The 141,187-nt window shown below is 41.7% G+C and overlaps 2 protein-coding genes across 3 annotated transcripts; both read left to right on the plus strand.

Moving 5' to 3' along the window:
• Positions 1–46,798: 46,798 nt before the first annotated feature.
• LOC147029117 (uncharacterized) lies at positions 46,799–110,236 on the plus strand. Of its 2 annotated transcripts, XM_085876185.1 has the most exons (6): positions 46,799–46,876; positions 47,658–48,090; positions 84,628–84,709; positions 93,783–93,916; positions 94,054–94,226; positions 106,675–110,236. In XM_085876185.1, the coding sequence occupies exons 2-6, from the start codon at positions 47,670–47,672 to the stop codon at positions 106,885–106,887; spliced, it is 1,023 nt and encodes a 340-aa protein (XP_085732311.1). In that variant the 5' UTR covers positions 46,799–46,876; positions 47,658–47,669; the 3' UTR covers positions 106,888–110,236. The 2 variants fall into 2 exon arrangements, with proteins under 2 accessions (XP_085732311.1, XP_085732310.1); XM_085876184.1 differs by lacking the exon at positions 106,675–110,236 and having other exon boundaries at positions 94,054–106,578.
• On the plus strand, positions 58,269–61,883 carry LOC147029118 (uncharacterized). Its single transcript, XM_085876225.1, has 2 exons — positions 58,269–59,456; positions 59,555–61,883. Exons 1-2 carry the CDS (start codon positions 59,259–59,261, stop codon positions 60,662–60,664), a joined length of 1,308 nt encoding a protein of 435 aa, XP_085732351.1. The 5' UTR covers positions 58,269–59,258; the 3' UTR covers positions 60,665–61,883.
• Positions 110,237–141,187: the final 30,951 nt, after the last annotated feature.

Raw genomic sequence — 141,187 nt, forward strand, 5'->3', positions numbered from 1 at the left:
CTGATGATACAAAAGCAGTCAATAGTTTTACTGTGGCAGTTCCTTTTCAAGGTATATTTAGATTTTGTGATTATGATAAAGTTCTGTCTGGTCTTAAAATTAGATTTCAAATACAAAGGAATGATAATGAAAATAGATTACTTTTTGGTGTTGCTCGTGCTTTTGGTGATCAGAATAAATTTCTAATTGATGAAATGAGTTGGTATATTAGTGAATAGACTCCGAATCTTAAAACAGAAGAGATGTTGAAAAGAAGACTTAACTCAAAGAAACCACTCAGTGTATCCTACCTCAAAAGAAGATGTCAACACGTTAAACTCAACCAAACCACTTACACGTGGAATTTGGGTGTTCTGCAAGGAAAGCCATGATATCTGTGGATCATTTTTTTTAAAACCAGATGGCGATACTGCGACTGATAAAAATAATGCATTGAGTGATAATGCTAAGGTGAAACAACTTTCTGTTTTTCTTGATGGAACATTTTATCCATGAGATAGATTGGAAATGAATTGGGAAAAAAATAATTTTGCTGTAGCATACAAGTCTTACCAAAAGGTGTGTGAAAGTAATGGAAATAAAGAACCTATTTTGGATATGACCACATTTAAAAGTTTGTATACAATCTATGCGTTTGCCCTGAGTGCTCAAAAGGAAACTATAAAGTCTAATCGAGTGGATACTTCCCTATACATTGAAAGAGGAGAGAGTGAAGGAGTTGATACATATTGTTTGCTATTGGAAGAAACAGAATTGCAGATTAATACAGATAATGGTGTTATGATTCGTCTCAAATAATTTTTTGTTAAATAAATGAGTGGCAAAGTACCAACTGGGGTATATGTTAATCAAATCAATCTTCATAAACTGTCATCTTGTGTTCAACATCGAAAGCCTTGTACAATTAACGTGAATACAATTCAGAGAAAAGGAGCAGTAAAAATTGATGTTTTGCTCACAAGAGAACAGGTTAAAATCTTGAACAATACTGGCTCACTTAAAATTAAAATGACATAACCAATGTTGAAAAAATATTCAATAAGAGAGACGAGTGGGGGATTTCTCCCATTTCTAATTCCTTTATTTGCTGGTTTAAGTGCGGTTGGAGCATTGACGGGTGGTATTTCAACAGCGGGGAAAACTGCCAACGAAAGGAAGGCTCAACTCCAGGCTCAAAAATAATTGGAAAGACATCACAAAGTGTTGGAGAAACAAATTAGTGGAAGTGGTGTAATTGTAGATTTTGCTGAAAAACTTGAAGGTCTGCCTGATAAAGCGAGATTGTTAGTTGGAGATCTGCTTTCTTCTATCGCACAAGCAGGTGTAAAATTAACTAAAAGGGGTAATGGATTATATCTTTCGAATAAATAAATGAGCATTTATGAGTGGTTTAAAGAATTTGGAAAGAATACAACATCAAATTTACAACTTGTCAAATATTGTAAGAAATAAAAAATTCACAATGTCCTTATTTGTATGAGAGATGAATTAATAAACGTGCCTAAACATACAAAGAATATTAATATGAATTTAGAAGATAATAATGGGAACGGTTCTCATTGGGTTTGTATTTTTAATGGTCAAGACAAATATTATTTTGATAGTTTTGGTCTTCCACCAACTGTTGAAGTCATTAAATTCTTACAGAATGGTGTTTATCAAACATTTGAAGTCCAAGAATTAAATTCCAAGTGTTGTGGTCAATTATGTCTGTATGTGTTATTTCAACTCAACAAAAATAATTTTTTTTCATGACATTCTTTTTAATATCATATAAATGACTTATGTTGGTAAAGATGGTTCTATCTTTGATGTATCCCAAGAACTGGATATTGATTTATCAAATTATTCCACAAAGGCACAGGCTGAACGACATTAATATAATATAACCAAAAATATTAATATGAAAAATGCTTATAAATTAAAAAATTATCCAAGCCCGACTGACGCGAATGACTTGGTGAGATTAAGTGATTTTTCACAATACATATCCTTAAATAAAACGGCCGTGTGTTCCAAAGATACAGAAGTGTTGATTTTATCTCCAGGTCATACAGAATTCATAGTTCGAATTAAAATGAATTTTTATAAAGAAGGGCGCATCGTTTGTATGAGAATAGAACAATGGGGGTATGACATGAATGATTTAGAGTATAATTGGTCATTTAAAATTGACCTTGAAGACCTGGAACAATTAAATCAGTCTCGTAAGGAAGAATATTATCCACTTGGTTTAGAGAATTTTGTGTAGAGTTTTGTGGAAGCACGATTTGTTAACAACAAATAAAATAATTTAATAAGGGTAAATATAATAATGGTTTTGCCCTTGTTTATATCATGAAAACAGAAAAAACAGGATTATATATAATCAGTCGGGAAATACAAAATGATTTAACTATGGGAAGATGGGGAGGAGTTTCCTGTCATAATATTATTCTAACATATATTTCTAATACATAAATGACGGCAAGAAGGTTTCAAGAAAATTATCATTTCTGTGTCCAAGCATACCTTCAAGAAATGGGTATTCGGTATTTTCATAAATATGTTCTACAACATAAGAATGAGGTATTTTCAACAAAAGATTGGTATTATGCTGATGTTTATAAACCAACAACTTTGGATTTAATTAGAATGTTAAATAATGAAAAAATTATTAAGTAAAGAAAATGTTAGGCTATTTTAGAAATTCAAAGTTTTTTTTATTGATTTTCTGTTGTAAAAAAAAATATTTTGGATGCAGGAATAACAAGAAATCCTGATGAATATATGTATGATATTCTATGGGGTGTAAGTGATTCAAGGATATTAACGGATGAGGAAGGAGTTGAAGAGAGAGAAGAGGAGGAAAAGGAGAAGAAAGAGGAGGAGAAGGAGGAAAGAGAGAAGGAGGAGAGAGAAGAGGGAGAAGAAAGAGGAGGAAAGAGAGAAGAGAGAGGGAGGAGAGGGAGGAAAGAGCGAGAATAAAGAAATATGAAAATATGTAAACCAGTGAGATAACAAAATGATTGAGGGTATTACAGAAAATTACTCAACCCACTGAGGAGGAAAACAAAGAATTGACAAGTCCATTAGCAATATTTTCGACATGACTATTGACATCGGCAGGATATTGATTTTAATTCACGTTTTTCTTTTTTTTCTTAAATAAATGGAGGAGAGAGTGAAGGCATTTCTAAGGATTCTTTATGTTTTAAAAATTAAGATTCAAATGTGCATGTTGGAAACTAAAAAGGTTTTCGCACTCTGCAAGAATTTTTCTCATAAATAAATGAGTTATTGTCTCAAATGTAAAAAGAAAACTTATACTAAAAATATTTCATATTTTAAAAGTAAAAATAACAGGGATATACAAAAAGGTATGTGTTCGGTGTGTGGTTCAAAAAAACAAATCAATTTATCTCCAAACACAAACTCGGAGGAAATATTCAAAAGTTTTTATCAGGAAGTAAATTTACAACTACTGGAATACCAGGGGAATTACATCTTCCAGGGTATTCTTTCTGTGGTCCAGGCACAAACTTGGATAAAAGATTAGATGAGGCAGACAATCCTAAATCATGGAGTGAGCCCATCAATTGCGTTGATGAAGTGTGCATGAGACACGATATTGATTATGGGAAAACCACAACTTTGGAAGAAAAGCATGAAGCCGATAGAGAAATGTTGAATAATTTGTCTCTGATACAAAATCCAACCTTGAGAGAAAAAGTTGATAGCTTCATCATGAAGAACATGATCAGTGCTAAATTGAAACTTGGACTTGGAAATTCAAAAAACTTAGAGGCTCAAATGATGCCATTAAGATTGAAGAGCAATTAGCTGATGACTTACATCAACCAAAGTTTCAGAGAAGGAAGGTTTATTCCAAGGAAGTTGATTATATCTGGTCTGCTGATTTGATTGAACTCAATAATGATAAGGGGTACAAGTATGCTTTAACCGTTATTGATTTGAGGAGTAGATACGCATGGATTGTCCCTTTAAAAAACAAAACAGATAATACTCTTCTGTTTGCCTTTCAACAGATATTCAATAAAAGTAAGAGAAAACCGAAAAAATTGTGGACTGATGAGGGTGGGGAGTTTTATAACAAGACATTTATGAATTTTCTAAAAAATAACAGTATTACATTATACAGTACCTTTAATGAAGTGAAGGCAGTTGTTGTTGAACGTTTTAATCGTACCTTCAAAGAGAGACTACAAAAAAATTCACACAACTCGGTTCACAACAATGGTCATCTTTTATTCAGGATATTGTGGATAAGTATAATGACACGATTCACACATCAATGAATATGAAACCATCAGAAACATTTACAAAATTAAAATATGAAAAAGAGATTAATGTCAGAAAACCTAAGTTCAAAGTTGGTGATATCGTCATAATATATTGATGGAAATCTCATTTTGAAAAGGGTTATATGAAACCATGGATGAACAAACTTTTTAAAATCGTTGATGTAATAGATACGGTTCCTTGGACTTTTAAGGTATATGATTTTGAAGGGGAAGAGATTTTAGTTTCATTTTATTCACAGGAATTACAAAAGACAAAGATAAATTGAAATTTTTGGACTCCGCCCACACAACCTCCACCCACACAAACTCCACCCACACAAACCCCACCCACATAAACCCTACCCACACAAACCCCACCCCACACAAACCCCACCCCACACAAACCCCACCCCACACAAACCCCACCCCACCCAAGCTCCACACACAAACCCCACTCCACACAAGCTCCACCCACATTCATCATATTCACATTATTAGTGATTCGTCAATTAGTTAATTAGTTCCCCACACACAACATGTTTATTTAATTTAAAAAATTGTCCACCCATCCATACAAGCTCCACCCGCACATTCACCCATCCACCCATCCACCCATCTATTCACCCATCCACATCAAACCTCATCCACATAAACCCTGCCCACAGAAGTCCCCACCCACATAAACCCCTCCCATATAAACCCCACCCACAGAAGTCCCCACCAACACAAGCCCCTCCCATACAAGCCCCTCCCATACAAGCCCCTCCCATACAAAGCCCCTCCCACACAAGCCCCACCCACATAACCCCGCCCACACAAGCCCCACCCACATAAACCCCTCCCATATAAACCTCACCCACAGAAGCCCCTCCCACATAAACCCCGCCCATACAGGCCCCACCCACAAACACCCCTCCCAAATAAACCCCACCCACAGAAGCCCCTCCCACATAAACCCCTCCCACACAAGCCCCACCCACATAAACCCCTCTCATATAAACCCCACCCACAGAAGCCCCTCTCACACAAGCCCCACCCACATAAACCCCACCCACACAAGCCCCATCCCCTCTGTGCGCCCCCACCCTTGACCCACCACCTCCCTCGTCCCACTCCCCACCCTTCCCCACACACACACGGGGAGGGGAGGGAGTGGGATGAGGGGGTGATGGGTCGTTGGGGGGCGCACTTCCCCCCCCCCCTCCCCCAACATGTCCTTGATTCGCTTTTTGTGGTTAAGAATCAGATAATTGTAAGGAAAGCATTTATAATTAATCAACATTGATAATATTAAATATTCAGTTGTAAAAACAGATGATATATCCAAGCAGTCTGCTTCAGATGTCTTGAGTGCCAGGTCAGATTCCTGCAGACGATTAACTTGTGCACTTGGTTCATCCAGACAGGTGTTTAAACTGAAAAATAAAAAAATGTGTTAAAACTCAGGAGACATATTGACAGACAGAGACAGATATAGAAATGAACACAGAGACAAGCAGATATACATACACTCACACATGCATGTGCACGTGTGTGTTTCTCACCTTGAAGTCGGATCTTTCAAGATTATAGGAGATAACAGCAATGTCTTCCAGTCGGTAATGATTTCTCTCATTTCTCCCCTGAAAATCCGAGTCTCTTGTACAAAATCAGACATCTCTGCCCAGACATCGTGTAATTCGGATAATTCATTTTCAACATCGGCGATCAACGATGTTGTTATTGGAGACAATCTGTTGAAAAAAACCCAATATATATACAAGTCATACAGTGATTTAATTAATAATCAGTTGCTTCACTGTGATTCTCAGATGAAGAACACAAACAAACTTACCGGTATTGTAATGGATTCTCTTCTTCTTCAGACGAAAGATAGATCATGTTTCAGTCGTTTCTCAATAGAATAAGATGAGAAAAATTATAAAGCTTTCAGACAAAGTTTACGACTGACGACTCGTTTATAAAACAACTTGAGGAAGTGGAATTGCATAATGTTGGAATTTTTCAGGGTATGTCCACACGGGGAAATGACGTTTCGGGCAAGACAGCTCAGCATGGGAAATGCGTGCGTGATTCATTCTCAAGCACTTATCCATTTTTAACACAAAATGAAAATGCTTTGAATGATTTTTGATAAAACTTACGTTTATTAGCCTGTTAGTGTTCTGATTTAAAATATAACCACGAGGCCTTGTCTCTCACAGAATACTTCCTCAGCTTCACGGCATGAACTGAAAACACTTAAAAACATTCCCCCATTCGTTGGTTCACCTTTGAGTGGAGTAAGAGTCAGAGAGTTCTCCCTATTAATTTGTATGAGGTTTTTGTGTTCTAATGGGTCTCGAGGCAGAGAGCTCTCCCTATACATTTGCATGAGGTTTTTTTGTCCTTATGGGTCTCGAGCCAGAGAGCTCTCCCTTTACATTTGTATGGCAGAAAAAGGGGTATGTTAAAAAATATGAAGATTCAAATGTTTTAGTTTTAAATATTTTAGATGGGGATTATTGTGCAAAGAAAATTGAACTATTGAAGGAATTTGAGAATGAACAAATCTTTAAAGGTTCAATGAGTGAGCTAAACAATATGCATTGGTTATTTGAAAAAGAGTGTCCCAAGGCTTACATGTTTCAGATATTCCTTCAGAATCACCTTTAACAAATAACATTACTACTTTACTACTTGAACAAATCGTTATCTTATTGCATTGCTTATTTAAAAAGAGTGTCCCAAGGTTAAAGGGGGAGACAAATAAATATACCTTGGGATAAAAAGGGGGTTTACTTTTTAGTGGAAAAATATATGAATCCCTGAAAATCCCCCATTCACTTCCATGGGGAAAAGTGAGCCAGAATCAGTATATTCACCCTACTTACATGCAGGCAGGCTTTTGATGGATCGGTGGATGGAGGTATAGAATCATGGTTTCAAATGCTGCTGCCAGGTTTTATATAAAACTCTGCAGTTAATAAGATGATGTTTCTGTTTGGGGGCATTTATCGCCATTCCCTTCCCTTCGCCTCATGCTGCCTTCCCTTCCCTTTCCCTCTTTGCGCTGTCCTGCCTTCCCTTCCCATCACACTGCCTTCCCTCCCCCCTCCCCTCATGCTTCACTCCTCCCAAACCCCCTCCTCTTCTACCCCCTGTCGATATCTCATGGTGGTATTTGCGTGCTGTATTACTACACTGTTTTAACGTACCCCATTTTGTTCAATCCTGTACTACCCCCCCCCCCATTTCTCCACAAGTCCCACAACCAAACCACCCTTGCTCCCACCCACCTCCCGGTGTGTATAGCCATGTTTGTTGAGCCATCGCTCTTCCCTCATTATCCCGTCGCTATCATCACCCTCAAACCCGTTATGCGAATTTTGGAGAAATTTACATCGACACTGCCACATGCCAGAACAAAGGTGGCAGAAGTAAAAACAAGATACAAATCCATTTTTTTCCAAAAAAACAAAGTACAGTCATTTTGAGGAAGTAATTTATAGTCTCATTATGAAGAGGCAACCATTATATGTTTTGATCATTATGATTGTCATACCCAGTTCTGTATACTGTCAGTTCTGTAACCTACAATTACATTACAAAGTTGACTTTACAATTTATGGTGTGTAAAGCTGTTCACACAGGTTTTATGCATGTGAAAATGTTTCTTCATCTTTCCTCTGGAAAATAGAGTTGTTAGATTGTGAAAATATCAATAATCTTCTTTATGTTGAATTTTTCAATGTATTGTACCAATTTTCAGCAGTGTCCGAATTTTGTGACCTTTTAACCTCTGATGTCTTAATTCGTGACCTAATTGAGATCGTGATTAAATCGTCTGAAAGAGGGTTTAAATGCAATCAATTATTGCGGTAATTTGTAATCCTATGTTTAAAAATAAAATGACTTATGCCATTTATGTTTGCTCAACCCCATAATTTTGTTGGAAAAGTGTTGGCAATGGTCACATGGAAATGTGCACTTTTTACCTTGATCACCTGGGTTGCCACTTATAAGAAAAGCATGTTTGGATTACCCAGTTGTTATTACCCCTAAAACACCTAATCAAACTTTTGCACTCAAAAACAAATAAAGTGGTCTCAGCTCCTGGACTATTGCACATCCTCTTTCTTCCGTTTTCACCCTATCATTTGCCCTCAGTCATCTTCTATCGACTTGAAAATCAGCCATCATTACTGCATTGCATAAAAAGGGACAAAATCTGAACCTCTTGACTCTCGCTTCCAATCATCAGCAAGATCATGGAATCCATCATCGCAGTTGACATGAAGTCATACCTTTTCTCCAACAACCTCATCTCAAATCAACAATTTAGATTCACAATAGGTCACTTTGCCTTGGACATGCTGCTTCTACTCATCCAAAAATGGATGAAGGCCATCAATCTCAGATATGAGATGGGCCGACTATCTGGATACATCCAGTGTTTTTGATGCACTCTGGCATCCTGCTTTGCTCTCCAAACTCTCTGCTGAAGACATCCAAGGCCAACTCCACACACGGCTTACTGACTTCCTCTCCTCTCGTAGCCAACATATGGCACTCACTGGAATCCCTTCGTCTCCTCTTCATGTCAAGGCTGGAACACCCAAATGCAGTATTCCGTTCATAGTCTTATTCCTGATCTTTATCAGTGATCTCGCTGACTCTTTGGAAAATCCCTTTTATCAATTTCTTGATAACTCCATCCTGTGCTGTGACATCCCTCATACATCAAACAGACAGGTTTGAAAAAAGTCACAAGCTGGTCAAACACTTGGAAAATAACTTTCAATCCTGACAAATGTCACACTCCCTCTATCTCTCTCCTAATGGACCATCTGGCAAACCCTCCCATCCTCTTTCTTCAAATTCTCCTGACGAAGTTCACTCACTCAAACTACTGGGTCTCACAATCGTCTATGATCTTTCTTCGGCAAATACATGTGGGAGTTGAAGACTTGTTGCTGGGGAAGTTGAGGACTTGCGGCGTGGTGGAGGATGATTTAAGCAGCGTCTTTCGGGAGCACATAACAGCACAATATTCACTTCAGCTGGTATTGCACACATTTGACTGTTCTTTGCATTGTATTGTGAAGTCACACATTTTACATGACGTGGAAGTTACATGGGTACCTGCTCGTATGGTATCTTGGGAGAATGTGATCATTTTTTAATTATTGTTTATCATTACAAGAGTTGATGATGAAACTGGAATTTATCATGGGTTTCACAATAAAGAAAAGTCATAAAAGCAGAAGTGCTGTGTCTGTGGTATTGGGAATGTATAATGGCACATGATGATCAATTTTGGTCACGTGGTGCTCAAAAACAAAATTTCTCCATGTACCTGAACGCAATGACAGTGCAAGCAACAAGTCAGCAGCAGAACAATGATTTGTCTCTCCAACAACAAGCAGCTGCAAATGCGAAGACCTTGATTGAAAAATCCAAACGACAAGCAACAACCTGCAGATCAGTGCTCAAGCACAAGTCTGCAGACTGCAAGATGTCATCCCAAATGCCCACAACCGCAACCCCATCCAAGTCTGGAACTGCAACCACAGCAACCAATCCTGCAACTTTAGCAGGGAAGAAGTTTAGCAGGGAAGGATGCAAGAACCAATGAAAAGCAGCAACTGTGTTCATTCACTCATCACTTTATTTATTTTGTCGGCAGCCTTTGGCTACCGGTTGTATTTTTTGATGGAAGCAGGACAGTGCCAATGTTTCAGTGCCCCCTGTATGTGAGGTCCAAAATTTGTAATTTGTTTCGGGGGTCAGCGAAAGGTCAACTTCTCTTCGTTAAGTGCACCGTGGGAGTTTAACGTTCAACTATTGTTGCGAGATGGGATGCCTAGTTTAACTTCGATCCAAAGGACATTACACATGGAAGCCTCTCCTTGCCTGCAACACACCACTAACAGTTTCGAGCTGGTATGAAATTCGATCCCTGGCTGGATGGCTCAAACACGAGTGTGTGGAACTCTCAGCCATTCTTCCAGCCATGTTCATTCATTAAAAAAGCCAAATTGTCTTTGGATGTTCACAGCTTCTTTCCCCATAAATAATACCATTCATTACCTCGACCTCTCAAAGATGGTCAGAAGTATTGTTTTCACCCGTTTGCTTGTTTGTGTGTGTGCAGCACATCTCAAAAAGTTGTGGGTGCATTTGGACGATTCTTGGTGGATGAATTGGTTAGGTGACATGAACAAGCAATTTATATTTTGATTCAGGTCGGGATCGCGATCTGGCCTATTAGGGAGATACAAAATGTAACCAATTTGTCTCGTTCGCTGCTGCGGTGGGAAGCCCGGGACAACCGGAACATGCCAATGCAGTGCCTCACGATCGATACGAGGGAAAGGAGGGATACCAATGAACATGGCGTCGACCGATGGCAACATGGCTGTGCGTGTTCTCATTGGTTTTCTTTTCTTGGTTTTTTTCAGTGTGTATAAAATAAATCTACAACAGGGAGGAACTTTAGCTGATTCAAAATAGCTGGTGAGTTGCAGTCTGATGTTTAATTGCTCTTCAATTTGATCGGTGTTATTGTCAGTGATTCTGGTCGAGGTTCTTGTGGTTCGAACATTCAATGAGAGCGGAAGTACAACACTCGTCTGCTGTTACAAACTATCCTCCTTGCTAATGTTGGCTCCCTCTGCAACAACATAGACATTTTATGTTGATATCAGGGAGGACTTTCATAATTGCTGTGCAAACTTCATCACTGAGGCCTGGCTTGATGGATATGTGATGATGTAACCTTTGAGTGTGCTCGTTCTGCAATGGTGTTTAAAACCAGGACAAAAGAAAATTCACTCACCGTTAAAATGTAATGGTGTGCTGTAAATGAAGTCAGTTTGATGAGAAATAATTTCTGTCATGTCTCCAGCTGTTTCCGAAGAACAATGAAATCCTTGGGAGTTGAGATGCCGAGGCCTCAAGATGGCATGGAATGCAAAATTAAGAAAGTGTTCGCACATTGTGGTTGTGGTTGCTCAACCCAGGCAACAATATCTACGACAATTTGAGTGATGTGGAGCAGGCTCTGAGATACTGAAGTTCCTGATCCCCTGCTGTGCCTTGGCAACCTGTTGAAATTGAAAGAGGTTGTTGTGTTAAGGGTGTTTATTTTGAGCAGTAAGAAAACATCAGCTGAAGTATTCTGCTTACTGCTCACATGATATACATTGTTGGGAAATTGAGAAATTAAATGGAAGACCAAATAGTTCTTTGGAGTCATCAGAAGGAAACCAAACAAGTCAAGAGTAAAGATGGAGTTTACAAGTGCAGCAATTTACAAGCAACTTACAAAAGGGGACACAGAGCAGACTTAACGTGAAATAGGAATAACAATAATGATGATCATTATAATAATCAACTGCAGTCTTACTTGTGTGGACAGGCACCAAGGCGCACACACACACACACACACACACACACACACACACACACACACACACACACACACACACACACACACACACACACACACACACACACACACACACTGAAAACCCGATGAAGAGGAGTTATTACAGCAAGACAGGAGAGTATTTGAGGATACGGTCTCTCGGTACCTCTGCACGCTTGCCCAAACACGCCACCAATACGTTTGTGGGATGCTCCGTTGTGCGGTACCCTCCTGACAGCTTGCACATCGTCTCTTGCTTTGGGCGCTGGGGTGGAGGGGGGGCTCGTGTCGAGACCGTCGGCATGAAGGTGGGGCTTGAGTTTGGAGGGTAGAGTCCAGAGCGAGTGGACGGCGGGGGGGTAGTTGGAGTCGGTGACGTATGGGCTGAGAAGAGGAGGCGGAGTTCAGGCGATGACGTACAGAGTCGCAGAACAGCTTGAGCGGGAGGCGAGGCAGGGCAGAGAGAGATCGAAGGCTGTGCTCAGAACTTTAAAGGCCCCGGGATCCGGAGTGAGTGGATGTGGTCAAGCTACGAATGGAGGGGGCCAAGTTATCTCTGGTAATGTCGAAGGATGGCATCAAAACTGGTCATGTGGTCGGACTTGACAATCATTGGACTGACAGAAGGACAAGGTGTGTGTGTGTGAGAGGTGATACCCTTGACGCAAATATTAGTCTTGGAGTCGATGAGCTTTTGGTTTTTCACATCCAGTAACAAACCATTCATGTAATTCATCCTCCCCTCATATTTATTGGGTTAATGGGATGAATTGTGTTGTGTGGGTCTCACAGTTTGGTCGAATAAATATGTCCTTGATCTGCACTCTGACCTCCACTCAAACCCTTTCTTTTTAGCCAAAATACACAACAAGCATGCAAGCACACACATCATTCAACAGATAATTATTTAATGAGCACACCTCCATACCTCCCATAACTCAGATCGTCCTCCTCGATGCACTCAAGACAAACTTCCGCGGGAATTTCCGCGTATTTTCAGTTCAAATTTGGATGCCAATTCCCAACCGACTCCTCACCTTACTCCACACTTCACTCACTAAATTTCACCACTTGCCTGGAACTTTCTCACACGGGGAAAAATACTTCCGTACACCCTTGTATCTCTGCATCGCAACAATTCACAACTCTGTTTCGGGCATCACATGGCATCCACCAATGTTTTTGGTGCCGCACGATGCTCAACCATGCTACAGACGCTATATAGCTCCACCGCATCTCACCAGGAATGTCCCGGGTGAGAGTCAGGAATTGTTACAACCCTCTTCCAGTCATCAGGCCACAGCAAGACCGTAAGCAATGAGGAGGAGTCGCGAGAAGGACAATCCGGGAGTTTGGTTCGGGTCCTGGGTGTGCATTTTGGCTCATGAAAGAGCCTGTATGTGGCAGAGAACATGCGCTACCATCCTCCACACAGACTACACTCGGCACACGTTCGGGGCTGAGGTGCCAGCTCGAGGTGCATGCTCTCCATGTTAAGTCAGGAGCTCCAATCCGTGCCGAAGCTGGTGTGCATCGAAGCTGGTTTCAGGTCCAGGAGCCTGGCGGGGCGTGGCTCGGGACACTGTGGCCCAAGGGAGGAGCAGGACTTGGGCCACGGTGTGTTGATTTCCCTTCCTCACCCCACAGTAGGGTGAATATACTGATTCTGGCTCACTTTTCCCCATGTAAGTGAATGGGGGATTTTCAGCGATTCATATTTTTTTTCCCAAAAAGTAAACCCCCTTTTTATCCCAAGGTATATTTATTTGTCTCCCCTTTTAACCAAGGGGCACTCTATTCAAATAACTAATGCAATAAGATAAAGATTTGTTCAAGTAGTAATGTGATTTGTTTAAGGTGATTCTCAAGAAATATCTGAAACATGTAAGCCGAGGGACACTATTTCAAATAACCAATGCATATTGTTTCGCTCACTCATTGAACCTGTAAAGATTTGTTCATTCTCAAATTCCTTCAATAGTTTAATTTTCTTTGCACAATAATCCCCATCTAAAATATTTAAAAATAAAACATTTGAATCTTTATATTTTTTAAGATACCCCTTTTGTGCCATTACGAAATGATAAACTTCTCTTAATGCTCTTGTTTGACCACCTCCTGAGCCACATATCATTTTGAGATTATAGTAAATTGTTTTTTCATTGTTCAATTGATAACTTTGTTCAATTCAAAGGGCGGAGGAGCTCGTTGTGAGCCAACGGCCATCCATATCTAGTGCCCAACTGCGTCTGCGGACGTCCTCCTGCAGCTGGGTTACTTCTTATTAGGAGGTTGGTGGCAGGATTTGCACTCCAGCCACCGTAAAACGCTTCATTCCGCAAAACGCAAAAACGCAAAAAAATCTGAAAACCCACTCCGTGGGAGTACCTCCTGTGCAGCTTCCCTTCGCAGGGCAGCTCACCGGATGATGGGATTGGGGCAAAGCCTTCGGGACCCCCAATCTTTGATAGGAGGGAAACCACGGGGTAACATCCCTGGGTCAGATTGCGGGAGAGTGTGTCGGAGTGGTGCTGAGGTGTCGTCCACCAGACGGCGGTCTCCTTGGGTTAACCTGAGGCGGTCCCTTCGGGTGGGTGCCTGGAATGTCCTATCCCTAAGAGAGGATGATCACCTGTCTCTGTTATCATCTGAGCTCAAGCGTTTGGACATCGGGATTGCAGCTCTCTCTGAGGTTCGGAGACCGGATTGCGGCGAGATAATGGTGGGTGGTTACACCTACTATTGGTCTGGTCGCTCTGATGGTTACCATACCCAAGGAGTTGCTGTAGCTGTGTCCAATAAGCTGACCCCAATGATAATTGAAGTAACACCGGTCAACGAGCGTATTATGAGATTAAGGATTCGTCACTCCTTAGGTGTCATTTCCCTGGTCTCTATTTATGCTCCGACTGAGGCGAGTGATCTCACCGTGAAGGACACATTCTACGCCACACTCGAGTCTGTGGTTGATCAGTGCCCCAGACGAGATACACTTCTAGTCTTGGGGGATTTCAATGCATCGACTGGAACTGATAGGGATGGTTATGAGGTGTGTGTTGGTCCCCATGGGTCAGGAACTATGAACCAGAATAGCACTAAGTTCCTTGACTTTGCAAGAAGTCATGGACTTAGGGTGGCTGGTTCATGGTTTCAGCGCCTGCAAGCTCATCGCTGGACTTGGTATTCCAACGCTGGCGGTGTGGCAAAGGAGATTGATCATGTCCTCATTGACGGTCGTTGGAGGATGATCCAGAACTGCAGGGTCTACCGGAGTGCTCACTTCCTCAATAATGACCACAGGCTTGTTGTCGCAACTCTAAAGCTGCACCTTAAATCCTGGAGAATGGTACCATCCCAGCCTAGGCTGGATGTTGCCAAGCTCAGGGATGAGAGAGTAGCTGAGGAGTTTGCGAACAGGCTGAGTGGACACTTGGGGGGTCTGGGTGCTTTGGGGGGTCCTGAAGAGTTGTGGAGCACCTTCAAGACCACCGTCCTTGATGTTGCCGGTGGATGCCTTGGAGTTCACCGCAGGGCAAAGAAGAATTTTGTCTCTCAAGGGACACTGGATACCATTGACCAGAGTCGCAGGGCCAGGCTGAATGGCAGAGCTGAGCTGTTCAGGGAGCTGAGGCGTAAAACTGTACGTGTACTGAGGGTGGACAAGGAGGCCTATGTGCAAGGAACCTGTGAGGGGGTAGAGCATCACCTGTGGACAGGTGATTCTCGTCCCGCTTACAGGGGAATTCGCGCATTACGTTCATCCAAGCCCATCCCTCGGAGCACTGCAGTTCGAGCAGAGAGTGGTAGGCTCTTGGCAGAGGAGTCTGAAGTGAAGGCCCGCTGGGCCGGTTACTTTGAGCGGTTGTACCAGGCTGATCCCCCAGCTGTCGAGTTGGACGTCAAGGGTGTGACTATCCCTGTTGCTGATCCTCGAATCAACTGTGGTCCACCATCGCTTGTGGAAACACGGGCTGCGGTGAACCAGTTGAAACGGGGCAAAGCTCCAGGGATCTGTGGCATCCATGCCGAACTTCTCAAGGCTGGTGGAAATGCTGCACTCATGTCGTTGCATGCAGTTTTGTGCTCTGCCTGGAACACAGGCATCATCCCAACTGACTGGAAGAGGGGCCTTGTTGTCCCTCTCTGGAAAGGGAAGGGTGATCGCCAAGACTGCAACAACTACCGAGGGGTGACGCTGCTCTCAGTGCCGGGCAAGGTCTTTGCTCGGATAATTCTTGAGAGGGTTCGCCACCATCTGCTTGAGCACCAGCGTCCAGAGCAGTCAGGGCTTACACCAAAGAGGTCAACGATTGACCGTATCCTTCCACTTCGTGTCCTCACCGAACGCAGACGAGAGTTTCGGCAGGGGCTGCTTGCAGCCTATGTTGATCTCTGTAAAGCATTCGATTCAGTGAATCGGGATGTCCTCTGGAGGATTCTTGGTCTTCGTGGGGTGCCACCGAAACTGATCGATCAGATGTCTGAACTCTACTCTGGTACTGAGAGTGCTGTGAAGTGTGGTGGTACCACCTCTGACTTATTTCCAGTTGTTACTGGAGTTCGTCAGGGATGTGTACTTGCCCCCACACTTTTCAGCACTTGTATGGACTGGATTTTTGGGAGGATGTCGGAGAGATCAAGTTGCGGTGCATCGTTTGGCAATGTCAAGATCTTGGACCTTGATTTTGCAGATGATGCAGTCATCTTTGCGGAGACTTTAGACATCCTTTTGGGGGCCCTCGAGGTGCTGAATGAGGAGTCGGAGCCGCTGGGATTACAGGTTTCTTGGGTCAAAACTAAGATCCAGGCTTTTGGTGACATCTTGGATGCTGCTGTCCTGTCTGTGTCTGTTTGTGGTAAGGATGTTGAGGTCGTGGAGAGATTCACTTACCTTGGCAGTGATATTCATGTCTCTGCTGGCTGCGAGTCAGAGGTCAATAGACGTCTGGGTTGAGCCTGGGGAGTCATGGATTCACTGGATCATGGGGTGTGGCGCTGCCGGTACCTGTGCGGGAGGACGAAAGTCCGAGTCTTCAGGTCCTTGGTACTTCCAGTCTTGCTCTATGGGTGCGAGACTTGGACTTTGACCAAGGATCTGAGACGGAGACTTAATTCCTTTGGTACCAGGTCTCTTCGGAGAATCCTTGGCTATCGCTGGTCGGATTTTGTGTCCAACGAGCGGTTGCTGAGAGAGACTCGGATGAGATTTGTTTCCTGCATAGTCCGTGAGCGTCAGCTGCGGCTGTATGGACATGTGGCTCGTTTTCCTGACGCTGATCCTGCTCACCAGATTCTCTCAGCGAGGGAGTCTCATGAGTGGAGGAGGCCAGTGGGCCGACCACGTGCCTCATGGTTGCAGCAGTTTGACCATCATCTCAAGGAGATGGGGATGGGCCTGGCATCTGCCTGGGGGATGGCCAGACGGAGGCCCCTGGAGTACCGGCGGAAAGTGGACGCAGCGATGCGCTGTTCTGGCACATGCTCCCATACCTGAATTGATAACCATCAAAGTTTTCATTCCATTGAAGGATATTTATTTTTTTCTTTACATCCTCTAACTTACTAGTTTTTAAATTGATTCGCTTATTTGTTTTATTTACCTTTGTTTTAGTTATTTTTTCAACAAGACTTATTTGATATTTTTGCTGATTAACCAGTGTGGCAGCTACATTCAAGTGTAAGGTGTGCATCGAGGGAGCAGCAGATGAAGGAATTGTTGAGTTGGATCTTCGAGATGGTGTGAAGCTGGAACGGGTGAAAACATTTTGCTATCTCGGAGACATGCTGAATGGAGAAGGTGGATCATACTCTTCGACGGTTGCTGGAGTGAGATGTGCATGGAAGAAGTTTTGGGAACTGAGTGCCGTGCTGACGAAGAGGGGAGTGTCGTTGAAGCTGAAGGGAAAGGTGTATGCTACATGTGTGAGGAGTACGATGATTTATGGGAGTGAGACATGGGTACTGAACATGGAGCAGCAACAAAGGCTGGAAAGGGTGGAAATGCGAATGGTTCGGTGGATGTGTGGAGTATCGTTGAGAGAGAGGAAGACAAATGATGACTTGCGGAAGATGATGGGAATAGAGTCTGTGATGGAGGTTGTGAAGAGAAACAGGTTGAGATGGTTGGGTCATGTGTTGAGGAAGGATGAAAGTGACTGGGTGAGAGGAGTGTTGGAAATGAATGTAGTCGGAAGTAGAGGACGGGGAAGACCGAGAAAAACTAAATGTGGTGGAAGAGGAAATGTGGGTAAGGGGATTAAGAAGGGGAGATGCAGAAAACAGGGTAAAGTGGAGAAGATTGTCATGGGGCCCGCAAGGCTAACCCCTGCTTTAGCGGGGAAAATGGCCTTTAAATGCGTGTGTGTGTGTGTGTGTGTGTGTGTGTGTGTGTGTGTGTGTGTGTGTGTGTGTGTGTGTGTGTGTGTGTGTGTGTGTGTGTGTGTGTGTGTGTGTGTGTGTGTGTGTGATATTTTTGCACATTCATGATGCTTTCCTTTTATGTACCAAGACTGAGATTTTCTCCACTCTTTAGTTTGATTAATACTTGGTTTGACCATTTATATATTGTGAAAAAACACGGCCGTAGCCCTTAAAAACCCCAACCCATCTTCCCATCGTTATAACACAACCTATTCTATACACGCTATCAAACAATATCCATATGGAACACAATCTATTCCATTGTCTAAAATAAATCTCAAAGTCTCCTCATGCCTTTTTATTTACTTCTTCACTATATATCTTGTGTTTATAACTTCTTATTGTATTCATTTTCCGATATTCTTCTTTATTATTCATCAAACAATTATAATAATTTCTGAAAGTTATTGATTTCTTTATTACATGTTTCTTTATTCCCTTTAACTTCTTATCAACCTGATCACCATACTTAAAAGCATATGCCTTTGCTCTCAATCCAATAAACTCACTCATTACTTTTCCACCCAACTCATCCTTAAACTTCCCAATAACCTTTTCATTCTTTTTTGAAAATAACTCACTCTTCTTACGAAAATTACTTGTATCATATACTCCAATATTTTTCTTCATATCTCGATAAACTTCATCAGTTTTTATATCGAAGATAAAACTATCAATGTCCATATCCAACAATGAAACATTTTCACCATACTCTTTCTTTAAATCATTATAGAAATAATCATGCATCAATATCTTTGATAAATCAAGAACTGCTGTTCCAAAAATAAATTGGTTTATCCATTAAATACTTTCCTTTTCCATATGAATAGCAGAAAATTCTCTGAAAAAAACCTCCTCTCTCTTAAACCTTGATTTATTTATCAATCTAGAAGCTTCTTTCCAAGATGTTGCAAATCTAATGTTTTGCCTGTTTCTAACATTCTCCATTGTCTTTCCAAAGACAGCATTATTCATCAATTTATAGAATTCCCCTTCAAATTTTACTTTTGTATTTGTTCTCATATCTGTATTGAATTTAATATACTTTTTCATCCAAGGACTTTGTTTAAATTTTAAAACTCTGTGAATTTTAGCAACTCTCAGTCCTTTTCTCAAAAACTGTTTCAAGCTTCTCTGATGCAAAACATATCCCTCTTTATCATGGAATGTTGTTCATAACTTTTCTGTTGATTTGCCTTTAATATTAAAACTTTTATGATTATCACTTAACCATTCTTTCTTTGGGGTTTCTTTCTCACATGCAAAAGGAAGGTCTTTATGTTATGCTTCTCATGAAGATCACTCGGGTACCTCAAATCAACTTCAAAATAATAACCTTCTTCTTCCTCATTCAATTCATCTTGAGAAGAAATAACAATATTCATCAAAACCTTTTCATAATCCTTTTCTTCCACCCACTCTAATTTACCATAAGGCAGAGATTGAGACATTGCCCATCCATACAAATTATTAGCATCAAAATACATCAAATAATTTCGATCTTTTTCACTATCATAATTTGGAAGATATTTATGATTTGCTTTAGTGTATCTTTTTGAACATACTTGTGATATTTCACCTCTCTTAGACTTATCAATCATCAAAAGCATATCTACAACACTGATTAAATCTATATCTTGTTTTGTCATTTTCAACATTGCACTCCAAGCTAAACCAAGAGCTGTGAAATAGTGGGCAGGATCTAATCCATAACCATTTTTATTATGACAGAGTGATTTAAAAGCTTCAAACACATCAGCAAACAATAAAACATCTGTTTTTAGATACAAATCATGATATTCTCCAAGGTTCTTTATCTTTAATATTTTCCAAATTTCTTGTGCGTGTTTATATTCCTTATCACTTATCTCTTTTTCATCAAGGTTATTGTAGAAACTTTCTTTTGAAGGAAGTCGTGTTTCTTTAAATTTCATAAATGAATCCATATAATCCTAAGGATAAATTCCCTTACTTGTAAGAATTTTCTCTTTACTTTGAATTTTATTCCTTGTTTGAATTTCCTCTCGAGTTAGAATTCCCTCTTTAGTTTGAACTTCATTCATTGTTTGAATTTTGTTTATAATTAGAATTTCATCTTCAGTTAGAATTTCTTCATTAATTAGAATTTCCTCTTTACTTTGAATTCTCTCTTTAATCTGAATTTCCTCTTCAGTAAGAATTTCCTCTTTTGGAAAGAATGAATTAAGATTTGGAAAAGAGCCCGTGGAGCTTAGATTTGATGCAAGGTCAGCTAGTGGTGTTCCCATTAACTTGCAAGAATCTAGAAACCTAATACGAGTTAAAGGTTTTGTGAATATCAATTTTGTAAATGAAATATACTTTTCACTTGTGTTTGTTATGGCAGAAATATTCCCTGGTGTTTTTGAAAGTTCATTTATAAATAGATGTGTATCAGAGTTGGCGCTGTTGTGAAGAAAGACTGGAATAAAAGAAGGAAATTTATAATCAAGATCACAACAGGAATGAGCGGGACCTCTATATTTACCAGTAAGATGACAATGATCCCTAACTTTAGACTCCTCAATTTCCTCCTCACAAATATGACAGATATTGTTCTTTCCAAATTCCAATTTTTCTTCTTTGGTTAATTTCATCGGTTCATTTGTTTCTTTCATTAATTTAGTTAGTCTTATACAATCCTTTTCTAATTGTTTTACAAACTCTTGTGAAACTTTTTTTTCATTTTAATGTTCAAGTTTATTATACTTTTCTCCAACAGATGATTTGATATAATAACAGAATCCACAAGGAATATGTTTTTGATACTTATTTGTATGTGATTATTTTGAATTCGGAGAAGCAGTATTTATCTTTTTTAGGATACAATCAAAATCAGCGTATATCACAAATGGGTGCATGATAGATTTATTATAATCTTCAAAAGAAATCTTTCGCCAGGTTTAGGCATTGTAATTACAGCTGATTTATGATTACTACAATATTTTGAATGTTGTTATAATCGTTCTTTTGTATGAAATGAATTAAGACATCGCTTACAAGGATATATTTTGTTTGCTGTTCTGAATACCTGAGAAGAGATTAATCTTGATAAATTATTGATGTATGTGTAATGTGAATTCTTTCCAACACTAAAATATAAAAGATCAATGTGTGTTTCTTCATTTTTATAGTTGTTTGAAATTTTTAATATTTGAACTTTGTTTGTATCCGTTAATCCATATACATTAATAGAAAGATTATTCTTTTTCTCAAATTTCGGAATTTCTGTAAGTGGCATTGGGAATTTAAAATGTTTAATGTCCAAGGTATTCTCATATTTCATATGTTGTTTTACTCTTTCTGAATTACAATTTGGTGGATGTAAGTGAGCAAAAACAGACCAGAGAAAACATCTATTATCATTGAAAAATCCTTATTTTTATATGCCCTTTAAATGCCCCATCAGTGTTTTCAATGCAATAGTCTCCCTTTACTTTAAACTCATTTTTCTTGTGTTTTTGTGATTGAAGATGTCTATTATAACTACTCTTCAAAACATGCAGATATCACAATGTTTTCTTTCCAACTCAAGAGGAGATATTTGATGAAATAGATTAAATGTATGTTTGTTGGTTTGAAGGTGTTTTTCATAATATTTATATTCATGATTACAAACATCGCAGTACGTTGTATTCACCAATTTATAAAATAAAACTTTGCTTAAACTCAAATTTGCTTGATGAAAATTTCGTAAAATTTCTAGGTGAATCTGTGCTTCAAAACATTTTATCCTCCAACTTTTTTCACTTCATAAATACAATGTTTCAAGACACACATGAAAAGTTTCAATCAATCTCTTCATTTGTAAAAGATACTGAGAAATATGTCAAGGATGTAAAATTGAACAAAGATAAATCTAACAACTATTGGATAAAAACAATTATGGTAAATAATAGGAGTTCTTCAATTTCCTTCACTGGAAGGGCTTTTTGTATACCTGGAAGAACATCAATTAAAGTATCTCTCACAAAAGTTTCTCCTCTCCTTCTGGTCATATATTCAAAATGAGAAAAAGCAATGAAACAAGATAAAGTATCAAAAAATAAAAGCCTGATGGATGAAGCTTTTGAAAGAAAAGATGCGACCATCTGTAATATGCAAGGAGAAATTTGTATTTTTTTCAACAACCCTGAAGATGTAAATCCTGATGAAATAAAGGATGTTAATATATCAGGTGAAATAACCTTTCATTCAATAGTAGTTAAGGATCATTTTACAATTACCTTTAACTGAAAAAATGTTGGAGTTGAATCTGGTAATGAAAAAAGTATATAGATATCGATGGTAATATTATTAAATATGAGTCAATATACAACTGAAAGTAGAGATGAATTTTAGTTTAAGTAAAGTTTTCCTTTATAAATATGTGAGACTTCCCTGATTCTCCATATGACAAATTTGAGAATTGTCCTGCATGTGAAAGACGGGATTAAACACTGAGTCAAAAGCCTATAAACAATGTATATTCTGTGATTATCTTCGAATTAATGATAATAAAAAAATTAAAAAGGAAATAATTATTTTAGATTTACACCAAAAATGAATGTAAAGTATGAGGGTGATAACACACCTTTCCTTACAAAGGAAGAAACTGAACGTATTAGAGAAATGTTCAAAGGATTGTTGTTATATTTTATTCATGGATGTGATTTTCAGGGAAATATTAACACAAGATATTGCATAAATAAAATAATGGATTATCTTGAAATTAAACCCGAACTTAGGATAAAATATAGAGTTTCTAAAAAAGCCAACAATAAATTAAATTACCTGTTTTCCAAATATATAAATCAATGATTTTTTACCTATTTGGGAAAAAAGATAAAATTTAACAATCATAAAAATCTTCCAAATTTATAAAGATATCTCATAGTTGGTTCATGCAGGTGTGGAAAAACCTGCTTACTTTTGAAGATGCTCCTGACTCCCAAGTTTTTAGATGATGATAATTTTATATTTTTCACAAAGTCGAATTTTCAACCAGAGTATCAACTACTCTCACAAGGTTTTAATGCTGGTCTTCAAAAGGAAGATATAATCGGTTTATTTAAACTTCAAAAAAACCTAAATGATTTTCACATGGAAGATATAATACAATTATTTTGCGATACACAGAGATGTAAAAAGAAATCAAAACCGATAACTTGTATTCTTAGTGATAATTCGGATGATATTCCGTCTCCCCAAGATTTGGATAAATCTAAAAAGAACCTCGTTATCTTTGATGATTGTGTTAATGAGAGAAACCAAACGGGAATGGACAGCTACTACACAAGAAGGAGACATTCTTCTTGTAATTGTATCTATCTTCTTCAATCATACTTTCAACTTCCTCATCGTTCCATCAGAAACAATGCTCATACTTTTATTTTATTCAAGTTAAATTCAATAGATACAAACAATTTTTCGAGAGATAATTGTTCTACATTATTGGGTAAAAAGGAATTTGGGGATTGCATGAAGCACACGACTGAAAAATATCAATACATTGTTGTGAAACAAGATGAGATTAAATCATATTTTCCAATAAATAAATGGAAACGAAAGAAAGAGCAAGAAGATTTAAGGAACATCAAGAGTTGGTGTCAAAGGTTGTAAAACAACAGGAAGACAGAAAGAAGAAACGCGAGACAGAAACGAACGGGCAAAGAAGCATTTGAAAGAAAACAAGAGAAATTTTTTAAACCACTTTTAAAAACTTCCCAAGAAATAATCAAAGATGTTTCCACAGTTCCCACAGCAGAATATACTCCAAAAAACTTCAAATGTGAAAATATTTTGATCAAATGACGGAGGAAGAATGAGAGCATTTAGGAGAATAAGAATGTGATGATGAAGGTTTATTTCAACAACTGGAAGAGATTAATCGACCCCCTGATTATATTGTGAATGCTCTTCAAACAATGAATATTCAGCGGATTCAAATACCAAAGTAGGGCTCATTCCAACAGAACAACCAACAATATTTCATCCTGTTCAAGAAAAGGTATTGATATTTTATGATGAATTTAAGTTCTTTGGTTCTGCTCAACCACCTGTTAAACCAACTCCGAGATTAATGTTTCTTCTCACAAAAGATGGAAGACAAGGTTCAACTGTGAAGGATGAATCAAAGTATATTGGTAAACCATTGGATTTGAAAAATAATGATGATAGAGTATAAATTGATCTGCTGAACACTCTTAATTATAGGGTTAGTATTTCTGGTAAAAGTAGGAAAAATGAGGAGAAACACATTATTCAGACTTTAAGTATCATTGGTTCATGTGTTAGTTTTCTTCCAAATGACCCATCGCAATTAGTTAATAGACTGTTATTGTTGTTCCGTGGTAAGAAGGCTGGAAATAACAATTGTTTTAATGAGGCATCAGCCATTTTAGACCAGTTGATGAACACGAAAATCATTCATAAATCTCAATATAAAGACATTTTTTCTCATATTAAATAAGATGAGATGCACAATCCTGAGTTTTAATTCCACAACAAGCGACCAGACATCTTCATTCCTGTACCCACTACAACTTGACCCAACAAAAGAATATGAGGCATCTTTATTGTCCATGGAAACTTATAATACCTTATTTAATATAACTGATAAAAATGACAAGTTTAGTTATAATCCGAGAAGTGGATACAAAACAATAACAGACTCACCCGGAGCATATGAGATTTCTCAAATGTCTTCCGAAATTGCTCGTCTTATGAAAGAACAAGGTGATGAACCCAAAAATATTGTTGTAGACATTCAAAAACATACTTCAAAATCAACAATTAAACGTAAACATAACTACAAGGTTGATTTCACAATTGATAATTCATTTAGAAAGTTATTGGGTTTCTCCTTAAAAAAGATTGAAACTAATGGGACATTTTACAGTAATAATGTCAGTCAAATATCCTCAGGAATAAATTTGGTATTAATTCACTGTGATTTGATTGATAGTGCTTATAATGATGGAATAAAAACAAATGCAATATTTTCATTCAGCGCATACTCAACCCCAATTGGTTATAAATTTAATATGGAACCTATAAATTTAGTTTATCTCCCTGTGTCAGGAAAACACGACACAGAGTAAATTTTAGGATAACCGACCAAGATAGTCATATGATTTCTTTTAATGGAGAAGTTATATCCATCAGAATTCACCTACGTGAAGTTTTCCAATAAATAAATACGATGTAATTGTGAGGAAACACGAGTTGGGAAAATAGAAAATAATTACAGGGGATGGGATGTTCCTTTCCCCATACTACAAGGGCGAAGGTATGTATCTTGGTAGAAGACACTATAAACCTAAGAGACAAAGGGGTGTAGGACATCAGTTTAGAGGAGATGGGATAATTGATACTCTAATGGGTATCGGTTCAACTATTCTTAAACATAAAGACCTAATTGTCAGGTAATAAAGACCTAATTGTAATAAAGACCATAAATCTCATGTCAGGTCAGGTTCGATCTGTGACCTGCTACAGGTACCATGTAAACCTGTACTAACCTGTTCCATGGTCGGGTTGTCGGCGACTAAACCTTCTCCCCCACCAGGTTTTCTGGTGAGGAGGGTGTTTGGATATGGACACCCAGCAGGATTAAAAACAAAACCTGTCAAAGGGCGGAGGAGCTCTTTGTGAGCCAACGGCCATCCATATGTAGTGCCCAACTGTGTCTGCGGACGTCCTCCTGCAGTTGGGTGACTTTCATTAGGAGGTTGGTGGCAGGATTTGCACTCCGGCCACCGTAAAACCCATCATTCCGCAAAACGCAAAAAAATCTGAAAACCCGCTCCGTGGGAGTACCTCCTGTGCAGCTTCCCTTCGCAGGGCAGCTCACCAGATGACGAGATTGGGGCAATGCCTTCGGGACCCCCAATCTTTGATGATAGGAGGGAAACCACGGGGTAACATCCCTGGGTCAGATTGCGGGAGAGTGTGTCGGAGTGGTGCTGAGGTGTCGTCCACCAGACGGCGGTCTCCTTGGGTTAACCTGAGGCGGTCCCTTCGGGTGGGTGCCTGGAATGTCCTATCCCGAAGAGAAGATGATCACCTGTCTCTGTTATCATCTGAGCTCAAGCGTTTGGACATCGGGATTGCAGCTCTCTCTGAGGTTCGGAGACCAGATTGCGGCGAGATAATGGTGGGTGGTTACACCTACTATTGGTCTGGTCGCTCTGATGGTTACCATACCCAAGGAGTTGCTGTAGCTGTGTCCAATAAGCTGACCCCAATGATAATTGAGGTAACACCGGTGAACGAGCGTATTATGAGATTAAGGATTCGTCACTCCTTAGGTGTCATTTCCCTGGTCTCTGTTCATGCTCCGACTGAGGCGAGTGATCTCACCGTGAAAGATGCATTCTACGCCATGCTCGAGTCTGTGGTTGATCAGTGCCCCAGACGAGATACACTTCTAGTCTTGGGGGATTTCAATGCATCGACTGGAACTGATAGAGATGGTTATGAGGTGTGTGTAGGTCCCCATGGGTCAGGAACTATGAACCAGAATAGCACTAAGTTCCTTGACTTTGCAAGAAGTCATGGACTTAGGCCGGCTGGTTCATGGTTTCAGCGCCCACAAGCTCATCGCTGGACTGGTATTTCAACGCTGGCGGTGTGGCAAAGGAGATTGACCATGTCCTCATTGACGGTCGTTGGAGGATTATCCAGAACTGCAGGGTCTACCGGAGTGCTCACTTCCTCAATAATGACCACAGACTTGTTGTCGCAACTCTAAAGCTGCATCTTAAATCCTGGAGAATGGTACTATCCCAGCCTAGGCTGGACGTTGGCAAGCTCAGGGATGAGAGAGTAGCTGAGGAGTTTGCGGACAGGCTGAGTGGACACTTGGGTGGTCTGGGTGCTTTGGGGGGTCCTGAAGAGTTGTGGAGCGCCTTCAAGACCACCGTCCTTGATGTTGCCGGTGGATGTCTTGGAGCTCACCGCAGGGCAAAGAAGAATTTTGTCTCTCAAGGGACACTGGATACCATTGACCAGAGTCGCAGGGCCAGGCTGAATGGCAGAGCTGAGCTGTTCAGGGAGCTGAGGCGTAAAACTGTACGTGCACTGAGGGTGGACAAAGAGGCCTATGTGCGAGGAATCTGTGAGGGGGTAGAGCATCACCTGTGGACAGGTGATTCTCGTCCCGCTTACAGGGGAATTCACGCATTACGTTCATCCAAGCCCATCCCTCGGAGCACTGCAGTTCGAGTGGAGAGTGGTAGGCTCTTGACAGAGGAGTCTGAAGTGAAGGCCCGCTGGGCCGGTTACTTTGAGCAGTTGTACCAGGCTGATCCCCCAGCTGTCGAGTTGGACGTCAAGGGTGTTACAATCCCTGTTGCTGACCCTCAAATCAACTGTGGTCCACCTTCGCTTGTGGAAACACGGGCTGCGGTGAACCAGTTGAAACAGGGCAAAGCTCCAGGGAACTGTGGCATCCATGCTGAACTTCTCAAGGCTGGTGGAAATGCTGCACTCATGTCGTTGCATGCAGTTTTGTGCTCTGCCTGGAACACAGGCATCATCCCAACTGACGGGAAGAGAGGCCTTGTTGTCCCTCTCTGGAAAGGGAAGGGTGATCGCCAAGACTGCAACAACTACCGAGGGGTGACGCTGCTCTCAGTGCCGGGCAAGGTCTTTGCTCGGATAATTCTTGATAGGGTTTGCCACCATCTGCTTGAGCACCAGCGTCCAGAGCAGTCAGGCTTTACACCAAAGAGGTCAACGATTGACCGTATACTTGCCCTTCGTGTCCTCACCAAACGCAGTCGAGAGTTTCGGCAGGGGCTGCTTGCAGCCTATGTTGATCTCTGTAAAGCGTTCGATTCAGTGAATCGGGATGTCCTCTGGAGGATTCTTGGTCTTCGTGGGGTGCCACCAAAACTGATCGATCTGATGTCTGAACTCTACTCTGGTACTGAGAGTGCTGTGAAGTGTGGTGGTACCATCTCTGACTTATTTCCAGTTGTTACTGGAGTTTGTCAGGGGTGTGTACTGGCCCCCACACTTTTCAGCACTTGTATGGACTGGATTTTAGGGAGGATGTCGGAGAGATCTAGCTGCGGTGCATCGTTTGGGAATGTCAAGATCTCGGACCTTGACTTTGCAGATGATGCAGTCATCTTTGCGGAGACTTTGGACATCCTTTTGGGGGCCCTCGAGGTGCTGAATGAGGAGTCGGAGCCGCTGGGATTACGGGTTTCTTGGGTCAAAACTAAGATCCAGGCTTTCGGTGACATCTTGGATGCTGCTGTCCTGTCTGTGTCTGTTTGTGGTAAGGATGTTGAGGTCGTGGAGAGATTCACTTACCTTGGCAGTGATATTCATGTCTCTGCTGGCTGCGAGTCAGAGGTCAATAGACGTCTGGGTTGAGCCTGGGGAGTCATGGATTCACTGGATCATGGGGTGTGGCGCTGCCGGTACCTGTGCGGGAGGACGAAAGTCCGAGTCTTCAGGTCCTTGGTACTTCCAGTCTTGCTCTATGGATGCGAGACTTGGACTCTGACCAAGGATCTGAGACGGAGACTTAATTCCTTTGGTACCAGGTCTCTTCGGAGAATCCTTGGCTATCGCTGGTCGGATTTTGTGTCCAACGAGCGGTTGCTGAGAGAAACTCGGATGAGATTTGTTACTTGCATTGTCCGTGAGCGTCAGTTGCGGCTGTATGGACACGTGGCTTGTTTTCCTGACGCTGATCCTGCTCACCAGATTCTCTCAGCGAGGGAGTCTCATGACTTGAGGAGGCCAGTGGGCCGACCACATGCCTCGTGGTTGCAGCAGGTTGACCATCATCTCAAGGAGATGGGGATGGGCCTGGCATCTTCCTGCGGGATGGCCAGACGGAGGCCCCTGGAGTACCGGCAGAAAGTGGACGCAGTGACGCGCTGTTCTGGCACATGCTCCCATACCTGACCTGACCTGACCTAATTGGTTCAACTGCTTCTGCTGTGGGAAATGTAGCAGGTGCTGTAAAGAGCATAAAAGATGCCCAAAAGGAATCTCATAAATTACAACCAATTAAAGAAATTTAAAAAGGTAAAACTCAGTTGTCTCCCCAAGAACGACATAAAATAATTCAAATACTTGGGTCAGGGTTTCAAAAGTTTTAACATCTTTTTTCCGAAATAAATACAAGTGTGGAAGCAATTGATAGTATCTATGATTTGGATGATACCATTGTTATCTCAAACTCCACTAAAAAAGAAGATTACTTCAAGGTAAATGCAATAACTGGAACAGACTGGAATGCAAATGGTACAAAAAGTTTTGAAATAAATAATCAACAAGCCTATTTGAATCTATCCGAAAGTTTCTTGTTGTGTGAATTTAAATTCACGAAGGCTGGGAATAACACAAACGCTACACTCGTAAATGATTTCTTCTGGAAAATGTTTGATCGTGTTCGTTTGTACATTGGAACACAAGAAGTTGAAGCGGTTGATTATGTCTCTGTTGTGTCTGAAATGATGAAATTTACACTATATAAATTTCGTGATTGAATGGGAAAGGGGGCTGTAGAAAGTTTTATTCCTGATATGTCAATGGGAACAACTACAGACCCTGGGTATACTCAAAGGAAAGGAACGTATACTGATGATACAAAAGCAGTTAATAGTTTTACTGTTGCAGTTTCTCTTTAAGGTTTTTTTGGATTTTGTGATCATGATAAAGTTCTGTCTGGTCTTAAAATTAGATTTCAACTACAAAGGAATGATATGAAAATAGATTACTTTTTGGAGTTGCTCGTGCTTTTGGTGATCAGAATAAATTTGTAATTGAGGAAATGATTTGGTATATCAGTGAATATATTCCTAATCTTAAAACAGAAGAGATGTTGAACAGAAGACTTAACTCAAAGAAACCACTCAGTGTATCATTCGTCAAAAGTAGATGTCAACACGTTAAACTCAACCAAACTACTTTCACATGGAATTTTGGTGTTCTGGAAGGAAAGCCACGATATCTGTGGATGATTTTTTAAAAACCAGATGGCGATACTGCTACTGATAAGAATAATGCATTGAGTGATAATGCTAAGGTGAAACAACTTCGTGTTTCTCCAGATGGAACATTTTATCCACGAGATAGATTGGAAATTAATTGGGAAAAAAATGATTATGCTGAAGGATTCAAGTCTTAGCAAAAGGTGTGTGAAAGTAATGGAAATAAAGAACCTATTTTGGATATGACAGCATTTAAAAGTTTGTGTACAATCTATGCGTTTGACCTGGGTGCTCAAAAGGAAACTATAAAGTCTAATCGAGTGGATACTTCCCTCTACATTGAAAGAGGAGAGAGAGAAGAAGTTGATACATATTGTTTGCTTTTGGAAGAAACAGAATTACAGATTAATACAGATAATGGTGTTATGATTAGTCTCACATAATTTTTTGTTTAATAAATGAGTGGCAAAGAACCAACTGGGGAATATGTTAATCAAATCAATCTTCATGAACTATCATCTTGTGTTCAAAATCAAAAGCCTTGCACGATTAACGTTAATACAATTCAGAGAAAAGGAGCAGTAAGAATTGATGTTTTGCTCACAAGAGAACAGGTTAAAATCTTGAACGATACTGGCTCACTTAAAATTAAAATGACAAAACCAATGTTGAAAAAAGATTCAATATGGGAGACGAGTGGAGGATTTCTCCCATTTCTAATTCCTTAATTTGCTGGTTAAAGTGCGGTTGGAGCATTGACGGGTGGTATTTCAACAGCGGTGAAAACTGCCAATGAAAGGAAGGCTCAACTCCGGGCTCAAAAAGAATTGGAAAGACAAAACAAAGAGTTGGAGAAACAAATTAGTGGAAGTGGTGTAGTTGAAGATTTTTCTGAAAAACTTGAAGGTCTGCCTGATAAAGTGAGATTGTTAGTTGGAGATATGCTTTCTTATATCGCACAAGCAGGTGTAAAATTAACTCAAAGAGGGAATGGATTATATCTTTCTAATAAATAAATGAGCATTGATGAGTGGTTTAAAGAATTTGGGAAGAATAAAACATCAAATTTACAACTTGTCAAATATTGTAAGAAATGAAAAATTCATAATGTGGTTATTTGTATGAGAGATGAATTAACAAACGTGCCGAAACATACAAAGAATATTATTATGAACTTAGAAGATAATAATGGGAACGGTTCTCATTGGGTTTGTATTTTTAATAGTCAAGACAAATATTATTTTGATAGTTTTGGTATTCCACCACCTGTTGAAGTCATAAAATTCTTACAGAATGGTGTTTATCAAACATTTCAAGTCCAAGAATTATATTCCAAGTGTTGTGGTCAATTATGTCTATATGTGTTTTTTCAACTCAATGAAAAGAAAAATGTTTATGACATTATTTTTAATCGAATATAAATGACTTATGTTGGTAAAGATCATTCGATCTTTGGTGTATCCCAAGAACTGTATATTGATTTATCAAATTATTACACAAAGGCACAGGCAAAACGACATAAATATAATATAACCAAAAATATTAATATGAAAATGCTTATAAATTAAAAAATTATCCAACCCCGACTGACGCGAATGACTTGGTGACATTAAGTGATTTATCACAATATATATCCTGAAATAAAACGGCCGTGTTTTCCAAACATACAGAAGTGTTGATTTTATCTCCAGGTCACACAGAATTCACAGTTCGAATTAAAATAAATTTTTATGAAGATGGGCGTATCGTTTGCATGAGAATAGAACAATGGGGGTATGATATGAATGATTTTGGGTATAATTGGTCATTTAAAATTGACATTAAAAAAAAAAATTAAAATTGACATTTAAAATTTAAAAAAGACCTGGAACAATTAAATCAGTCTAGTGAGGAAGAATATTATCCACTTGGTATAGAGAATGAGTTTTGTGGAGCCACGATTCGTAAACAACAAATAAAATAATTTAAGAAGGGTAAATATAATTATGGTTTTGCCCTAGTTTATATCATGAAAACAGAAAAAACAGGATTAAATGTTATAAGTCGGGAAATGCAAAATGGTTTAACTCTGGGAAGATGGGGATGAGTTTCGTGTCATAATATTATTCTGACATATATTTCTAAAACATAAATGACGGCAAGAAGACTTCAAGAAAATTATCATTTCTGTGTCCAAGCATACCTTCAAGAAAAGGGTATTCGGTATTTTAATAAATATGTTCTGCAACATAAGAATGAGGTATTTTCAATAAAAGATTAGCATTATGCTGATGTTGATAAACCAACAACTTTGGATTTAATTAGAATGTTGAATAATGAAAAAATTATAAAGTTAAGAAAACGTAAGGCTCTTTGAGAAATTCAAAAGAAATTTTATTGGTTTCTTTTGTAAAAAATATTAATTTGGATACAGGAATAACAAGAAATCCTGATGAATACATGATATTCTATGGGGTGTAAGCGATTCAAGGATAGTAAGGGACAAGGAAGTTGAAGAGAGAGAAGAGGAGGAAAAGGAGAAGAGAGAGAAGGAGGAGAGGGAGAAGAAAGAGGAGGAAAGAGAGAAGAGAGAGAAGGAGGAGAGGGAGAAGAAAGAGAAGGAGGAGAGAGAGAAGAGAGAAGAGTGAGAAGGAGGAGAGGGAGGAGAGGAAGGAAAGAGCGAGACTGAATAAATATGAAAATATGGAAACCAGTGAGATTACAAAAATATTGAGGGTATTACAGAAAATAAATCAACCCACCGAGGAGGAAAACAAAGAATTGACAAGTCTATTTGCAATATTTTTGACAAGACTATTGACATTGGCAATATATGATTTTAATTCAAGTTTTTCATTTTTTTCTTAAATAAATGGAGGAGAGAGTGAAGGCATTTCTTAGGATTCTTTATGTTTTAAAAATTAAGATTCAAATGTGCATGTTGGAAACTAAAATGGTTTTCACACTCTGCAGGAATTTTTCTCATAAATAAATGAGTTATTGTCTCAAATGTAAAAAGAAAACTTATGCTAAAATATTTCATGTATTAAAAGTAAAAATAACAGGGTTAAACAAAAAGGTATATGTTCGGTGTGTGGTTCAAAAAAAATCAATTTATCTCCAAACACAAACTCGGAGAAGATATACAAAGTTTTTATCAGGAAGTAAATTTACAACTACTGGAATACCAGGGAATTACATCCACCAGGGTATTCTTTCTGTGGTCCAGGCACAAACTTGGATAAAAGATTAGATGAGGCAGACAATCCTAAATCATGGAGTAAGCTCATCAATAGAGTTGATGAAGTGTGCATGAGACACGTAATTGATTATGGGAATACCACAACTTTGGAAGAAAAGCATGAAGCCGATAGAGAAATGTTGTATAATTTGTCTCTGATACAAAATCCAACGTTGAGAGAAAAAGTTGATAGATTCATCGTGAAGAAGATGATCAGTGTTAAATTGAAACTTGGACTTGGAAATTCAAAAAACTTAGAGGCGCTAATGATGCCATGAAGATTGAAGAGCAATTAGCTGATGAATTACATAAACCAATATTCACAAAGTTTCAGAGAAGGAAGGTTTATTCCAAGGAAGTAGATTATATCTGGTCTGCTTATTTGATTTAACTCAATAATGATAAGGGGTACAGGTATGCTTTAACCCTTATTGATTTGAGGAGTAGATACGTTTGGGTTGTACCTTTAAAAAACAAAACAGGTAATACTCTTTTGTTAGCCTTTCAACAGATATTCAATAAAAGTAAGAGAAAACCTAAAAAATTGTGGACTGATGAGGGTGGAGAGTTTTATAACAAGACATTTATGAATTTTCAAAAAAATAACAGTATTACATTATACAGTACCTTTAATGAAGGAAAGGCCGTTGCTATTGAATGTTTTAATCGTACCTTAAAAGAGAGACTACATAAAAAATTCACACAACTTGGTTCACAACAATGGTCATCTTTTATTCAGGATATTGTGGATAAGTATAATGACACGATTCACACGTCAAGAAATATGAAACCATCAGAAACATTTACAAAATTAAAATATGAAAAAGAGTTTAATGTCAGAAAACCTAAGTTCAAAGTTGGTGATATCGTAAGAATATATAGGTGGAAATCTCATTTTGAAAAAGGTTATACTTAACGATGGACAAACGAACATTTTAAAATTGTTTCTGTAATAGATATGGTTCCTTGGACTTATAAGGTATATGATTTAGAAGGGGAAGAGATTTTAGGTTCATTTTATTCACAGGAATTACAAAAGACAAAACGAAGCAGATAATACCCATGGGAGCAATGGGTTGTCCCTTCACTCCCTCCTACTACTCACCTTTGTGGACACTAGAGGGCCAAGTCCGAGGTGTGTCAAGGGGGGACGTTCACAAAATCCTCAACTGAATAGTCAAGGCTTAACTTTTGTTTGTTGATGTGTGTGTGTGTGTGTGTGTGTGTGTGTGTGTGTGTGTGTGTGTGTGTGTGTGTGTGTGTGTGTGTGTGTGTGTGTGTGTGTGTGTGTGTGTGTGCGCGCGCGCGCGCGCGCAATGGGAGCAATGGGTTGGCGCTTCACTCCCTCCTACTAAACACCGTTGTGGACACTTGAGGGCCAAGTCCGAGGTGTATAACAGGTGGCATCTGCCGTATATAATGTGTGTCAAGGGGGGACGTTCACAGAATCCTCAACTGAATAGTCAAGGCTTAACTTTTGTTTGTTGATGCGCGTGCGTGCGTGCGTGCGTGCGTGCGTGCGTGCGTGCGTGCGTGTGTGTGTGTGTGTGTGTGTGTGTGTGTGTGTGTGTGTGTGTGTGTGTGTGTGTGTGTGTGTGTGTGTCCCAACCCTCACATTCAAAATCTCAACTCCAACCCTCACATTCAAAATCTCAACCCCAACCCTCACATTCAAAATCTTAACCCCAACCTTCACCCCAACCCTCACATTCGAAATCTCAACCCCCACCCCAACCCTCACATTCAAAATCTCAACCCTCACCCAACACAATGTCTTTTTCAAAATGAGATTTCCACCTATATATATTTTTTTTTTACGTTTTTTTTTCTCTTCTTCCAATTCTGACTTTTAAGGCTTTCAGGTTTGATGACGTAGAAAGGGGGAGTCAGCCTGCACTTTCTTCCCAGAACTAACAATATATATTTTTTATGTTTTTTTCTCTTCTTCCAATTCCGTCTTTTTGGGCTTTCAGGTTTGATGACGTATAAAGGGGAGTAAGAACTTTCCTGCACTTTCTTCCCAGAACTTTCTTGATCTTGCTCCCATCAAGCATCATCCAACAAAGAACTACATCGATAGGTTTCGATCCCAAAGAGTGATAGCATTTCAAGTCTCCAAAATAAACCCAACTTTCCAAGTCTTCAAGGAATAACCACATTCCTGTTGAGTTTCCAAGATATGTATCACATTGTGAGTTATCAAGCCAGAACCCACATTTCAAGTCTCCAAAATAAAACCAACTTACAAAGTCTCTAAGGGATAACTCATTTCCTGATTTTTTCAAAATTTGTGAGTCTCCAAGGTAGGTCCCATATTTAGAACCATCTTGGTAGAACCCTTTTCCTGAGTTTCCAAGGTAGTTATTTAAACCATCAAGGCAGAACTCATTTTCTGATTTTTTTCAAAATTTGTGAGGTCTCCGAGGTAGGTTTTATATTTAAAACCACGAAGGATAACTCATTTACTGATTTTTTCAAAATTTGTGAGTCTCCAAGGTAAAACTTGTATTCTGGCTCATCAAGGTTGAGCTCGTTTTGTGGGTCTTGGTCGATCACAAGGTCTCCAAGGTATAACTCTTTGGTTGGGTCATCAAGGACAAGCTCGTTCTGTGGGTCTTGGTTGCTCATAAGGTCTTCAACCAAGCCAACAATTTCGCCCCAAGTTGTAGCAAAAGCAGTATTTTCATTTTGTATTTCAGATACAATTTCCTGTGAGAGAAAATAACAATGTATTAATTTAGTTATTTAATTATTAAATGAGTCGATGCTTAAAAGAAACTGAAAATAGGAAAATAAAAATCTAACCTCAACAGATAAGAGGTTTGAATCTAGTTCATCAACTTGAAGGTTTAGTTCCATACCAATAATCGATCTCCAAGCAAGCTCATCCCACTCAATGCCTTGCTCGTTTTGTGGGTCTTGGTCGCTCACAAGATCTTCAACCAAGCCAACAATTTCGCTCCAATTTGAAGCAAAAGCAGTATTTTCATTTTGTATTTCAGATACAATTTCCTGTGAGAGAAAATAATAATGGATTAGTGAAGTTATTTAATTATTAAATGAGTCGATGCTTAAAAGAAACTGAAAATAGGAAAATAAAAATCTTACCTCAACAGATAAGAGGTTTGAATCCAGTTAATCAACTTGAATGTTTAGTTCCATACAAATAGTCGATCTCCAAGCAAGCTCATCCCACTCAAGCTCAGTACAGCACTCCATTGTCAGAATTTTTTTTTTTTAATGGAGTCTGGGTTGAACCTTTTATGGAGAAAGACTGGTGTGGGTGGTTTCCTTTGGAAATTCCCTGGGCAAGCCCAGGCAAGCATTCGTTGGGAAATTTTTCAAAACCATAACATTGTAGAATTTTCTCGTGATTTCATTGTGAGTCAGAGATGAACTGGAAATGATGTAAGAGTAGGCGGGTCTTAGGAAAGGTGGGCGTGGCTTATGGGAAAATACCTCATGGAGAGTGGGCGGAGCTTAGGAAAAGTGGGTGTGGCATAGGAAAATACCTCGTGAAAAGTGGGTGTGGCTGAGTAAAACTGGGTGGGACTTATGAAAATTGGGCGTGGCTTATGCCAAAATAATCTGAGGCTCAGGAGGTGGTCAAACAAGAGCATTAAGAGAAGTTTCTCATTTTGTAATGGCACAAAAGGGGTATCTTAAAAAATATAAAGATTCAAATGTTTTATTTTTAAATATTTTATAATGGGATTTTTGTGCAAAGAAAATTAAACGATTGAAGGAATTTGAGAATGAACAAATCGTTATAGGTTCAATGAGTGAGCAAAACAATATGCATTGGTTGTTTGAAAAGAGTGTCCCTCGGCTTACATGTTTCAGATATTTCTTTGGAATCACCTTTAACAAATCACATTACGACTTTACTACTTGAACAAATCTTTATCTTATTGCATTGGTCATTTGAATAGAGTGCCCCAAGGTTAAAAGGGGAGACAAATAAATATACCTTGGGATAAAGAGGGGGTTTACTTTTTAGGGAAAAAAATAGGAATCGCTGAAAATCCCCCATTCACTTACATGGGCAAAAGTGAGCCAGGATCAGTAGATTCACCCGACTCCCCACCCTTTGCCTGGGGCTTAAAAAGGGGGTAGCGCGGAGCCATCAAGAGCGCGAGCGAGCGAGCTTTTTCCTCGACTGCCATCCTTTGAAAGCTTCTTCGAGGGAGAGCCTGCAGCAGACTCCCTGCCATGCTGTTGTTGTGTCGTAAAATACTCCAAGAATGAGGGATTCAATATTCTCCAACGGTTTATTCAAACGGACAACGGAACGTAACAAGCTCTTTCATTGCACATCTCCTGACCTCTCAACCCCAACTCCTTCTCTCCTCATCGCCCCCTCCAACATCCAGTTTTGCACAACACCACAGCTGTTTATGTGCCACCACCCCCACAAAACAAGACAGGTTCACCACTGGGCACAGATGGCGGACCAGTGTTGAACGCACGTTGTCACAAGTTCTGGCGGATTAACATGGAGGAGATAATGCGCCATATCACGAGGTGGGAATGCTCAGGTGGAGTGTCCCACAGAGTAACACACTTACACATAAAGCCCTTTACATGGTTAGGTTTGGAATCTTCCTTCTGACACATCTATTCTCCTCTCTCTTTTTCACTCCTCAATCCCTTCTACTGTCGCCACACAAAGAACATGTTACTGATTCGCAATCCCATTTTCCTCGAGCACGATACCACACCCCTCATGTCCCGTACATCGCACCTCCCACTCCAACACCGAGACACCAGTATCTTTCCAACTACCCCTCCCAAGCATCCTGGCCCGATTTGGTCAGCAGACTGCACCAGGTATTTGGAGGGTGCTCATCCTCAACGAGGTGTGTGTGCCTGCGTGCGTGATGGCGCCTGTCCTAGATTAAGTAAGATTGCAGAAGATAGTCGAGATAATTTTGCTCTGTGTCCTCTTTTGTAAGTTGTTGCCCTTTTGCCACACCCCACAAATTCCTTGCTGTCCTCTGCTGTCCATAAAATAAATCCCCATTCACTGTGCCACATGCTTTTCCTTGCTTGGGGGGGAAAAAAACACATTGTTGAGAAATGTTCCCAACTCGTTTTCGTGTTTTCTTCCATTGGTCCAACATGGCCTGCACCTGAGTTTAGCCGGGACCTTGTTCTCCAGCGATCCGTTTCTTTGCCGGTACATGTTGGCAGTTCCGCTCTGCTGCATCTGATCTGGTAAGGTGATCTGGTTTGAGGAAATGCGCACCGAGGGCATCAGGTCAGGTCAGGTATGGGAGCATGCTCCGGAGCAGCGTGTCGCTGCGTCCACTTTCCTCCAGTACTCAAGGAACCTCCGTCTCGCCATCCCCCCAGCAGATGCCTGACCCATCCCCCATCTCCTTGAGATGCTGATCAACCTGCTGCAACCATGAGGCACGTGGTTGGTCTATTGACCTCTTCCACTCACGAGGCTCCTTCACTGATAGAATCTTGTGAGCAGGATCAGCATCAGGAAAATGAGCCACATGTCCATATAGCCGCAGCTGACGCTCACGGACGATGCAGGTAACAAATCTCATTTGAGTCTCTCTCAGCAACTGCTCGTTGGACACAAAGTCCGACCAGCGATAGCCAAGAATTCTCCGAAGAGACCTGGAACCAAAGGAATTAAGTCTCCGTCTCAGATCCTTGGTCAGAGTCCAAGTCTCGCATCCATAGAGTAAGACTGTAAGCACCAAGGACCTGAAGACTCGGACTTCCGTCCTCCTGCACAGGTACCGGCAGTGCCACACCCCATTATCCAGTGAATCTATGACTCCCCAGGCCCGACCCAGACGTCTGTTGACCTCTGACTCATAGCCAGCAGAGACATGAATATCACTGCCAAGGTAAGTGAATCTCTCCACGACCTCAACATCCTCACCACAAACAGGCACAGACGTGACAGTAGCATCCAAGATGTCATTGAAAACCTGGATCGTAGTTTTGACCCAGGAAACGCATTATCCCAGGGCCCCGACCCCTCATTCAGCAACTCGAGGGCCCCCAAAAGGATATCTAAAGTCTCCGCAAAGATGACTGCATCATCTGCTAAATCAAGGTCAGAGATCTTGTCATTCCCAAACGATGCACCGCAGCTTGATCTCTCCGACATCCTCCCTAAGAAACCAGTCCATACAAGTGCTGAAAATTGTGGGGGGCAGTTTCACACCCCTGATGAACTCCAGTGAAAACTGGAAATAAGTCAGACATGGTACCACCACATCTCACAGCACTCTCATTACCAGAGTGGAGTTCAGACATCAGATGGATCAGTTTTGGTGGCACCCCACGAAGACCAAGAATCCTCCAGAGGGAATCCCGATTCACTGAATCAAACGCTTTACAGAGAACAACATAGACTGCAAACAGCCCCTGCCGAAATTCTCCTCTGCGTTCGGTGAGGACCCGAAGAGCAAGGATACGGTCAATCGTTGACCTCTTTGGTGTAAAGCCTGACTGCTCTGGATGCTGGTGCTGAAGCAGATGGTGGCGAACCCTATCAAGAATTATCCGAGGAAAGACCTTGCCGGGCACTGAGAGCAGCGTCACGCTAGGTCGTTGTTGCAGTCTTGGCGATCATCTTTCCCTTTCCATGAGGAACAACATAGCCCCTCTTCCAGTCAGTTGGGATGATGCCTGTGTTCCAGGCAGAGCACAGAACTGCATGCAACGACCCAATTGCAGCATTTCCACCAGCCTTGAGAAGTTCAGCATTGATGCCACAGATCCCTGGAGCTTTATCCATTCAACCAGTTCACTGTCTCCAGCCAGTTTTTCCACAAGTGAAGGTGGACCATAGATGATTGGAGGGTAAGCAACAGGGATTGTAACACCCCTGACGTCCAACTTGACAGCTGGTGGATCAGCCTGGTACAACCGCTCAAAGTAATCGGCCCAGCCGGCCTTCACTTCAGACTCCTCTGTCAAGAGCCTACCACCCTCTGCTCTAACTGCAGTACACAGAGGGATGGGCTTGGATGAATGCAATGTGCGAATTCCCCTGGAAGCAGGATGAGAATCACTTGAACACAAGTGATGCTCTACCCCCTCACAGATTCCTCGCACAGAGGCCTCCTTGTACACCCTTTGCGCATGTACAGTTTTATGCCTCAGCTCCCTGAACAGCTCAGCTCTGCCATTGAGCCTGGCCCTGCGACTCTTGTCAATGGTATCCAGTGTCCCTTGAGAGACAAATTTTCTTCTTTGCCCTTCGGTGAGTTCCAAGACATCCACCGGCAACATCACAGGCAGTGGTCTTGAAGGCACTCCACAACTCTTCAGGACCTCCCAAAGTAAGCAAACTCCCCAAATCTCCACTCAGCTTGTTCGCAAACTCCTCAGCTACCCTCTCATCCAGCGTACCCTCCCTCCACCATTCCAGCGTTGGAATACCAATTCCAGCGATGAGCTGCTTGTGGGAGCTGAAAGCATTAACCAGCCACCTGAAGTCCATGACTTCTTCCAAAGTCAAGGAACTTAGTGCTATTCAGGTTCCCAGTTCCAGATCCATGGGGACCAACACATGACTCATAACCATCCATTTCATTTCCAGTCGATGCATTGCAATCCCCCAAGACTCGAAGTGTATCTCGTCTGGGACACTGATCAACCACAGACTCGAGCATGGAGGAGAATGTGTCCTTCACAGTGAGATCACTTGCCTCAGTCGGAGCATAAACAGAGACCAGGGAAATGACACCTTATGAGTGACGAATCCTTTGTCTCATAATACGCTCGTTGACAGGTGTAACCTCAATTTTCATTGGGGTCAGCTTAGTGGACACAGCAACAGCAACTCCTTGGGAATGGTGAACATCAGAGCGACCAGAACAATAGTAGGTGTAACCACCCACCATGGCCTTACCGCAATCCTGTCTCCGAACCTCAGAGAGTGCTTCAATACCCTTGTCCAAACGCTTGAGGTCAGATGATAACAGAGACAGGTGATCATCCTCTCATGGGAATAGATGTTGCTGTGTCCAGGCACCCAACAAAATGGCCCTCAGGTTAACCCAAGAAGACCACCGTCTGGTGGACGACACCTCAACACCACTCCGCCACACTCTCCCACAATCTGACCCGGGAATATTACCCCATGATTTCCCTCCTATTATCAAAGATTGGGGGTCCCGAAGGCTTTGCCCCAATCCCGTCATCCGTTGAGCTGCCCTGCGAAGGGAAATGGCATAGGATGTACTCCCACAGAGTGGGTTTTCAGATTTCTTTGCGTTTTTGTGTTTTGCGGAGTGAAGGGTTTTACGGTGGCCGGAGTGCAAATCATGTCACCAACCTCCCAATAAGAAGTAACCCAAGTGCAGCAGAACGTCCGCAGACACAGTTGGGCACAAGATATGGATGGCTGTTGGCTCACAAGGAGCTCCTCCGCCCTTTGACAAGTTTTTTTTTTAAATCCTGCTCGGTATCCATATCCAAACACCCTCCTCACCAAAAAACCTGGTGGAGGAGACGGTTTTGTCGCTGACAACCCGACCATGGAACAGGTTAGTACAGGTTTCCATGGTACCTGTGGCAAGTCACAGATCTAATCTGGCCTGACCTGACCTGATGACCTGACCTTCAGCAAGTTCCTTCCTTAATGTCACCCCTTTCTCTTGATGCAATGCTGTCCTTTACCCAGATTGCGACTCCTCCTCTTCTCTCCTTCCTATCAAACCGATACTCCTTGGAGCCTTCTCATCCTGTCCTCCAGTTACTCTCTTCCTTAAACCACGTCTCACTCACTGCAACTACATCATACTCCTCGTGATCTACTTTGGCTTCAAGCTCTTCCATCTTATAATTTAAACTTCTGGCATTGGAATAGAATATGTTTAACTTTTCCCTTCCTGAAATTCGATTTTCCTGCCTGGCCTGACTCGTCACAAGTACTTCATCCGTTCCTTCCTTCACACCTTCTCCACCTTCCACTGACCTAAAGGAAAAAGGCTGAATTCCTTCCTCAATGATTCCCACTGCTTCCGAAATAGTAAAACCTTCTTCCTGACACCATTCTTCCAGCCATCGATTGACGTCTTTTGCTCTGTTCATAATTTTATATTGTTTCCTAATCTTGGGAGAATCCGTGAAAACATGACCTCACAACCCTTTACTTTCAGCCGTTTTCCCAATATCCTGTATCTATTATTCAAAACCTCTGAGTAAACTTTCCCGATATTGTGGCGTATTGGCATACGCGTGCAAAGCACAATGCGGAGAGCGTTGTGGGGGCATGGAGGAGTGGTGTTGGTAGTCACGTGTCCGCAATGCATATAGTTATTCGCGCCGCTCGAGGCGTGTTGGTAGTCTACAGTAGTGTACATCCGGACGGGCAATAAACAGAGTTCGACAACCCTCACGACTCTCCATGCCTCATTGCCTTCCGGACATTACACTTGGCGATGAGGCTGTTTCGGATCGATGCGTGCAGAGTGCCTGGTTTTCCTCGGTGTTGACTTTGAGTCTTTGGCCGGAGCAATTGGATTGTAGGGCGCACGGAGCGCCGGGAAAATCAGCGCAGCTAGCGTGGTTCGAGTTCGATCACCTGGCGAGGAGCCCAGGGAAGCGCATCGCGAGTTTCGCGCACCCGCGGCCGCACGCACAGTCTTCGGTGCGGGTCGAGTCCTGCAGCCAGACATCTCGCCGTCACCTGCGAATTTGCGTCGAGTGAACGGCACGACGGCTCGAGGATGGTGGAAGGTTGGGGCACGGCGCACGGACGAGTGCTCATCTTCGTCAGAGACGACTTCGAATTGTTTTCAGAGCAGTTGGGGTGCTATTTCCACGCGAATGATGTAGACGATGAGAGCAAGCGCAAATCGTTCTTGCTCGCCTCGCTATCAATGGAACATTATCGACTGCTGAGCGATTTGGTGGCGCCAGACAAGCCCAGTGACGACGGGCTGTCGTTTCAGGACGTGGTAGAGAAGATGAAAGCCCACATGGCGCCGGAGAAGTCATTGCAGCTGGCTCGATACCAGTTCGATCACCTCGCGGAGGGTGCGGAGGAGCGCGTCGCAGATTTCGTGGCGTGGGTGAAGCATTCGGCCGTGGCTTGCAAGTTCACGGCAGAGCAGCGTCCAGCTCGACTCGGAGATCGCTTTATTTCTGGGTTGCAAGATGCGAAGGTGGTGTCGGCGATTCTGCGAATGCGAGGTGTCGACGTTACATTCCACTCGGCGGTCGAGACTGCTTCAGCTGTCGAGCAGACACCCAGAGATGTCCGCGCCATCGCCGGCCAGGGCGTGACGGGTGATCCCAGCTGGGGCATGTCGGGTGACCCCACGGTCCACGCGATGACCCAGGTTCCATAGGCCACGCGCACGCCTTTCGGTGCGGGCCGGGGCCGCACGCCGCAGCGCGGCCTTGCGGGCAGCGAGATGAACACACAGGGGTGCTGGGGGTGTGGGGGACAGCATCTGCGGCGGGTGTGCCCATATAAGAACACTGTGTGTTTGCATTGTCACAAGGTGGGACATCTGAAGCGTGTGTGTTGAATGGTGGGGGCCGCCATTTAGGTCTTGGATAGCGAGGTGCGGGACGACCCCAGCAACCTGGAGCGCGGCCTGCAGCCTGGGCATAGCGATCCCAGCGGGCCAGAGCAGGAAATGCAGCCGATGTTCAGCCTCTTTTCAATTGGTCCGGAGGTAACAAGACCAATGACAGTGGAGGTCGAGGTGAACGGGGCACCGATCGTGTTTCAAGTTGATACCGGGGCAGCGGTGTCAGTCATGGGTGAACAGACCGCTCGTGACCTCCGCGGTATTCACCTGGTCAAAACGACCTTTTCGCTGTACACGTACACCGGCGAAGCGATTGCACTACTTGCTGTGACAGACGTCTCGGTGGTCTACCAAGGTCAAAGCGCCCTACTCTCATTGTTTGTGGTACGAGGTGAGGGGCCTGCCCTTTTGGGCCGGGACTGGCTGGCTCGCCTCAGGCTAGACTGGACGGCGCCAGCCAGTGGCCTTGGACGTCCCGTGCCAGGCCGATTAGAGTTTCGGTGGGAGGAAGATCCTGTTTCGGAGTGCGTACCTCCAGGTGCACCTGTGTCTCCTTTGGGGCCCGTACCTCTGTTTGGGCCCGGGCCTCCCTCGAGACCCGAGGGCGAGGTCCCGGCAGCAGGAGCCGCGACGATGCAACATGGGTTTCCGTTCATTGCTTCCTGCAAACTACGATATACGGTTCCGGAGCAACGGGGGCCATGCCAGCTGCGAAGGACTCTCGCGCTTGCGCTGCGCTCATGATACAGTGCACACCCGTGTCGTTCAGGCGATTTCAACGGGGGCTTGGAGTGAACCGGTCGCATTCAGGAAGTTCGCGGAACGCGACCATCGATGGTGTCCTCTTCCACGTTCAGATGGGGGCCTGCACGCAAGTCGCCTCAACGTCGTGACAACCAAGAGGAGTGTGCGCAGCGTGGTTCATGATTTGTTAATTGTTGTGTGTTTGATTCTCGCAGCATGAGTGATTCAGCTTGGCTTTATAAACGCACATGCCAACAGTCCGCGTGTGAGCAAGATGTGTTTGATTGGGATCAATGCTTTCTTTGATGTGAAGAGCTCGCGGATGATCATTGCGAATAAAGAGGTCTTTCGGATCTCGATTTTTGATGACAGTCCGCAGTTCGCTGCAACCTCATGTGTTAACGTTATACTGTGGGAACGCGCTGTACGTGAAGGGAAGTTTGCTTTTGCGCAGACGATGTTTTTGCTGCTTTATGACATTGCTATCCGTGTGGACGTGCATGGAGATCTCGACTGGATTTGATGCGTGGTTTTGTTATGGGATTGCTGGTACTGCAGCCGGCTAATTGCCGGTTCGACTTGCACGGGGGACTCCGGCGCTGTTCAGCGTCACCCCTCCCGTTACTCTCGCTTGGGCCGGGCCGTTATCTTCCCAAGGCCGCCTCACCTGCTGCTCCCGCCAGCGACGGCGCCCTCATGTCTGGCGGACTCAGCGTGTTTACCTGTTTCTGTCCATGGGGGACGAGCAAGCTTGTCGGCCAGGGGCGCGGGAGGTTCGTCTACTCATGTCACCTCGACCTCGCCGGGAGGCGTGTAAGCATGGGCCGCCTGGGGGCGCTTCTGCTGCATAGTGATACTGTGCTCTCAAACTTTCCTCTATATATCTTTAACACGGCCATGGTTATTGTGGTCTGCAGACATCATTGGCTTCGTCGTGCAACTCAGTACTCGAGCACCAGTCCACTGCATTTGGGATTCAACTCACTCGCATCAACACACAATATGTTGTGATGGGGAGAGAGGGCTGAATTATAGGCCAGATTAAAATGACGGCATTATTGCAACAGGTTGTGCAGATGAAGCACGTTTTCTTTTGTGCCGTCTCGTCTGGGTGATTCACGGCCGACCATAAACCCAGGTTAGGTGGTACTGGGAGGATTTTACATGCTTAATGTCGTTTTGTTCCTCTTTGTTTTTTTTTTATGTCGTAGTATGCTTTGCCAATTATGCTTATCATTATAATTGTCATTTTATAATCATACTTTTAGGAGGGAGGAGTGTGGCGTATTAGCATACGCGTGCAAAGCACAATGCGGAGAGCGTTGGGGGGGAGTGGAGGAGTGGTGTTGGTCGTCACGTGTCTGCAATGCATATAGTTGTTCGCGCCGCTCGAGGCGTGTGGTAGTCTACAGTAGCGTACATCCGGACACGCAATAAACAGAGTTACGGCAACCCTCACGACTCTACATGCCTCACTGCTCTCCGGACATTACAGATATCATTCGCACCAAGGTGAACCACAACCAACTTCTTCCTGCCATGATCCGATACAACATCGTTTCCATTCCTTCAATGTCCCGACCTCCTGGTCCTTCAAAACTACACAGAATTCTATATCTACAATCCTTCCTGCAGAATGAAGAATCTACATATTTAATAATCTCATCACCCACAAAAACTGTCTCCCATACCTCATGTCTACCAATTTATATTTCGGCACCGACACCACGACCTGCACCTGGTGCACCTCTGCCACTTTCTCCACCTGCTGCACAATCACCACTACCTGCACCCACTGCAGGCATCCTTTGCACCTCCACAACTGCCTGCCCCCACTGCACCACCTCCACCTTGTACACATCATTTGCTTGTCCCTCCAACCTTCATGACCGTCGATGATTGAACAACCGCACGAAAGGTGATTGCAAAGAGGTATCACTCGTCCACAATGAATGGGAGTGGTAAAATGGCCGATCTGTGGCTTCAATCGTTCATACGACACGAATTGGCCAATGAGTCGTCAACTTGCATCGTGGAGATCAGTGAATAAAAGGACAACAAAGGTGATTACAATGAAGAAGAAGAAGAACATTTTCGATCAACGGAAGAAGAATCATTTTTAATCAGAGGAAGAAAAATCATTTTTAATCAGAGGAAGAAAAATCATTTTTAATCAGAGGAAGAAGAATCATTTTCGTTTCGAGGAAGAAGAATCATTATCGATCAAATGAAAAAGAACTTCCGGGTGATCTTCGTGTAAACTTGTGTTGTTCCTGTACCTCAGGTCCTCGTGGTGCCGGTGGAACTGATCTGAAGAGGTATTTTCAGAATTATTATTTAATTATCAGAAAGATGTAAAACGTGAATTTAAATATAAAATAATTTTCTGTTCCTCGATGTCGGAAATGAAGTGAAGTTAAAGGAGTTTTTATCCAATGTATCTTGAGGTGTTTGGTTGTTGATTTCATGAGGTGTTTTTCACTCGTTTTGTTTTATTCACCACATTGTTTAATAATCACATCATCACGAAACTTCGTACAACGATAATTAAACCTCATTGTTCCTTTTAACTACAAAACCACCAGAAACCTTTTATAATTAATTTGTTTATCCAATTTTATCTCCTCACGAGGAGGTGTAACGAGGGTACGAGGTTCGATTACCTCCTTCACCTGTTCCGTGGGATATTTAACCTTCATAACCTGAATGGAGATGAAAACCTGATTCATGATCCAAAAACTCAACAACATCGTGAGGGTCTAAAATATAACATTCCTCGTGAACCTTCCACGGGCATCACGTGTCAGGTCACTTGGACTCCACAGGGAAATTATTCGGGAATTCTATAACTCACAGGGAATGTGGGGCACCGTCGTGTGTGTGTGTGTGTGTGTGTGTGTGTGTGTGTGTGTGTGTGTGTGTGTGTGTGTGTGTGTGTGTGTGTGTGTGTGTGTGTGTGTGTGTGTGTGTGTGTGTGTGTGTGTGTGTGTGTGTGTGTGTGTGTGTGTGTGTGTGTGTTTCTGTGTTTCTGTGTCCCTTTTGAAGAAAATGACAAGGATAACCTTTCCTTTGTTAACATAAGCCTTGTGTCCCTGACAGGTCATCGTTGGAATGGACACCTTCTTGGAATGGCTCCAATCACAAGGTCTGAGAGCAGAAACAGCCCAAGCAGTGATCAATGTATTTGGAATTGAGAATCACAAGGTTCTTCGAGCTTGTACAGACTCCGATTCATTACGAACAGAGCTCCTCTCTCTCGCCAAAGAGAAATTTAAATTTGCAATGTATGCTGACTTCTGTAAATTTGTGAATTCGTTTTTGAAGCCACAGGTTGTCCAACTTGCAGGTTCTTCTCTGTTGGGAAGTCTGTTCATCAACTTGGAGAATGTTATTCGAGAACTTTCCAGTTTTTCCCAAAAGTTTGTTGGATTCCAAAATGTGCAGCTGGAAAATGTTCCTGCTTTCCGGGGAATCGTTTTCAGTGATGTCTGCAACCTCCACGATCAGGATGATGGATTACCACCCAAGTCTGGTATGTCACCATTTCGTACACCCTCATATGTCAAGAAATACCTCGATGATGAACCATTCATGTTTTTAGCAGTGTCTCGCATAGCAAACGCTGCTCATAGAAAGCTCAGCGTTGTTGTTCTTGTTCTTGTTCTTGTTCTTGTTCTTGTTCTTGTGAAGACAAAACCTTCGTCTCTCGGACTCGGCTCTTGTATATACGAGATCCGGATTTCCTTAAATACTGAGCACATGTACGCATCCTCACATAGACAGTGCCTTTTGAGAGCGTCGATCATGAACTTTTCAATACATTCAGACATTTGCTTTAAAGTTTTGAAAAGTTCACATTACTATTTAAAGATTATTCCATTTATCGTATTGTAATTTCGTAAATACACGAGATATCGTAAATACGTAAATCCATAATGACGCGTTTCACTATTGGTTTAATCAAGGCACGTGACGAAATATCGGAAGTTGTTGTTTTTTTTAATATTGCCAACAAAATCTTTCAGACGCTGCTCGTGGACACATTTGTCCTTGTTTTTATTGTAACTTATGGAATCTCTTTTGGAACAATTTTGTGTTGTTGAAGACGTTTCAATTCTCGATTGACAAACTCAATGTTTTTTTCTTGGAAATCACATTAAATTCCAAAGTGTTCCATGTTTATCATCACCTTTTAAGTTATCCATCCATCCATAAGGACCGCACTCTGTGCAGAGCATTGGTGCTGCCGAAGCAGTCTTCTTGGCCGTTGGACACAATCCTGGACGGGTCGCAACTCCAATACAGTAGATCAGCATGCTGGAACTCATTTTGCCGACCTCGGAAGGATAACAGGCAGGGTCAACCCCACCTGGTATTAATTCAACAACCGAGTGGGATTTGAACTCAGGATTCTAACATCCCAAGCCCACTATCCCAACCATAAAGCCAAACACGAGGCATCATTTAAATTATCCGTGTGCAGGAAGTGGTTTGTTTACCTCTTGTATAGGCATGGACATTGTGAGGGACATCCTATGGGAGAAAGGAATCTGTGAAACAGAAAATGTCGAGGCAGTAAGATGCAGCCTGGATTGAGAGATCTATCGGGATGGAGCGGAGGCCTCAGATGTTTGAGATACACACAGTGAGGGACAGGGTCGAAGGTGTTGGGAGGCTTGGAGCATGAGACGGGGGGGGGGGGGTATGCTGAGAAGGTGCAGGTGGGAGGGCGTGGTATGGGTGTACTGTGGGAGGGGGTGAGATGGGTAACCTGAGAGTGGCAGTTCTCGTTGGTAGATGAGGATGGGGTGAGGGGACATGTGGAAGGATGTGGGCTTGTAGTTGATGTTTTGGAGGGCACTGACATGGAGTGGTTTGACGCTTCAAAATGAAGTGAATGAGATTTGCTTGTTGTGTGCAGACAATCTCTGCACACAACTTCCCATGATTCCCAGATTTAACTTTTTGAGATGAACATAATGGGATGGATGGATGGCATTTTTGTTCTGGGCACGGAGAAAGGTCGATCTGAAGCAACTGGAGGATGGATGGCAGGACCAGCATTTCCACGAGAGACAGTTGTACAAAATAAGCCTTTTTTAAAGAAGACAAAGAAGAAGAGGAGGAGGAACAATAAATCATGATGAACAAGAACACGTGGGGTGCTGATGCCAGAGAAACAAGGGAAAATGATCATTTCAATACGTTTTCAAAAGCTTTTAAAGGATTAAGCGCTTTCTTCAATGGGCGTAACACTTGAGGGTTGTGGGGTTGGGGAGAGTAAGAGGGGTGTTTATCTAATTGTTGCAGAGGTGGGGGTGGTGGGGGTCCAATCGAGTCCCTGTGCACAAGGAGTAGTGACGACATTTAATTGGATGTTATTATCCGTCAAGAGTGGCACACCGAACATTTGCCAATTGTGCATGAAGCGGAATGTGTTGGTTTTCTCATCAATTTGTTTTTCTCTGCACGCAAAACGAAGATTATATCACTGAATGCTTTTTAAAATTCTTCCACCCCATCAAAATGTGCATGGACAATCAGACAGAATTGATTTAACCTTAAAACATATTACAGAAACTGAGGCAAAATGTCGTGTAATGCCCGAGTAAAGGTTCACACTGATAACCTCATTTGAGGAAGACAGACCGTGTAAGTGGAATAAACACATTGGTGTTGACAGACAGAATGGAGAAATTTGAAAAGTGGAAGAATAAAAGTAAAGAACAGAAATGGAGGCACACCATCCACACCAGAATTTCTGACCATCAAGGGAGTCGAGAATTAGAGAATATAACAATTGTGAGTGGAAAAATAGAGAAAGAGCTGCAGTTGATTGATTGATTGTATACTCTGCCTGAAGGCAGGTCCTCAGCTGATTAGCAAGGCTGATACTAGGTGGTTTGCCATTACCTTTCCATCTCTTCATTTATTTTTATGCATGCAACTTTCCATCAATTACTGCACCACTGAAAACGTGCATACAGTGATTGTAATCCTTCATTATTTTCTAATTTCATTCCATCTCTCATCTTTCATGGTTTCCCTTTTCTCACAGGTCGATAACACATGTTTCGACACGATCATTCAAAAGCGTGGCGTCAACACCGCTCGGGGTACTCGACAGTGCTCGATTCGGCCTTGCCAAGTTTCAAAGCAACTGCTTTGGAGTTTTCCAATTTCCATATCCAACTGGTGAACGTTCATGATTTCCACATCCAACCAGATATTATTCCTAGAATACGTATCCTGTACAGTCTTGAGAAGGACTTGGTTCGAGCCAACTCCTTTTTTTTCTTTTTTTTGAAGATTGTTTTTTTCTTCTTTGATCCAATATGTCTGCCAGACCACGTGACCGATGACATCATCTTTATCAAACCATATTTCCAATTGGGAGTTGATCAATTAGTTCAATTTTGCATTGATCGGTGAAGCAGTTTCTCCTGCGGTGATTTTCAAACATTTTCCCTTTGATCCAATGTGGCTGCCAGATCACGTGATACATGGTGGCCATTTTTATGAAAGTCCTGTGTAAATTTCCAGTCGGAGAATGAAAATTGAGGATTTCAGAAATTTGGCAAATGTTGATCTTAAAAATTGTTGGTGGTTGAATTCATTGACCTTAAATATAAATGCTCTTCAAATTTCAAGTCAATTGGAGGAAAGTTGAGGATTTTAGAAATACCAGGTAGAGGGAAGATGAGAAGGGATTGAGGATAAATTTACCAATAGGAAGAGTGCTTTAACCTCAGCATTGCCCAGATATAAAAAAATAAATAATTAGTTACCGAATCAAGCGTTGTACTTGTTGAATTATAATGTTGTCATGAAGGTACAAATGACATCAACATTAACATACCTTAATTCCCCATGGGGAGGAATTGACAATGAGCCATGTTTCAATTTTTTTCCATGGATCGGTTTCAGAGATATAGAGATGCAAAGTTTTTCAGTTTTTCCAAAATGGCACCTTTACGATGTGTCTTCTGACATCATATTTATCATTGTAAATTTCTACAGGAGGAGGTGCATCTTTGGTCAAGTTTTCATGTCAATCGGACCAACAGTTGCAGAGAAATATTTTTTTCATGCTGACCTGATCAAGCGTTGCATTTGTCAAATTCTGACATCATAATGAAGTCACCGATGATGACATCATTGACATCTTATTCCACAGGTGGAGTACTTGACAATAATGAGCCATGTTTCAATTTTTTCCATCAAGCGTTTTCAGAGATATAAAGGTGCAAAGTTCTTTGGTTTTTCCAAGATGGCACCTGTACCACGTGACCGATGATGTCATACTTATCATTCTAAACTCCCACAGGAGGAGCTACACCTATGGTCAAAATTCCATGTCAATTGGACCAACAGTTGCAAAGAAAAAAGAAATTTCATTACTCATCGAATCAAACGTTATACTTGTCAAATTATGACAGAATAATGAAGAGAGCGATGACATCAACATTAACACATCTTATTCCGCTCTTGGAGTACTTGACAATGAGCCAGGTGGAAATGTTTTCCATCGAATGGTTTTGGATATATAGAGGTGCAAAGCTTTTCGGTTTTTCAAGGTGGTGCCTGTTCCGCATGACCTTCGATGTCATATTTATGACTAAAACATTCTACAGGATTAGTAGCACCAATTTCGAAAATTTCACGTCAATCAGACCAAGGGTTCCTGAGAAAATGGATTTTTAAAATGCAAACACGTACATCCGGCACACGTACGTGACTGATTGCTTTACCCCCCTTTTCGCTTTGTGAGCGCAGAGTAACAACCTCACCTTAGTTCACCAATTTGGTTTCAGACCAAGTCAGTCCACCTTGGACATGCTGCTTCTACTCACCCAGCAATGGAGGCCCTCAATGGCAGCCAAGAGATGAGAGCTGTCTCTCTGAACATATCTCAAGGTTTTGATACAGTCTGGCATCCTGCCTTACTCAACTCTCTGCCTCTGGCATCCAAGGCCAATTGCACACATGGCTTAATGGCTCCTTCACTTTGGAAGTCAACGTGTTGCACTCAACAGAATCCTTTCATCTCCTCTCCTGCTTGGCTTAATGTTTAAGACTGAAGATCACCAGGTCTTTAGTTCAAGCCCAGTTGTGACATTCAAGCCCCTGTTGAAATAACACCGAGTGGGTTGACTCATCCTGTTATTCTTACGAGGTCGGCAAAATGAGTACCAGCGGACTGGTAACATGGGCACTGCATCAGTGGCACAGCTGTGGTTGTAGAAAAATGATGGAACCAGTACCCACAATTGGAATATGTCTTTCAATCCTGACAAATCTTGCACTCTCATGTCATCTCTCCAAAAGGATTGTCTGGTAACCCTCCTCCCCATCCATCTACCTTCCTGACAATCCTCTTGAGGAAGTTCAGTTCCTCAATATCCGAGGTCTCACTTTTAGCCATGGTCTTTCTTGGGAAAACCACATTTCAAAGTTGGACTCCAAAGCCAGCTGTTGATTCTGCATCCTCTATCATACAAAGTCCTTCCTTGTCACACCTGAACTCCTATCCATCTGCCTTTCTTCGGCACGTGCAGTGACCATAAATATAAAGCTTGAACACAAATATATCCAGAACGGCACTCGATAGAGCGCATACCTCCACCAGGCTGAAAAGTTGACGTTTTGTATCGCACTGAAAAGCCGGATCTTGATCTGGACCTGAATGATAATCAAATTGGCTTATGTTTGTCACCGAGCCACAACGCTTCCACAACCTTTTGAAACATTGTGCTCTCGATCGGTTTTGGTCCCTTCTCTCAATGGTGAAGAGAATCACTTGAGAAATTCTCGTATCCAGATGCTGATCTTCACCACAATCAAATTAATTTGTCCTCGTCATACAGCCAAGCTGACGACAAGGTTTCGTCTGAATCTGTTTCTATTTTTTTGAGATATTCTGCTCACTGACAGACAAACTTGGGTGAAAACATAACCTCCGTTCACCTTCTGTGATGGAGGTAAATGGCAAATACAAATCTTGAACACTTTCTTCAACATAAGTGTACATTTGCCATTCCTGAACACATGCTAAAGTTGAATCATCCTTTCAGGAACATGTACCTTTCTGCAGCGTTTCTCGAACATCTGGTGATACAAAAACATTTCCACAAAGATTACACCAAAGGGAAATGTGAGAAACCAAGAAGTAGTTTTGCATCGACCTTCAGTGGCCAATGCAAACTCCACACTTGATGAATGTAATGAATCATTACCGACTTGTCCCAACCGTGTGAACATTAAGATATCGACTATTATTATCACTCCTCAAAAAGTTGGGGAAAATCATCCAAGGGCTGGATATTTCCAAAGTTTCTGAAGTTGATCATATCCTTGCAATTGTCCTGAAAATGTTCTTGCCAAAATTGTCGGATCCATCCAAATATCAGCCTTCTTCCCAGAAGGAGCAAAGTATATGAATGGATTATCAATGAACAGATTGTCACTTTCTTGGAAAACCACATTCTCCTAACTGATGCTCAGGGTGGATTCCATCATGTCCAATCAACTGGTGATGTTCTTTCCCTCATAACTGAACACTTCAACCAGGTCCAAGACCAGGGCAGTGAAAGATTGAGTTGTTTATATTAAGTGCAACTCCACTGCAGGGGCGGGGTTCAGGCCGATCCAATTAGAGGAAAGAATAACCAGGCAGAGAGACCAATGAGTCAGGGACTCACTGTGGGAGAAAGGATTCTGTGAAATGGATGATGTCTGGTTCATTGGCAGTGGCCTGGATTTCGAGATCCATCATTGAGAGCAGAGACCTTGGATGTTTGAGGTTCACAAAGTTAAGGACACGGGAGGTGGCATTGGAAGGGTGCATTGCCGGGGGGGGGGGGGGCAGGGGCATTGTCAGGGCAAGGTTTGAGGAAGGCTTTTTGGGGATGGTGTAATGTGCAATGTTTGAGTTGGTCAGGTGAAGGGGAAGCATTGAGAGGGTAGGGTGAGGAGGGATGCAGGAAGAAGGGACATGGAGTGGAGGGATACTGATTCCAAATTCCCAAATTGGACAAACAAAGATATTCTTAAGAATAAGAAGAGGAATCAATGATGGTGAAGGTTGGGTTCTCTTCATGGAAAAATAAGGAATGTGAAGCATTCTTAAATGCTTTTAAAGGAAGAAGCATTTTCATTCAATGAAGAGTTTGAATTGGTAGAGAAAAGGTGGGAAAAAGAATGGAGAACAAAAAGTACAGGCAGAAGGAAATTCAATTGTGATGAGATTTCTATTGAGTGGAAGTTTTTTGTTTTGTTTTTTCTTTTGAAGTGAGCAGAAGAAATCGGACAATTTTGAGGTTGAAATAAAACATTTGGAAAGAGAGAAGCAAAACGAGGAATCCAGAGACAAAAGGGACACAATTTTACAGTCCCCTGCGAAAGTCGGACATGATCAAGACAAAAAACGAATTTGACAAATACAGCACAAGAAGGAACGAATTAACACAGACAATACGTGATTTTTGAAATGACGAAATTCGCACGCATCCGCAGAAATCCCTTGTGACAACAGTCATCGGACAGCCTGGATGTCTTTCATGCCTGATAAATAAGTATTGTACAATGAAACAACTCACCAACTTTTTGAAGAAGCCGACAATACTTGGAAATGAACCTGTGAGAAAGGGGTGTACCTCTGCACAACGAAAGATTTGCAGGAACTTTCTGAGCAACTCGAGACTTTCTGATCAAAAGTTAATATTTTGCAGCCCGTACCAGAAAAACTCTTGATGCTATGGGCCTATGAAAGACCTAAGGGTTTATGGACTTGCTCGTTTCTTCTCAAACCTTCATGTTTCTTAACACTGATGAGTATATCAGATCTGGGGCATGCCGATGCACAGGAAAAGTTAAAGTGATTATATTGATGTTAAATCATGTTTGGGAGAAGGGGGAGTTGTGTGGTCTTTGAGTGCCATTTTGTGAATACAAACATTATATATATATATATATATATATATATATATATATTTATATTTATATATATATTTATATTTATATTTATATTTATATTTATATTTATATTTATATTTATATTTATATTTATATATATATATATATATATATATATATTTTTTGTTACGGCTGTGGAAATTCGTAATACACCATAAAGGGTCCTTAGATCAGTTATGACTAAGTTCATGTGTAATTAGTCAACACCTGTTGTTTCGGGAGAATATGTGTGGTTCATCCGGGCTGCGACGCTTTGAGTTAGCCATTTTTCTTTCTCTATCGTTATTTTGGACCATTAAGCCGCCAACAACTCAAACACCATCACCTTCGCCTCTTTACCTCCACAACTCCATCCCGCAAACATCGCTTCACCGCCATTCCCAAACGACGCCCACCAACCACCAAACCACCACAGCAAACCCCCCAACCCCTTCGCCTTTCTCTTTCCACAACCAACAACCACACCACTTGCCAACACCGAACGTAGTGCTGTCCAGGGGCCCGTTCGGTGATTCTTGCCGAACGCGTCAAGCCACGGGTACAAATGGATTCCTTTGCAAGAGCGAAAATGGATCAGGAGAGGCTCATGCCCCTTTTTCTCCGTCCAATGGGCCAGCGTTGTGCGGTGTGGCTCCGCCCCAAGCGCGATGCATGTCTACTCCTTGTAGGAGGAAATTAGGATCAGGAGAGCCTCACGCCCTTGTTTGCCCGACCAATGGCTAAACGAGGCGTGGCCTCGCCTCCAAGCGTGTTTTGATCCACAAATCTGCATACAAGCTACACCCCCGGTCTATAAAGACGCGAGCACAACGCAGCTCGCGAGTGAAGAAAGTGGGTGCAGAAAGTGGGTGCAGAAAGTGTGTGGAGAAAGTGGGTGCAGAAAGTGGCGCAGAAAGTGGCGCAGAAAGTGGAACTGGTTGGAAGTCATGGAGTCTGAGGCGTGTGTTTGCGGAGATGGGACGGAGCTCGGAGTGAGGTCGAGGGACGAGTCGCTGAATGGAGCAGGGACGCAGAAGAGGGCTCAGGGGCGAGAGTTCGCCGGAGTCGGTGCGGTCCCGAGACCCCGCTAGCGGGACTGAGGGGCCGCCATTCCCCTCTTCCCACCCCGAGCATCAACGATTTCCCCCATCCGCGCTGAGATAGCGTCGGTAACCCCGTCCGCTCCCCGCCCCAACCGTGGTGTCGACCGACCAACACGTGCCTGCGCGACGCACACCTGGAGGAGTTCACCGACCATACCAGGGGCACGGAGTCAAGCGCGTTACGCGGACATTGCGGCTAGCCCGCCATCGCGCCACGAGGGCGCGGGTAAGACCCCTTCGGTCTCGTGGACCTGGCCGATCACCCAGGTCCCACGTTCATTTGGTCCACGGACCTGTCTGCCTCCTTGCCTGTGAGGGTGGCTTGTGTTTTCTTTGCTTTTGGTGTAAATGTGTGTGTGTGGCGCCAGTCTACAAAGTAAACCCGTAGAAGTACTTGTACATTGCGTTATTCGGTTGTCACTCTGCGTTGTGTTCTTGCTTTGACTCTATACGTGCATTGTTTTTGTATAACTGTGATTGTAAAATACGTGTTTGTCTGTGTGTGTAATAAAATTGCTTGTTGAACTGTTTTCCCGTTTCGTTGCGTCCTTTCCTCCGTTGAAAGTTCCATCTTCCATCACGTAAAGGATTGGTAGTGGGTTTAGACACCCAGTAAGTAATCTGAACCGTCGAGGTCGACGATAACTCCGCTCGGTTATCCCTGCAGCATGGAACGAGCTGCTTAAGCGGTACGTGTCCGGAGTCGACCTGTGGCGTGGTACAACTCCTCGGTACACTGCCCGCGTGGGCACGTAGGTATATCGACATTCGGCGATTCACCCTATTTCGCGTGGGTGGAATGCGGACTGGGTTGTGGTAAGGTTAAACCCCCACCCGTGGCTAGCTCCTTGGCGGAAGGTCCAAGACGGTCACCACTGCATTGTCCGTTCTGGTGGGCGACGCGTCGTGATTCGAGTTACGCGGCTGATCGCACGCCGGGTGGGATATCTATATATATATATATATATATATATATATATATATATATATATATATATATATATATATATATATATATATATACACATGTCGTACACTAAAATCACCCTTGACCAAGATATTTGAAGAGAGATGTTGTACTTGAGAGAGAGGCTATTTAATATCATTTATCAAGATACGTGCACACGGAGTGCGGCAACACCAAGAACATCAATACACCTTCAGGATGCTCGGAGGGTGCCGTCACTAGTTAGTTGACGAGGCATTACCCTCTTATATTCTCGGTTTTATCCTTGGACAAATGCTTATTCCACATTTTGTCCTTTCATTACAAGAATGCTGAAACATGAGTCGAGATAAGAGCACGTTACGGTTCCTGTTCTCACAATGCTCCTTTGAATTACTCAAGGACAATTATAATAATTTTCTGCATACAATGTTCTAATTGTCCCTTTTCTCAAGCAGCAGGCCAAGGGTATAGTTTGATTATCACCAAGCCTGCAAAAACCATATATAATGGCTTCTAAAACTAAGCTAATAGAAAAAGGTACGATTCCCGACATATGTATGTATATATATATATATATATGTATGTATGTATATGTATATATATATATATATATATATGTATATATATATATATATATATATATATATATATATATATATATATATATATATATATATATATATATATATATATATATATATATATGGTAAGAATACTGGTTCTGGCTCACTTTTCCCCATGTAAATGAATGGGGGATTTTCAGCGATTCCCTTTTTTTTTCCCTAAAAATAAACCCCCTTTTTATCCCAAGGAATATTTATTTGTCTCCCCTTTTAACCTGGAGGTTGAACCTCATTGAATTGAACACCTGGGGGTTGAACAGCTCACTCATTGAACCTATAAAGATTTGTTCATTCTCAAATTCCTTCAATAGTTTAATTTTCTTTGCACAATAATCCCCATCTAAAATATTGACAAACAAAACATTTGAATGTTTATATTTTTTAAGATACCCCTTTTGTGCCATTACGAAATGATAAACTTCTCTTAATGCTCTTGTTTGACCACCTCCTGAGCCACAGGTTATTTTTGTTAAGCCCCGCCCACTTTTCTTTAAGCCACGCCCACTTTTCTCTAAGCCCCGCCCACTTTCTGTGGATTTTTATAAACCCCGCCCACTTTTCTTTAAGCCCCGCCCACTTTTGTTAAACCCCGCCCACTTTTTATGAGGTTTTTTCTAAGCCACGCCCACTTTTCCTAAGCCCCGCCTACTTTTGCTAAGCCCCGCCTACTCTTACATCATTTCCAGTTCATCTCTGACTCACAAAGAAATCACTAGAAAATTCCAGCATGTTATGGTTTTGAAAAATTTCCCAATGAAGGCTTGCCTAGGCTTGCCCAGGGAATTTCCAAAGGAAACCACACCCACCAGTCTTTCCCGAAAAGCTTCAAGCCCAGGCTCCATTTTAAACATTTGTTTTTGCTGGCAATGGTGTGCTGTGTGCTTGCCTGGAACTCTCTGACTTGTATGGAACTAAACCTTCAAGTTGATGAACTGGATTCAAACCTCTTATCCATTGAGGTAAGATTTTATTTTCCTATTTTTAGTTCCTTTTCAACATTGACTCGTTTAATAATTAAATAACTGAATTAATACATTATTATTATTTCCTCTCACAGGAAATTGTATCTGAAATGCAATATGAAAATATTGATTTTGCCACAACTTGGGGCGAAATTGTTGGCTTGGTTGAAGACCTTATGAGCGACCAAGACCTACAGAACGAGCAAGACCTTGAGTGGGATGACTTTGGGGTTCCTTGGAACTCTCTGACTTGTATGGAACTAAACCTTCAAGTTGATGAACTGGATTCAAACCTCTTATCCATTGAGGTAAGATTTTATTTTCCTATTTTTAGTTCCTTTTAAACATCGACTCGTTTAATAATTAAATAACTTAATTAATACATTATTATTATTTCCTCTCACAGGAAATTGTATCTGAAATGCAATATGAAAATACTGATTTTGCCACAACTTGGAGGGAAATTGTTGGCTTGGTTGAAGACCTTATGAGCGACCAAGACCTACAGAACGAGTTCGTCCTTGATGGCCCAACCAAAGAGTTATACCTTGGAGACCAGCAAAATCCTGAAAAAGAGTTTTACAGCAATAGTACTCATTGTGAGTTATCAAGACAATACCCACTGAACAAGTTATACCTTGATGAGCCAGAATACAAGTTTTACCTTGGAGACTCACAAATTTTGAAAAAATCAGTAAATGAGTTCTGCCTTGATGGTTTAAATAACTACCTTGGAGACTCAGGAAAAGGGTTCTGCCAAGATGGTTCTAAATATGGGACCTACCTTGGAGACTCTCAAATTTTGAAAAAATCAGTAAATGAGTTCTGCCAAGATGGTTTAAATAACTACCTTGGAGACTCAGGAAAAGGGTTCTGCCAAGATGGTTCGAAATATGGGACCTACCTTGGAGACTCTCAAATTTTGAAAAAATCAGTAAATGAGTTCTGCCTTGATGGTTTAAATAACTACCTTGGAGACTCAGGAAAAGGGTTCTGCCAAGATGGTTCTAAATATGGGACCTACCTTGGAGACTCACAAATTTTGAAAAAATCAGTAAATGAGTTATCCTTAAGAGACTTTGTAAGTTCGTTTTACTTTGAATACTTGAAATGTGGGTTCTGGCTTGATAACTCACAATGTGATACATATCTTGGAAACTCAACAGGAATGTGGTTATACCTTGGAGACTTGGAAAGTTGGGTTTATTTTGAAGACTTGAAATGCTACCACTCTTTGGGATCAAAACCTATCAAGAAAGTTCTTACTCCCTCTTTCTACGTCATCAAACCTGAAAGCCTTAAAAGACAGAATTGGAAGAAGAGAAAAAAACATAAAAAATATACATTGTTCGTTCTGGGAAGAAAGTGCAGGCTTACTCCCCCTTTCTACGTCATCAAACCTGAAAGCCTTAAAAGACAGAATTGGAAGAACAGAAAAAAAAAAAACGTAAAAAAAAAATATATATATAGGTGGAAATCTCATTTTGAAAAATACATTGTGTTGGGCGAGGATTGAGTTGGGGTTGAGATTTTGAATGTGAGGGTTGGGGTTGAGATTTTGAATGTGAGGGTTGGGAGAGAGACACACACACACACACACACACACACACACACACACACACACACACACACACACACACATCAACAAACAAAGTTAAGCCTTGACTATTCAGTTGAGGATTCTGTTTTTGGGGTTCACAGATCTAAGAACGTCCACCCCTTGACACACATTATATACTGTTATATACCTCGGACTTGGCCCTCGAGTGTCCACAACGGTGTATAGTAGGAGGGAGTGAAGCGCCAACCCATTGCTCCCATTGCACACACACACACACACCAACAAACAAAAGTTAAGCCTTGACTATTCAGTTGAGGATTCTGTGTTTGGGGTTCACAGATCTAAGAACGTCCCCCTTGACACACATTATATACTTAACTGTAATACACCTCGGACTTGTCCCTCTTGTGTCCACAAAGGTGTATTATCTGCTTAGTTTTGTCTTTTGTAATTCCTGTGAATAAAATGAACCTAAAATCTCTTCCCCTTCCAAATCATATATTTTATAAGTCCAAGGAACCGTATCTATTACATCAACAATTTAAAAAAGTTCTTTCGTCCATCGTTCAGTAAAACCCTTTTCAAAATGAGATTTCCACCTATATATTCTTACGATATCACCAACTTTGAACTAAGGTTTTCTGACATTAATCTCTTTTTCATATTTTAATTTTGTAAATTTTTTTTTTTTTTTTTGTATACCTTGGTCGAGGCTCGTATGAGAGCGAACACACAACTCGCAGCAAGGAGGCATGAGACAAGAGGGGCGGGAGTGGAAGGGACAAAACATTGGGGAACAGACACATTAGGTGAACTGTGGAAGGGAGAGGGATGGGGATGGGATGGGGAACATGGCGAAGAGAAGATGGACATTACAGGGACTTTCAGGAAGGAAAGCAGGAGAATTGAAGGAAGTGGGCTTGGGTGGATTATCGGGGGTAGAAAAGATCGAGGATTTGGATGGGGGAAGATAAGAGGTGGTGGTGAACAGCTGTTTTGAAAGCCTGGAGGGAAGAATGGGAAAGAATAGAGTGAGGAAGTTTATTCCAAAGGTGGGAAAAAAGAGGAATGAAAGAGTGAAGATGAGCAGTTTCTGATGGTTTCATATTTGTTGACGTGTGAATCGTGTCATTATACTTATCCACAATATCCTGAATAAAAGATGACCATTGTTGTGAACCGAGTTGTGTGAATTTTTTATATAGTCTCTCTTTTAAGGTACGATTAAAACGTTCAACAACAACTGCCTTCCCTTCATTAAAGGTACTGTATAATGTAATACTGTTATTTTTTAGAAAATTCATAAACGTCTTGTTATAAAACTCTCTACCCTCATCAGTCCACAATTTTTTAGGTTTTCTCTTACTTTTATTAAATATCTGTTGAAAAGCTAACATAAGAGTATTACCTGTTTTGATTTTTAAAGGGACAACCCACGCATATCTACTCCTCAAATCAATAACGGTTAAAGCATACTTGTACCCCTTATCATTATTGAGTTCAATCAAATCAGCAGACCAGATATAATCCACTTCCTTGGAATAAACTTTCCTTCTCTGAAACTTTGTGAATATTGGTTTATGTAATTCATCAGCTAATTGCTCTTTAGTCTTAATGACATCATTAGAGCCTATAAGTTTGTTTTTTTTTAATTTCCAAGTCCAAGTTTCAATTTAGCACTGATCATCTTCTTCACGATGAACCTATCAACTTTTTCTCTCAAGGTTGGATTTTGTATCAGAGACAAATTATACAACATTTCTCTATCGGCTTCATGCTTTTCTTCCAACGTTGTGGTATTCCCATAATCAATATCGTGTCTCATGCACACTTCATCAACTCTATTGATAGGCTTACTCCAGGATTTAGGATTGTCTGCCTCATCTAATCTTTTATCCAAGTTTGTGCCTGGACCACAGAAAGAATATCCTGGAAGATGTAATTCCCCTGGTATTCCAGTAGTTGTAAATTTACTTCCTGATAAAAACTTTTGTATATCTCCTCCGAGTTTGTGTTTGGAGATAAATTGATTTTTTTTTGAACCACACACCGAACATATACCTTTTTGTATAACCCTGTTATTTTTACTTTTAATATATGAAATATTTTTAGTATTAGTTTTCTTTTTACATTTGAGACAATAACTCATTTATTTATGTGAAAAAGTCCTGCAGAGTGCAAAAACCTTTTTAGTTTCCAACATGCACATTTGAATCTTAATTTTTAAAACATAAAGAATCCGTAGAAATGCCTTCACTCTCTCCTCCATTTATTTCAGAAAAAAAATAAAAATGAAAAACTTGAATTAAAATGAATAAGATATGGATTTTAATAGTCTTGTCGAAAGTATTGCAAATAGACTTGTTAATTCTTTGTATTCCTCCTCGGTGGGTTGAGTTATTTTCTGTAATACCCCTATTCTTTTTTGAATCTCACTGGTTTCCATATTTTGATATTTATTTATTCTCTCTCTTTCCTCCCTCTCTCTCTTCTCCTTTTCCTCCTTCTCTTTCTTCTCCTTCTCCTCCTTCTCCTTTTCCTCCTCTTCCCTCTCTTCTTCAACTCCTTCCTCATCCCTTACTATCCTTGAATCGCTTACACCCCATAGAATATTATACATATATTCATCAGGATTTCTTGTTATTCCTGTATCCAAAATAATTTTTTTTACAACAGGAAACCAATAAAATTTCTTTTGAATTTTAAAAGAGCCTTACCTTTTCTTAACTTTATAATTTTTTCATTATTTAACATTCTAATTAAATCTAAAGTTGTAGGTTTATCAACATCAGCATAATGCCAATCTTTTATTGAAAATACCTCATTCTTATGTTGTAGAACATATTTATTAAAATACCGAATACCCTTTTCTTGAAGGTATGCTTGGACACAGAAATGATAATTTTCTTGAAGCCTTCTTGCTGTCATTTATGTATTAGAAATATATGTCAGAATAATATTATGGCACGAAACACCTCCCCATCTTCCCATAGTTAAATCATTCTGTATTTCCTTACTTATTATATATAATCCTGTTTTTTCTGTTTTCATGAGATAAACAAGGGCAAAACCATTATTATATTTACCCTTATTAAATTCTTTTATTTGTTGTTTACTAATCATAGCCCCACAAAACTCATTCTCGGTACCAAGTGGATAATATTCTTCCTTACGAGACTGATTTAATTGTTCCAGGTCTTCGAGGTTAATTTTAAATGACCAATTATACCCTAAATCATTCATATCATACCCCATTGTTCTATTCTCATACAAACGATACGCCCTTCTTTATAAAAATTTGTTTTAATTCGAACTGTGAATTCTGTATGACCTGGAGATAATATCAACACTTCTGTATCTTTGGAATACACAGCCGTTTTATTTAAGTATATATATTGTGATAAATCACTTAATCTCACCAAGTCATTCGCGTCAGTCGGGCTTGGATAATTTTTTAATTTATAAGCATTTTTCATGTTAATATTTTTGGTTATATTATATTTATGTCGTTCAGCCTGTGCCTTTGTGTAATAATTTGATAAATCAATATCCAGTTCTTGAGATACACCAAAGATAGAACCATCTTTACCAACATGTCATTTATATTAGATTAAAAATAATATCATAAAATTTTTTATTTTTGTTGAGTTGAAATAACACATATAGACATAATTGACCACAACACTTGGAATTTAATTCTTGGACTTGAAATGTTTGATAAACACCATTCTGTAAGAATTTTATGACTTCAACAGGTGGTGGAAGACCAAAACTATCAAAATAATATTTGTCTTGACTATTAAAAATACAAACCCAATGAGAACCGTTCCCATCATTATCTTCTAAGTTCATAATAATATTCTTTGTATGTTTCGGCACATTTGTTAATTCATCTCTCATACAAATAACCACATTATGAACTTTTAATTTCTTACAATATTTGGCAAGTTGTAAATTTGATGTTGTATTCTTTCAAATTCTTTCAACCACTCATCAATGCTCATTTATTTATTAGAAAGATATAATCCATCACCTCTTTTCGTTAATTTTACACCTGCTTGTGCTATAGAAGAAAGCATATCTCCAACTAACAATCTCGCTTTATCAGGCAGACCTTCAAGTTTTTCAGCAAAATCTACAATTACACCACTTCCACTAATTTGTTTCTCCAACTCTTTGTTATGTCTTTCCAATTATTTTTGAGCCTGGAGTTGAGCCTTCCTTTCGCTGGTAGTTTTCACCGCTGTTGAAATACCACCCGTCAATGCTCCAACCGCACTTAAACCAGCAAATAAAGGAATTAGAAATGGGAGAAATCCTCCACTTGTCTCTCTTATTGAATATTTTTTCAACATTGGTTTTGTCATTTTAATTTTAAGTGAGCCAGTGTCATTCAAGATTTTAACCTGTTCTCTTGTGAGCAAAACATCAATTCTTACTGCTCCTTTTCTCTGAATTGTATTAACGTTAATCGTAAAGGCTTTTGATTTTGAACACAAGATGATAGTTTGTGAAGATTGATTTGATTAACATATACCCCAGTTGGTACTTTGCCACTCATTTATTTAACAAAAAATTATGTGAGACTAATCATCACACCATTATCTGTATTAATCTGCAATTCTGTTTCTTCCAAAAGCAAACAATATGTATCAACTTCTTCACTCTCTCCTCTTTCAATGTATAGGGAAGTATCCACTCGATTAGACTTTATAGTTTCCTTTTGAGCGCTCAGGTCAAACGCATAGATTGTATTCAAACTTTTAAATGCTGTCATATCCAAAATAGGTTCTTTATTTCCATTACTTTCACACACCTTTTGGTAAGTCTTGTATGCTTCAGCAAAATCATTTTTTTCCCAATTAATTTCCAATCTATCTCGTGGATAAAATGTTCCATCTAGAAAACGCGAAGTTGTTTCACCTTAGCATTATCACTCAATGCATTATTCTTATCAGTAGCAGTATCACCATCTGGCTTTTTAAAAAATCATCCACAGATATCGTGGCTTTCCTTCCAGAACACCCAAATTCCACGTGTAAGTAGTTTGGTTGAGTTTAACGTGTTGACATCTTCTTTTGAGGTATGATACACTGAGTGGTTTCTTTGAGTTAAGTCTTCGATTCAACATCTCTTCTGTTTTAAGATTAGGAGTATATTCACTGATATACCAACTCATCTCCTCAATTACAAATTTATTCTGTTCACCAAAAGCACTACCAACACCAAAAAGCAATCTATTTTCATTATCATTCCTTTGTAGTTGAAATCTAATTTTAAGACCATACAGAACTTCATCATGATCACAAAATCCAAATATACCTTTAAGAGGAACTGCCACAGTAAAACTATTTTCTGCTTTTGTATCATCATTATACATTCCTTTCCTTTGAGTATATCCAGGGTCTGTGTTTGTTCCCGTTGACATATCAGGAATAAAACCTTCGACAGACCATTCTATCACTGAATGTATAGAGTGTAAATTTCATCATTTCAGATACAGCAGAGACATAATCAACCGCTTCAACTTCTTTTGTTCCAATATACAAACGCACACAATCAAACATTTTCCAGAAGAAATCATTTACAAGTGTAGCGTTTGTGTTATTCCCAGCCTTAGTGAATTTAAATTTACACAACAAGAAACTTTCGGAGAGATTCAAATAGGTTTGTTGATTATTTATTTCAAAACTTTTTGTACCATTCGTATTCCAGTCTGTTCCAGTTATTGCATTTACCTTGAAGTAATCTTCTTTTTTAGTGGAGTTTGAGATAATAATAGTATCATCCAAATCATAGATACTATCAATTGCTTCCATACTTGTATTTATTTCGGAAAAAAGATGTTAAAACTTTTGAAACCCTGATCCAAGTATTTGAATTATTTTCTGTCGTTCTTGGGGGGACAACTGAGTTTTACCTTTCTTAATTTCTTTTATTGCTTGTAATTTATGAGATTCCTTCTGAGCATCTTTTATACTCTTTACAGCACCTGCTACATTTCCCACAGCAGAAGCAGTTGAACCAATTAGATCTTTATGTTTAAGAATAGTTGAACCAATACCCATGAGAGTATCAATTTTCCCATCTCCTCTAAATTGATGTCCAACACCCCTTTGTCTCTTAGGTTTATAGTATCCTCGACCAAGATACATACCTTCACCCTTGTAGTACGGGGAAAGGAACATCCCATCCCCTGTAATTATTTTATATTTTCCCAACTCGTGTTTCCTCACAATAACCATCGTATTTATTTATTGGAAAACTTCACGTAGGTGAATTCTGATGGATATAACTTCTCCATTAAAACAAATCACACGATTATCTTGGTCGGTTATCCTAAAATTTACTCTGTGTATGGTTTTTCCTGACACAGGTAGATAAACCAAATTTTTGGGTTCCATATTGAATTTATAACCAATTGGGGTTGAGTATGCGCTGAATGAAAATATTGTATTTGTTTTTTTTCCATCATTATAAGCACCATCAATCAAATCACAGTGAATTAACACCGAATTTATTCCCGAGGATATTTGAATGACATTATCACTGTAAAACGTCCCATTAGTTTCAATCTTTTTTGAGGAGAAACCCAATAACTCTCTAAATGAATTATCAATTGTGAAATCAACCTTGTAGTTATTTTTAACTTTAATCGTTGATTTTGAAGTATGTTTTTGAATGTTTATAACAATATTTTTTGGTTCATCACCCTGTTCTTTCATAAGACGAGCAATTTCGGAAGATATTTGAGAAATCTCATATGCTCCGGGTGAGACTGTTATCGTTTTGTATCCACTTCCGGGATTATAACTAAACTTGTCATTTTTATCAGTTATATTAAATAAGGTATTATAAGTTTCCATGGACAATAAAGATGCCTCATATTCTTTTGTTGGGTCAAGTTGTAGTGGGTATGGGAATGAAGATGTGTGGTCGCTTGTGAAATTAAAACTCAGGATTGTGCTTCTCATCTTATTTAATATGAGATAAAATGTCTTTATATTGAGATTTATTAATTATTTTCATGTTCATCAACTGGTTTAAAATGGCTGATGCTTCATTAAAACAATTGTTATTTCCAGCCTTCTTACCACCTAACAACAATAACAGTCTATTAACTAATTGCGATGGGTCATTTGGAAGAAAACTAATACCTGAAACAAGGATACTTAAAGCCTGAATAATGTGTTTCTCCTTCTCATTTTTCCTACTTTTACCAGAAAGAATAACCTTATAATTTGGAGTGTTCAGCAGATCAATATATACTCTATCATCATTATTTTCCATATCCAATGGTTTATCAATATACTTTGATTCATCCCTCACAGTTGAACCTTGTCTTCCATCTTTTGTGAGAAGAAACATTAATCTCGGAGTTAGTTTAACAGGGGGTTGAGCAGAACCCAAGAACCTTAATTCATCATTAAATATCAATACCTTTTCTTGAACAAGATGAAATATTGCTGGTTGTTCTGTTGGAATGAGTCCTGCTTTGGTTTTTGAATCCGCTGAATATTCATTGTTTTGAACAGCATTCACAATATAATCAGGGGGTTGATTAATCTCTTCCAGTTGTTGAAATAAACCTTCATCATCATATTCTAATTCTCCAATATGCTCTAATTCTTCCTCCGTCATTTGACTGAAATCTTTTAACATTTGGAGCTTTCTGGGAGTATATTCTACTGTGGGAACTGTGGAAACATCTTTCATTTTTTCTTGGGAAGTTTTTAAAAGTGGTTTGAAAAATTTCTCTTGTTTTCTTTCAAATGCTTCTTCGCCCATTAGTTTCTGTCTGCGTTTCTTCTTTATGTCTTCCTGCTGTTTTACAACTTTTGAAACCAACTCTTGATGTTCCTTAAATCTTCTTGCTCTTTCTTTTGCATCCATTTATTTATTGTAAAATATCATTTAATGAATTGTAAAGATCAACAGGGAAATTTTCCTTTTCTTCATCATTCAAGTAGATGTGTTCAAATAAATCCTTTTCTTTAAATATTTCATCAAATTCTTTATTAACATTAATGCGAGTTGTAATTTCTTCTTCACTAATCCTTGCATCTCTGCTTTTCATACGTTTGCGTTGAGTTTCTTCATCAACATCAAAACCGAATGATAAAATCTTCACCCCGCTCAGATATTTAATAATTTGTCTTGTTCCTTCTGGATTAGTTTCTAATATCCCAACACCACCAGATTTTAGTTTCCTTAACTCACTCTTACAATGTGAATATTTTGTTGTACCAAGAGAAACCTCCTCAAATATTTGTCCTTCATACCTCAATCGCATATGTTCCTCCAATGAAATATAGTGATAATCTTCACCTTTTACTTTTCCAGGTCTTATTGCTCTAGTTGTTGTTGATATAATGCGTATCACGGGGTGTTTTTTTAAGTAAATTTACAATATTCTCATTTGTACTACACAAGAACCTTGATTTATGAAAGTTTTTTCCAGAAGCAGATTTACCCACAAGATTTATAATAATAGTTGTCATTTATATATGTAATTGTTTATAAAACAAAAAATATATCCCTTAATATCTCATCTTGTTTCACAACAATATATTTATATTTTTCAGTCGTGTGCTTCATGTAATCCTCAAATTTCTTTTTACTACATAATGTAGAACAATTATCTCTCCAAAAATTAATGATATCTATTGAATTTAACTTGAATAAAATAAAAGTATTAGCATTGTTTCTGATGGAACGACGAGGAAGTTGAAAGTACGATTGACTAAGATAAATACAATTACAAGAAGAATGTCTCCCTCTTGTGTAGTAGCTGTCCATTACCGTTTGGTTTCTCTCATTAACACAATCATCAAAGATAACGAGGTTCTTTTTTGATTTATCCAAATCTTGGGGAGACGTTATATCATCCGTATTATCACTAAGAATACAAGTTATAGGATTTGATTTCTTTTTACATCTCTGTGTATCACAAAATAGTTGAATTATATCTTCAATGTTATAATCATTTAGGTTTTTTTGACGTTTAAATAAACCGATTATATCTTCTTTTTGAAGACCAGCATTAAAACTTGTGAGAGTAGTTGATATTCTGGTTGAAAACTCGACTTTGTGAAAATTATTAAATTATCATAATCTAAAAAGTTGGGAGTGAGGAGCATCTTTAAAAGTAAGCAGGTTTTTCCACATCCACTTGAACCAACTATGAGACATCTTAATGAATTTGGGAGATTTTTATGGTTGTTAAATTTTATCTTATTTTCCCAAATGGGTAAAAAATCATTCATTTATATATTTAGAAAACAGGTTATTTAATCTATTATTGGCTTTTTTAAAACTCTATATTTTATCCTCAGTTCAGGTTTAATTTCAAGATAATCCATTATTTTATTTATACAATATCTTGTGTTGATATTTCCCTGAAAATTACATCCATGAATAATATATAACAACAATCCTTTGAACATTTCTCTTATACGTTCAGTTTCTTCCCTTGTAAGGAAAGGTGTGTTATCACCCTCATACTTTACATTCATTTCTCTAATCAATCTTGTAAAGTAATTCATTTTTTGTGTAAATCTAAAAGAATTATTTTCCTTTTTATATTTTTTATTATCATTAATTAGAAGATAATCACAGAATATACATTGTTTATAGGCTTTTGACTCTGTGTTTAATCCCCGTCTTTCACACGCAGGACAATTCTCAAATTTGTCATATGGAGAATCAGGAAAGTCGAGCATATTTATAAAGTAAAACTTTACTAAAACTGAAATTCATCTATACTTTCAGTTGTATATTACGATCGATATCGATATACTTTTTTTCATTATCAGATTCAACGACAACATTTTTTATATTAAAGGTAATTTTAAAATGATTGTTAACTACTATTGAACGAAATGTCATTTCACCTGATATATTAACATACTTTATTTCATCAGGATTTACATCTTTAGGGTTGTTGAAAAAAATACAAATTTCTCCTTGCATATTACAGATGGTCTTATCTTTTCTTTCTAAAGCTTCATCCATCAGGTTTTTGTTTTTTGATACTTTTTCTTGTTTCATTGCTTTTTCTAGTTTTGAATATATTACTAGAAGGAGAGGAGAAACTTTTGTTAGAGATACTTTAATTGATGTTCTACCAGGTATACTAAAAGCCCTTCCACTGAAGGAAATTGAAGAACTCATATTATTTACCATAATAGTTTTTATCCAATAGTTGTTATATTTATCTTTGTTCAATTTTACATCCTTGACATATTTCTCAGTATCTTTAACAAATGAAGAGATTGATTGAAACTTGTCTTTTGTGTCTTGAAACATTGTATTTATTAAGTGAAAAAGTTGGAGAATAAAATGGTTTTAAGCACAGATTCACCTATAAATTAAACGAAATATTCATCAAGAAAATTTTAGTTTTCGCAAAGTTTTATTATATAAATATGGTGAATACAACGTACTGCGATGTTTGTAATCACGAATATAAACATTATAGAAAACACCTCCGAACCAACAAACACACATTTAATCTATTTCATCAAATATCTCCTCTTGAGTTGGAAAGAAAACATTGTGATATCTGTTCAAAGGATGTTTTGAAGAGTAGTTATAATAAACATCTTCAATCACAAAAACGCAAGAAAAATGAGTTGAAAGTAAAGGGAGACTATTATATTGAAAACACTGATGGGGCATTTCAAGGGCATATAAAAATAAGGATTTTTCAATTTGGAGAACCCGGTCCATCATCAATAGCTGAATCAATTGAAATAGTGAAACCCGATGTTGAAAAAGTTATTAAAAAGACATTAAAAGAAATGAAAACTTTAAAGTTTTATGTGGGAGTGAAAATAATATGAAAAGACAAGATGAAGAACAAACTCCTTACACGAGAATAGATCTTCATTTTATAACATCATTTCAAGATATTTTGAATAGTGGGGTTTATGAAGAACTATCAAGACAAGAGGAGGATGTTGATAATACAGTGGTAGGAAGTGGATTCAATATTTTAAAAAAATCATCTTTTTAGATATACACATTCTAAAATCAAACCCTCTTAAAGCTTCTTCTTATATTGAATTACCAAAAGAAATAAAACTAAAGAAGGCAGTTGTTAATATTAAGAACAATGATAATAAATGTTTTCTCTGGTCTGTTCTTGCTCACTTTCATCCACCAAAATGTAATTCAGAAAGAGTAAAACAATATATGAAATATGAGAATACCTTGGACATTAAAGATTTTAAATTCCCAATGCCACTAACAGGTATTCCTAAATTTGAGAAAAAGAATAATCTTTCTATTAATGTATATGGATGAACGGATACAAACAAAGTTCATATATTAATAAATTTCAAACAACTATAAAAATGAAGATTCATTCGGGCTGCGACCCTTTAAGATAGCCGTTTTTCTGTTCTATCTTTATTTTGAACCAACCACGTCGCAACCGCCATCACACAACAACCACCAACCGCAACGCCGCTTCACAACAATAACAACGCCAACAGCCACGACCTTTACCTTCACAACTCGCTCCCGCAAACATCGCATCACCGCCATTCCAAGCGTCACCATGGCCATGGACCACCACTTTAAACCCTCCACCACCTTCGCCTCTCCTTCTGCGGCCATTCCCGCACCACTTGTGAACGCCGAGCGTCAGGCTGTCCTGGCCTTGTGCGGGACGCGCGCCGAGCCGCGGGTGCAAAAAGCGGCCTTTCCGAGGAGAAGTCTGATCCGGAATGACACACGCCCACTTCTGATCCGTCCAATCAGCAAGCCCGGGGCGGTTCGGCCCCGCCTCCAGGCGCGTCGGAGTAGAATCGATATGTGCAAATTCGAGGATCAGGGGAGATTCACGCCCATTTTTCTCCGTCCAATGGGCGAGCGTGGCTCCACCCCCGGGCTCGTTCTGATCCAGAAATTTGCATATGGGTTCTCCTACCCGACTATAAAGCGCCGAGCGCGGGGCGAATTCAGTGAGTTTTTCGGTCAAGCCGAGTTGGAGAAGAGTTGAGAGTTTTGAGTTGGAGAGAAGGTTGGAGGCAGTGAGTTGGAGTCAGGAAGGTCGAGGCAGTCAAGTCGGGTCTGGAGAGTGGCAGTCTGTCGGGGTTCGGAGTCTGTCGGGGAGCTGCAGAGAGAAGAAGCCTGGAGCCTGGAGCGCGGTCGAGGTGATTTGCTGCAGTCGGCTGAGGAGAATTGCGGAGGGGACCGGATACCTCGGGTCCGAGGCAAGGAAGATGGCGGTCGGCGACGAGGTCGCAGTGGAGTCTTTCGTCGCGGGACCCAAGCAAGCCAGCTATCCTCTTTCCCCAGAGCATCAACAATTCCCCCCTTTTTCCCCCCCGCGCTGAGATAGTGCGAAAAGGGGGCCCCGTTCCCACCCCACTCCAAGCAGTGCCAACGAAACCCGCGAAGGAGCGCGGAGTCGGGGCACCGCCACCACATTTGCGGCTCATCACACGATACGGGTATGCTCCACCCGGTCTCGCGGCCCACAGGCCCCGTCTGCCCCCTTGTCTTTGAGGGTGGCCGTTTTCTTTTGCTTTTGAGTAAATGTGTTGTCGGCGCCGTCTGTAAAGTAAAACTGTGTAAGTGTTGCCGTGTGCTCGCGTAGTCGGTAGTAGATCTGCATTGTTGTGTTTCTTTTGTAACATCTGCTTTTGGTGCATAATTGTTGTAATTGTATATGTGTGCTTTCCGTGTGCCGCGGAATAAATGTGCATGATGTTGAACTGTTTTTCCCGTTTCGCTTCGTCTTTTCTCTAATTGAATCTCCATCTTGCTTCACGTAAAGGGTTGGTAGTGGGCTTAATACGCCCGATAATTAATCGGAACCGTCGAGGCCGACGATAATACCGCTCGGTTATCCCGATAGTACGGAACGGGTCGCTTAAGTGGCCCGTGTCCAGAGTCGACCTGCGGCGAGGTGCGATCGCCCAGTCTACCCTCCGTGTGGGTACTTAGGTTGGTCGAATTTGGCGAACAACCCTATCCCACGCGGGGGCCGATTGGCACGATCGTGGTGAGGCCGAAAGGCCCACCCGTGACTAGTTCCCGGCGTTAGTCCGAGAGGGTCACGACAGAATTGTCCATCCGGTGGGCGACGTGCCGCGATTCGAGTTACGTGGCCGCTCGCACGCCGGCGGGCGCGAATTCGCAACACTGGTGTCAGGTCGTGGGACACAAACCCATCCCCCTCCTCGCGGCACTGGTGTCGGAGAGCGGGAAAACGGGCTCTCCTGTCTCCAGCTAAATTCACGGGAATCGTTCCAGGGGTGAGAGGAGCGACCCCCGATTCCCTCCAAATTACGAGCAATTAAAATTAACCCTTTACGAGAAATAAGATGGTGTCTCAAGGCGAGCGGGAGTCAGGGGTATTAGAAATGGATTTAGAATGTGTAGAATCCATGGTCCAGGATTAAAACCCCGAGCAGGAAATGTTGGTTGTGCAGGAACACGAACTCGCCCAACTGAACCCAGAGCCCGAAATAGGTGCGGCGGCGGCCGCGGTGTATGACACCTCCCCCTCTCCGCCAAAACCCCCCAATCCTTGCCGAATCGGCTCAGCTGAGTGCGCCTGACATGGCCCGGCTCTGCGCCATGCTGGCAGGAATCAGTGGGGACATGAACGAAATGAAAAGAAAAATGGATACGAATACACTATAAATGAACGAAAAGATGGATACAAACACAAATGAAATTAAAACTGGTAAACCAGTAATCCCGGGCTTCAAGGCGTGCCTCCATTTTAAGAAATTTCAACACCATCACCCTGTCACATGATGTGGGTTTTCCGAGTTAGAAAGTTAGTTCAAGTCTGCAATGTGGCCCAGCTACGGGGTCCCTCATGTTATCTCAATGAAGGATTGAAAAGCCCATAGCAATACATGATAGAGAAAGAAACTTCACATTGGACAAATCGAGGCTGGACAAATTTTCAAGTCCTCAAAAAAGTCCAATAACTCCACATTTGCATATTAATGTAAATGGCGAACTTGTAGAACGTTAAAATATCTTCCAGAATTTGTGGTCACTTTTTGTCTATCTTCTTTGGTTTTCATTTTACGACATGTCAAAAATGGGTGATTTTAAACTTTGGGGGGCTCTGGGGCCTCACTGGGGTAAAATACAGACATAGCGTAAACATATTTGGAGTCCCCTCTTCAAGGCCTATCAGAATCTGTCATTAAATTTTTTCAACTCTCATTTGCATATTTGGCATATTTAATGAGGCGAATCGGCATCATTTTAATGATATAAATTATGCAACGATTTTGACGAAATTAACAACTTTACATTCCAATGGAACCTTGCAAATGTGTGCAAAGGTTTGAGGCTGTCGTATTACCCCTTCTGGAGAAGAAGATGTTTTTAGGTTTTGGAGAAAATCCAATATGGCCGCCAGACCACGTGACCTACGTCATCAAAATTTTCTAAGTATAAACTTCAGGTGGAGAGTTATTCAATGGATAAGTTTCATTGAATTTCATCCAAGCGTTGTTTTCATTTTATGACATTTCAAAAATTGGTCATTTTCAACTTTGGGGGGCTCTGGGGGCTCACTGGGGTCAAATACAGACATAGTATAAATATATTGGGAGTCCCCTGTTGATGTGCTATCTAAATTTGTCATTAAATTTTTTCAACTCTCATTTGCATATTTTGCATATTTAATGAGGCGAATCGGCATCATTTTAAATCATATTAATTATGTAACGATTTCGACCAAATTAACAAATTCACATTAACATCGAACTTAGCAAATGTGTGCAAAAGATTGAGGCTGTCAGATTATCCCTTCTGGAGAAGAAGATGTTTTTAGGTTTTGGATAAAATCCAATATGGCCGCCAGACCACGTGACCTACGTCATCAAAATTTTTAAAGTATAAACTTCAGGTGGAGAGTAATAATCCTGTTAAGTTTCATTGAATTTCATCTGACAGTTTTCCCTCCAGATCCGCCACAAAATCGGTCAGTAGAACATAAAAACGCCGTTATAATAATAATAATAATAATACTAACGAATTCAATAGGGCTTCAGCACTTGCTTGAAGCCCTAATGAAAAACGAAATAAAAGGCATGAACAAGCAAATGAACGAAATGGAAACAAACATGAAGGAAGAAGTGAAAGAACTGCGGGGTGAGACGCAGAACATGGGCCGAAGCCTGCAGGCGGGCATGAAGGCAGTAACCGGGGAGCTCAAAATGGCGACGCCACGTGTTGGAGCGAACGAGCTGGGAGGGGGTGCAATGGCTGTCAGACCCGCAGTGGGGGCGGGTGACAAAATAATTCAGGGGGCGTGTTGGGCGAGACTGGTAAAGGTGACGGAGAGAGCAACAGTGACGGTGACCGAAAGGGAAAAAATAAATGGGGAGACCGAAACGTGTGAGACGAGACACGAGGTGATGACGGAAAGGAGGGAAGAAAATAATAGTTGAGACAAGAGAGATAACAAGGGAAGAGGTGACTGAGTTGGCAGAGACACGGGAGATGGGAGCGATAGAGAGAAGACGACACGATGAAGACGGGATTAGAGACACACACACACACGGAGGTAGTGGAGGACAATGGGGGTGAGCTGGCGGACTTGGTGGAGACCCAGTGCGAGCAGCTGGATGGCCTCCTCCAGGAACGAGGGGAGGGAGTTTGCCCCCTTGAGGCGAATCACGACCAGGTGGGTTCGGTCGTGCTTTGCGAGTTTGAGGGGAGGAGTGCTGCGAACGGGTGCACGGAGAGCTTGGGGGGTATAGAGGCCCCAGAGACCCTTGTGGGGACACGAATCCCCAGTGTGATTGTCCCGGTGTGTGTGGTGCAAGGTGTGAGTGCGTCCCCGTGTGTGAAAGTGACCCCGTGTGTGAGTGGTGTGGTGGTGAGTGTGCCGAAGGGCGTGCTCCCCAGCACGCCGTGTGTAAGTGAGACACTGTGGGCGAGTGTGACCACGTGTGCAATGGTAATGGCATGCGTGAGTGAGTGGCCGAATGTGAGAGAGACAGCGTGTGCAAGGTCGCTGTGTGTGAGGGAGATGTCGGTCGGCATGCGTGAGCATGCAGCCGCGTCTCCTGGTGTGAATGTGAATGTAATGGGATGGTGTATGAGCGTCGTGACACGCAGGTGTGCGTGGTTTGAATGGCGACGACGACAGCGACATGTGAGGGACAAAAGCCGAGTAGCGGCTGTAGCTGTTTCGGGGACCGTGCGGGGTTCACCCAGCAGCGAGCGCGAGGTCCATGCTGTGCAACGCAAGAGGCCGCCACGTGCTCGCTTGCGGGAGTGAAGCCCGGTCCGGAAACGAGCGCGGTGAATGTTGCCGATCCCGCGACGGACAAAGTTTCGGCAGGATTTCGGATTTGGACCGGACGGGTTCTCCACGCGGGCGTGTGTGTGAAGCTCCAATGGGCAGAGAACATCTGTTCGCGTGGGGAACCCCTCAAGACGTGAGGCTTGTGGTTTTTTTATGCACGGGTGATGTCATGGCTGCATGTGTGGTTGGAATCCGGCAGGAAGGTGAATCCCTGCCGGATGGTACCGTCCAAGAGGGACAAGAGACGCGAACAGCTGCCATGACGTCACGCCACAGGTGCGCGGCTGTGAATTGCCGCGCTGGTGCGCAGGTTGCGAGTTACCGCGCTGGTGCTGCGCGAGGTAAAGAAACAAAAAAAAAACAGCAAGCCTCACTTTCGGGTGAACAGGATTCCCCAGGCAAGGGGTGGATGATCCCCTTGGTCTGCGCACAGGATGAAACTAGCGAGGGGGAAGGGTTAGCTTAGTTAGACCGGCTCCATGGGGCAGGGGTAAGTCCTCATGGGGCCCGTAAATGGATTAGTTAGAGGGATTGTAGTCAGATATAGGTGGGGAAATTGATTAATGGGATTATTTGAGGACAGTGACAGACTGTGGATGTGTAGAGGGGACGTAGTTTAGCTACGTAGTGTTAAAAGGAACGTGCTGTAGTGTAAGGGACGACGTGGGAGCACGGGTTAGTTAGGGGATGTAGTTAGAAGGATGGCAGAGTTCAGCGGTGTGCGTGTTGAAGAGTTGGTGAGTTGTGTGGAGACATGTTGAGTGAGTGAGGCCAGCGGGTCTGTGTATGGAGCGAATGGGGAATGCATGGTGCGATGAGTGATTGGGGGGAGGAGTGACTCCCGCCCAAGGGCCCCTGGGGTCAGTGTAGACTGAGTTAGTGGGTTAGTCAAATTAACAAAAATGGAAGTCGTTTTGTTGTTGGTGGGAAAGTAGGCTCGATACCCATTTGGAGGGGTGCAGGAGCCTTGTTGACGGGCTGGGAGCGTGGCTGCGAAAGGTGAATATCGCTGAGTGGGCACCCCGGGCACCAGGACAAGGGCCCATGGGGGGCCGGGATAGCGTAGTGGGCACGGGTGCGTCCGCTTGGTGTGGGGGCCGGGGGCGCCATTAGCCGCGTGGGCAGTGTTGTGGGCACGGGTGACCCTCGGAAAGGGGCCCGGGAAGCCACCCTGCCACGTGTGCGTTTCAGGGGAGTTGCCATGGGGGGCACTCCCTGGTGTTATGGAGCTGGTGGGCTCGGAGGCAGTGTCGTGCCCGGGGGTGCCATAGCGGGAGAATCGGCAGAGGGTTGTGCCTGCCAAGGGGAGCCACGCGTCCCAGCCATGAGACCGTGTGAGGGCACCCAAAGAAAATTGGGGGGCGAGGCCCGAAATTGTGAGGACACCAACACAGGCGACGGGAATCTGGGTTTATAGAACCAATAGTTTAAGCGAGAGGCGCTTGTTGAAAGCCCCGGGGTAGTTTAACGGTTAAATGGTTAGGGTAGATTAGGAGATGTACCCCTCCGCACCATCCATCCCCTCGCTCTCGTTGTGGGCCGCTGGACCCACTTTGTGTTATAGATCGCTGAACTCTGGGGAGGCCATCCTGAGGCTTGAGTTGGGCCTCGAAACAGGACGCTCGCTCTCCCTTGTTCCCCTCCGGGAAGGGAACGTAGGGGTTGGGAGTAGGCTAGGGGACGATAGGTTAGCCGAACAAGGACAGTAAAGGGGGTTAGGGGACGAATTATAGTGGGGAAGTAAAAAAAAATTTTTAATTAATTAATTGGGGCAAAATTGGTTTTGGACAAATTAAGGGAGTGGGTAGGTACAGTGACAGGCAAATGCGATAGGTGGGAGGGAGACCGTAGGGTAGGTCCGAGCCCGCCTTCTGTGAGGCCAGCACCACCGCACTCCCTCCACCAACCTCCATCTCAAGGCAAAAGTCCGGCCCACTTCATCTGCAGCTGTTGTTTTGCTGCAAGGCCTGTGCCGGCTGGATCGTCTGCAGCTGTTTTCTGCAAGGCCTGTGCCGGCTAGTTCATCTGCCGGCTGTGTTTGCCTGCAGCGGCCCTGTTCTGCAGGCTTTGTTTGCCTGCTGCCTTTGCCATGCCATGCCATGCCCACTGCCCCATGTTCGCCAGCCCCCGTTCAATTTTGCTTTCCCCCCCCTGTTCATTTCCATGTGCGCCAGGATCAAAGCAACAGTTTGCAAGCTGCAAGAACTGCCCTGTTGGCAGCTACAACACGGGCCTGCAGCGGCGGCCCGTGCACCGTGTATGCGTCCATCCATCCATCCATCCATCCATCCATCCATTGTGCTCATTGCGTGTGCCACTTGAGCTGGCACGGCGACTGCGTTTGTGCAGCCCATGCACCGTTGTGGTTCACTGCATTCAGTTCAAAAGGGAAGGCCTTGGACTGCATGTGAGCAGCCGGCCACGTTCCCTGTCACCTGCATTGTTTGAGCCAGAGACTGCATGCGAGCAGCCTGGCTCCCTGCTAACTGCTTTCTTTTTGCAGAGTTCATTGATCGTGGGCCATGGTTTAGTGTAAAATTTGTAGGTTAAGGTTAAGATGTACTGTAAATATGAGTGCGCCCCCGGCATGTCTGTCTTCGCGCCGGCAATTTTATTTTAGTCGTCCGTGTGACTGGGTTTGTTTAGTTAGTTACTCAGCCCTCAGGTTATTTATTTTGTGGACACGAATACCATGAATGTCGCACTCAGGGATCCGTAGGTAAAACGTACTAGGGGAGAACGACACATGATGGCACATGAGAATTTGACGACTCGGGACGAGTCTGTAAAAAGGGGCGGGGGTAGTGTTACGGTTGAGGAAATTCGCAAACTACCATTCAGGTCCCGTAGGTGAGATATCTCTGTAAGTACTTGTGTAGTTAGCCCCAAACCCATTGTTTCAAGGGAATAAATGTGATTCATTCGGGCTGCGACCCTTTAAGATAGCCGTTTTTCTGTTCTATCTTTATTTTGAACCAACCATGTCGCAACCGCCATCACACAACAACCATCAACCGCAACGCCGCTTCACAACAACAACGCCAACAGCCACGACCTTTACCTTCACAACTCGCTCCCGCAAACATCGCATCACCGCCATTCCAAGCGTCACCATGGCCATGGACCACCACTTTAAACCCTCCACCACCTTCGCCTCTCCTTCTGCGGCCATTCCCGCACCACTTGTGAACGCCGAGCGTCAGGCTGTCCTAATCTCGTGCGGGACGCGCGCCGAGCCGCGGGTTCAAAAAGCGGCCTTTCCGAGGAGAAGTCGGATCAGGAATGATACACGCCCACTTCTGATCCGTCCAATCAGCAAGCGCGGGGTGGTTTGGCCCCGCCTCCAGGCGCGTCGGAGGAGAATCGATATATGCAAATTCGAGGATCAGGGGAGATTCACGCCCCTTTTTCTCCGTCCAATGGGCGAGCGTGGCTCCACCCCCGGGCTCGTTCTGATCCAGAAATTTGCATATGGGTTCTCCGACACGACTATAAAGCGCCGAGCGCGGGGCGAATTCAGTGAGTTTTTCGGTCAAGGCGAGTTGGAGAAGAGTTGAGAGTTTTTTGAGTTGTAGAGAAGGTTGGAGGCAGTGAGTTGGAGTCAGGAAGGTCGGGTCTGGAGAGTGGCAGTCTGTCGGGGTTCGGAGTCTGTCGGGGAGCTGCAGAGAGAGGAAGCCTGGAGCCTGGAGCGCGGTCGAGGTGATTTGCTGCAGTCGGCTGAGGAGAATTGCGGAGGGGACCGGATTCCTCGGGTCCGCAGCAAGGAAGACGGCGGTCGGCGACGAGGTCGCAGTGGAGTCGCTCGTCGCGGGACCCAAGCAAGGCAGCATCAACAATTCCCCCCTTTTTCCCCCCCCGCGCTGAGATAGTGCGAAAAGGGGGCCCCGTTCCCACCCCACTCCAAGCAGTGCCAACGAAACCCCCGAAGGAGCGCGGAGTCGGGGCACCGCCGCCACATTTGCGGCTCATCACGAGACACGGGTAGGCTCCATCCGGTCTCGCGGCCCACAGGCCCCGTCTGCCCCCTTGTCTTTGAGGGTGGCCCTTTTCTTTTGCTTTTGAGTAAATGTTTTGTCGGCGCCGTCTGTAAAGTAAAACTGTGTAAGTGTTGCCGTGTGCTCGCGTAGTCTGTAGTAGATCTGCATTGTTGTGTTTCTTTTGTAACATCTGCTTTTGGTGCATAATTTTTGTAATTGTATATGTGTGCTTTCCGTGTCCCGCGGAATAAATGTGCATTATGTTGAACTGTTTTTCCTGTTTCGCTTCGTCTTTTCTTTAATTGAATCTCCATCTTGCTTCACGTGAAGGGTTGGTAGTGGGCTTAATACGCCCGATAATTAATCGGAACCGTCGAGGCCGACGATAACACTGCTCGGTTATCCTGATAGTACGGAACGGGTCGCTTAAGTGGCCCGTGTCCGGAGTCGACCTGCGGCGAGGTGTCATCGCCCGGTCTACCCTCCGTGTGGGTACTTAGGTAGGTCGAATTAGGCAAACAACCCTATCCCATGCGGGGGGCCGATTGGCACGATCGTGGTGAGGCCGAAAGGCCCACCCGTGACTAGTTCCCGGCGTTAGTCCGAGAGGGTCACGACAGAATTGTCAGTCCGGTGGGCGACGTGCCGCGATTCGAGTTAGGTGGCCGCTCGCACGCTAGCGGGCGCGAATTCGCAACAATATATTAAATATGAAGGGTACACAGTGGAGTATCTCCACCATGCAATGCCTGATCCACGAGAACTTGTCAGACCCAATACATTTTTGAAATAGCATGCAATATTTCGTTTTTGGCCCAATCTCTTAATCGTGAAGAACCCTTCAAAGACGATCATATCCGGATCCAGATTCAGATCTTCACCAAAATTGAACCAATTCTTCCTCATCACACACCCGTCACACACAAGTTTCGTCTGAATTCATCCACAACTTTGAGATATCGTCCGCAACACACACACACACACACACACACACACACACACACACACACACACACACACACACACACACACGAAAAGAACATTGTGCAGAGCAAGATATGAGTAAAATCCACCCCCTCTTCAAAGGTTGCCATGGATAGATGAAATTGTCCAATTCATTAAGATTAAAATTGACAATCTTAATGAAAGCTCAGGTCAATCGGATGAAAATTGATTATTCTTCAGATTGAAATTCGTGATTTTAGAAGTTTGACATCGAGTTGGCCGTTTAACCTCAAAAAGTTGGTTTCCCAATTTAGTGACGCAATTGGCAAAGGCTGTTCAACTTTCAAGTCAACCAGATGAAAAATGACGATATTAGACATTGACCTCAAAACCAAGAGGCTTCTCAGTTGAGACTTCCTCCAAATCTTGGTGGAGTTTCATGACGATTGTTTTGGAATTGTGACGTGCTGGTGATTGACAAACAAACAAATGAAATTGCTCATTGAGCAAGGAATTGCCAGAATAACTTTGTCATATCTCCATGATCTCTGAAAAAACAAATACCTGGAAATCAATTTGGTTCTGATAAGTCGATAGTGCGACTGTTTAATGAGTTATAGCACTTAATTTGGTCATGATCATAACTTGGAAGTCAATCAGACTTTAAATGGCGTTTTTATCACAATTTGAAAGTTTTGACCCGACCACCCCCCCCCCCCGACTTTCGCTCCCCGACCGCTCTGAAGGGTGTTGGTGTGACACCCCAATGAGACATATGGTTGGATGCAGAATTGGACGATGCACATTTTGGATGTGGTTTGAAGTCGATATGACCATTTTACAGGACGTTATTGCAAAAATACGAATTTCGGTTTTTCGGTGACCTTGACCTTGACCTTTGACCAAGATTCACCAAAAATGACAGGTGTCTAAGTTGTAACATGTCCGACGTCTGTGTCCAGTTTGGTCATGATTGCTGAAACGGTGTGGCTGCTCCAGGGTAAACAAACACACAAACAAACATACAGACAGACATACACATAGAATGACACACACAACCGACTAACATAATTGCCGAAATCTGAAGGATTCCGGCAATTAACAAACAAACAGACAGTCAGACACACACCCAGAATGACGCACTCAACCGACCAACGTAATTGCCGAAATCTGAAGGATTCCAGCGATTAACAAGAAGACGTCGTGTAAAGCACGGACTTGCAAAATACATCAAACAAATTTGACCTCAAAAATAATTGGTTGTTGAATTCAATGACCAAATATTCAACTCCTCTTCAAATTTCAAGTGAATCGGATGTAAATTGATGATTTTAGAAATTCCATTTTAGTTGTTGACATTTGGCCTATGTTGACCTTTTGACCTCAAAAACAATGGGCTTCTTCCTTATGAATATCTCTTCCATGTGGTGATGTTTCCTGAAGATCCGTTTATAATTGTGACCTGCAAGTGACAAAAAGACAGACAAATGGACAGAACAAGAAGAATACGTCATGCAGAGCACGACACTTGCAAAATCCACAAAACAAATTTGACCTCAAAAATAATTGGTGGTTCAACTCAATGACCAAATATACAGCTCTTCCAATTTCAAGTGAATTGGATGAAAATTGACAATTTTCGAAATCTGGCCGATGTTGACCTTTTGACCGACGTGGACCTCAAAAATAATTGGTGGTTGAATTCAGTAAACTGAAATATCAATCCTCTTCCCATTTCAAGTCAATTGGATGAAAATTGAGGATTTCAGAAATTCCACCTGAGTTGTTGACCTTTGGCCGATGTTGAACTTTTGGTCCATGTTCACCTTAAAAATAATTGGTTGATTGAATTCAGTGACCTGAAATATAAATCCTCTTCAAATTTCATGTAAATTGAGCATTTTCGAAATACAACCTTAGTTGTTGACCTCAGGCCTATGTTGACCTTTTGGTCCATATTGACCACATAAATAATTGATGGTTCAATTCAGTAACCTGATCTGCAAATTCTCTTCAAATTTCAAGTCAATGGGTTGAAAATGGAGGTTTTAGAAATTTCAGCTTCGTTGGTGACCTTTAGCCTCTGTTGACCCTTTTGGTCGACGTTGGCCTCAAAATGAATGGTGGTTGAATGCAAATCCTGTTCAACTTTCAAGTCAATCAGATGAAAAATGACGATTTTAGAAATTTGACCTCAAAATGACCTTTGATCTCAAAATCAATAGCCTTCTCAATTGAGACGGCCTGTACAACTTGTTAAAGTTTCATGACGATCGATTTTGAATTGTGATGAGGCGATTGACAGACAAACAAGACAGACAGAAAAACAAAATTGACTGATCAATATACTTGAAAAATCTTCCATTTTGCAAGTTACAAACAAACAAACAGACAGGCAGACAGACAGACAAGGGTGAAAACATAACCTCCTTCTATCTTCGGTTTCAGAGGCAATTATACCAGATTTTGCATCTGTTGTTGAGAGTAGAAGTGTCCAGAGGTGTTGTAACCACTGCCACCACAGCTCATTGTTTTCAGAGCAAATGGTACGGTCCCGGCACCTCTCATCCATTGATATTTCTCGCATTCCTGTATTTGTGATTCCGATTTTAATTGAGGAACAGAACAATTCTGGTTAACCTTTTTGAAATTGCGACTCTCTCGTATAAATGCTGAAAATTATGTTTTGTGTTTTTTAGAAGATTTTGTCGAGCCTCGTGGAATAAAAGACGATTTGATTTTCGGTTTAGCACCACCACCACAACAGGTTAAAAGTGTCTGGTGAGTAGAACACAGTGCACTGCATTCACAAAAGGCTTCTTTAGCATTCATACATCATTTCACAAGGATTGTGTTTTTGACAGGACATAACAGTAACACATTGACAAAGATATAACAGAAAAACACAAACAATCTGAATTGGAAAACTTGGCTTTTATGTGTTGGATGCGGCAGTTGGAGTGACCAGTTCGATCACCACATGGAAAAATCCCCAAACCGGAAGTCAATTTGAGAGGTCGCAAAATTACAGTGTGGCTTACATACACAAATTTATGGTAATACCGAGTCGAACACTCAGAAATACTTTGCTTTGAAATGGTTGCTGCACACACCTGCTCGTATATATATATATATATATATATATATATATATATATATATATATATATATATATATATATATATATATATATATATATATATATATATATATATATATATATATATATATATTAATGGGATTACTAAATCGAGGATTAACTCAGTTCCCCCATTAAATTAATGTAGAGATAGGTTGTGTGGTATAAGGGACGATATGTGTGTCGGGCGGTGGAAAAGACTGTGTTTTTATGTTCATACGGTGGTGAAACGAGAGATTGCTCTTATTCCTTCCTCATTCCGGATAGGCCCTCCCAGTCAGCTGAGAGTAATGGCTTCGAGCGAGGGGTGTGGCCTGGAGAGGCAGTGACGCGATGGGGCGGAGCCTTTGGTCAGTGAGTCGCCGAGACAGGCGTGTGTCAAAGCGAACGAAAGAGAGAAAGAAAAGGGACCAAAAGGAGTGTTGTCTATGAGGAACGGCCGGGTTCTCGAGACGTGCTCGGAGTCGCTTCGAAACGAGCGAACGAAGGAGGCACCGTGTTGGGTCTGCCGGGAGAGACGCTGAACCCACCTGCACGGCACTGAGAGGACGAAGCGGGAGTCGGGCTTCGAGACAGGGATGCCGGAGAGGAGACTCCGGACCTTCGGACGGTCCTTGCTCTCCTTACGGCTCGACACGTTGTGATCCGCCTGTGGAACTCGGACCTCGACTGGGGCCTTGTCTGGAGAACAGGCCAGGCCGGGATTCGTGTGCTGAACCCTGGAGAGAGATCAGCGATCTTGCATCGTCGACGTTGCCCGGAGCCAGAACGTGCTGAGGAGAACTGTGCACGTGGTGACTTGAGCGGGAACTGGAGTGCCTCGCCACCATTACTTGCCGCGCGGCACGTTCAAGCGGGAATTTGAATCCATGGACACCCGCTTATTTGTTAGGAGCGACATTCGTACTTTTTGGACACGGTCCTCTCGTCCATGAGCCATCACCAAGTACTCTGTCTTGTCCTGCATGCATGTCTGTTTTGTTTGCACATGTTGTATAAGGCATATTTCGTAGTAATCCCCTCGAAACCTGCAGCCGTGGTTCCCCAGTTCAGAACGGGTTGATTGTTAATAAAACCACTGTCATGTTTATTGCATATGTGTAGTGTTTCCCCGATGTCCTCCCCAAATCCGGTTGATCCGGATGAAGTTTGCTTCGAATTAATACATGGACGCGCTGAGGAATAAAGCCGCCCAAAAATAAAAAACCAACAAACTGGTGCCAGACTTCGAATCCCGCCGCCGCTCGAATCCCTCCGACCCCGAATCCGGTAACATTTGACTGTCGTCAGGAGTTGGATGACGAACTCTCTGCTTCCACCTCCGTAAATTTGCAGAACACCAATTGTGTTGACAATTGGTCATGATTTTATGCTTGAACGGATCGGAGGAAAAATTTGAAAATTATAAAGAAAATGGAGTCGTAAAATGGCGGCGCGGCTCAACCTTGGCGCGACACGAAGCAGGAGAGGGCTAATTACAGCGGAACGAATGGCACGACACGAGGCGGAGGCTCCCAGCCACCGATTCAGACCATGTGGTTACATGTGCCATGGCAGGCTTGGCAGGATGACTATGCGAACATTGGCAAGCTTCAGGCACAATTGGGGGATGTCTTGGAAAAGGTGAAGCGTTATGAAGATTATATCGAGGAGGTGCAAATTGGAGTGGACGAGGCACAACGGCACGCAGACGAGCTTCAGAAAAATTATGTGTACGGGGGTACACAACGATTGGCCGATGTACTGGAACGAATTCGGTGGCAAAAACATGACTAAGCCAACAGAGTTGACAAACTATGTGGAAAAAATAATTTAGTCGTGTTTTATACCCGTCAGTTTGAATATGCGAAGAGCAAACTGAACAAAAGAAGAGAGGAAGAGCAGGTTGGTATCTCCCAGGATGGGAAGAACTTGGAGGAAGAACGGAAAAAAAAAGCTAGGAAAGAAAAAAGGTGAACACGATTTGGAATTGAAACAAATGAAGGAAGAGGTAAGATCAGGCAATCAGATAAGAGAAAGCCAAGAACAGAAGATAAAAGAGGAGAGAAATCTCTGGAGCAAAGGAAGGAAGAATTGTTGGAAAAGTCGAGACAGTTCAAGGAACAACATTAAGAAATGAGGAAAGTAGAGGGGAGTACCCATAAGTTGGAACAAGAGAAGAGCAAACTGAACGAAAGAATAGAGGAAGAGCAAATTAGTAATTCCCGGGATTAGGAGAACTTGAAAGAAGAATGGAAAACGAAACAGGAAAAGGAAAACGGAAACACAATTTGGAATTGAGACAACTGCAGGAAGAGGTAAGAATAGGCAATCAGGAAAGAGAAGGCCTAGAACAGAAGGGAAAAAGAAAAGAGGAACGCCTGGAAGAACGAAAGGAATACGGTAAGAAAATGGGAGAATTGGAAAAGGAAGCACGCGAAAGAGGTGCGGAGAGGAGTGAGAGAATGGATGAAATTAGGGAGGAAGCATGCAAAATGAGAGAGGAATTATGGGAAAAAGCTTCTGAGTTACGGAAACACCAAAGCAGAGAGAGGGGATTACAAAATGAACTGAAAATGTTAAGAGAGGAAAGAAAGAGAACGGAGAATGAAACGTGAAGGAACCACACTCGAATAATTAGATCGAATAGCAGATCGAATAATTAGAAGCCAAGGACAGATGAAAGAATGAGATGCAAGAAAGAGTAGTGAAAGAACAGTGAATGAAGCAGGAAGGAGAGATCAACAAATAGAAGGAAACGACGAGATTGGAGAATGAGGAACATGAGAGATGGTGGAATAGAAAACAAAAAGAACATGAATTTGAGGTTGACCAGCAAAAGGAGAAAGCAAGGTTGGAGTACGAGGAGATAGTGAAAGAACAACGAATGAAACAGGAAGGAGACATCAGCCAATTGAAGGAAACGACGAGATTGGAGAATGAGGAACAAGAGAGACAGTGGAATAAGAAACAAAAAGAACAAGGAATGAAACAAAAAGGACAAGAAAAACGAAAGGAGAAAGCAAGGTTGAAGTACGCGGAGATCGTGAAAGAACGACGAAGGAAACGGGAAAAGGAAATAAGCCAATTGAAAGAAACGATGAGATTGGAGGATAAAGAACATGAGAGACGGCGGAGTAGAAAACAAAAACAATACGAGTTTGAAATTGACCAACTAAAGAAGAGAGCAAAGTTGGAGTCCACGGAGATGGAAAAACTCCGGAAACATAACGAACAACTCAAAAGCCTCGGAGAGGAAGAACGACTCAAATGGAAAATAAAATGGAGCCAGGAAGTTTAACAGCACAATAATATGGGATGTGTGACATCACCACAGGGAGTAATGTTAGTGGTGGTGCGGACCTTGATTGACATCTCTTCGGATGACACCATACTTGGAGCAAACCGTGGTGATTGAGACATTGACATTGAGGGAGCACGCGGGGTTGTTAACGAGTGAGATATATTTTGAGCAGGTCCAACGTGTGGAGCTGACAGCCCCGGAGGAGTATGGCGAACCGATGATGAGCAACCTGCTGGAGAGAAGCGACCGGACAGAGGTAACTCTGGAACGAAGCAAGTACGTGGGTACATGCATGCATGGTGCGGATGAGGAGCTTAAGGTAGAAATTGAATTTTATGGTAACGAAGAAACTCTGTCCGATGGGGTGCATGAATGCGTGACCCCTGAATGTGTGTGGAGTGCCTGTTAACGAATGCTGTGAGCCCACAGTCCAGACAACAGCACCGGTATGTGCTGCCGAGGCCGAAGTGTGTGTGGGTACTCACCTGGCGGTCGAGAATGTAGCCCTATAGTGCGAGGCAGTTGATCAGTACACAGGCAAGGTTGAAGGTGTGGAATGTCAACACATAACCTTGGAATGTGTGCAGCCTGCTGTGTGTGGGAGTCCTGAGCATGGAATGAGTGGTGACATAGGAAATAGGTTTGAGGTGCAAGGAGAAATAGAATTGCCACCAGGAGAGAATTTGAGCCAGGGGACGGAGACCATAATGGACAGCTCCACAGGGGTTCTTACAGAGTTGGGGGTGCTGCATCCAGGAGCAGCTTCAGATTTGATTTTACAAATCCAATTTAGAAATTGGATTTTCATTTCTCTATCAGCCTCACAGGAACTTTGGAGTGGAGTTCAGATGAGTGACAGGCGGCACTGGCGTGTGTCACTTGGTCTTCAGACCTTTCTGAGCACACGAGTGGTTTGGCTAGCTGAGTGGGGTTTATCTGTCTTGAGAGAGTTGTGCAGAAGAGGGGGAGGCCATCCCACCTATCGGGGTTTGGCTGATTTCCGTGAACCCTGTAGAAGAGGGGGAGGCCGTTCCACCTATCGGGGTTTGCCTGATTTCCGTGAACCCTGGAGAAGAGGGAGAGGCCGTTCCACCGATTGGGGTTTACCTGATTTCCGTGAACCCTGGAAAAGGGGGGGAGGCCATTCCACCGATTGGGGTTTGCCTGATTTCCTTGAACCCTGGAGAAGAGGGGGAGGCCATTCCACCTATTGGGGTTTACCTGATTTCTGTGAACCCTGGAGAAGAGGGGGGGGTCATTCCACCGATTTGGGTTTACATGATTTCCGTGAACGCTGGAGAAGAGGGGGAGGCCGTTCCACCGATTGGGGTTTGCCTGACATCCGCGAACCCTGGAGAAAAGGAGGGGGTAGATCACGGCCCCCATTGAGGCGTGACCCCTTTGAGCCGTGGCGGAAAGGCGGCAGGGTCATGTAATGGGTAATGAGGGATTCGTTCCCTCACTCCCCTTCCAATGAGTCAAAGAAGCAGGCCATATTGGGATGTGAAAATTTTGATTAGGAATTGTACCGAAAGTCATTGCATATTGAGAGATGACAGAAAGCATAAGAGTGGCATGAGTGGATTTTGGGTGATTCTTAAAAAAGTGGTGGAGACATTACAGGCAGCGCGTTACACACACCTGAAACAAGTGGATGACAAAGAGTGGCTTGTTTGAGGAAGGATTGAAATGCCTGGTTACAACCATGCAGAGGTTCCATGGGACTGGTGAAGAGATTTTGATGTTTCGTTTTAATGGTTGGAAATAAACGATTAGCGCAGTATGGAGGAGGACAATGGACGTAGTGACAAATTTATTGAGGTTTGATGAAAAAGTGTACCAGTTAAATTTGATGACCAAGTGGGATTCGAGCGACTAGTGTGTTGTTGTTTACACATAAACGTGAAAGGTGTTGGATGGTGTTGTGGACTAGGTGTGTGGCACTGTGGAACGAATGACGAAAGTGTTTGGGTGAATGGCATGATTGTGCAAATGAGGAGAGTGAGTGCGAACAACGTACCCTGTCGGTCGGAGTCTCCCAACCAGGTTGGTGTAGGTTAGGGGGACTTAGAGGATATGACCTGGATTCTGGCTGCTGTTCCATTGTGCAGGCGGACTGCGAGGGGTAGGTGCAGGCCAAGGTATCGGGATACTGGTTGGTAGTGTGACATGGTATGGGAAGTTGGTGAGTCGGGAAATAGGGCAGCAGGGCTTTGCGGTTCCTGGCAGGTGAAGGCTGTCAGAGGTGCCAGGAGAGCATGGTAGGTTCAGTGCTGTGAGAGCACAGTATGGGTGCTATGAGAGCACAGTATAGGTGCTATGAAGGCACAGTATAGGGGCTAGAGAGAGCTATCCCTTAGGTAGGAGCGCCAGAAGCACGCTCAGGTGAACCCCGAGGTCGCTGGGTGTCCTCCACCCCCGATTGGAAGCAGGCAAAGAGGCCGAGTAGTAGTCACACTCTCCAGCCAGCCAGTTATGCCTGGCACCACCAAATGGAAAAAGACAAAGAAGGGCCTTGCCCAGGTTTAATATAATGGAACAGTGTGCCACGTCGGGAAAAAAATGGGTCATTAGGATCATTCTTGCCATAGCAGGGTTTGTTGCATTGTCTAGAACTAATAGTAAATGGTTCGGTTTGATGGACTCTCCTCCGCACCATTCATGTGTGACACCTGGTACGAGTAGTGTTGATGGGAGAAATTGTTGGCAAGGGCCAGGCGAGGTCACCCTCTCCAAGTGCCAGAGAGGCCACCAGTATGTCATGAGCACACATCCACGAAGATAACAGTTGGGTAAGAAACACACCATCCTGTCTAAAAAAAAAAGAGAGGAAGAAAAAAAGAAAAGAGAAAACTTAACCAAAACAAGTTAGGCAAGGAAGGTGAAGGGTCCACTCCATCTCACCTGATCTGAGGTCATCACACCCATTTGCTTCCTCAAGAACGCCTCCGAACTGCATTTGTTTCCCATCGATATCACCGTGCCACCATTGCTGTGTCATCTGCTGTCCAATGCAGGGCTTGTTGCCTGCTGCTGCTTGTGCCATATGGGCCGAAGCATTTTTGTGCGCCATTGAGGCCAAAGTGCTTTTGTGGGCCGTTGTGGCCGAAGGACACTTTGTGAGATTAGGCCACTGAACTAACCTGGTGAGAGGCCAATAAGGCCACGAAGTGAGGAAACCCTCAGGGGTGAATGAACAATAATGCCGGGAGGGGGCATGAATGAGCGAACACGTGAAAGAACTTTGAACCTTTGAATGTTCTGCTCCTATGCAAATGTGGTGTTAAAAGTCAAATTGAATGCCCTCCCATTCAAATCCATAATTGGAATGTTAAGTAATGTGCATAAAGTGTGAATTTGTTTGTTAGATTGGTGACCCGACACACGAGGATAGGGACATGCCAATCTTTCTGTGACACTTTGATTTTTGGAGTTAATTGCTTCCCATGTTGTGGGTTAGAGTAAATGGGAGATCTGTGCTGTACGTTAGACAGGGCCATTGCCATGGGCTGCCCCAGATGGAGGCTCGGAGAGCCTCAGGAGAAAGGTGCGGGTAGTGTTACGGAAATGTCCCAAAATGGGATGACTAAATAAAGGATTAGCTCAGTTCCCCCATTAAATTCATGTATAGATAGGTTGTGTGGTATAAGGTACGATATGTGTGTGTCGGGTGGTGTAGAAGACTGTGTTTTTATGTTCATACGGTAGTGAAACGAGAGATTGCTCTTATTCCTTCCTCATTCCGGAATAGGCCCTCCCAGACGGCTGAGAGGAGTGGCCTTGAGCGATGGGTGTGGCCTGTAGAGGCAGTGACGCGAAGGGGCGGAGCCTTTGGTTAGTCAGTCGCTGAGACAGGCGTGTCTCGAAGCGAACGAAAGAGAGAAAGAAAAGGGATCAAAAGGAGTGTTGTGTGTGAGGAACCGCCGGGTTCTCGAGGCGTGCTCGGAGTCGCTTCGAAACGAGCGAACGAAGGAGGCACCATGTTGGTTCTGCCGGGAGAGACGCTGAACCGACCTGCACGTCGGTGATTCGACCGAGAGAGGCACTGAGAGGACGAAGCGGGAGTCGGGCTTCAAGGCGGGAAGGCCGGAGAGGAGACGCCGGACCTTCGGACGGTCCTTGCTCCCCTCACGGCTCGACACGTTATGATCCGCCTGTGGAACTCGGACCTCGACTGGGGCCTTGTCTGGAGAACAGGCCAGGCCGGGATTCGTGTGCTGAACCCTGGAGAGAGATCGGCGATCTCGCATCGTCGACGTTGCGCTGAGGAGAACCGCGCACGCGGTGACTTGAGCGGAAACTGGAGTGCTGCGCCGCCATTACTTGCCGCGCGGCACGTTCGAGCAGGAATTCAAATCCATGGACACCCGCTTGTTTGTTAGGAGTGACATTCGTGCTTTTTGGACACGATCCTCTCGTCCATGAGCCATCACCAAGTACTCTGTCTTGTCCTGCATGCACGTCTGTTTTGTTTGCACATGTTGAAGAAGGCATATTTCGTAGTAATCCCCTCGAAACCTGTAGCCGTGGTTCCCTAGTTAAGAACGGGTTTGATTGTTAATAAAACCACTGTCGTGTTTATTGCTTGTGTTGTGATCTCTGATGTCCCCAATAAATCAGGTTAATTCTGATGAAGTTGCCGCTATGGATTAATTTGTGTCGCGTCAAGGAACGATCCGTTCGATTGGCATATAAAACCAAAAAGTGGTGACAGACTGGTAGACTCTGCTCGGTCACTGACAAAGCCAGTCTGTAACTCGGGGTTCTATCTTCCCAACTGGTAAGGGAGAGGATTATGTTGGTATCGCGATTGAAGACGCGTGACCTGAGGCCTGTGCCGTGCCTGCTGGCGTTATAGACTCCCGGAGACGGCGGTGGCGAGGGTGGCACCAGGGAATGGGTCAGATTCCCGCCACTCCGGATCCGCAACAATATATGTATATGTATATATATATATATATATATATATGTATATATATATGTGTATATATATATATGTATATATATATATATATATATGTATATATGTGTATATATATATATATATATATATATATATATATATGTGTATATATATATATATGTATATATATATGTGTATATATATATATATATATATATATATATATATGTATATATGTATATATATATATATATATATATATATATATATATATATATATATATATATATATATATATGTATATATATATATATATATATATATATATATATATATGTATATATATATATGTATATATGTATATATATATATATATTTCTCATTGTAAACACCTCACTTCATCTCCTATACTGGTAGCAGCATTATGGAGCCTCGTTCTAACAGCGGAAATGATGTCTATTGTTCACTGTTTGTTGACCGGATTTATATTTGTCATTCTTTTAAACTTCATGTCCTTCATTATTTTCAGGTGTGTCGATCCTGAAAATGTGGAATCCAGACAACATAGGGATGCATCTGTCTCAGAAACTTTAAGATATCATTCCATGATGGAAGATGCAGATGTTAATTTGACAAATGGCAGTACTGTCTGTTCTGCAACAGGTCAGCAGAAACCTTCAAAATGAACATTCAGTCTTTTGAATTGAGAGTTTATAAAAATTTTGAAATCGTGAAATATTTTGCATTTCTGGTTTTACCCCAAAAAACGTAAAATAACTTCTTGTTCTTTGTTTATGTAGAACAATCAAGAAGTCCGATTGGACAGATAAGGTGCAGAAGCAGCTTGACAGTGAAGAAGATGTTTATTTTGAAGCAACAATCCCAAGAACAAGACTCACGACCTTCAAAATACAAGTGCGCATCTGGTGAAAACAGCACTAATATCAACATTGAATTGAACAAACCCAAAAAGGTGATCGAAAGGCAAGTGCATTATAAGTGTAATATCTGCAGTGTAGATTTTACTTCACTGAGAGACATCAAAATTCACATGAGGATCCACAGAGGAGAACGCCCACACAAATGCTCTATCTGTGATAAAGGTTTCTCTCATAAAAGCTCTTTGAATAGGCATATGAGGAGTCATCCTGGAGAGCGACCTCACAAATGCTCTGTCTGTGATAAAGGTTTCTCTCGAAAAGGTGATTTGAATAGGCATATGAGGAGTCATACAGGAGAACGACCTTACAAATGCTCTGTCTGTGATAAAGGTTTCTCTCAAAAAAGCATTTTGTATAATCATATGACGATCCATACAGGAGAGCGACCTTACAAATGCTCTGTCTGTGATCAAGGTTTCTCTCATAAAAGCTATTTGAATAAGCAAATGAGGAACCATACAGGAGAGCGACCTCACAAATGCTCTGTGTGTGACAAAGGTTTCTTTCATAAACGTGATTTGAATAGGCATATGAGTATTGATACTGGAGAGCGACCTCACAAATGCTCCGTCTGTGATCAAGGTTTCTCTCGAAAAGGTCATTTGAATCAGCATATGACGATCCATACAGGAGAGCGACCTCACAAATGCTCTGTCTGTGACAAAGGTTTCTCTCAAAAAAGCAATTTGAATGAGCATATGAGGATCCATACAGGAGAACGACCTCACAAATGCTCCGTCTGTGATCAAGGTTTCTCTCAAAAAGGTCATTTGAATCAGCATATGACGATCCATACAGGAGAGCGACCTCACAAATGCTCTGTCTGTGACAAAGGTTTCTCTCAAAAAAGCTATTTGAATGAGCATATGAGGATCCATACAGGAGAACGACCTCACAAATGCTCTGTCTGTGATAAAGGTTTCTTTCATAAAGGTAATTTGAATCAGCATATGATGATCCATACAGGAGAGCGACCTCACAAATGCTCTGTCTGTGATAAAGGTTTCTCTCAAAAAAGCAATTTGAACTTGCATATGAGGATCCATACAGGAGAGCGACCTTACAAATGCTCTGTCTGTGATAAAGGTTTCTCTCGTAAAGGTCATTTGAATTTGCATATGAGGATCCATACAGGAGAGCGACCTTGCAAATGCTCTGTCTGTGATCAAGGTTTCTCTCAAAAAAGCTCTTTGAATTTGCATATGAGGATCCATACAGGAGAGCGACCTCCCAAATGCTCTGTCTGTGATAAAGGTTTCTCTCAAAAAAGCGATTTGAATTTGCATATGAGGATCCATAAAGGAGAGCGACCTTACAAATGCTCTGTCTGTGATCAAGGTTTCTCTCAAAAAAGCTCTTTGAATTTGCATATGAGGATCCATACAGGAGAGCGACCTCCCAAATGCTCTGTCTGTGATAAAGGTTTCTCTCAAAAAAGCTATTTGAATTTGCATATGAGGATCCATACAGGAGAGCGACCTTGCAAATGCTCTGTCTGTGATCAAGGTTTCTATCGAAAAAGCAGTTTGAATAATCATATGAGGATCCATACAGGAGATCGACCTTACAAATGCTCTGTCTGTGATCAAGGTTTCTATCGAAAAAGCAGTTTGAATAATCATATGACGATCCATACAGGAGAGTGAGAGTGCAGGAAGTCAGATGGTGGGTGTCCGGTCTGGATTTGAAGGCGAACTTTGAAATGTGGTTTGGCTGAGGGTGAGACCCAACAGTTCAACCCAAGTTCAACAGTGACTGAACTTCTTCAAGAGCGTTGTTGAGAAAGTAGATGGGTTTGTGGTTATTGTCCTTGGGGGAGATTGGGGCAGAGAAATAGATGTTTGACCAATTTGTGATTTTTGTCAAGGTCTGAAGAGATGGAAGAGGCTGCTGTCTGTCAGGATGAGGGATGTCGTTGCAGAGAGTGGAGTCATCAGCAAAGTGAGAATGATGACTTCCCAGAGACTCATTGAGATCATTGATTAAGATTAGGAATAAGATGTAGCTGAGAACACTGCAGTGGGGCGACTCCAGCCTTGACAGGGAAAAGAGAAGAAAGGGTTTGTGAAAGAAAGTGAAGGAAAGTCAGTCATCTAAGAATGGAGTTGGCTTTGGATTTGACAGGCAGACAATTTGGAGAGTGTTGTGGAAAATAACTCAATTTCCACACAGTTGATCGATCAGCAAACCAAAGGAAAATCTTTCATTTCGTCAAAAGGAGGAACAACATTCAATGATTCACTGATGCATATGAATGGACTTCACTGAAACAGAAGTAATCTGTAATCCCTCGTGTACACAATTTGGCATTCCAAAAGGAGCGTGAGACATTTGGCAATTCAACTTAGGGATGTGCTGATATGCTCTCGTCCAAAGAACTAAAAACTGCAATACAAGCTACTTTCGGTTGGAGGGAGAGAATGACGCAATCGCGGCAAAAGTTTGCATTGTTATCAACCAGGTCACCCTGTTTCTCTGCAACGAGCAAGACCTTTTTTCATAGTAAGTTATTCCTTTTATCAATATGTCGGTCAAAAGTCTCTTTGGAAAAGGGAAACATTACTGACAGCCAATTCGACTATTGTGCAAAAATTAAATTCATAAAGTTCCAGCAACAATTCAACAAGTGAATATAATTGAGAAGACATGAATATACAGTAATTATTTTTCTTCCACAAAAGCAATGTGGGATGCCAGACCAAATCGAAAGCTCGAGATATGCCCAGAGAGGAATGATCCCTGGAAGGATGTGTATCATGGCTCATTGAAGGCCTCCAGTCATTGTTGGGAGAAGAAAAGCAGCATATCCAAGGCTGAATGACCTGTTCTGAATCCACATTGATGATTTGAGAGGAGGCTTTTGGAGAAAAGGTTTCATTTTATGTAAACTGCGATGATAGATTCCATGACCTTGCTGATGATTGGATGTAAGCTGATTGGTTTGCAGTTAAAGGGATTCCATTTTTGCACCTTTTTATTCGATGTTGGCTGATTTCCAAGCAGATGGAAGAATACCACTGGTAAATGACAGTGTGAAAAGCGCAGAGAGAGGAAGCGCAAGAGCAGCAGAGCATGTTTTTTAGGACATGTGAGCTGATGCCGTCTGGTCCAGTTGCAGAGGAAAAGTTACTAGAAACTTCAAGCAAGGGTTGCTGGAAACTTTTTCAACTTCTCAGGATGAATCGACAGAATCCAGGAGCTGTTCTCTTCTTGTGTATGGCAGCTTGGCTGCCAGGTGGCTCTTATTTCTTGGAACACAGCTGTGCCCCTCTACACTTGTACACATTTCGCCGAACTCGGAAGGATGACAGGCTGAGCTGACCCCAACTGGTATTTATTCTGCATCCAGTGGGGCTCAAACTCAGGAACCTCGGATCCCAAGCCAGCCACCCAAACCACGAAAGACAACACCAAGCTAATCTAGGAGCAGTTTGTTATGATTGGGTAAGGTGGGTACAGGGAGAGCGGTTGGGGACGCAAGATTTTGAAGAAAACACAATGGATTCCATGACCTTTGGAATGCGTTCAGACTCTGACTCTCACGTGTCCTGTGAACCTAATCTGCTGCTCTTATGGTCCAGGAGCTGAGTTTTTGAGTGCAAAAGTTTGGCTCGGTGCTTTATGGGTAATAATGTCTGGGGAATTCAAATAGGCTTGTCTTGTAAGTGGCAACTGCTGATGAAAATTGCACATTTCTTTGTGACAATTGCCCACTCTTTCAATAAAATTATGGGGTTGAGCAAAAATAAAGAGGCATACCTTGATTGAATTTTATCAGTCCCACAATTTCCCAACAATTCATCGTGTCCAAACCCTCTTTCAGACAATATAATCACAATTTATAAATGGCAATCTGTCGGTGTGTGTCAGTGTGTCTCATCCATAACTCCAAAACCATAAAATCCTGCAGCCTGAAACTTTGCATGCTTACTAAGAAAACTCCAAGGAAGTGCAAGAGTGAAAATTGGGTGTTTCAGTTAATGAAAACACCCCTTTTGAAGATAATTAATGGCCTTATTTAATTATATCTTTCATCAGATGATCCTCGGCCACCTCGCTCTCTGGGTCTTCAGGTGTTTCCTGGGTAACTTCGCTGGAGTCTGAAGCCTCCATGTTTTTGGCCTGTTCAACCACACCTTGACTTAGAACAGGCTGCAACGATTTCTAAACGATTAAATTTCCCCCTTCCCCCCCCTACTTTCCTCACTCATATCAAATGCCTGTTCATCATTGCTATGAATTGCCATATACATCACTTTTGTAAGTACTGTAGTTTTCAAATTAGGGGTATGGAGCGATTTCATGCATTATATGATACGATTTTACCACGATTGAATCTCACTGACTAATGAAGGTACTGTATATCTTTGAAATATTATTTAGGTTTTGAGGATCGGATATCATCCGTATTAAATAAGTGTCAATCTGTTGTGAAATCTGATAATTTAAAGAAATAACGAGTCGTATAACTAAGCCGATATACGTATTTACTTTCAGTATGCAAGGCCATGTTCTTTCCGCCAGACAAAGACAAGAAAATGTGAAATTTCAAAAACATTAAACTTATTTAATGTTTTTCTCCTGTTTGGAGAATTATATTGAGTTGACAAAAAATTTCGGAATTTGCCGAAATTTGCAAGCTTCATTGAGCGATACGATTTAATGCATTCCCTGGAAGACCTCACGCCCTGTCCCACCAGAGGGACTGCCTATCCATAACATCTCCCAGATCTGTGTCTATTTTCATCGGACTCGTGAGGTGCTCCACAGGGAGTCTAAGCAAATTGGTAAAAAAAACGGACGTCTGAAAAAAAAAAAACAGTGATAACGTTTGCGCGGACCGCCAACTGATGTACCAGGTGACATGTGCACACACGAGCAGGCAAACTGGTGGATTTTCTGCAATGTTTATTTAATGGGTGATTGACCTTTGCAATGTCTCCAGGGTTTTTCTGCATTAAGTTGTAACTATTTTGTGGATAAAGTCATGATGTGAATGAATTCATTGTTTCTTTAACTGCTGCATACATGTTGAAGAACGGCTTTAAAGTTAAAGGGATCCATTATGGTGTGCAGTGACAGCCTGGCCAACCATTCCTTATCAACCATTTGATTGTAGTGCTTGCATGAGTGCTTTGGCCACTTGCAGACCTCCCATTGTCGATGGTAAATAATGTTTGTGAATATATCCCTGAAACGTCAAGACAAACGCAACGTTGTTTTTTGGTGAAAGCTACTCAAGGTTTCTGGGTTGTATACAGTAAGTACTGTAGTCGGTAATCACACCGACTCCAACCTGCTGATTCTCAAAAAGTTGCCGGTTGTGTGTGTGTGTGTGTGTGTGTGCGTGCGTGCGTGCGTGCGTGCGTGCGTGCGTGCGTGCGTGCGTGCGTGCGTGCGTGCAAGCATGCGCTCACGTGCATTGTCCCTTCAGCATAACATATGCTTTGTGCTAACTCCTTTACCCCAATCTCTCTCTCTCTCCCCCATCCTTGCTCCACCCCCTCCCAATATATTTTAGTTCCCTTCTCTCGCATCTTCTCTCTGTCTCTCTGTCTCTGGGCATATCCAAGCGGTGTTTATGTCTGGATGGTGTTTGTCTCTGGACAGAAATGCCCAGAGATGCCAGAGTTTGTGGCTTTATTTCATTTCCTTACATGTCATAACCTCTTGAATCTCTTGGTCTCAGCTGAGTTTCAAAATGTAACCAACTTTGTTGACTTCAGCAGCAGCGAAACTGCTAAAAATAAAAAATAAAAAAAGTGTTCATTTGTCAAATTCGGATATCGCTTGACATTCTGGGCGTCTCCAGGTACACGGTGTTTATATAAGTGATCGTCAATCGCTTGCCACGCATGCCATTCCTTATCAACCATTACATGGGAGTGCTTGCTTGAGTTCTCAGTCACTTGCCGAGCACGCTACAATATTCATACTGTCACTGAATATGTTGATCGACTTGAACAAAGTTCAGGGCCCTTTCCCCTGCATTTGGCCGTGTGGTGCCTTGGGCGGTGAGTTTGTGGGTGGTTCGCTTTTCTTATTTGGTTTTCTGTTTGATCTCCTTTCATTATACGACCCATCACTTTGGCATGGAGAGATACACACAAAAAAATAAACGTTTTGTTTTTAAAAGTTTTTTTCAACAGTTTCGTTGGAGTGCTTGCTTGAGTGGATGAGGCACTTGGTAAGCACTCAAGCTTTGACGGTGATACTGCAGCTCGGTTCTCTGTGGGGACATTTCCAGAGTTAGGAATGCAAAATAATTGGATCATTACAATGACTAAAAAATGTTTTCAGTTTTTGCAAGTAATGAATCGCCACATCATGGCAGGATGGCCGAGAGGTACACATCCTTGCTCTGAGTTGTATTGCCTTGGTTTGAATCTCGACCCAGCTATAAACTGTCATCCCTGTGTTTCATAGGCAGAGTGATTCATCAATGTGTGTGCCATCTCACAGATTGACATTTAACTGGACGTCACATCTGCTGGAATTCCCCCTCTCCTCTCCCCCTCCCCATTCACCCGAACCCCTCTCAAACCTCTCTCTCCTCTCTCTCTCTCTCTCTCTCTCTCTCTCTCTCTCTCTCTCTCTCTCTCTCTCTCTCTCTCTCTTTCTCTGTCTCTCTCTCTCTCTCTCTCTCTCTCTCCCTCTCTCTCATTCTCTCTCATTCTCTCTCATTCTCTCTCATTCTCTCTCATTCTCTCTCATTCTCTCTCATTCTCTCTCATTCTCTCTCATTCTCTCTCATTCTCTCTCATTCTCTCTCATTCTCTCTCATTCTCTCTCATTCTCTCTCATTCTCTCTCTCTCTCACTCTCATCCCCCACCCCTCTGTTAAGGGAATGGTTGAAGAATAATGGTTTGTTTTGAATTTAAAACTGCTTCATGGGAATAGTGAAAAAAAGATTCACGATTGACAAACAACCAAGAACAAGAAAGATGTGCACAGCACTTCTTCTTCTTCTTCTTTCGGCTGCTCCCGTTCGGGGTCGCCACAGCGGATCATCCGTATGATCCGCATCATGATTTGGCACATGTTTTACGCCGGATGCCCTTCCTGACGCAACCCTGGTCGCCTCTTACGACACAGGGATATGGTATACCTATTTTAACCAGGGTATACACCGGCCCAGTATACTGGTACTCATTTCACCGACCTCGGAAGGATAACAGGCTGAGTCGACCCCCTGGTGTATTAATTCAGTGGCCAAAGATGTGCACAGCACTATACTTACGAAATGCATTAAGCAAGTTTGACCTTCCCCTATTGTGTTGCATGTACAAATCAGTTTTGTGGTGAACTGACCAGAGGGGTGTAAATATTGCTGCATGTGTGAGCATACATGCAGGCAGGCCTTTGATTGATAGGTGGATGGAGGTATGGAACCATGGTTTCAAATGCTGCTGCCCGGTTTTATATGGAACTCGGCAGTTAATAAGATGATGTTTCTGTTTGGGGGCATTTTATCGCCATTCTCTTCCCTTCCCCTCATGCTGCCTTCCCTTCCCTTCCCCTCTCTTTGCGCTGTCCTGCCTTCCCTTCCCCTCATGCTTCGCTCCTCCCAAACCCACTCCCCTTCTAACACCTGTTGATATTTCATGGTTGTATCCGCGTGTTGTTTTACTACACTGTTTTAATGTACCCCATTTTGTTCAATCCTGTACTACCCCTCCCCCTTTCTCCACAAGTCCCACAACCAAACCACCCTCGATCGCACCTCCCTCCCGGTGTGTATAGCCATGTTTGGTGAGGCGTCGCTCTTCCCATCGTCGCTCTTTCCCCATTCTTACCTCCCGCATTCCTCGTCCCTCCTTGCCCCCCTGCCTCCCTCTCCCCTCCCTCCTGCCTCCCTCTCCCCTCCCTCCTTTCTATCCCCCCTTCCTCTTTCTCCATTCCTCCTCTCTCCTCTCTCTCCTTCCTCCTCTCCCCCCCCCCTCATATACCCATCAGCAAAGTGACAGGTTATACTTCCTAGTTCGGTCATGAAAGGTTAAAATGGCATGAAATTTGGACACTGCTGAAAATTGGTACAATACATGGGAAGAAGTCAGCATAAAATGGATTATTGATATTTTCACAATTCGAATAGCTTTATTTGCCAGAGGAAAGACCAAGAAACATTTTCATATCTTCTGCACCCACGTAAATAGGTTTTATTTACACACCGTAAATTCGAAAGTGATTTTAATGTTATTTGTGGACGACAGTATTTATTTTCGTAATGGAGTGAAGCAAATATAAACAAGAAAAAGAGCAGATACTGGAGACCCTCACCAGGACTTTTGTGTGGCACTTGCATACTGGTGTGTTATACAATTAATGAGAAGCGCACTCTGTAGAGCGCATACCCCTGCCACGCAATGTCTGATCGAGTAGAACATATCAGGGCCAATAATTTTTTGAAACATCATGCCATGTATCGTTTTCGGCCCCATCTCTCTGGTGAAAAATCACTTTAACATATAAAAAATTCTCGCATCCGGATTTTCACCAAAATCTAATCAATTCGTCATCATCACACACCCAACCCATCCACCAAATCCATCCACAACTTTCTGAGAGACAGTGATATGTATTGTTTTAACCCTTTCTCTCAATGGTGAAGAATCACTTAAAAAATTGTCGGATCCGAATCTGGATGTTCCCCATAATCTGATCAAGTCATCCTTGTCACACACCCAACCTGTCCACCACGTCTCATCCAAATCAGTCCACAACTTTAAGATATCCTGCACCCAAACAAACAAGACAGACGTCGGGCAGAGCATGATAGCTGTGAAATCCCTCAAACAGATTTGACCATAAAAAATAATTGGTGGTGGAATTTATTGAACTGATATGCAAATCTTCTTCAAATTTCATGTCAATCGGATGAAAATTGAGGATTTTAGGAAATTGACAAAGTTGTTGACCTTTGGCCGATGTTGATCTTTTGACCTCAAACAATAGGCTTCTTCCCAATTACGAACTCCAGCAGGTGGTGAAGTTTCCTGAAGATCCTTTGAAAATTGTGACCTGTAGGTGATTTACGTTCAGACAAAAAGCAGACAAAATAATACACTCAACCAACCAATACACTCATGTGCAGCCTTAGGGCTTGCTGGTTGCATCATTGGTTATTGCCGTGGCTTTGCCGCTGATCCAGTGCCCAAATTACCAGAATACTGGTGCTCATTTTGCCAACCTCAGAAGGATGACAGGCTGAGTCAACCCCACCTGGTGTTAATTCACGGGCCAACAGGGCTCGAACTCAGGACCCGAGCATCCCAAGTCATCCACCCGAAACGCAAAGCCAACACCAGGCTTCAGCCAACCAATATACTTGAAAAAGCTTCGATTTTCTAAGTTACATACAATCAAACTCAAAATCAGTCGGAGAGAGAGAGAAAATTGGTGAAACAAAACCAATCATTTCAGATTTCCAACACATTTTTCTGTTGAGAAAAAAAATCAAATCATTAATTAAAAATATAAATCAATAAAATTTGGCCGATGTTGATATTTTGTCCGATGATAACCTCAAAAACAATTGGTGCTTGAATTCGGTGACCTGATCTGAAAATCCTCTTCAAATTTCAAGTCAATCAGATGAACTTTGACAATTTTAAAAATTTGGTCCATGTCATTGGCTCTTAACCTGGGGGCGCACCCCCCTTGTGGGTCGTGAGCAATTTCCAGAGGAGGCGTGAGCCCGGAGAAAAAAGTAGGAATTTCTCTCATTATTTTTGGAATCCTCTTCACAAGTGTTTGCATAATATTGTGATGAACATAAAAAAACAAAGTATCGCCTTTCGTTTTCTGTTCGCAACTCGGCCTACCATTTTCTGCATTAAAATTAATTTTTAAGTTAAACATTTCTTCAAATTTAATATAATATTTAATTCTAATTTTATTATTAAAACATTTTTTCACAGATTTGCAGAACCCATTTCAAACTAAATCATTCGCAATGAGTCCAAAAAAGCGGAAGTATCTTGACGAATATATTTCATTTGTATTTGTTTCCTTCCAAAAGGGTGACACAGAGGTACCCCAGTGCATAATATGCCACAAGACTCTGAGCAATGATGGCATGCGGCCCACACGCTTGGAACGCCACTTGAAGACAATGCATTCTGCTCTAGCTGCCAAAACCCAAGGCATTCTTTGAAACAAAAAGGCAGTATTTGAAGCAAACTAATTTGAACAGTAGTGGAACATTTCGGCAACAGACTTCAAAGGTTGTTGAGGCTTCTGATGAGATTGCCATGTTGATTACAAAGAGCAAAAAGAACCATAACATCGGAGAAGCTCTCATAAACCAGGTGTACTGACTGCATGCAGCAGAGCTCGTTCTGGGGAAGGATATTACAAACAAGCTTTCCCAAATCTCTCTGTCAAACTATACCATCAAGTAAAGGATCGGTGAAATGTCTCAAGACATTAAAGATCAAGTTCTCGACCAAGTAAGAGCTTCTCCTGTTTTTGCCATCCAGTTGGACGAAACGACTGATGTTGCTCAGTGTTCTCAGCTGTTGATGTATGCTTGTTTCGTGTCAGGCAATAGTGGAAAAGAGGAAATGTTCTTCTGCCATCCCATGGAAAGTTATACAACAGCAACAGATTTTCACGTGCAAGAGGTTTCTCCTATATATATATCTATCAAAGAAGAGGCAATCATTGCATGTTTTGATCATTATGATTGTCATCCCCAGTTCTGTATACTGTCAGTTCTGTCACCTTCAATTACATTCCAATGTTGACTTTACAATTTAGGGTGTGTAAAGCTATTCACATGGGTTTTATGCATCTGAAAATGTTTCTTCATCTTTCCTCTGTAAAATAGAGTTGTTAGATTGCGAAAATATCAATAATCTTCTTTATGTTGAATTTTTCCGTGTATTGTCCGAATTTTGTGACCTTTTAACCTATGTCTTAATTAGTGACCTAATTGAGACAGTGATTACATCGTCTGAAAGAGGGTTTAAATACAATCAATTATTGCGGTAATTTGTAATCCTATGTTTCAAAATAAAATGAGTTATGCCATTTGTTTGCTCAAGCCCATAATTTTGTTGGAAAAGTGTTGGCAATGTACACATGGAAATGTGCACTTTTTACCTTGATCTCCTGGGTTGCCACTTATAAGAAAAGCATGTTTGGATTGCCCAGTTGTTATTACCACGAAAACACCGAATCAAACTTTTGCACTCAAAAACAAATAAAGTGGTCTCAGCTCCTGGACTATTGCACATCCTCTTTCTACCGTTTTCACCCTATCATTTGCCCTCGGTCATCTTCTATCGACTTAAAAATCAGCCATCATCACTGCATTGCATAAAAAGGGACAAAAGCTGAACCTCTTGAATCTCGCTTACTTCCAATCATCAGCAAGATCATGGAATCCATCATCGCAGTTGACATGAAGTCATACCTTTTCTCCAACAACCTCATCTCAAATCAACAATTTAGATTCACAATAGGTCACTCTGCCTTGGACATGCTGCTTCCAACTCATCCAAAAATGGATGAAGGCCGTCAATCTCAGACATGAGATGGGCCGACTGTCTGGACACATCTCGTGCTTTTGATGCACTCTGGCATCCTGCTTTGCTCTCCAAACTCTCTGCAAAAGACATCCAAGGCCAACTCCACACACGGCTTGCTGACTTCCTCTCCTCTCGTAGACAACATATGGCACTCGCTCGAATCCCTTCATCTCCTCTTCCTGTCAAGGCTGGAGCACCCAAATGCAGTATTCTGTTCATAGTCCTATTCCTGATCTTTCTCAGTGATTTCTCTGACTCTTTGGGAAATCCCTTTTATCAATTTCTTGATAACTGCATCCTGTGCTGTGGCATCCCTCATACATCAAACAGGTCAGTTTGAAAAAAGTCACAAGCTGGTCAAACACTTGGAAAATAACTTTCAATCCTGACAAATGTCACACTCCCTATATCTCTCTCCTAATGGACCATCTGGCAAACCCTTCCATCCTCTTTCTTAAAATTCTCCTGACGAAGTTCACTCACTCAAACCACTGGGTTTCACAATCATCTGTGATCTTTCTTCGGCAAACTACATGTGGGAGTTGAAGACTTGTGGCTGGGGAAATTGAGGACTTGCGGCGTGGTGGGGGATGATTGAAGCAGCGTGTTTCGGGTGCACATAGCTGCACAATATTCACTTCAGTTGGCATTGTACACATTTGACTGTTCTTTGCATTGTATTGTGAAGTCACATATTTTACATGACGTGGAAGTTACATGGGTACCTGCTCGTATAGTATCTTGGGAGAATGTGATCATTTTTTTATTATTGTTTATCATTACAAGACTTAGTGCTGAAACTGGAATTTATCATGGGTTTCACAATAAAGAAAAGTCATAAAAGCAGAAGTACTGTGTCTGTGGTATTGGGAATGTATAATGGCACATGATGATCAATTTTGGTCACGTGGTACTCAAAAACAAAATTTCTCTGTGTACCTGAAGGGAAGGACAGTGCAAACAACAAGGCAGCAGCAGAACAATGATTTGTCTCTCCAACAACAAGCAGCTGCAAATGCAAAGACCTTGATTGAAAAATCCAAACGACAAGCAACAACCTGCAGATCAGTGCTCAAGCACAAGTCTGCAGACTGCAAGATGTCATCCCCAATGCTCACAACCGGAACTACAACCACGGCAACCAATCCTGCAACTTAAAGTTTCGCAGGGAAGAATGCAAGAACTAATGAAAAGCAGCAACTATGTTCATTCACTCATTACTTTATTTATTTTGTCGGCAGCCTTTGGCGACGGTTGTATTTTTTGATGTAAGCAGGACAGTGCCAATGTTGCAGTGCCCCCTGTATGTGAGGTCCAAAATTTGTAATTTGTTTCGGGGGTCAGCGATAGGTCAACTTCTCTTCGTTAAGGGCACAGTGGGAGTTTAACGTTCAACTATTGTTGGGAGATGGGATGCCGAGTTTAACTTCGATCCAAAGGACATTACACATGGAAGCCTCTCCTTGCCTGCAACACACCACGAACAGTTTTGAGCTGGTCTGAAATTCGAACCCTGGCTGGATGGCTCAAACACGAGTGTGTGGAACTCTCGGCCATTCTTCCAGCCGTGTTCATTCATTAAAAAAGCCAAATTGTCTTTGGATGTTCACAGCTTCTTTCCCCATAAATAATACCATTCATTACCTCTCCCTCTCAAAGATAGTCAGAAGTTTTGTTTTCACCCGTTTCTTTGTTTGTTTGTGTGTGTGCAGCACATCTCAAAAAGTTGTGGGTGGATTTGGAAGATTCTTGGTGGATGAATTGGTTCGGTGACATGAACAAGCAATTTATATTTTGATTCAGGTTGGGATCGCGATCTGGCCTATTAGGGAGATACAAAATGTAACCAATTTGTCTCGTTCGCTGCTGCGGTGGGAAGCCCGAGACAACCGGAACATGCCAATGTCGTGCCTCACGATCGATACGAGAGGAGGAGGGATGTCAATGAACATGGCGTCGACCGATGGCAACATGGCTGTGCGTGTTCTCATTGGTTTTCTTTTCTTGGTTTTTTTTTCAGTGTGTATAATATGAATCAACAACAGAGAGGAACTTTTACTGATTCAAAATGGCTGGTGAGTTGCAGTCTGATGTTTAATTGCGCTTCAATTTGATCGGTCGTATTATCAGTGATTCTGGTCGAGGTTCTTGTGGTTTGAACATTCAATGAGAGCGGAAGTACAACTCTCGTCTGCTGTTACCAACCATCCTCCTTGCTAATGTTGGCTCCCTCTGCAACAACATAGACATTTTATGTTGATATCAGGGAGGACTTTCGTAATTGCTGTGCAAACTTCATCACTGAGGCCTGGCTTGATGGACATGTGATGATGTTGCCTTTGAGTGTGCTCGTTCTGCAATGGTGTTTAAAACCAGGACAAAAGAAAATTCACTCACCGTTAAAATGTAATGGTCTGCTGTAAATGAAATCAGTTTGATGAAAAATAACTTCTGTCATGTCTCCAGCTGTTTCCGAAGAACAATGAAATCCTTGGTAGTTGAGATGCTGAGGCCTCAAGATAGCATGGAATGCAAAATTAAGAAAGTGTTCGTACATTGTGGTTGTGGTTGCTCAACCCAGGCAACAATATCCACGACAATTTGAGTGATGTGGAGCAGGCTCTGAGATACCGAAGTTCCTGATCCCCTGCTGTGCCTTGGCACCTGTTGAAATTGAAAGAGGTTGTTGTGTCAAGGGTGTTGATATTGAGCAGTAAGAAAACATCAGCTGAAGTATTCTGCTTACTGCTCACATGACAGACATTGGTGGTAAATTGAGGAATTAAATGGAAGACCAAATAGTGCTTTGGAGTCATTCGAAGGAAACCAAATAAGTAAAGAGTAAAGATGGAGTTTACAAGTGCGGCAATTAACAAGCAACTTACAAAAGGAGACACAGAGCAGACTTAATGCGAAATAGTAATAACAATAATGATGATCATAGTAATAATCTACTGCAGTCTTACTTATGTGGACAGGCACCAGGACACACACACACACACACACACACACTGAAAACCCGATGAAGAGGAGTTATTGCAGCAAGACAGGAGAGGAGTTGAGGATACGGTCTGTCGGTACTTCTGCACGCTTGCCCAAACATGCCACCAATACATTTGTGGGGATGCTCCGTTGTGCGGTACCCTCCTGACAGCTGGCACATTGTCTCTTGCTTCGGGCGTCGGGGGGGGGGGCTCGCGTCGAGACCGTCGGCATGAAGGAGGGGCTTGAGTTCGGAGGTTGGATTCCTGAGCGAGTGGACGGCGGGGTAGGTGGAGTCGGCGTCGTATGGGCAAAGAAGAGGCGGAGTTCAGGCGATAACGTACAGAGTCGAAGAACAGCTTGAGCGGGAGGCGAGACAGGGCAGAGAGAGATCGAAGGCTGTGCTCAGACCTTTATAGGCTCCGCGATCCAGAGTGAGTGGACGTGGTCAAGCCACGAATAGAGGGGGTCAAGTTATCTCTGGTACTGTCGAAGGATGGCATCAAAACTGGTCATGTGGTCGGACTTGACAATCATTGGAGTGACAGAAGGAGAAGGTGTGTGTGAGGTGATACCCTTGACGCAAATATTCGTCTTGGAGTCGATGAGCTTTTGGTTTTTCACATCCAGCAACAAACCATTCGTGTAATGCATCCTCCCCTCATATTTCGTGGGTTAATGGGATGAATTGTGTTGTGTGGGTCTCACAGTTTGGTCGAATAAATATGTCCTTGATCTGCACTCTGACCTCCACTCAAACCCTTTCCTTTGAGCCAAAATACACAAGCATGCAAACACACACACCATTAAACGGATAATTATTTAATGAGCACACCTCCATACCTCCCATAACTCAGATCGTCCTTCTCGATGCACTCAAGACAAACTTCCGCGGGAATTTCCACTTATTTTCAGTTCAAATTTAGGCGCCAATTCCCAACCGACTCCTCACCTTACTCCGCACTTCACTCACCAAATTTCACCACTTGCCTGGAACTTTCTCACACGGGAAAAATACTTCCGTACACCCTCGTATCTCTGCATCGCAACCATTCACAACTCTGTTTCGGGCATCACATGCCATCCACCATTGTTTTTGGTGCCGCATCATACTCAACCACGCTACAGACGTTATATAGCTCCACCGCATCTCACCGGGAATGTCCTGCGTGAGAGTCAGGAACTGTTACAACCCTCTTGCAGTCATCAGGCCACAGCAAGACCATAAGCAATAAGGAGGAGTCGCGAGAAGGACAATCCGGGATTTTGGTTCGGGTCCTGGGTGTGCATTTTGGCTCATGAAAGAGCCTGTATGTGGCAGAGAACATGCGCTACCATTCTCCACACAGACTTTCTTCATTCCCTTTAACCTTTTATCAATCTGATCACCATACATATAAGCATATGCCTTTGCTATTGTGGGGGAAAAAATGATAATGCTGAAGCATACAAGTCTTACCAAAAGGTGTGTGAAAGTAATGGAAATAAAGAACCTCTTTTGGATATGACAGCATTTAAAAGTTTGTATACAATCTTTGCGTTTGACCTGAGTGCTCAAAAGGAATCGATAAAGTCTAATGGAGTGGATACTTCCCTATACATTGAAAGAGGAGAGAGTGAAGAAGTTGATACATATTGTTTGCTTTTGGAAGAAACAGAATTGCAGATTAATACAGATAATGGTGTTATGATTCGTCTCACATAATTTTTTGTTAAGTAAATGAGTGGCAAAGTACCAACTGGGGTATATGTTAATCAAATCAATCTTCATAAACTGTCATCTTGTGTTCAACATCGAAAGCCTTGTACAATTAACGTTAATACAATTCAGAGAAAAGGAGCAGTAAGAATCAATTTTGCTCACAAGAGAACAGGTTAAAATCTTGAATGATACTGGCTCACTTAAAATTAAAATGACAAAACCAATGTTGAAAAAATATTCAATAAGAGAGACGAGTGGAGGATTTCTCCCATTTCTAATTCCTTTATTTGCTGGTTGAAGTGCGGTTGGAGCATGGACGGGTGGTATTTCAACAGCGGTGAAAACTGCCAACGAAAGGAAGGCTCAACTCCAGGCTCAAAAATAATTGGAAAGACATTACAAAGAGTTGGAGAAACAAATTAGTGGAAGTGGTGTAATTGTAGATTTGCTGAAAAATTTGAAGGTCTGCCTGATAAAGCGAGATTGTTAGTTGGAGATATGCTTTCTTCTATCGCACAAGCAGGTGTAAAATTATCTAAAAGAGGTAATGGATTATATCTTTCTAATAAATAAATGAGCGTGGATGAGTGGTTTAAAGAATTTGGAAAGAATACTACATCAAATTTACAACTTGTCGAATATTGTAAGAAATTAAAAATTCATAATGTGGATATTTGTATGAGAGATGAATTAACAAACGTGCCGAAACATACAAAGAATATTATTATGAACTTAGAAGATCATAATGGGAACGGTTCTCATTGGGTTTGTGTTTTTAATCTTTAAGACAAATATTATTTTGATAGTTTTGGTCTTCCACCACCTGTTGAAGTCATAAAATTCTTACACAATGGTGTTTATCAAACATTTCAAGTCCAAGAATTAAATTCCAAGTGTTCTGGTCACTTATGTCAATATGTGTTATTTCAACGAAACAAAAATAATTTTTTTTTATGACATTATTTTTAATCTAATATAAATGACTTATGTTGGGAAAGATGGTTCTATCTTTGGTGTAGCCCAAGAACTGGATATTGATTTATCAAACTATTACACAAAGGCACAGGCTGAACGACATAAATATAATATAACCAAAAATATTAATTTGAAAAATCCTTTTAAATTAAAAAATTATCCAAGCCCGACTGACGCGAATGACTTGGTGACATTAAGTGATTTATCACAATATATATCCTGAAATAAAACGGCCGTGTATTCCAAAGATTCAGAAGTGTTGATTTTATCTCCAGGTCATACAGAATTCACAGTTCGAATTAAAATAAATTTTTATTAAGAAGGGCGTATCGCTAGTATGAGAATAGAACAATGGGGGTATGATATGAATGAGTTAGGGTATAATTGGTCATTTAAAATTGACATAAAAGACCTGGAACAATTAAATCAGTCTCGTAAGAAGAATATTATCCACTTGGTGAAGAGAATGAGTTTTGTGGAGCCACGATTAGTAAACAACAAATAAAAGAATTTAATAAGGGTAAATATAGTAATGGTTTTGCCCTAGTTTATATCATGAAAACAGAAAAAACAGGATTATATGTAATAAGACGGGAAATACAAAATGATTTAACGATGGGAAGATGGGGAGGAGTTTCCTGTCATAATATTATTCTAACATATATTTCCAATACATAAATGACAGCAAGAAGACTTCAAGAAAATTATCATTTCTGTGTCCAAGCATCCCTTCAAGAAAAAGGTATTCGGAATTTTAATAAATGTGTTCTTCAACATAAGAATGAGGTATTTTCAATAAAAGATTGGCATTATGCTGATGTTGAGAAACCAATAACTTTGGAATGAATAAGAATGTTAAATAATGAAAAAATTATAAAGTTAAGAAAAGGTAAGGCTCTTTTAGAAATTCAAAAGAAATTCTATTGGTTTCCTGTTGTAAAAAAAATGAATTTGGATACAGGAATAACAAGAAATCCTGATGAATATATTGTTGCGGATTCGCGCCCGCCGGCGTGCTGACGGCCACGTAACTCGAATCGCGGCACGTCGCCCACCGGACGGACAATCCAGTCGTGACCCTCTCGGACTAACGCCGGGAACCAGTCACGGGTGGACCTTTCGGTCTCACCGCGATCAAGCCAATCAGCCCCCGCGTGGGATAGGGTTGCTCGCCGAATTCGACCTACCTAAGTACCCACGCGGAGGGTAGACCGGGCGATCGCACCTCGCCGCAGGTCGACTTCGGACACGGGCCACTTAAGCGACCCGTTCCGTACTATCAGAATAACCGAGCGGTGTTATCGTCGACCTCGACGGTTCGATTAATTATCGGGCGTATTCAGCCCACTACCAACCCTTTACGTGAAGCAAGATGGGGATTCAATAGAGGAAAAGACGAAGCGAAGCGGGAGAACAGTTCAATAATAAAGCACATTTATTCGCGGCACACGGGAAGCACACATATACAATTCCACCAAATGCACACAGAAAAGAAAAACACAATTCAATTTACACAAAAAGCAAAGATAAAAGCGAAAACACAATGCAGAGCTAATACCGACTACCGAGCACACGGCAACACTTAGACAATTCTACTTCACAGACGGCGCCGACAACACATACCCAAAACCAAGGAAAAAATACCCTCAAGGATGAGGCGGGCCTGAGGCCGAGACCGGGTCGGCCTACCCGTCTGGTGATGAGACGCGGAGCGGCGATGGTGCCTCAACTCCGCGGACCTCGCGGGCAGTGTCTGGTAGGGGGTGGGAAAGGGGCCCCCTTGGTCGCACTATCTCAGCGCGGGGGGAAACAGGAGGGGGTTGCTGATGCTCGGGGTATAGAGGATTTTTATTGCCCTGCAACGAGCGTCTCCACCTCGGCCAGGTCGCGCTGTCGGCCTCCCTGGGGTGCAGCTCCCTGCACGACGCGAGCACCCCCTCGTCTGGTGTCGCCGCCTTTCCACAGCTCCGTCCCCTCCGTTCCGACTCCAACGCACACGACGACCAGCTCCTTCTTGCCAACTCCACCGCCCGCGAAGTCTTGACTCTCTGTTTCCGACTCTCCTACTCTCCTACTCTCCTCCTCTCCTCGTCCCTGGACTGACGAACACGGTCCTTTTATCAGCCCCGTAGCTTCGCCCTCTCCTCTTTGACCCCCTCCCTTCGACCTTTCACCTCGCTCCCCATTGGCCCGAGAAAAAGTGGGCGTGAAGGCTTTTTGATCCATAAATTTGCATATATCGATCGCCCTGGGGGCGGGGCCAATTCGCCCCTCGCTCACCGATTGGACGGCAAAAAGTGGGCGTGTGTCGTTTTTGATCCGTTTTTGAAGCACAAAATCCGTGATTTTGTACACGCCGTTCGGCGCGCGCCCTGCACGAGTCCAACACCGGTACCCACAGCGGCACAAGAACGGTGGCGATGCGACGGTTGCGAGGTGTGACGTGAAGGTCGTGGCGGTTGTGGTGAAGCGGCGTTGTGGTTGGTGGTTGATGTTGTGACTGGTGGTGGTAACAATGGCGGTTGGTCCAAATTAAAGATAGTAAAAGAAAAACGGCTATCCTGAAGAGTCGCAGCACGCATAAATGACATGTATTCCCACTAGACAACGGGTTTGGGCCTAACTACACATGTACTTACCGAGATACCTCACCTAAGGGACCTGAATGGTGGTTTGCGAATTTGGTAACCACAACACTACCCCCTCCCCTTTTTACAGACTCGTCCCGAGTCGTCAAATTTTCGTGTGCCATCATGTGTAGTTTTCCCCTAGTACATTTTACCTACGGATCCCTGAGTGCGACATTCATGGTATTCGTGTCCCCAAAATAAATAACCTGAAGGCTGCGTAACTACCTAAACAAACTCACTCACACGGACGACTTAAATAAAATTGCCGGCGCTAGACAGACATGCCGGGGGGCGCACTCATATTTACAGTACATCTTAACCTTAACTTACAAATTTTACACTAAACCATGGCCCAGGATCATTGAACTCTGCAAAAAAGAAAGCAGTTAGCAGGGAGCCAGGCTGCCCACATGCAGTCTCTGGCTCAAACAATGCAGGTGACAGGGAACGTGGCTGGCTGCTCACACGCAGTCCAAGGCCTTCCCTTTTGAACTGAACGCAGTGAACCACAACGGTGCATGGGCCGCACAAACGTAGTCTCCGTGCCAACTCAAGTGGCACACGCAATGAGCACAACGAATGGATGCATGAACGCAAACACGGTGCACGGGCCGCCACTGCAGGCTCGTGTTGTAGCTGCCAACGGGGCAGTTCTCGCAGCTTGCAAACTGTTGCTTTTACGGATCCTGGCGCACATGGAAATGAACAGGGGGGGGGGGGCAAAGCAAAAATTGAACGGGGCTGGTGAACATGGGCAGTGGGCATGGCATGGCAAAGGTGCAGGCAACACAGCCCGCAGAAGAAGGCCGCTGCAGGCAAACACAGCCGGCAGATGAACTGGCCGGAACAGGCCTTGAAGCACCACAGCTGCAGATGAAGTTGGCCGGCCTCCGCCTTGAAGCAAAACACGGCCAGCCGATGAAGTTGGCCAGCCTTTGCCGTTCAGTGGAGGTTGATGGAGGGAGTGCGGTGGTGCTGGCCACTTGGAAGGCGGGCTCGGACCTACCTACCTGTCTCCCTCCCACCTATCGCCTTTGCCTGTCACTGCACATACCCACTCCCTTAATTTGTGAAAAACCAATTTAGCCCCAACTTTTTTTTTTTTTTTTTTTTTTTTACTTCCCCACTATAAATCGTCCCCTAACCCCCTTTATCGTCCTTGTTCGGCTAACCTATTCTGTCACCTAGCCTACTCCCAACCCCTACGTTCCCTTCCCGGAGGGGAATAAGGGAGAGCTAGCGTCCTGTGTCGAGGCCCAACGAAGCCTCAGAATGGCCTCCCCAGAGTTCGGCGATCTTAACACCAAGTGGGTCCAGCGGCCCACAACGACAGCGAGGGGATGGATGGTGCGGAGGGGTACATCTCCTAATCTACCCTAACCATTTAACCGTTAAACTACCCCGGGGCTTTCAACAAGCGCCTCTCGCTTAAACTATTGGTTCTATAAACCCAGATTCCCGTCGCCTGTGTTGGTGTCCTCACAATTTCGGGCCTCGCCCCCCAATTTTCTCTCCGTGCCCTCACACGGTCTCCTGGCTGGGACACGTGGCTCCCTTTGGCAGGCACGACCCTCTGCCGAATCTCCCGCTATGGCACACCCGGACACTACACTGCCTCCGAGCCTACCAGCTCCCTAACACCGAGGAGTGCCCCCCATGGCACCTCCCCTGAAACGCACACGTGGCAGGCTGGCTTCCCGGGCCCCTTTCCGAGGGTCACCCTTGCCCACAACACTGCCCACGCGGCTAATGGCGCCCCGGGCCCCCGCACCAAGCAGGCGCACCCGTGCCCACTACGCTATCCCGGCCCCCCATGGGCCCTTGGCCTACCGCGGCCGACTAGCCTGGTGCCCGGGGCACCCACTCAGCAATACTCACCTTTCGCAGCCACGCTCCCAAGCCCGTCAACAGGGCTCCTGCACCCCTCCAAATGGGTTTCGAGCCTACATTCCCACCAACAGCAAAACGACCTCCATTTTTCAATTTGACTAACCCAGCTAACTCACTCTACACTGACCCCGGGGTCCCTTGGGCGGGAGTCACTCCTCCCCCCCAATCACTCATCGCACCATGCATTCCAGACTTGCTCCACTCACACAGACCCGCTGGCCTCACTCACTCATCAAGCACATGCTTCCACTTCACTCACCAACTCTTCAACACACTCACCGCTGAACTCTGCCATCAGTAGGGAAAGAATACTGGTTCTGGCTCACTTTTCCCCATGTAAATGAATGGGGGATTTTCAGCCATGAAATTTTTCTTTTTTTTTCCCTGAAAAAATAAATCCCCTTTTTAGCCCAAGGTATATTTATTTGTCTCCCCTTTTAACCTGGAGCCTGGTGTTGGCTTAGTGGTTAGGGTGGCGGCTTGGGATCCCAGGGTCCTGAGTTCAAATCCCGTTGGCTGCTGAATTAACACCAGGGGGTTGACTCAGCCTGCCATCCTTCCGAGGTCGGCGAAATGAGTGCCAGTGTACTGGTCCCGGTGTATGCCCCGGTTAGAATAGGTGTACCATATCCCTGTGTGTCGTAAGAGGCGACCAGGGTTGGTGTCAGGAAGGGCATCCGGCCATAAAACATTGCCTCAAGAAAAGCCAAACCCCTGCACAGCAGGGAAAAATGACTGTAAAAACGGTCATTTTTTTATTTCCCTTTTAACCTAGGGGCTCTCTATTCAAATAGCCCATACAACAAGATAAAGATTTGTTAAAGGTGATTCGAAAGAAATATCTGAAACGTCTAAGCCCCGGGACACTCTTTATCAAATAACCAATGCATATTGTTTAGCTCACTCATTGAACCTATAAACATTTGTTCATTCTCAAATTCCTTCAATAGTTTAATTTTCTTTGCACAATAATCCCCATCTAAAATATTGAAAAACAAAACATTTGAATCTTTATATTTTTTAAGATACCCCTTTTGTGCCATTACGAAATGATAAACTTCTCTTAATGATCTCATCTGACCACCTCCTGAGTTGCAAATCATTTTTGTACATAAACCATGCCAGAAAAAAAGTTTTGTTTCAAATGTTTTCAGTTCATGCCGTGAAAATGAGGAAGTGTTTTTTTTGACACGGCCGTGCTGTGTGAATGAGGAAGTGGTTTTGGACTGTCATGCTGTGAAAAAATAGGAACTATTCTGTGAGACAAGGTCTCGTGTTTATATTTTATCTCAGAACACGAACTGAAAACATTTGAATCAAAACTTTTATGGCGTGGTTTATGTCCAAAAACGATTTGCAACTCGGGCGGTGGCCAGATGAGATCATTAAGAGAAGCTTGTCATTTCCTGTGCCCACACCCAATGATTAAGCAATTTCCTCATCGTTGCTTTATAAGCGGTTCGCCAGACAAAGTTTCTGCCAGACGGGATTTCATTTTTACAACTGAGGCATGGACGATATTTCTTCCGATGAAGCCAACAGCCCACTACAGAGTTGGTAAGTTTGTGTATGCTTTTCTCTTTGAACGATGAAGCAAATGATTATTAATTAAATCATGATAATTCTGATATATATATATTTTTATCCTGACAGGGCATTGGAAGAAATTGAGTTCACATATCACGACGTGGTTCATGAAATTAATACTCTTATTGAAGAGATCAATGATTTTAGAAGAGAATTGAAAGACATTTTCAATGAGTGGCATGAAGTCTTATCACGTCCTCTCATCTCGAAGGAATTAAACCAATGGTGAGACACGTGTGTGTGCCTCTCTCTCTGTCTGTCTTTCTACCTACCTCTCTCTGCTCTTATTGAAGAGGCCAATGATTTATAATGACTGGTCTCTGATCTCGAATGAATTAAACCAATGGTGAGGCACGTGTGTGTGTGTCTATGTGTGTGTGTATGTGTGTGTGTGTGCGTGTGTGTGTGTGTGTGTGTTGCTTTCCCTGTCTGTCTCTTCATCTATACCCTTGACTTATTTTTTTTTTCAGCACTATCGCACAACATCAGCTGTTGAAGCAATCTTGTACAACACATGATTTTCTGGAGGTAAATATTTCTGAATTATTATTAATATCACTCGTACAACACATGATTTTCTGGAGGTAAATATTTCTGAATTATTATTAATATCACTCTCTCTTTAGAATGTCGCCTTATGTTGGTTGCATCATTAGTTTGGACGTGGTTTTGTCAGTACACTGGAATTCATTTTATTGACCTTGAAAGGATGACAGGCTCCTGGTGTGTTAATTCAGTGGTCAACGAGGCTTATTCATATTACCATGTAATTATCTTTATAGAACCTAATTATTATCCACTTTTTGTTTCAAAACAGAATATGGTGTCTGAGTTTCGAAATCACAAGGCATCTGAAGAAGATTGCTGGGAAAGATTGTACATTCTCGCAAATGAATATTTAATATTTTCAATATTAATAAATTATATTTGTTTTGTTTACAATTACTTGATTCTGAATTACAAGAAAAGAATAAAAGAGATGTAGGGGGGGGGGGGGGGGGGGAGGGGGGGTAGGTGCGCTCCCCCAATGACCCATCACCCCCTCATCCCATCCCTCCCCTCCCCATGTGTGTGTGTGGGGAAGGGTGGGGGTGGGATGAGGGAGGTGGTGGGTCAAAGGTGGGGGCGCACAGGGGGATGAGGGGGGGGGTGGGGCTTGTGTGGGCGGGGCTTGTGTGGGCGGGGCTTCGGTGGGGGCTTGTGTGGGTGGGGTGTGTGTGGGAGGGGCTTATGTGGGCGGGGTGTGTGTGTGTGTGGGGCTTGTGTGGGCGGGGGTTTATGTGGGTGGAGCTTGTGTGGGAGGGGTTTATGTATGTGGAGTTTTTGTGTGGAGCTTGTGTAGGCAGGGCTTATGTGGGAGGGGTTTATGTGGGCAGGGTTTATATGGGCAGGGGGCTATGTGGGTGGAGCTCGTGTGGGAGGGGTGAATGTGGATGAGGCTTATGTGGATAAATGGATGGGTGGAGAGATGGGGGATGGGTGGATGAGTGGAGCTTGTGTGGATGGGTGGATAATTTTTTAATTAAATAAACATGTTGTGTGTGTGGGGAACTAATTAACTAATCACTAATTATGTGAATATGATGAATATGGGTGGAGCTTGTGTGGGGTTTGTGTGTGTGGAGCTTGTGTGGAGTTTTTGTGTGGAGGTTGTGTGGAGCTTGTGTGGGGTTTGTGTGGGCGGGGCTTCGGTGGGAGGGGCGTGTGTGGGCGGAGTCAAAAAGGGGCGGAGTCAAAAATTTCAATTTATTGGAGCTTGTGGGGGGGTGTGTGGTGGGGTTTGTGTGGGGTTTGTGTGGGCGGGGCTTGTGTGGGCGGGGGCTTGTGTGGGTGGAGCCAAAAAGGGGCGGAGTCAAAAATTTCAATTTATCTTTGTCTTTTGTAATTCCTGTGAATAAAATGAACCTAAAATCTCTTCCCTTCCAAATCATATATCTTATAAGTCCAAGGAACCGTATCTATTACATCAACAATTTAAAAAGCTCGTTGGTCCATCTTTTCGTATAACCTTTTTCAAAATGAGATTTCCACCTATATATTCTTACGATATCACCAACTTTGAACTTAGGTTTTCTGACATTAATCTCTTTTTCATATTTTAATTTTGTAAATGTTTCTGATGGCTTCATATTTGTTGACGTGTGAATCGTGTCATTGTACTTATCCACAATATCTTGAATAAAAGATGACCATTGTTGTGAACCGAGTTGTGTGAATTTTTTATATAGTCTCTCTTTTAAGGTACGATTAAAACGTTCAACAACAACTGCCTTCCCTTCATTAAAGGTACTGTATAATGTAATACTGTTATTTTTTAGAAAATTCATAAATGTCTTGTTATAAAACTCCCTACCCTCATCAGTCCACAATTTTTTAGGTTTTCTCTTACTTTTATTAAATATCTGTTGGAAGGCTAACATAAGAGTATTACCTGTTTTGTTTTTTAATGGTACAACCCACGCATATCTACTCCTCAAATCAATAACGGTTAAAGCATACTTGTACCCCTTATCATTATTGAGTTCAATCAAATCAGCAGACCAGATATAATCTACTTCCTTGGAATAAACTTTCCTTCTCTGAAACTTTGTGAATATTGGTTTATGTAATTCATCAGCTAATTGCTCTTCAGTCTTAATGGCATCATTAGAGCCTATAAGTTTTTTGAATTTCCAAGTCCAAGTTTCAATTTAGCACTGATCATCTTCTTCACAATGAACCGATCAACTTTTTCTCTCAAGGTTGGATTTTGTATCAGAGACAAATTATACAACATTTCTCTATCCGCTTCATGCTTTTCTTCCAACGTTGTGGTATTCCCATAATCAATATCGTGTCTCATGCACACTTCATCAACTCTATTGATAGGCTTACTCCAGGATTTAGGATTGTCTGCCTCATCTAATCTTTTATCCAAGTTTGTGCCTGGGCCACAGAAAGAATACCCTGGAAGATGTAATTCCCCTGGTATTCCAGTAGTTGTAAATTTACTTCCTGATAAAAACTTTTGGATATCTCCTCCTAGTTTGTGTTGGGAGATAAATTGATTTTTTTTTTGAACCACACACCGAACATATACCTTTTTGTATAACCCTGTTATTTTTACTTTTAATATATGAAATATTTTTAGTATTAGTTTTCTTTTTACATTTGAGACAATAACTCATTTATTTATGAGAAAAATTCCTGCAGAGTGCAAAAACCTTTTTAGTTTCCAACATGCACATTTGAATCTTGATTTTTAAAACATAAAGAATCCTTAGAAATGCCTTCACTCTCTCCTCCATTTATTTAAGAAAAAAAATGAAAAACTTGAATTAAAATCCATATCTTGTCGATGCCAATAGTCTTGCCGAAAGTATTGCAAATAGACTTGTCAATTCTTTCTTTTCCTCCTCGGTGGGTTGAGTTATTTTCTGTAATACCCTTAATCTTTTTTAATCTCACTGGTTTCCATATTTTGATATTTATTTTGTCTCGCTCTTTCCTCCCTCTCCTCCTTCTCTCTCTTCTCTTTTTCCTCCTTCTCTTTCTTCTCCCTCTCCTCCCTCTCCTTCTCTTTCTTCTCCCTCTCCTCCCTCTCTCTCTTCTCTCTCTCCTCCCTCTCTCTCTTCTCTCTTTCCTCCCTCTCTCTCTTCTCCCTCTCCTCCTTCTCTCTCTTCTCTTTTTCCTCCTTCTCTTTCTTCTCCCTCTTCTCCTTTTCCTCCTCTTCCCTCTCTTCTTCAACTCCTTCCTCATCCCTTACTATCCTTGAATCGCTTACACCCCATAGAATATTATACATATATTCATCAGGATTTCTTGTTATTCCTGTATCCAAAATAATTTTTTTTACAACAGGAAACCAATAAAATTTCTTTTGAATTTCTAAAAGAGCCTTACCTTTTCTTAACTTTATAATTTTTTCATTATTTAACATTCTAATTAAATCTAAAGTTGTCGGTTTATCAACATCAGCATAATGCCAATCTTTTATTGAAAATACCTCATTCTTATGTTGTAGAACATATTTATTAAAATACCGAATACCCTTTTCTTGAAGGTATGCTTGGACACAGAAATGATAATTTTCTTGAAGCCTTCTTGCTGTCATTTATGTATTAGAAATATATGTTAGAATAATATTATGGCACGAAACACCTCCCCATCTTCCCATAGTTAAATCATTTTGTATTTCCTTACTTATTATATATAATCCTGTTTTTTCTGTTTTCATGAGATAAACAAGGGCAAAACCATTATTATATTTACCCTTATTAAATTCTTTTATTTGTTGTTTACTAATCGTAGCCCCACAAAACTCATTCTCGATACCAAGTGGATAATATTCTTCCTTACGAGACTGATTTAATTGTTCCAGGTCTTCGAGGTTAATTTTAAATGACCAATTATACCCTAAATCATTCATATCATACCCCCATTGTTCTATTCTCATACAAACGATACGCCCTTCTTTATAAAAATTTATTTTAATTCGAACTGTGAATTCTGTATGACCTGGAGATAATATCAACACTTCTGTATCTTTGGAATACACAGCCGTTTTATTTAAGGATATATATTGTGATAAATCGCTTAATCTCACCAAGTCATTCGCGTCAGTCGGGCTTGGATAATTTTTTAATTTATAAGCATTTTTCATGTTAATATTTTTGGTTATATTATATTTATGTCGTTCAGCCTGTGCCTTTGTGTAATAATTTGATAAATCAATATCCAGTTCTTGAGATAAACCAAAGATAGAACCATCTTTACCAACATAAGTCATTTATATTAGATTAAAAATAATATCATAAAATTTTTTATTTTTGTTGAGTTGAAATAACACATATAGGCATAATTGGCCACAACACTTGGAATTTAATTCTTGGACTTGAAATGTTTGATAAACACCATTCTGTAAGAATTTTATGACTTCAACAGGTGGTGGAAGACCAAAACTATCAAAATAATATTTGTCTTGACTATTAAAAATACAAACCCAATGAGAACCGTTCCCATTATTATCTTCTAAGTTCATAATAATATTCTTTGTATGTTTCGGCACATTTGTTAATTCATCTCTCATACAAATAACCACATTATGAATTTTTAATTTCTTACAATATTTGACAAGTTGTAAATTTGATGTTGTATTCTTTCCAAATTTTTTCAACCACTCATCAATGCTCATTTATTTATTAGAAAGATATAATCCATTACCTCTTTTCGTTAATTTTACACCTGCTTGTGCTATAGAAGAAAGCATATCTCCAACTAACAATCTCGCTTTATCAGGCAGACCTTCAAGTTTTTCAGCAAAATCTACAATTACACCACTTCCACTAATTTGTTTCTCCAACTCTTTGTTATGTCTTTCCAATTCTTTTGAGCCTGGAGTTGAGCCTTCCTTTCGTTGGCAGTTTTCACCGCTGTTGAAATACCACCCGTCAATGCTCCAACCGCACTTAAACCAGCAAATAAAGGAATTAGAAATGGGAGAAATCCTCCACTCGTCTCTCTTATTGAATATTTTTTCAACATTGGTTTTGTCATTTTAATTTTAAGTGAGCCAGTGTCATTCAAGATTTTAACCTGTTCTCTTGTGAGAAAAACATCAATTCTTACTGCTCCTTTTCTCTGAATTGTATTAACGTTAATCGTACAAGGCTTTTGATTTTGAACACAAGATGATAGTTTATGAAGATTGATTTGATTAACATATACCCCAGTTGGTACTTTGCCACTCATTTATTTAACAAAAAATTATGTGAGACTAATCATCACACCATTATCTGTATTAATCTGCAATTCTGTTTCTTCCAAAAGCAAACAATATGTATCAACTTCTTCACTCTCTCCTCTTTCAATGTATAGGGAAGTATCCACTCGATTAGACTTTATAGTTTCCTTTTGAGCGCTCAGGTCAAACGCATAGATTGTATACAAACTTTTAAATGCTGTCATATCCAAAATAGGTTCTTTATTTCCATTACTTTCACACACCTTTTGGTAAGACTTGTATGCTTCAGCAAAATCATTTTTTTCCCAATTAATTTCCAATCTATCTCGTGGGTAAAATGTTCCATCTAGAGAAACGCGAAGTTGTTTCACCTTAGCATTATCACTCAATGCATTATTCTTATCAGTCGCAGTATCACCATCTGGCTTTTTAAAAATGATCCACAGATATCGTGGCTTTCCTTCCAGAACACCCAAATTCCACGTGTAAGTAGTTTGATTGAGTTTAACGTGTTGACATCTTCTTTTGAGGTATGATACACTGAGTGGTTTCTTTGAGTTAAGTCTTCGATTCAACATCTCTTCTGTTTTAAGATTAGGAGTATATTCACTGATATACCAACTCATTTCCTCAATTACAAATTTATTCTGATCACCAAAAGCACTACCAACACCAAAAAGCAATCGATTTTCATTATCATTCCTTTGTAGTTGAAATCTAATTTTAAGGCCATACAGAACTTTATCATGATCACAAAATCCAAATATACCTTTAAGAGGAACTGCCACAGTAAAACTATTTTCTGCTTTTGTATCATCATTATACATTCCTTTCCTTTGAGTATACCCAGGGTCTGTGTTTGTTCCCGTTGACATATCAGGAATAAAACCTTCGACAGACCCCTTTCCCATTCTATCACTGAATGTATAGAGTGTAAATTTTATCATTTCAGATACAGCAGAGACATAATCAACCGCTTCAACTTCTTGTGTTCCAATATACAAACGCACACTATCAAACATTTTCCAGAAGAAATCATTTACAAGTGTAGCATTTGTGTTATTCCCAGCCTTAGTGAATTTAAATTTACACAACAAGAAACTTTCGGAGAGATTCAAATAGGTTTGTTGATTATTTATTTCAAAACTTTTTGTACCATTCGTATTCCAGTCTGTTCCAGTTATTGCATTTACCTTGAAGTAATCTTCTTTTTTAGTGGAGTTTGAGATAATAATAGTATCATCCAAATCATAGATACTATCAATTGCTTCCATACTTGTATTTATTTAGGAAAAAAAGATGTTAAAACTTTTGAAACCCTGATCCAAGTATTTGAATTATTTTCTGTCGTTCTTGGGGGAACAACTGAGTTTTGCCTTTCTTAATTTCTTTTATTGCTTGTAATTTATGAGATTCCTTCTGGGCATCTTTTATACTCTTTACAGCACCTGCAACATTTCCCACAGCAGAAGCAGTTGAACCAATTAGATCTTTATGTTTAAGAATAGTTGAACCAATACCCATGAGAGTATCAATTATCCCATCTCCTCTAAATTGATGCCCAACACCCCTTTGTCTCTTAGGTTTATAGTATCCTCTACCAAGATACATACCTTCACCCTTGTAGTATGGGGAAAGGAACATCCCATCCCCTGTAATTATTTTATATTTTCCCAACTCGTGTTTCCTCACAATAACCATCGTATTTATTTATTGGAAAACTTCACGTAGGTGAATTCTGATGGATATAACTTCTCCATTAAAAGAAATCACACGATTATCTTGGTCGGTTATCCTAAAATTTACTCTGTGTATGGTTTTTCCTGACACAGGTAGATAAACCAAATTTTTGGGTTCCATATTGAATTTATAACCAATTGGGGTTGAGTATGCGCTGAATGAAAATATTGTATTTGTTTTTTTCCCATCATTATAAGCACCATCAATCAAATCACAGTGAATTAACACCGAATTTATTCCTGAGGATATTTGAATGACATTATCACTGTAAAACGTCCCATTAGTTTCAATCTTTTTGAGGAGAAACCCAATAACTCTCTAAATGAATTATCAATTGTGAAATCAACCTTGTAGTTATTTTTAACTTTAATCGTTGATTTTGAAGTATGTTTTTGAATGTTTATAACAATATTTTTTGGTTCATCACCCTGTTCTTTCATAAGACGAGCAATTTCGGAAGATATTTGAGAAATCTCATATGCTCCGGTGAGACTGTTATCGTTTTGTATCCACTTCCTGGATTATAACTAAACTTGTCATTTTTCTCGGTTATATTAAATAAGGTATTATAAGTTTCCATGGACAATAAAGATGCCTCATATTCTTTTGTTGTGTCAAGTTGTAGTGGGTATGGGAATGAAGATGTGTGGTCGCTTGTTGTGAAATTGAAACTAAGGATTGTGCTTCTCATCTTATTTAATATGAGATAAAATGTCTTTATATTGATATTTATTAATTATTTTCATGTTCATCAACTGGTCTAAAATGGCTGATGCTTCATTAAAACAATTGTTATTTCCAGCCTTCTTACTGCCTAACAACAATAACAGTCTATTAACTAATTGCGATGGGTCATTTGGAAGAAAACTAACACCTGAACCAAGGATACTTAAAGCCTGAATAATGTGTTTCTCCTTCTCATTCTTCCTACTTTTACCAGAAAGAATAACCTTATAATTTAGAGTGTTCAGCAGATCAATATATACTCTATCATCATTATTTTCCATATCCAATGGTTTATCAATATACTTTGATTCATCCCTCACAGTTGAACCTAATCTTCCATCTTTTGTGAGAAGAAACATTAATCTTGGAGTTAGTTTAACAGGGGGTTGAGCAGAACCCAAGAACCTTAATTCATCATTAAATATCAATACCTTTTCTTGAACAAGATGAAATATTGCTGATTGTTCTGTTGGAATGAGTCCTGCTTTGGTTTTTGAATCCGCTGAATATTCATTGTTTTGAAGAGCATTCACAATATAATCAGGGGTCGATTAATCTCTTCCAGTTGTTGAAATAAACCTTCATCATCATATTCTAATTCTCCTAAATGCTCTAATTCTTCCTCCGTCATTTGACTGAAATCTTTTAACATTTGAAGTTTTTTAGGAGTATATTCTACCGTGGGAAATGTGGAAACATCTTTCATTTTTCCTTGGGAAGTTTTTAAAAGTGGTTTAAAAAATTTCTCTTGTTTTCTTTCAAATGCTTCTTCGCCCGTTAGTTTCTGTCTGCGTTTCTTCTTTATGTCTTCCTGCTGTTTTACAACTTTTGAAACCAACTCTTGATGTTCCCTAAATCTTCTTGCTCTTTCTTTCGCATCCATTTATTTATTGAAAAATATCATTTAATATCTCATCTTGTTTCACAACAATATATTTATATTTTTCAGTCGTGTGTTTCATGTAATCCCCAAATTCCTTTTTACTACATAATGTAGAACAATTGTCTCTCCAAAAATTGTTTATATCTATTGAATTTAACTTGAATAAAATAAAAGTATTAGCATTGTTTCTGATGGAACGACGAGGAAGCTGAAAGTACGATTGACTAAGATAAATACAATTACAAGAAGAATGTCTCCCTCTTGTGTAGTAGCTGTCCATTACCGTTTGGTTTCTCTCATTAACACAATCATCAAAGATAACGAGGTTCTTTTTGGATTTATCCAAATCTTGGGGAGACGGTATATCATCCGTATTATCACTCAGAATACAAGTTATCGGTTTTGATTTCTTTTTACATCTCTGTGTATCACAAAATAGTTGTATTATATCTTCAATGTTAAAATCATTTAGGTTTTTTTGAAGTTTAAATAAACCGATTATATCTTCTTTTTGAAGACCAGCATTAAAACCTTGTGAGAGTAGTTGATACTCTGGTTGAAAACTCGACTTTGTGAAAATTATTAAATTATCATAATCTAAAAAGTTGGGAGTGAGGAGCATCTTTAAAAGTAAGCAGGTTTTTCCACATCCACTTGAACCAACTATGAGGCATCTTAATGAATTTGGGAGATTTTTATGGTTGTCAAATTTTATCTTATTTTCCCAAATAGGTAAAAAATCATTCATTTATATATTTGGAAAACAGGTTATTTAATTTATTCTTGGCTTTTTTCGAAATTCTATATTTTATCCTAAGTTCAGGTTTAATTTCAAGATAATCCATTATTTTATTTATGCAATATCTTGTGTTGATATTTCCCTGAAAATCACATCCATGAATAAGATATAACAACAATCCTTTGAACATTTCTCTAATACGTTCAGTTTCTTCCCTTGTAAGGAAAGGTGTGTTCTCACCCTCGTTCTTTACATTCATTTCTCGAATCAATCTTGTAAAGTAATTCATTTTTGGTGTAAATCTAAAAGAATTATTTTCCTTTTTATATTTTTGATTATCATTAATTAGAAGATAATCACAGAATATACATTGTTTATAGGCTTTTGACTCTGTGTTTAATCCCCGTCTTTCACACGCAGGACAATTCTCAAATTTGTCATATGGAGAATCATGGAATTCAAGAGGCTCAAAATCGAGTAAACTATTCATATTTATAAAGTAAAACTTTACTTAAACTGAAATTCATCTTCGATATCATCTTCGATACTTTCAGAATCATCTATACTTTCATAACTATCATTTGAACACAAACTCTCGGTGTCATAACTATCGTTTGAATGCAAACTCTCGGTATCATAATCACTCTCATAATCTTCAAAATCTTCAGTTGAATATTGGCTCATTTAATTAGTAGAAAAAACATTACCATCGATATCGATATACATTTTTTCATTAACAGATTCAACTGCTACATTTTTTATATTAAAGGTAATTTTAAAATGATCCTTAACTACAATTGAACGAAATGTCATTTCACCTGATATATTAACATCCTTTATTTCATCAGGATTTATATCTTTAGGGTTGTTGAAAAAAATACAAATTTCTCCTTGCATATTACAGATGGTCTTATCTTTTCTTTCTAAAGCTTCATCCATAAGGTTTTTATTTTTTGATACCTTTTCTTGTTTCATTGCTTTTTCTAGTTTTGAATATATTGCCAGAAGGAGAGGAGAAACTTTTGTTAGAGATACCTTAATTGATGTTCTTCCAGGTATACTAAAAGCCCTTCCACTGAAGTAAATTGAAGAACTCATCATATCCACCATAATTGTTTTTATCCAATAGTTGTTATATTTATCTTTGTTCAATTTTACATCCTTGACATATTTCTCAGCATCTTTAACAAATGAAGAGATTGATTGAAACTTGTCTTTTGTGTCTTGAAACATTGTATTTATTAAGTGAAAAAGTTGGAGGATAAAATGGTTTTAAGCACAGATTCACCTGTAAAATAAACGAAATTTTCATCAAGAAAATTTTAGTTTAAGCACAGATTCACCTGTAAAATAAACGAAATTTTCATCAAGAAAATTTTAGTTTAAGCACAGATTCACCTGTAAAATAAACGAAATTTTCACCAAGAAAATTTTAGTTTAAGCACAGATTCACCTGTAAAATAAACGAAATTTTCATCAAGAAAATTTTAGTTTAAGCACAGATTCACCTGTAAAATAAACGAAATTTTCATCAAGAAATTTTTAGTTTAAGCAAAGTTTTATTATATAAATATGGTGAATACAACATACTGCGATGTTTGTAATCACGAATATAAACATTATAGAAAACACCTCCGAACCAACAAACACACATTTAATCTATTTCACAAAATATCCCCTCTTGAGTTGGAAAGAAAACATTGTGATACCTGCTCAAAGGATGTTTTGAAGAGTAGTTATAATAGGCATCTTCAATCACAAAAACACAAGAAAAATGAGTTTAAAGTAAAGGGAGACTATTATATTGAAAACACTGATGGGGCATTTAAAGGGCATATAAAAATAAGGATTTTTCAATTTGGAGAACCCGGTCCATCATCAATAGTTGAATCAATTGAAATAGTGAAACCTGATGTTGAAAAATTTATTAAAAAAACATTAAAAGAAATGAAAACTTTAAAGTTTTATATGGGAGTGAAAATGAATATGAAAAGACAAGATGAAGAACAAACTCCTTATATGAGGACAGATCTTCATTTTATAACATCATTTCAAGATTTTTTGAATAGTGGGGTTTATGAAGAACTATCAAGACAAGAGGAGGATGTTGATAATACAGTGGTAGGAAGTGGATTCAATATTAAAAAATCATCTTTTTAGATGTACACATTCTAAAATCAAACCCTCTTAAAGCTTCTTCTTATATTGAATTACCAAAAGAAATAAAACGAAAGAAGGCAGTTGTTAATATTAAGAATAATGATAATAAATGTTTTCTCTGGTCTGTTCTTGCTCACTTACATCCACCAAAATGTAATTCAGAAAGAGTAAAACAATATATGAAATATGAGAATACCTTGGACATTAAAGATTTTAATTTCCCAATGCCACTAACAGATATTCCTAAATTTGAGAAAAAGAATAATCTTTCTATTAATGTATATGGATTAACGGATACAAACAAAGTTCAAATATTAAAAATTTCAAACAACTATAAAAATGAAGAAACACACATTGATCTTTTATATTTTAGTGTTGGAAATAATTCACATTACACATACATCAATAATTTATCAAGATTAATCTCTTCTCAGGTATTCAGAACAGCAAACAAAATATATCCTTGTAAGCGATGTCTTAATTCATTTCATACAAAAGAACGATTAGAACAACATTCAAAATATTGTAGTAATCATAAATCAGCTGTAATTACAATGCCTAAACCTGGTGAAAAGATTTCTTTTGAAGATTATAATAAATCTATCATGCACCCATTTGTGATATACGCTGATTTTGAGTGTATCCTTAAAAAGATAAATACTGCTTCTCCTAATCCAAAAGAACCATATACAAATAAATATCAAAAACATATTCCTTGTGGTTTCTGTTATTATATCAAATCATCTGTTGGAGAAAAGTATAATAAACTTGAACAGTATAGTGGAAAAAATGCTTCACAAGAGTTTGTAAAACGATTAGAAAAGGATTGTATAAGACTAAGTAAATTAATGAAAGAAACAAATGAACCGATGAAATTAACCATAGAAGAAAAATTAGAATTTAGAAAGAACAATATCTGTCATATTTGTGAGGAGGAAATTGAGGAGTCTAAAGTTAGGGATCATTGTCATCTTACAGGTAAATATAGAGGTCCCGCTCATTCCTGTTGTAATCTTAATTATAAATTACCTTCTTTTATTCCAGTCTTTCTTCACAACAGCGCCAACTATGACACACATCTATTTATAAATGAACTTTCAAAAACACCAGGGAATATTTCTGCCATAACAAACACAAGTCAAAAGTATATTTCATTTACAAAAATGATATTCACAAAACCTATAACTCGTATAAGGTTTCTTGATTCTTACAAGTTTATGGGAACACCACTAGCCAACCTCGCATCAAATCTAAGCTCCACGGGCTCTTTTCCAAATCTTAATTCATTCTTTCCAAAAGAGGAAATTCTAACTAAAGAGGAAATTCAGATTAAAGAGAGAATTCAAAGTAAAGAGGAAATTCTAATTAATGAGGAAATGAATGAAGAAATTCTTACTGAAGATGAAATTCTAATTATACAGAAAATTCGAACAAAGAATGAAATTCTAACTAAAGAGGAAATTCTGATTATAGATGAAATTCTGATTAAAGAGGGAATTCTAACTAGAGAGGAAATTGAAACAAGGAATGAAATTCAAAGTAAAGAGAAAATTCTTACAAGTAAGGGAATTTATCCTTATGGTTATATGGATTCATTTATGAGATTTAAAGAAACACAACTTCCTTCAAAAGAAAGTTTCTATAATAACCTTTATGAAGAAGAGATAAGTGATAAGGAATATAAACACGCACAAGAAATTTGGAAATTATTTAAGATAAAGAACCTTGGAGAATATCATGATTTGTATCTAAAAACAGATGTTTTATTGTTAGCTGATGTGTTTGAAGCTTTTAGATCACTCTGTCATAATAAAAATTGTTATGGATTAGATCCTGCCCACTATTTCACAGCTCCTGGTTTAGCTTGGAGTGCAATGTTGAAAATGACAAAACAAGATATAGATTTAGTCAGTGATGTAGATATGCTTTTGATGATTGAGAAGTCTAAGAGAGGTGGAATATCACAAGTATGTTCAAAAAGATATGCTAAAGCAAATAATAAATATCTTCCAAATTATGAGAGTGAAAAAGATAGTAATTATTTGATGTACTTTGATGCTAATAATTTGTATGGATGGGCAATGTCTCAATCTCTGCCTTATGGTAAATTAGAGTGGGTGGAAGAAAAGGATTATGAAAAGGCTTTGATGAATATTGTTATTTCTTCTCAAGAGAAATTGAATGGCAAAGAAGAAGGTTATTATTTTGAAGTTGATTTGAAGTACCCGAGTGATCTTCATAATAAGCATAAAGACCTTCCTTTTGCATGTGAGAAAGAAACCCCAAAGAAAGAATGGTTCAGTGATTATCATAAAAGTTTTAATATTAAAGGCAAATCAACAGAAAAGTTATTAACAACATTCTATGATAAAGAGGGATATGTTTTGCATCAAAGGAACTTGAGACAATATTTATCTGCTGGGTTGAGAGTAGCTAAAATTCATAGAGTTTTAAAATTTAAACAAAGTCCTTGGATGAAAAAGTATATTAAATTCAATACAGATATGAGAACAAATACAAAAGTAAAATTTGAAGGGGAATTCTATAAATTGATGAATAATGCTGTCTTTGGAAAGACAATGGAGAATGTTAGAAACAGGCAAAACATTAGATTTGCAACATCTTGGAAAGAAGCTTCTAGATTGATAAATAAACCAAGTTTTGAGAGAGAAGAGGTTTTTTCAGAGAACTTTTCTGCTATTCATATGAAAAAGGAAAGTATTGTCATGGATAAACCAATTTATATTGGAACAGCAGTTCTTGATTTATCAAAGATATTGATGTATGATTATTTGTATAATGATTTAAAGAAAGAGTATGGTGAAAATGCTTCATTGTTGTATATGGACACCGATAGTTTTATTCTAGATATAAAAACTGACGATGTTTATAAGGATATGAAGAAAAACATTGGAGTATATGATACAAGTAATTTTAGTAAGAAGAGTGAGTTATTTTCAAAAAGAATGAAAAGGTTATTGGCAAGTTTAAGGATGAGTTGGGTGGAAAAGTAATGAGTGAGTTTATTGGATTGAGAGCAAAGGCATATGCTTATAAGTATGGTGATCAGATTGATAAAAGGTTAAAGGGAATAAAGAAATATGTAATAAAGAAATCAATAACTTTTAGAAATTATTATAATTGTTTGATGAATAAGAAAGAAGAATATAGGAAAATGAATACAATAAGAAGTTATAAACATAAGATATATAGTGAAGAAGTAAATAAAAAGGCATTAGGAGCCTTTGATGATAAGAGATTTATTTTAGATAATGGAATAGATTGTGTTCCATATGGATATTGTATGATAGAGTGTATAAAATAGATTGTGTTCCATATGGGTATTGTATGATAGAGTGAATAGAATAGATTGTGTTCCATATGGACACAAGTTTTAACGATGGGAAGATGGGTTAGGGTTTTTAAGGGCTTCCGCCGCGTTTTTCACAATATATAAATGGTCGAACCAAGTATTAGTCAAACTAAAGAGTGGAGAAAATCTCAGTCTTGGTATATAAATGGAAAACATAATGAATGTGAAAAATATCAAATAAGTCTTATTGAAAAAATATCTAAAACAAAGGTAAATAAAACAAATATGCGAATCAATTTAAAAACCAATAAGTTAGAGGATGTAAAGAAAATAATAAATATGTTTGAATGGACTGAAAAATTTGATGGTTATCAATTGAACAATGGAAAAATAATTTACTACAATATCAAAATGATATGCAACTCAGGAGGTGGTCAGATGAGATCATTAAGAGAAGTTTATCATTTCGTAATGGCACAAAAGGGGTATCTTAAAAAATATAAAGATTCAAATGTTTTGTTTTTCAATATTTTAGATGGGGATTATTGTGCAAAGAAAATTAAACTATTGAAGGAATTTGAGAATGAACAAATGTTTATAGGTTCAATGAGTGAGCTAAACAATATGCATTGGTTATTTGATAAAGAGTGTCCCGGGGCTTAGGCGTTTCAGATATTTCTTTCGAATCACCTTTAACAAATCTTTATCTTGTTGTATGGGCTATTTGAATAGAGAGCCCCTAGGTTAAAAGGGGAAATAAAAAAATGACCGTTTTTACAGTCATTTTTCCCTGCTGTGCAGGGGTTTGGCTTTTCTTGAGGCAATGTTTTATGGCCGGATGCCCTTCCTGACACCAACCCTGGTCGCCTCTTACGACACACAGGGATATGGTACACCTATTCTAACCGGGGCATACACCGGGACCAGTACACTGGCACTCATTTCGCCGACCTCGGAAGGATGGCAGGCTGAGTCAACCCCCTGGTGTTAATTCAGCAGCCAACGGGATTTGAACTCAGGACCCTGGGATCCCAAGCCGCCACCCTAACCACTAAGCCAACACCAGGCTCCAGGTTAAAAGGGGAGACAAATAAATATACCTTGGGCTAAAAAGGGGATTTATTTTTTCAGGGAAAAAAAAAGAAAAATTTCATGGCTGAAAATCCCCCATTCATTTACATGGGGAAAAGTGAGCCAGAACCAGTATTCTTTCCCTACTGCCATCCTTCTAACTACATCCCCTAACTAACTCGTGCTCCCACGTCGTCCCTTAAACTACAGCACGTTCCTTTTAACACTACGTAGCTAAGCTACGTCCCCACTACACATTCACAAGTCTGTCACTGTCTCCAAATGTCCCAAAAATTATTTACCCAACCTAAATCTCGCTATCATCCCTCTACCTAATCCATTCCACGGACTCCATGAGGACTTACCCCTGCCCCATGAAGTCGGTCTAACTAAGCTAACCCTTCCCCCTAACTAGTTTCCATCCTGTGCCCCTGGATTAAGGGGGTCTTTCACCCCTTGCCCAGGAATCCTGTACACCCGAAAGTGAGGCTTGCTGTTTTCCTTTTTTTTTTTTTTCATGCGCAGCACCTGCGCGGCAACTCAGAGCTCGCGCACTTTGCACCTGCCCGTGACGTCATGCAGCTGCACGTGTACCTCGTCCCTCCTTGGACGGTACCATCCGGCAGAGATACCCCTCCTGCCGGATTCCAACCCCACGTGCAGCCATGGCGTCACCGTGCGCATAAAAAAAAACACAAGCCCCACGTCTCGAGGGGTTCCCCACGCGAACACATGTGCTTTGCCCGTTGGAGCTTAACACACACGATCGCGTGGAGAACCCGTCCGGTCCAAATCCATTTACCTGCCTAAACTTTGTCCGTCCGCGGGATCGGCAAATCCACCGCGTGCGTTTCCGGACCGGGACTTCACTCTCGCAAGCGAGCACGTGGCGGTCTCGTGCGTTGCACAGCACGGACCGCGTGCTCACTGCTGGGTGAACCCGGCACGGTCCGCGAAACAACTACAGCCGCTACTCGGCTTTCGTTTCTCCTCTGTCGCCGTCTCCGTCTCCATTCCACACACGCATACTTGCGTGTTACGACGCACACAGTCCACTCCATCACATTCACACGGGGAGACGCGGCTGCATGCTCCCGCATGCCAACCGACATCTCCCTCACATACCGCTCTCTCACACACACGGTCTCCCTTGCACACAGCGACCTTGCACACGGCCGTTCACTCACGCGTGCGGGGCACTCACCCGCAGTGCCTCACTCGCACTCCGTGCCTCATCCACACACGCGGGGGCACTCAACCGCGGTGCCTCATTCACACACACGGCGACACTCACACACGGTGCCTCATCCACACATGGCGTGCTGGGAAGCACGTACTCCGGCACCATCGCCACCACACCACTCACACACGGGGTCGCTTCCACACACGGGGACGCACTCACACCTTGCACCACACACACAGGGACAACTACACTGGGGATTCGTGTCCCCACAAGGGTCTCCGGGGCCTCTATACCCCCCAAGCTCTCCGTGCACCTGTCCACAGCACTCCTCCCCTCAACCTCGCAAAGCACGACCGAACTCACCTGGTCGTGACTCGCCTCAAGGGGGCATACTCCCTCCCCTCGTTCCTGGAGGAGGCCATCCAGGTGCTCGCACTGGGTCTCTACCCAGTCCGCCAGCTCACCCCCATTATCCTCCACTACCTCTGTGTGTGTGTGTGCGTCACTTACCCCGTCTTCCTCGTGTCGTCTTTCCTCTATTTTTTCTATCTCCCGTGTCTCTGCCAACTCTTCACCCTTCACCTCTCTTGTCTCAACTATTATTTCCGTTGTCGTCACCTCGTGTCTCGTCTCACACGTTTTGGTCTCCCCATTTAATTTTTCCCTTTTGGTCACCGTCGATTCCTCTTTCACGACCCTTGCCCAACACGCCCCCCGAATTATTTTTTCACCCGCCTCCACCGCGGGCCTGTCAGCTGTTGCACCCCCTTCCAGCTCGTTTGCTCCCACACGTGGAGTCGCCATTCCCAGCTCCCTGGTCACGGCCTTCATGCCCGCCTGCAGGCATCGGCCCATGTTCTGCGTCTCACCCCGTAGCTCTTTCATTTCCTCCTTCATGTTTGTTTTCATTCCGTTCATTTGTTGTGTATTCGCATCCAATTTTTGTGTATTCGCATCCATCTTTTCGTTCATGCCTTTTATTTCGTTTTTCATATTCGCATCCATTTTTTCGATCATTTTCGCATTCATCTTTTCGTTCATTGCCGCCAGCATGGCGCATAGCTGGGCCATGTCGGATGCACTCAGCTGAGCCGTTTCGGCAAGGGTTGGGGAAGGGTTTTGGTGGAGAGGGGGGGGAGGTGTCATACACTGCGGCCGCTGCCGCACCCATTTCGGGCTCTGGGTTCAGTTGGGCGAGTCCGTGTTCCTGCACAATCAACATTTCCTGCTCGGGGATTCCATCCTGGACCATGGATTCTACACATTCTACATCCATTTCTAATACCCCCGGCTCCCGCTCGCCTTGATACGCCATCTTGCTTCTCGTAAAGCGTTAATTTGAATCGCTCGTAATTTGGAGGGAATCGGGGGTCGCTTCTCTCACCCCTGGACCGATTCCCGTGAATTTAATTGGAGACAGGAGAGCCCGTTTTCCTGTTCTCCGATACCAGTGCCGCGAGGAGGGCGATGGATTTGTATCGCACGACCTGACACCAGTGTTGCGGTATTCGCGCCCGCCGGCGTGCTGACGGCCACGTAACTCGAATCGCGGCACGTCGCCCACCGGACGGACAATCCAGTCGTGACCCTCTCGGACTAACGCCGGGAACCAGTCACGGGTGGACCTTTCGGTCTCACCGCGATCGAGCCAATCAGCCCCCGCGTGGGATAGGGTTGCTCGCCGGGTCGACCTACCTAAGTACCCACGCGGAGGGTAGACCGGGCGATCGCACCTCGCCGCAGGTCGACTTCGGACACGGGCCACTTCAGCGACCCGTTCCGTACTATCAGAATAACCGAGCGGTGTTATCGTCGACCTCGACGGTTCGATTAATTATCGGGCGTATTCAGCCCACTACCAACCCTTTACGTGAAGCAAGATGGGGATTCAATAGAGGAAAAGACGAAGCGAAGCGGGAGAACAGTTCAATAATAAAGCACATTTATTCGCGGCACACGGGAAGCACACATATACAATTCCACCAAATGCACACAGAAAAGAAAAACACAATTCAATTTACACAAAAAGCAAATATAAAAGCGAAAACACAATGCAGAGCTAATACCGACTACCGAGCACACGGCAACACTTAGACAATTCTACTTCACAGACGGCGCCGACAACACATACCCAAAACCAAGGAAAAAATACCCTCAAGGATGAGGCGGGCCTGAGGCCGAGACCGGGTCGGCCTACCCGTCTGGTGATGAGACGCGGAGCGGCGATGGTGCCTCAACTCCGCGGGCCTCGCGGGCAGTGTCTGGTAGGGGGTGGGAAAGGGGCGCCCTTGGTCGCACTATCTCAGCGCGGGGGGAAACAGGAGGGGGTTGCTGATGCTCGGGGTATAGAGGATTTTTATTGCCCCGCAACGAGCGTCTCCACCTCGGCCAGGTCGCGCTGTCGGCCTCCCTGGGGTGCAGCTCCCTGCACGAAGCGAGCACCCCCTCGTCTGGTGTCGCCGCCTTTCCACAGCTCCGTCCCCTCCGTTCCGACTCCAACGCACACGACGACCAGCTCCTTCTTGCCAACTCCACCGCCCGCGAAGTCTTGACTCTCTGTTTCCTACTCTCCTACTCTCCTACTCTCCTACTCTCCTACTCTCCTACTCTCCTACTCTCCTACTCTCCTACTCTCCTACTCTCCTCGTCCCTGGACTGACGAACACGGTCCTTTTATCAGCCCCGTAGCTTCGCCCTCTCCTCTTTGACCCCCTCCCTTCGACCTTTCACCTCGCTCCCCATTTGCCCGAGAAAAAGTGGGCGTGAAGGCTTTTTGATCCATAAATTTGCATATATCGATCGCCCTGGGGGCGGGGCCAATTCGCCCCTCGCTCACCGATTGGACGGCAAAAAGTGGGCGTGTGTCGTTTTTGATCCGTTTTTGAAGCACAAAATCCGTGATTTTGTACACGCCATTCGGCGCGCGCCCTGCACGAGTCCAACACCGGTACCCACAGGCGGCGCAAGAACGGTGGCGATGCGACGGTTGCGAGGTGTGACGTGAAGGTCATGGCGGTTGTGGTGAAGCGGCGTTGTGGTTGGTGGTTGATGTTGTGACTGGTGGTGGTAACAATGGCGGTTGGTCCAAATTAAAGATAGTAAAAGAAAAACGGCTATCCTGAAGAGTCGCAATACGCATAAATGACATGTATTCCCACTAGACAACGGGTTTGGGCCTAACTACACATGTACTTACCGAGATACCTCACCTAAGGGACCTGAATGGTGGTTTGCGAATTTGGTAACCACAACAATATGTATGATATTCTCTGGGTTTTAAGCGATTCATGGATAGTCAGGGATGAGGAAGGAGTTGAAGAGAGAGAAGAGGAGGAAAAGGAGAAGAGAGAGAAGGAGGAGAGGGAGAAGAAAGAGAAGGAGGAAAGAGAGAAGAGAGAGAAAGAGGAGAGGGAGAAGAAAGAGAAGAAAGAGAAGAGAGAGAAGGAGGAGAGGGAGGAAAGAGCGAGACTGAATAAATATGAAAATATGGAAACCAGTGAGATTACAAAAAGATTGAGGGGATTACAGAAAATAAATCAACCCACCGAGGAGGAAAACAAAGAATTGACAACTCTATAAGCCATATTTTCGACAAGACTATTGACATCGGCAAGATATTGATTTTAATTCAAGTTTTTCATTTTTTTCTTAAATAAATGGAGGAGAGAGTGAAGGCATTTCTGAGGATTCTTTATGTTTTAAAAATTAAGATTCAAATGTGCATGTTGGAAACTAAAAAGGTTTTCGCACTCTGTTGGAATTTTTCTCATAAATAAATGAGTTATTGTCTCAAATGTAAAAAGAAAACTAATACGAAAAATATTTCATATATTGAAAGTATAAATAAAAGTTTTATACAAAAAGGTATGTGGTCTGTGTGTGGTTCAAAAAAAAAATCAATTTATCTCCAAACCCAAACTCGGAGGAGATATACAAAAGTTTTTATCAGGAAGTAAATTTACAACTACTGGAATACCAGGGGAATTATACCTACCAGGGTATTCTTTCTGTGGTCCAGGCACAAACTTGGATAAAAGATTAGATGAGGCAGACAATCCTAAATCATGGAGTAGGCCCATCAATCGAGTTGATGAAGTGTGCATGAGACACGATATTGATTTTGGGAATACCACAACTTTGGAAGAAAAGCATGAAGCCGATAGAGAAATGTTGTATAATTTGTCTCTGATACAAAATCCAACCTTGAGAGAAAAGTTGATTGGTTCATCGTGAAGAAGATGATCAGTGCGAAATTGAAACTTGGACTTGGAAATTCAAAAAACTAAAAGGCTCAAATGATGTCATTAAGATTGAAGAGCAATTAGCTGATGAATGACATAAACCAATATTCACAAAGTTTCAGAGAAGGAAAGTTTATTCCAAGGAAGTTGATTATATTTGGTCTGCTTATTTGATTGAACTCAATAATGATAAGGGGTACAAGTATGCTTTCACCGTTATTGATTTGAGGAGTAGATATGCATGGGTTCTCCCTTTAAAAAACAAAACATGTAATACTCTTATGTCAGCCTTTCAATAGATATTTAATAAAAGGAAGAGAAAACCTTAAAAATTGTGGACTGATGAGGGTAGAGAGTTCTTTCACAAGACATTTATGAATTTTCTTTAAAATAACAGTATTACATTATACAGTGTCTTTAATGAAGGAAAGGCCGTTGTTGAACGTTTTAATCGTACCTTAAAAGAGAGACTATATAAAAAATTCACACAACTTGGTTCACAACAATGGTTGTTGAAAATCCCCCATTCATTTACATGGGGAAAAGTGAGCCAGAATCAGTATATTCACCCGACTCCCCACCCTTTGCCTCTGGCTTAAAAAGGGGGTAGCGCGGAGTCGTCAAGAGCGTGACCGAGTGAGCTTTTTCCTCGACTGCCGTCCTTTGAAAGCTTCTTCGAGGGAGAGCCTGCAGCAGACTCTCTGCCATGCTGTTGTTGTGTCATAAAATACTCCAAGAATGAGGGATTCAATATTCTCCAACGGTTTATTCAAACGAACAACGGAATGTAACAAGCTCTTTCACTGCACATCTCCTGACCTCTCAACCCCAACTCCTTCTCTCCTCATCGCCCCCTCCAACATCCAGTTTTGCACAACACCACAGCTGTTTACGTCTCACCACCCCCACAAAACCAGACAGGCTCACCACTGGGCACAGACGGCGGACCAGTGTGGAACGCACGTTGTCACAAGTTCTGGCGGATTAATATGGAGGAGATAATGCGCCATATGACGAGGTGGGAACGCTCAGGTGGAGTGTCCCACAGAGTAACACACTTACACATAAAGCCCTTTTACATGGTTAGGTTTGGGATCTTCATTCTGACACATCTATTCTCCTCTCTCTCTTTTTCACTCCTCAATCACTTCTACTGTCGCCGCACAAAGAACATGTTACTGATTCGCAATCCCATTTTCCTCGAGCACGATACCACACCCCTCATGTCCCGTACATCGCACCTCCCACTCCTACACCGAGACACCGGTATCTTTCCAACTACCCCTCCAAAGCCTCCTGGCCCGATTTGGTCAGTCGACTGCACCAGGTATTTGGAGGGCGCTCATCCTCAACGAGGTGTGTGTGCGTGTATGCATGATGGCGCCTGTCCTAGATTAAGTAAGATTGCAGAAGATAGTCGGGATAATTTTGCTCTGTGTCCTCTTTTGTAAGTTGTTGCTCTTTTGCCACACCCCACAAATTCCTTGCTGTCCTCTGCTGTCCATAAAATAAATCCCCATTCACTGTGCCACATACTTTTCCTTGCTTGGGGGTATATAAACACATTGTTGAGAAATGTTCCCAGCTCGTTTTCGTGTTTTCTTCCATTGGTCCAACATGGCCCGCACGTGAGTTTAGCCGGGACCTTGTTCTCCAGCGATCCGTTTCTTAGCCGGTACATGCTTGGCAGTTCTGCTCTGCTGCATCTGATCTGGTAAGGTGATCTGGTTTGAGGAAATGTGCACCGAGGGCATCAGTTCAGGTCAGGTATGGGAGCATGCGCCGGAGCAGCGTGTCGCTGCGTCCACTTTCCTCCAGTACTCAAGGAACCTCCTTCTGGCCATCCCCCCAGCAGATGCCTGGCCCATCTCCATCTCCTTGAGATGCTGATCAACCTGCTGCAACCATGAGGCA

This window comes from Eptatretus burgeri, chromosome 4 (genome assembly GCF_056783735.1).
Source record: "Eptatretus burgeri isolate ZD-2024b chromosome 4, Ebu_testis_v1, whole genome shotgun sequence".
Classification (NCBI taxonomy): Eukaryota; Metazoa; Chordata; class Myxini; order Myxiniformes; family Myxinidae; genus Eptatretus; species Eptatretus burgeri.

What these genes read in the sequence shown, in the direction of transcription:
- LOC147029117 (XM_085876184.1), top strand. Translation starts at nt 47,670, where the DNA reads ATGGACACCTTCTTGGAATGGCTCCAATCACAAGGTCTGAGAGCAGAA. An exon ending in CAACAGGTTAAAAGTGTCTG is followed by an intron (nt 84,710 to 93,782) that starts GTGAGTAGAACA and finishes CATTATTTTCAG; the next exon opens with GTGTGTCGATCCTGAAAATG. An exon ending in TACTGTCTGTTCTGCAACAG is followed by an intron (nt 93,917 to 94,053) that starts GTCAGCAGAAAC and finishes TTGTTTATGTAG; the next exon opens with AACAATCAAGAAGTCCGATT.
- LOC147029118 (XM_085876225.1), top strand. Translation starts at nt 59,259, where the DNA reads ATGCAATATGAAAATATTGATTTTGCCACAACTTGGGGCGAAATTGTT. An exon ending in CAAACCTCTTATCCATTGAG is followed by an intron (nt 59,457 to 59,554) that starts GTAAGATTTTAT and finishes TTCCTCTCACAG; the next exon opens with GAAATTGTATCTGAAATGCA.